The following is a 144,179-nucleotide window of genomic DNA, read 5'->3' on the forward strand; positions in this document are numbered from 1 at the left end:
CAAACTATCAAAGCAATCTGATCAGGAATTTCTGAGTTACCAATTTCACTGTTTTTTGAGCTTATTTGCATATTTTTAAAGCAGGCAAACTAATCTAATCAAATTTCCCATCCTTAAAGCCCAAGTATTTCTCATTTTTGACAATTTTTTCATAATCAAAAATTGCCTATTTTTCCCATACAATCATCTTGGAATACTACAAAATGAAGACTACGGTAATATTCAAATGTCAGCAATAACATGGCACTTCACTGGCATACACACTTTGTTGAGAAACTCAATACTTGGCACTTAAGGTAGCGATGCATGTTACCAGGCGATTTTTGTCAAATTTCACTTTTTTACATAAATGGGTAGGACTGATACTGCCCCTCATTATGTTACATGTGTATTGGGGAAAAGGGCTATGGATCGTCAAAAAACTGCACATTTCTAAAAATAGTTGACATAGAACACCTGCAGTATGTGTTTTTGTGTGCGGCGTACATAGTCTACAATCTCTTCTGACGTGGTCTACTTGTGGTCTTCGCAGTCCTAACTCTTCTCCGCTGCCCTGGTTTTTTTGCTGTTTTTGGGTGTTTTGGAATTGTTAGTTGGCCATCTGTTGAGATAATTGTCCTTTTTTTGCTGGAACACCTTGCATGAACCTCTTATAGAGCTTGTCTTTTTCTTCCTCTGTTTTCTGGGCCCAGTGAACGGGCTTAACCCGCAATATTGCCATCCATGGTGCAAGTTCGTGGTTGCCATGGCAGTACCGGTACAAGGCACGGCGGCAATCTGCTTGCTGTAGTTTGGCAATTCTGTGGAGTTTATCCACCAGGTCAGGAAGTTTCAGGCTCCTCCAATTCGCAGCCAGTTTCAAAATATTGTTCATGCTTTCACACGCATTATTCTTCCAGTCTATTGGAATCCATTTATTCAGCTGCCTTGGCTTGAACACACACAATCTCAACTTATCTGAAATTTTTGAGAAATGTTCAGTAAAAGCGGGAAGAGATTTACTGTACCCATCTAAAACTTTCATGATATTCACTTCAAAGTCAGCTAGCTGTCTCCGTCTTGCTGGCAATGAGACCCCTTTCCCCGAAGATATCCTCTATTACTTTCCTCTGTGTCTGTCTATTAGCCCCGACTTTATTTGTTAAACATCTGCGAGTATTTTCTTCTAAATGTCTTGAACAAAAGATTTGATTGCACGCTGGAAAACATGTTCTGATGGCCTTTGTCAATGCAGCTTCTTCATCGGAGCCAATAACAAAATTTGATACTTGGGTACCATCAATGCCTTCCGATAGTTTGCTATGGAGATGGGAAAAGAATCTGTGGTATGTTGAGTACAGCCCATCCCAGTGCAAATAAACTGCACCCAACATGATCGGATGGTTCAGTGTTCCTTTCCATATCAGGTTGTTTTGGTGGTACACAAGACTGGTTACATAGCATGGACCGATGTTGAATGTCCGATCAATTCCAAGAACACTTTGATTTCTAGCGCTTGATGTGCAAAACTGTTGAATGTCTTTTAGATTATCTTCAAGGTAGAGTATGATGGATGGAGGTTTGCCTTTTGTCTGCACTACATGTATCTCTTGTATAAATGGATGGTTGTGTATCTTGGACATCAGAGTTTGAATATCGTCAGCAGTGTTTTTCTTGTGGCTTGATTCTGGTTTTGTCTTTTTCATGAGAGCTTGTTTGGCGTTTTGTACTTGTTTTAAGTCCCGGGGAGCATTCAGTGAACCATCGAGCACCATGTCTTCATAAACTTCACGTGGTGTTTTTGTTTTCACCATTTCATCTATTCTTCTCTTGACATTATTTGCTGTTCTGATGTAGTCGCCACTTGACTTCTTTGCATTGCCATGAGGTTCAGAATTTACAGGATATGTGCCAATATATTCAACCACAGCAAGATTTTTAATGTCAGCGAAAGAGTCTGGACACCTTGCTACAGTTGAAACTCTTCTCTTGTAAGATGCATCACACTTTAATGATGTGTAATATCTTTTGAATACTATAATGTCCTTTTCTTCTGGTTGAGGGTTAACAGGAATGCGTTTTCCAACCTTTATTTTGCAATACTGCCCAGCCTTCCAGTCGACAAAGTCTAGATTCTCTCCCTTCAGAATGTAGTGATGAGTTTTACACGATGCTTTCTCTGACCACGTTCCACAATCATCAGCATAGGCAGCCCATTTCCCATCTTCTTTGGTTACTGTGTTGTGCCTATTGTCCAATACGAAGAGTACATTTTTAGTCCCCACGGACACCGTCCGGGGGGACTTATAGGTTTGGTCATGTCCGTGCGTGTGTGCGTGCGTCCGTGCGTGTGTGCGTCCGTCCGTTCACGCAGATATCTCAGAGATGCCTGGAGCGATTTCATTCAAACTTGGTACAAGGATTACTTCATATGTCATACAGATGCACGTCGATTTGTTTTGTGATACGATCCAATATGGCTGCCAGGCGGCCATTTTATTACGATTTTTTCATGTACAGAGCCATAACTCAGGCATGTTTCAACTGATTTTATTCGAAGTTGGTACAAGGACATTGATCAATGTCATAGATATGCACGTCAATTTTTTTTGTGATACAATGTACAGAGCCATTACTCAGGCATGTTTCGACAGATTTTATTCAAAGTTGGTACAAGGACATTGACCAATGTCATAGCTGTACACATCAATTTGTTTTGTGATACGATCCAATATGGCTGCTGTGCGGCCATTTTGTTACGATTTTTTCATGTACAGAGCCATAACTCAGGCATAACTCAACCGATTTTATTCAAACTTGGTACAAGGACATTGACCTATGTCATGCACATGCACATCGATTTGTTTTGTGATACGATCCAATATGGCCGCCATGTGGCCACTTTATTACATTTTTTCATGTCCAGAACCATAACTCAGACAAGTATCAAGCGAATTTATTCAAAGTTGTAAAGGAGATCGACCAATGTCATACATATGCACACTAATTTGTTTTGTGATACAATCCAATATGGCTGCTGTGCGGCCATTTTGTTATGATTTTTTCATGTACAAGCCATAACTCAGGCATATCTCAACCAATTTTAATCAAATTTGCTACAAGGACATTGACCTATGTCATACATATGCACATTTATTTGTTTTGTGATACGATCAAATATGGCCACCATGTGGCCATTTTATTACGATTTTTTCATGTCCTGAACTACAACTCAGACATGTATCAAGCGAATTTATTCATAAGTATTTTTATCACAGACCTAATGAAGAGGACTCTATCCTCTCTGAGGACCTGTAATCAAAGTACCCATTAACAAGTGGGGACTGTGTCATCAACGATGACTTGTTCTTTAATACCTCTGGGTACTGTTTCTGAAGATGGCCGCTGGCACTTCCTCATTAACCTGAAGATTTCATCTGCATTCTGAAATCTGCCATGAATTTTGATGGCACCAGGAACTTGGTAGAGTGATGGAATTGTCTCTAATGAGTTGCTGGAAATTTTATTTTGCAATGAGTGGCCAGCTTGTAGACTTGGTGATGATGTTTCATTGGTGACTGATAACTGGCTTGATGGTGAACTGGTTCTTGAACAATGATTTTGGTCTGCAGGAACTGGGCTTGGCCATGACATTTCAAGTGATTCGGTGGTTTCATCTGAAGAAAATACAGACATGCAATCTATTAATCATGAGAAATCTTGGCAATTCATTTAAGTAGCTGCCAGTCTTTTAGCTGGTGAATAAATTCAGAAAGAAATGTCTGTCAATCTTTGAAACAAATACCTGTCATTCCAGACACAGACAAGCAGGCAAAGTTTTCTAGTGACAAAGCATGCTTGATGACATAAATGTCAGAGATATCAATCAAATTGGCAAATGGAACTCAACTGTACTTTAAGGGGGAATTTAATTGGTAATCAAAAGAGGGACTCACAACACCAGACACCACAATCAACCTTTCTGATAACCTCCATGCCACTGACAGTGGAACTAAGGAAAAACCTAAGGCTGCATTCACAAGTCATCGTTGATGACACAGTCCCTGCTTGCATATTTTGTTAAAAACTTCGGTGACTAGCTGGTTACTTTATAATGATATCTATGCAAATTGTGTCAGGTCTATGACTTGCCTGGCGGTAATATTGGATTGTACCATGAAAACATTTGATGTGCATGTGTATGCCATAATGCACTGCCTTTGTGCCAAGTTTGAACGAAATCAGTTAAAGCCCCAGTATTTCTCCTTTTTGACCTTTTTCCATCATCAAAAATTTCCTGTTTTTCCCATACATTCATCTTGGGATACTACATAATGAAGATATAAGCAAGATTTGTGCTGCTTTACCTACATACAAGTCCTAAATATTGCCGGTAAAACTTGAAGTGACCCGTGGGTTTGTTTACAACAGAAATGGTGTACATGTGAATTTTTTGCGAGTTTCTTCACAGAGTCGCTAGATTTGGGGCGACCAAACCTCTTCTGCGTGGGTTCCATGAACATCATGCATGGCTTAGTCTGTGTACATTTGGTTGTGCAGGCACCGCAGTGTTATTACGTGGATTCCGTGTGTCAATAAAGCCTGACTTTCTGTCCGGACAGAAAGTCATTTTTCACTCATTATAAATTATATACATTTGTGAGCAGGGCTGGTCATAAAAACTGTGTGACTTATTACAATTATCATCTACTTCAAGAAATTGAAACAAAAATATATCAAAACGAGAAATATTGATGCTTTAACGGGTGTTTGAGTTATGGTTCAAAGACATGAAAAATCACAACAAAAAGCCACCTCTCAACCATATTGGATCATATCCAAATTATCATACCGTATCTCATGGTGCTTTATCTTTTTACCAAATTAAACAAAATTGGTTCTGGGATTTTTTAATTGAGCTTCAAAGGCAGGAAAAATCACAACAAAATAGCTGTCTGGTGGCCATTTTGGATCATATTGCCAAATAAATCCACGTGCAAATGTATGCCATAGTGCTTTGCCTTTGTGTAAAGTTTGAACACAGTCAGTTTGCAAGTGTCTGAGAAACGGCTGGAGTTGGGAAACTGACTACTGTATTTGGCCAGCCAATGAAATCTGTAGTCTTATGTATGCAGTGCAGAAAGTTAACAGTCTAGCAACCTCATATTGCTAACAGGGTCATTAATTCTCTAAGACACTATCCTCTGCGTCTCCACAGACCACATGACAGTCTTTTTGTTTATGTGTGAATTTGTATTTTAAGTTGAAGTTGTAAAGATCAATTCAGTTGAGATGGTATTTGTCTATCCTAATATTTTAAAAAAATTCGATTTCTTTCAGAGTGGCAGAAACAATAATTATGCAACAAATCAACCATGGAAATTTCTTGATCAAGATGTGACAGAGTTTGAACAATGAGTATCTAAACAACCCATGTAACAGCATTTATTTGTATGGCTGTGTAAACATCAATGTTAGCAACAAGACTTGCTGGAGTCAGATAGATCCCTTATGGTTGAAGTCTTCAAGCATGGTGAGTAGAGTGATAGTTAAACTGAGACAAATGAGGGCGCTGTACTCTCAATAAATGTGTGTTTTATCAATAATATACTTTTAGCAGCATGTAAATTACATAGTGTACATATGTTCAACTAATGAAGTTATTTGGGCTTATATCTCTTGAATGAAAGAAATCCTTGAATATTTGTTTCAAATTCATCAAAATGTTAATAGTTAATTGCAGTTTACTGTCTGCTCAAATATATTGTTTTCTCAGAGAGCCCATAGTTCACATTAATGTTTGTTGAAATTCATTCAGTCATGGATTTAATTGATGGCCCCATATTTGGACCTTTGGACAGAAAGTTTTCAACTTTGGCCAGAAGTTTGACCAAAAAACTTTAAAACATTCAATTTTGTACTCAAAAACAAAAATCAGGGATCTTGGGAAGCAAAGAACTTGAAATTTATCCATTCATGTACACGAAATTCAAAATGGGTACCATATCATATGGTATCTTGATAGTACAATTAAATGTTGTATTATCATGCTCAGTGAGTGAAAGCTTAACTTGCTTTGCAGACGTTAAAGGTGCATAGCAGACTTGCAAGTATTGTAAATATAAGAAAGTCTTAAGAATCAATCCCCAAGGAGCATCCTACTTATTTGATCAACATAACATTAACAAAATAATCATTGATGATAGTATCCAACTTGTAAAATTCATGTTGGTGGTTGTCAGTGAGACATTGACTTTGAGAAGGCGTTTGATCGTATCAATAATCATTTGTGTTATATTATTAATTGATGAAGTATGGCCTTCATGGTAATTTTATAGAACGCTCTAGTCTGTGTACAAAAACATCCATGCACATGTCTGCACACCGAATGGTGTTACTCAAGCATTTGAATGCATCTGTGAAGTCCAACAAGGGGCCATTTTATCACCTTTGCTTTTTGCATTATTTGTAAATGATTTGGAGCAACAGCTTGAACACATATTTTCTGGAGTTTATGTTGGCACCTTGAGACTGATACACCTATTTGCCGACGATCTCATTTTATTTTGTTATAATGCCATCGGCTTGCAGAGATTACTGAATAATTTGCCAACATATTTAGCCAAATGGAAATTGAAAGTTAATGTTAGTAAAACTAAGGTTATGGTATTTAGGAAAGCTGGTGGGTTGAGAAATTATGAGAAGTGATTCTGTAATGGTGAAAAATTATTAGTTGTATTTTAGTTATCTCGGTATCAGCTTTTTGTCCAGAGGATTTTGGTATATGGCACAGAGAGTTATGGCTGATCAAGCAAGTAAGGAATGTTTGTTTTGAAGAAGACTTTGTCTAGGTTTAATACACTTGATGTAAAGATTTCAATGAAGATTTTTGATTGTAAAGTGTTGCCAATTTTAATGTATGGAAGTGAAATATGGGGCTTCCACATGGCAGAGAACGTTGAAAGAGTTCAACGGAAATTTTGCAAATGTGTTGGATCTCTATAAAAATGTATCAAACCCATTTATTTATGGTGAACTAATTAGAATACCTTTACACTGTTTGAGATATGAGCGAATTATTAAGTATTGGCTCAAAATTTTCAAATGAGCAACAGCCGCTTTGTGTATGGATGTTATAAATATCAATACAAAGAAGCTGACAATAGTCATAAATGTTGGGCTTTAAATGTGAAAACATTATTGTTCTCTTATGGTTTTGGCTTTGTTATGGCTTAATCAAATCTTCATTTCTGAGTATTTTTAAGCAGAGAATTCGTGATAATTTTATACAGTCATGGAACTCTGATATGTCAAGGTACACAAAGCTAGATAACTACTGTGCATTTAAAGTTATTTCAATTGTGAGTCTTACCTCACAAGTATTGAGGACAGCAAACTGTTTGATATCGTCAACACATCAGTTGAGGATAGAAACTGATCGTTCAAAAGGTATGAAAATCAAAAGTGTGTTTACTGTGAATATGATGCAGTGGAAGGTGAATATCATTTTTAGCTCACATTGGGTATACCAATGTAAGGTTATCGTATACGCTGAAGTTGTTGGCATGTGTATGTATATACATGTATGTATGTATGTACATGTATGTGCATGTATGCATGTATGTATGTACGTACCGGTATCTGCAGTGTACGTAGAAACAAGGAGAATTATTGCCAATGTTAGAATTCATGTTGAAAGGCTCAGTGGTATGGTTAGACAAAAATATATAATATTTTAAATGGAGTACTTCCATGTCATGTCTAAAGATGTCTAGGGGAACTCTGCAGTTCATTACGTAACCTCTGTGAATCTGTTGTAGATATTAATTAACTGATCACAACAGTATCATGTTCACTCAGTGTGTGAAGTGATGCATATTTCACATGTATATAGAATAAATTACATTGAGATATATATTAGAGGAATATCTATTATTCAAAATTTTATTTTGCTATTTATACGATAATGTAATATTATACATATAGGTAATCAAATACATAATAAGTGCGATAATAATTAATGTTCTCAAATACAGTGGAAATCACAATCACTCAGTAATTAATATACCGTAGCACATATATCATTTCATTTCTTCACTCTTTTAAATTACACATGTATTTACACATGACATACAATTTTTGCAAAAATTGATGTCAGAGATACATGTACATGTACAATGCAGAATAGTGAATGTCTTTAATTGTCAATCCATAAATTGGAAATTTCATTTAGAAAAGAAAAATTAGTGGTTTAGATTACATTGATATAATTAAGCAATAAAGCACACCCAGCGATGGTATATCATCAGATTTTGACCAGTTCACGATATATATGCACAAGCGATTGTAAGTGCATACATATGAAGTGAACTGGTCAAAACTGAGTGGTATACCCTTGCTGTGTGATTTATTGCTATAATATCATAACAGTATATTGAAATTCTGACATGAAATGTCAAAAAGGAACTTTTGCTCTTGCTGAGAGCTTGCGCGTGTGTCAGTCGTGGCATATCGTGAATATACCATGGTTCTTTTCTCATCTCACCACCAATCAGATAGCTGTATTTGCACCATCAATATACTGGTATGATATAATATATGATCTAGTACCACACCGTATAACATCATGCTTGATTGAATCCATTGCGGCAGAAGAAGAATGATCAAAGTTACTGATGACAATATCAATTGTATTGAATTCTGGCATTGGGAATGGATATGAAATCTTTGTGATAAAATATTCTAGCAAATAATGACAAATGTACTAAAAGAATTGTTAAAGTTTGCAGTTATTGTATTCAAGTATTTCAAAGAAGACCTTCATTGATCAAAGTTATTTTGACTTTTTGTTCTCAATCCATACAACTCTCTGCAGTCTGGACAGTACCCTATTCCTTTTGGTTTATTGATTATAACACATACACAGTGGAACCATTCCATGGACATTTCACATTGTCACATGCAATCATGTTACCATGTTCCACATCATTACAGTAACAAAATAATTCCTCCACTTGATCAGAAGATGTTGATGATGATGGATTGTAATCTGATTGGTGTCTCATTGTGGAAAATTTGCCAATCAATATAGGTTAAACTTTTTGTAAAAGCTATGTTCCGACTGATCAATATAGTTTTCCATAATTCATTATGAAAGTTTATAATTTCCAGATGCAGGTCTCTTCCTGTTCACACTACAAAGTAACATTGTTCTAACTGACATACGCCAACCTGTGTCTGTACTTGATTGATAATCTTAAGAATGATTTTTTAGTTCATATTTGGTTTTATATATACAAATACCAAAAAGAGCTTATATGATGAGTCTAGTGGCGTCTGTATGTCTGTATATTTCTGGGTATGTGCGGATGTATGTCCGTCACACACAAAGGCTCCCATACCGCCAAAGCCACCATCTCAGTATTTGGTGTACAGGTAGATGTAGGGTTGAGATGTGAATTTGTTCAAATGAACACATCAGTGTCAAATATGTGCAAATGAGGTAAGAAAAGCGAAATTCTGAAACAGGCTTGAAACAATCTTACTCCACTGACTTGAGTCATTTCCTGTCATTGTTTATGAACAGTTACATATTATTAACAGACCTGCTCAAACCATAGACAGTAGAGGGGAGGAAGACCATCAGTAGGGGCTAGCTGCCTTTCTGCTATGCATGTTGCTAAAGTTGACCTCCTGTACCTAAAGTTTCAGACCTTAATTACTTTTGTCATTCTTTTTTTTCTGGTTTAAATATTTCTTGTTGTTTTTCTGGTTGTACTGTGCAGAAATCATTGTCATAACATCAACGTAGAATTTTCCTGCACTGAACAGATAGAAACAACATTTATTGTTGATCTTTGGTACCCATACTGGTATGTACCATTCTGATCAAATTTGAGCGACATCGTATAGTTGCGGTATTTTTATTAGTTTCAACTCAGCATTTTCTTTCACAAGGTATTGACATCTATCAAGATTTTCATTTCTCAGGGTCAATGTTATTTGATTTCAACATATGATTGGGGACAACAATCACAAATGAAAACACCATCAGTAGAAGCAACAATGTAGGGAACAGCTTGACACATGACAAGACCCCTCTTTTCAAAATTATATTTGTATATGACACTGAAGTCATGAATTTACCCATTGCTACACTTTCATGCTCACATTCTCATCTTGTAGCTTCTGTTGTAAACTGACTCAACAAAGCATAGCACATTGATGTGATCAGACTATTGATGGGCTTTCTTGGTTAGTGCTACAGCTTTGGCTTAGATCCAGTGTGATTCTACCAGCCCTATGCTCAAACCATTTATTTGACCTTGACTGCTCTCTGGTGTGCAAATCAACGTTTTCCATTTGCGCTTTACTAATCGGTATTTTTACTTTTGAATATTCTTTGAGCAAGTCTTCAAATTTCTAATTGAAAGTGTAGTTAAAATTTGAGGTAAATCTACCTGAATCACATGTGGCATCTATCGGTACTGACAGACTGATGGATTTATTATTGACAAGAGAGCAGCCCTTGACTTAGTCAGATTGATGTTATGGGGAAAATGTTATTCATCATGTGTTGGCACTGGTATGAATGTTGACCAAGTTTTGATTGTGGGGTTTTCATCAGTGTTTGCTTGACACTCAAGTGCAGGGTCTAGGAGTCTTGACTGTTTGGTTTTGGCTGACATAAAGTCAATATCTCTGATCACCTTGTACGTTAAAGCTCCAGTAGCTTCGAATTTTATACATTTTTTCATGATTTTATTTAAAACCCAAGTTGGTGCATAAAATTTACTAAATGTACTAACTGAAAGACATGTATAGAAGTATCACTGCTCACTGATTTGGATCATGCCTACGCGTTTTAACGGGTTAAATAATAAACGTGTGTGGCACTCATAAAATGGTGCCCCACAGAAAAGTACAAAAAAATGCAGCATTTCCTGCACATACACATGGTGATCAGAAAAGAAACAAGCATGATGTCATTTACTTGAATGTAATCTTTATTTTCTCTGTCACATGGTGATTTTTTGAAATTGGCTGAAAATCTAAAGTAATGTTAAAACGTTTGAATTTACATACAACTTTCAACACTTATGACAGTGTTATACACTTTTTTCAGTCTTTAATGTGTCTTATACAAAGAAAACTCTTGGAAAACTCAGGATATTTTGAGATCAGTTTATTACACATTTGCAGCCAATGGGCCTTTAACAACAGGAATGTTTTTATTCAACACAACCATCTATTTTTATTCAATGGTGATAATCAACATGGATTGTTACATAGTATATTGAAGATATAGTTCTCAAAAAATCCTTCAATCAAGAATATTTTTCCAAAATTTAAATGTGAAATGAGAAAATATTTAACTCTGCTTAAATAAATACTTGGCAATTACCCAACAAATAAATATGGAAGTTTCTCTACACATAAGGAGCATTCTTGGATTGATTTGGGAGTCTCCAATAGCACAAATCATAATGAGATATCGCTGTATATCTGTACTATTTTACTGCAGTATGCTTCTATTAAAATAAAAGATTGAATTACAATACAATGTACAATGTGTTAACAGGATCTACTTAAAAACAATAATTCATGAAACAGAGAAATCATATAATACAATTATCTTTATCTGTCTGTCAGTGGCGATGGTCTCACATTTGTTTATGCATCCTCTATCACAGCAAGTCTCACATCTCCATTAAGGTACCGGAATTGACCTTGGGGACAGAAATTCAGGCTTTCAAATTTTATCTATTCTCTTCTGACCTGCCACGTGGGGACTCATTTTAAAGCTCTTGTGATGAAAGAAAAGTTTTCACCGTCTTAGTTTTTCGAAATTCAGAAATTTATTTTCCCTCATAGAGTTAACACAGCGATGGCTGCCATTTTGAATTTCAAATATCAGGAAATCTTAGGTAATTCGTCTCTCTACTTTCAAAGTTTGCATGGTGACCCTGATTTTTAGCTATTATAGACTATAGTCTATAGAAGCTATTGGGATGGGTATCCGTCCGGCGTCCGGCGTCAGTCTGTATGTATGTATGTATGTATGTATGTATGTATGTATGTATGTATGTCCGTTTGTGAGGCGTCCGTCCACTCAAATATCTTGAGAACCGCAGTACTTACTGATTTGATATTTGTTGTGTAGATGAAAAATATGATTTTGAGAAATTTTTTTAATTTTTTGATATTGTTGAAAATAGGCAATTAATGCCAAAAAGGTGTTTTTGGTAAAAAATCTTCTTCATAACCGCTGGTCAGACAGCTTTGTTATTTGGTATACAGGTCCCTAGGGATAACCCAACTTAGATTTGTTCAAATTGTGATGAAATATGCAAATGTGTATTTTTAAGGAATTTTTTTGTCATTTTTGGTCAAAATTGACTTACATTGTATGTAATTCTTGTACTGTATAAACCCTATCAATTCATCCAGAAAAAAATAATTATTAAGATTTTAAATAATTGAATTAATTAGGAAATCATCAAAGCCAAATAATTTTAGTGTGGAATTATCAGAAAGTTCAACTTTTGTTGACAGTTCATAGTGAAATGCGTACCATCTTGGAGGATTAAACATGTAAAGGCAACTTTCCTGAATCCCCAACTTTGATATTCTGAACCGCCATTTATGTTATCTGAAAGAAATTGGTCATAATAGTTTGTCATGATAGGGTGGTCAAATAAATAGAGATAGAGAAAGTTCTAATTTCCATTTATGGTTGACTTGGTAAGGATAAAATAAGATTACTTTTTGAGGAAAAAAATTGAGTGGTCAATTAAAAGAGTGGTCAAAGTGATAGGGTTTTTATGGTAAAGCTTGGCTGTAAGATTCCTCATGTGCTATTTATAGCAATTATGCAATCTGTGTAAACAGTGCAATGAAGTGTAACATGATTCCTTATAATGCTTTTGATGACCTTGAACTTCTTAAGTTTCAAACATTTGTCTCTTCAGTGTGCTTTCTCTGAGTATACGTACAGTCTCAACTTATTCAACAGAACTTACTTACAATGTTAATTTGAAAGTTAAAATGTGCTTGTTAATAGGATGAAAATACTGATAAAGGTAACCAGCTCAAGATTCTTTATAACCGGACAGATATGCTGTTTTTTTATGACTTAATCTTGATTTAAGCAAGTCTTGTTTACTTAAATTAGAATGTAATTAACTCTGGTTTATTTGCTATTATAGACTAATATAGTCTGATGAAATATGCAAATCTGTATTTTTACGGAATTTTTTCCATTTTTGGTCAGGCCATCCTGAAATGAGCTATCAAAGATATCCACCTTCTTCATCAATACATGTGTCACAAAAGGTTAACACAGCAAGCTCTGTCAACCGTTGAGTCGCTTGTTTTTCAAAACCGCTGGTCAGACAGCTTTAATATTTGGTTTACATGTCCCTAGGATGACCTTAGTGAGACAATTTCATACAGTCAGGAATTACTTAATTTTGTATCCATGTCTATAGTAGCTTCAGGGACTTTGGCCCTATGTTTATTCTTGCTTTGGTAAGAAATTGTCGAAAGTTTAATTGAAGAAAGTTTGAACAAAAGTGTAATTTTTCACTTTCAAGGCGCATATTACCTTAAGTCCTAGCTGCATATAGTATGTATACTCATTAAAGCCGTTGCAAAATTCACCGGCCAATATTCAGAAATATTCCAAACAAGCCATAATAAAATAGGAACGGTTTGTGATTTTCGAAATATTTCTATACAAAGTATCTTTTTTACCTTCTCGTGTCTATTTATAGACAGAGAAGGTATTAGAGTTGATAACCAGTATGCTGGTGTCAACTACTTCCGTCTGTCAATACTTCCGTCTGTCAAGATCCGTTGACGTTGTGCTATTGTGATGGGTCATATCATAAACTGGTGGGGGTGTTCATGGTTCAGGTTTAGGTGCAGCAGAACGATTTGAGCTGTGACAAAAATCAAAAGGGACTTAGCGGCATAGCCACAGTGTTACATGTAAGCCTTTCTCCAAGGTTCTTAGTTGACTACGATCTATTACAGACTACTGAGCTGACGTTAGGGGTACTCACTTTGTGTTTGCTCACCCTGTGTGCGCTAGTGTTTGGTACTGAGTTGCGTGGATATCCCCTCATGGCCTCACGTGATATGGGCCTGTTGCATAATCTGCAGATGATCATATGCCTTGTCTGAGTCCGAAAACAGTCATTGTGTAAGCCTGTCGCATTTTCCTTGCATTTTTTCTCATTTAATTTGCAAAATATCGGCGAGTACCTCAATATTTCAAGATAACTCTTTCTTCCCAATCGTTTCCTTGAGTTTCAGAGTCATATGAACGAAAATGAGTGAAAGTTTTAGACAGGAAAATCTGACGTCGGCCATGTTCAATGTTTACAGTACAATCAGAAGTTTATGTGGAGGAAATAACTAACAAACACTATTCATGATGCCCGCCCTCTAGAGGCAGACCTTCCTATATGAAGTACAACATTTGATGCTTGTGGAAAGCTTGACCACACAAAGGAGCATTTTAACTATAGAAAATGACAAATTGAATAAGAAGCTATTCTGAAAATGTCAAATACTGAGAAAAAATGCGCAGATATTCAAAATAAACAGGTTAACTGACTGGTCAGCTGTAAAAAACAATGAAAATGATTATGATCAAAAGTTTTTGAGATGCGCACATTTTAACAAATACAGAAATTATTAACATTATAAATATAAGACCAAACTATTTTTTCAGGGATGGGACAGGTTGGAAATGAGGGGTGAGAGACAAAGGCACTCTTATTGCTGCATGTGGATGCAGCCACACCATTTCATTTACAGCATACTTATTCACTGTGTTGTGTTCAAGTTCCATATTGTACTGACTGTCATACAAGGATAACATAAGCAAATCAAATCAAATTAGAAAAGGATCAATGCTGTTGTGTGGATTTTGCTGAACACGGCTGATTTTAATATTTCGCCCTACATATTTTGTATCCAGCAAAGGCATATTTTGATGTAAAGTCAAAATTAACACTACATTGCTGACAATATATGTTACCGTTTCTGCATGAACTTTTCTTTTTTAAATTATAGAAAGTACCGTACTTCGAACAGATTAACAATTATCGTGATGTCAACCCATGATTTTACATCACAAAGACTGTAATTCTGCAAATTTTTTTTATTTTTCAGTCATTTTATAAATTTTGCACTGCACAAGATGATTGAACAAATTGCGATGTGTGAATTTGTAAACTCAAAGAATAAAAATCCTTTGGTCACAGATTAAATTATTTTTTGAAAAGAAATTTACTCTTAAACACTTTTAGCATATATTCTTTACACGGTCATGTATTTCAAGGAAATATGCCCATTAAAAACAGTAATTTCTTCACTTTCAATTTCTTTTGAATACTATGACAATTATCAGCCATGAGGTTTTACAAACACAAGACCAGATAAGCGTTTTTCATCATTTCATTGGAATATCCCTTAAAAACAGTTAAAAGTGACTTAAAATGATCACTTGGTATACATTTAATTTACAGATGCCAGGTTGTGTATTTCACATGCACTCAGGTCAGTAGGGAAGTGCGTCATTACTATTTTGGACTGTTAATTCTTATTTCTGAATTATTTAACCTTTTTTCCACACTGAACTATCTTTAGGCAGTTTATACTGTAGCTTAGAATTTTTTTTGATTGATGTATTTAATCATCTTTTGGTTCTTTGGGTCCATATCTCACCTCATGCCCCTACATCATCAACTATTTACCAATAACTCCATGCCAACAACCAATTACCTGACCTGGCCACACATTAGAGAAGGTACAGCGTCATTGACGGTATTTTTTCCACAGAAGACATTTATCTTAGTGGTTTATAATATGATACACTATCCATTAAGAAGAACATGCAGTCACCATGTCTCTGATGTCATCCATTGACAAACTGATTATATGCATCAAGACTTTTATAGCATTTTAGATCATCTGACATATATGGGCTCTGTTTGAATTATAAATAGTTGACAATATTAGGGTAAGTCAGTGCTGGTAATATGTCAGGGTGTTTTGTTGAACACCGTGACGGAGCGTCAACGCTTCAAAGACCTGAGAATACTTGTCAGGAGTGAAAACCAATTTGTACTCTTGTACAAAATTTAACTTTTCATTGAACCTTCTACTCCAAAACTTCAATAAGCTAATAAGTAATTTTTTAAATTTTTAAATGTTCTGACATATGTATGTATCTATGTATGTATATATCTGTCTATGTACGTCCTTACGTTTGTATGTACATATGTAAGCATGCATTTACATAAGTCTGCACACATATGTGCATGTTTTCCATGTATGTATGTGTATATGTGTATAGAAATTCAAGGATTAATGGTAGTTATAGTACGAGTACGAGGAGGTTTACTAGGAATAGCGGACACTTTTGGGTCTTAGTCTGGTAAAAGTCCGAGGCGCGCAGCGCCGAGGATTTTACCTGACTGAGACCCCAAAAGTGTCCGCTATCCTAGTAAACCTCCGAGTACGAGGACTATAACCCATTCATACTGCGATTTTGGCGAGTTTTTCAGCGACATTTTCGGAAAACCGACATTCTTGAAAATTATGTACGTGTTGCTGAAGTTACGCAAGTCTTTTACATCACAATGCACACTCACGGGGCAAAATCAAGCGCAAAACAATGCAGCTGAAATCTGAAATCATTTGCATTTATTCATAATTAAACTGACAAACAGATGCCGCATAGAAAACAACAAACTATCAGGTAGATGATTGGGTAAGTATTATTATTCAAATTCGCAGGTGTAGCTCTACCACGTGCACTCATGCTTCGATTTCATCCCTGTTTCTTGTCGGCAGACCTAGTCACCGCACGTTTTCTTCGTGCTGAGCGTTTATGTCACCAGTACGATGGCAGTCCATGTTTCTGAATCTAACTTGCCGGAAATTGACTGGGATTTGGAATATTGTTTGTCATAGATAGATGTGGACGACACTGAAGATTTAGGCGGTCCAAAAATACCAACAAGAACGTATTCCGAAAGCTACTCGTAAAGCTACGAAATGGGGTGATTCCACGTGGACGAGCAACTGATCGCTGAGCAGACAGGCCATAGGAGCTCGGCAATACGAAACTACAAACGGACCAGTTGATGAAATCTGAGTATACCGATACATCGTCCAGCGAAGGATTAATGTAAGTGCTGAACTGAAAGGCGTACGATCCAGCACTGCCACTATTAGTAAAGTACCAGACTCAAACGATGAACAATCTACCATCAAGATTGACACTAAATCAGCCAACTCATTTGTCACAATGAATATCGTTAAAGGTGATGTGAAATTTGAAGTAAAATTTTGAAATATTGTAAAATTTTGTAGTCGGAAAATACTTTCGTCACATGTGTTTCTTTATGTGCATTTTTCATATGTAAGTGAACTCAGCTGTTACCATAATGAATATGTATTTTTTTGTATTGTAGTGGTTAACTGTGTGCGGACTTTTCTTTTGTATTGGTTTACCAGCAGAGTACAGTTTCTTTGTCTAAAAGAGTACCGGTTTACCAGTTATCTGTACACTTCTTTTGTTTAAAACAGTACCCCATTAACTGGAATGCATAATTAATTAGTATGCTTCTTTGATAAACTGACCGCTATGGAAACTAAGCAGTCGAGTTCAAACAATGGGCACGAGACAAAGAGTAGTATAAATATGTTTATTCAATTATTTTGCAATTATAAATTTTTTAACTTAGTTACTCAAAGATGTATTGACATTCTGTTTTTTCCTTTTCGTTTAACAGGACCCTGCCTGAAAAGATTACAGAACAAATGAATCAGGTAGGTTTTACATAATTCATCAGTTATTTGTGGAAAATTATTATTCAATAATCTTATTATTATCGCTTTCTCCTATTGTTTGACAGATCCTTCCTTGACAGATGTTGCTTCACAATATCACAGTGTGAATGCTTAAGAAGCTCCTACAAAATAGTAATTAACTCCATTCATTAATTTGTTTTAAAAGTTAATTATTCAAAAATTCTAATTACTAATATTAAGTTTCTTTCTCTCTCCTGGATCCTACTGTTAATTGTTTATTTGTCAACAATAATGAATTATTCAAAACATGTCATTAATATTGTAATTTAATTTCTTTCTCTTTATGGATCCTGACTGGAGAGTAAGCGCTGCACATTATCAGGAGCCATTGAAATGCCATTAACAATGTAAGTTGTTTACTTCAGTTATTGTTTATTTGTCAACAATAATGAATTATTCAAAACATGTCATTAATATTGTAATTTAATTTCTTTCTCTTTATGGACCCTGACTGGAGAGTAAGCGCTGCACATTATCAGGAGCCATTGAAATGCCATTAACAATGTAAGTTGTTTACTTCAGTTGTTTATTTGTCAACAATAATGAATTATTCAAAACATGTCATTAATATTGTAATTTAATTTCTTTCTCTTTATGGATCCTGACTGGAGAGTAAGCGCTGCACATTATCAGGAGCCATTGAAATGCCATTAACAATGTAAGTTGTTTACTTCAGTTATGTTTATTTGTCAACAATAATGAATTATTTAAAACATGCCATTAATGTTGTAATTTAATTTCTTTCTCTTTATGGATCCTAACTGGAGAGTAAGCGCTGCACAAGATCAGGAGCCTTACTTCAGTTATTGTTTATTTGTCAACAATAATGAATTATTCAAAACATGTCATTAATATTGTAATTTAATTTCTTTCTCTTTATGGATCCTGACTGGAGCGTAAGGGTTGCACTTTATCAGGAGCCATTGAAATGCCATTAACAATGTAAGTTGTTTACTTCAGTTATTGTTTATTTGTCAACAATAATGAATTATTCAAAACATGTCATTAATCTTGTAATTTAATTTCTTTCTCTTTATGGATCCTGACTGGAGAGTAAGCGCTGCACAAGATCAGGAGCCATTGAAATATCATTAACAATGTAAGTTGTTTACTTACTCAGTTATTGTTTATTTGTCAACAATAATGAATTATTCAAAACATGTCATTCATATTGTAATTTAATTTCTTTCTCTTTATGGACCCTGACTGGAGAGTAAGCGCTGCACATTATCAGGAGCCATTGAAATGCCATTAACAATGTAAGTTGTTTACTTCAGTTATTGTTTATTTGTCAACAATAATGAATTATTCAAAACATGTCATTAATATTGTAATTTAATTTCTTTCTCTGTATGGATCCTGACTGGAGAGTAAGCGCTGCATAAGATCAGGAGCCTTTGTAATGCCATTAACAATGTAAGTTGTTTACTTCAGTTATTGTTTATTTGTCAACAATAATGGATTATTCAAAACATGTCATTGATATTGTAATTTAATTTCTTTCTCTTTATGGATCCTGACTGGAGAGTAAGCGCTGCACAAGATCAGGAGCCATTGAAATGCCATTAACAATGTAAGTTGTTTACTTCAGTTATTGTTTATTTGTCAACAATAATGAATTATTTAAAACATGCCATTAATGTTGTAATTTAATTTCTTTCTCTTTATGGATCCTAACTGGAGAGTAAGCGCTGCACATTATCAGGAGCCTTACTTCAGTTATTGTTTATTTGTCAACAATAATGAATTATTCAAAACATGTCATTAATATTGTAATTTAATTTCTTTCTCTTTATGGACCCTGACTGTAGCGTAAGGGTTGCACATTATCAGGAGCCATTGAAATGCCATTAACAATGTAAGTTGTTTACTTCAGTTATTGTTTATTTGTCAACAATAATGAATTATTCAAAACATGTCATTCATATTGTAATTTAATTTCTTTCTCTTTATGGACCTGACTGGAGAGTAAGCGCTGCACATTATCAGGAGCCATTGAAATGCCATTAACAATGTAAGTTGTTTACTTCAGTTATTGTTTATTTGTCAACAATAATGAATTATTCAAAACATGTCATTAATATTGTAATTTAATTTCTTTCTCTTTATGGATCCTGACTGGAGAGTAAGCGCTGCACATTATCAGGAGCCATTGAAATGCCATTAACAATGTAAGTTGTTTACTTCAGTTATTGTTTATTTGTCAACAATAATGAATTATTCAAAACATGTCATTAATATTGTAATTTAATTTCTTTCTCTTTATGGATCCTGACTGGAGAGTAAGCGCTGCACATTATCAGGAGCCATTGAAATGCCATTAACAATGTAAGTTGTTTACTTCAGTTATTGTTTATTTGTCAACAATAATGAATTATTCAAAACATGTCATTAATATTGTAATTTAATTTCTTTCTCTTATGGATCCTGACTGGAGAGTAAGCGCTGCACATTATCAGGAGCCATTGAAATGCCATTAACAATGTAAGTTGTTTACTTCAGTTATTGTTTATTTGTCAACAATAATGAATTATTCAAAACATGTCATTAATCTTGTAATTTAATTTCTTTCTCTTTATGGATCCTGACTGGAGAGTAAGCGCTGCACAAGATCAGGAGCCATTGAAATATCATTAACAATGTAAGTTGTTTACTTACTTCAGTTATTGTTTATTTGTCAACAATAATGAATTATTCAAAACATGTCATTAATATTGTAATTTAATTTCTTTCTCTGTATGGATCCTGACTGGAGAGTAAGCGCTGCATAGATCAGGAGCCTTTGTAATGCCATTAACAATGTAAGTTGTTTACTTCAGTTATTGTTTATTTGTCAACAATAATGAATTATTCAAAACATGTCATTAATATTGTAATTTAATTTCTTTCTCTTTATGGATCCTGACTGGAGAGTAAGCGCTGCACAAGATCAGGAGCCATTGAAATGCCATTAACAATGTAAGTTGTTTACTTCAGTTATTGTTTATTTGTCAACAATATGAATTATTTAAACATGCCATTAATGTTGTAATTTAATTTCTTTCTCTTTATGGATCCTAACTGGAGAGTAAGCGCTGCACAAGATCAGGAGCCTTACTTCAGTTATTGTTTATTTGTCAACAATAATGAATTATTCAAAACATGTCATTAATATTGTAATTTAATTTCTTTCTCTTTATGGACCCTGACTGGAGAGTAAGCGCTGCACAAGATCAGGAGCCATTGAAATGCCATTAACAATGTAAGTTGTTTACTTCAGTTATTGTTTATTTGTCAACAATAATGAATTATTCAAAACATGTCATTAATATTGTAATTTAATTTCTTTCTCTTTATGGATCCTGACTGGAGAGTAAGCGCTGCACAAGATCAGGAGCCATTGAAATGCCATTAACAATGTAAGTTGTTTACTTCAGTTATTGTTTATTTGTCAACAATAATGAATTATTTAAAACATGCCATTAATGTTGTAATTTAATTTCTTTCTCTTTATGGATCCTAACTGGAGAGTAAGCGCTGCACATTATCAGGAGCCTTACTTCAGTTATTGTTTATTTGTCAACAATAATGAATTATTCAAAACATGTCATTAATATTGTAATTTAATTTCTTTCTCTTTATGGATCCTTACTGGAGAGTAAGCGCTGCACATTATCAGGAGCCATTGAAATGCCATTAACAATGTAAGTTGTTACTTCAGTTATTGTTTATTTGTCAACAATAATGAATTATTCAAAACATGTCATTAATATTGTAATTTAATTTCTTTCTCTTTATGGATCCTGACTGGAGAGTAAGCGCTGCACATTATCAGGAGCCATGCCATTAACAATGTAAGTTGTTTACTTCAGTTATTGTTTATTTGTCAACAATAATGAATTATTCAAAACATGTCATTAATATTGGAATTTAATTTCTTTCTCTTTATGGATCCTGACTGGAGAGTAAGCGCTGCACAAGATCAGGAGCCTTGAAATGCCATTAACAATGTAAGTTGTTTACTTCAGTTATTGTTTATTTGTCAACAATAATGAATTATTCAAAACATGTCATTAATATTGTAATTTAATTTCTTTCTCTTTATGGATCCTGACTGGAGAGTAAGCGCTGCACATTATCAGGAGCTATTGAAATGCCATTAACAATGTAAGTTGTTTACTTCAGTTATTGTTTATTTGTCAACAATAATGAATTATTTAAAACATGCCATTAATGTTGTAATTTAATTTCTTTCTCTTTATGGATCCTAACTGGAGAGTAAGCGCTGCACATTATCAGGAGCCTTACTTCAGTTATTGTTTATTTGTCAACAATAATGAATTATTCAAAACATGTCATTAATATTGTAATTTAATTTCTTTCTCTTCATGGATCCTTACTGGAGAGTAAGCGCTGCACATTATCATGAGCCATTGAAATGCCATTAACAATGTAAGTTGTTTACTTCAGTTATTGTTTATTTGTCAACAATAATGAATTATTCAAAAATGTCATTAATATTGTAATTTAATTTCTTTCTCTTTATGGATCCTGACTGGAGAGTAAGCGCTGCACATTATCAGGAGCCATGCCATTAACAATGTAAGTTGTTTACTTCAGTTATTGTTTATTTGTCAACAATAATGAATTATTCAAAACATGTCATTAATATTGTAATTTAATTTCTTTCTCTTTATGGACCCTGACTGGAGAGTAAGCGCTGCACAAGATCAGGAGCCATTGAAATGCCATTAACAATGTAAGTTGTTTACTTCAGTTATTGTTTATTTGTCAACAATAATGAATTATTCAAAACATGTCATTAATATTGTAATTTAATTTCTTTCTCTTTATGGATCCTGACTGGAGAGTAAGCGCTGCACAAGATCAGGAGCCATTGAAATGCCATTAACAATGTAAGTTGTTTACTTCAGTTATTGTTTATTTGTCAACAATAATGAATTATTTAAAACATGCCATTAATGTTGTAATTTAATTTCTTTCTCTTTATGGATCCTAACTGGAGAGTAAGCGCTGCACATTATCAGGAGCCTTACTTCAGTTATTGTTTATTTGTCAACAATAATGAATTATTCAAAACATGTCATTAATATTGGAATTTAATTTCTTTCTCTTCATGGATCCTTACTGGAGAGTAAGCGCTGCACATTATCAGGAGCCATTGAAATGCCATTAACAATGTAAGTTGTTTACTTCAGTATTGTTTATTTGTCAACAATAATGAATTATTCAAAACATGTCATTAATATTGTAATTTAATTTCTTTCTCTTTATGGATCCCGACTGGAGAGTAAGCGCTGCACATTATCAGGAGCCATGCCATTAACAATGTAAGTTGTTTACTTCAGTTATTGTTTATTTGTCAACAATAATGAATTATTCAAAACATGTCATTAATATTGGAATTTAATTTCTTTCTCTTTATGGATCCTGACTGGAGAGTAAGCGCTGCACAAGATCAGGAGCCTTTGAAATGCCATTAACAATGTAAGTTGTTTTACTTCAGTTATTGTTTATTTGTCAACAATAATGAATTATTCAAAACATGTCATTAATATTGTAATTTAATTTCTTTCTCTTTATGGATCCTGACTGGAGAGTAAGCGCTGCACATTATCAGGAGCTATTGAAATGCCATTAACAATGTAAGTTGTTTACTTCAGTTATTGTTTATTTGTCAACAATAATGAATTATTCAAAACATGTCATTAATATTGTAATTTAATTTCTTTCTCTTTATGGATCCTGACTGGACAAGATGAAGAGCATTGATATTCCCTGGAAAATGAATTGTGTCACTTGTATTTTCAGTTTTGAAATGATATTACCATGGCTTTTTGCATCTTTAGAAAATTGGAAGGCATTGACTTGCCCTGTGTAGTTTGTAAAGAAATCTGTGTGTGAGACAAAAATGTCAAAACTAAGGAACTAAACCTTCAAGAAATCAGTTTTCTGGTAGCCATGGTTACTGTATCTTCAAGGTCTCATTCAAATAGTTATCATCTTTACAGTCATGTATTTAAAACTTTGAATAAATATAATAAATTGTCCATATCATATGTGCTCCAGTAGATATATTATTTTACATTAAAATATTATTAAAAGGTTGTTTATATTTGATTTTGAAAATGATATGGTATTTTTATTTTAGATTACAGTATACAAGCAGTTGTAATTTGCTCAACGAATGCTAGCTGATTTTACTGGTACAGTCAATTACAAACTCTCAGAGACAGAGACACTGCTGTTTGCTGTTGGAATGTTCAAAAGTATCATACTATTGTGCAAATAGGTGTATTTGTCATGTTGTCATGGTAATACTGAAAACAATAAAATTGGTAAAGTAGTTCCCTAGCAGCACCTGATGCACAATTCACCGCTGTGACTTTTCAGTAATGTTTATAAACATGTTCGAGTTGGCGTTTAAACACTCCTGGATTTGGAACAGATGTACCCTGAGGAGTTCAAACTTTTCAACAGTAAGTACAAATATATTATTCATTCAATATGGATCAAAGTCTACATTCTGGGCAAATCCATGAATCACAACCATAACATTTTAAAGTTTGTTCGCAAGTTTCCAAAATGATAGGTCAATTCTGCTCAAAATTTTAAGCCATAAACAAGGAGTCCAATGTCTACATTTTATCAAAATTTTTCTGATTGTTAACACTTGCGATAAAAGTGCAATTTTATGCCCCTACTTGTACTTGACCACATTGTGTACTACAGTCATAAATTTAAAAATGGCAAAGTTAACACCTGCCGGCCATATCTTTATTATTCAGAACCCTATAAAATGTCCATTCGTAAAACAGCATTCTGTACAGACGTTTTGAATTGGCTAATAAATAGAGATGATAAATCAACTTTTTAAAATGTGTGTGTGCGTGCGTGTGTGTGCATCTCTCTCTCTCTCTCTCTCTCTCCCTCTCTCTCTCTCTCTCTCTGAGGCTGCATCCATGGTTAAATCTTATCTGGAACAAACACACTATTTTGACTGAAATTTTACTAACGTTAATCATTTTTGTCAGTACTTTCAGTTTGAGAAAGGCATTTTGATCAGTCATGTGGTAAGGCAGCCATGTTGCCATTACAAAAAACCTACAATAGCCACAAAATAATATTCAAAAATCTTCCCCCAAATCAACATACTATCTGAATTTTACTCAAACCATCAGAGTGTGATTCTGGTTTGCAAAATGCAAAAATGTGTAAATACGATTAACATGACACATAAAAAATTGTCTTTACCAGAGCTCACTTAATAGCTCTAATGAGCCAGTACCTAAATTTTTCATATAATTTTTCGATGACCTTTGATCAACTTTTACATATCGTAGAAACTAAAAGAGCTGGATTATTTATTTTGGCTGAATATTTACCGGTAGAGTACAAATATTTTTTCAAAGTGTGCGATGACCTTTGACCTTCTTTCTTGTATCTCACCGCCTGCAAGAGCAAGGTGTTTGGTGTTTATTGAATATTGACCAGTATCGAACAATTTTTTTTTCAAAATGGCCACCCCCTTATAATTATTGAAAAATAAAATGTTGGACTTTCGAAAAACTGAGATAATGAAAATTGTTCTCACTTCAAAATGAGCTGTCACAATATGGACCAGAAAGGTATATATCCCTGCGGCTAATTTTGACCTATAACTTGCTTATCTTACTATAGCTCACATCACAACATCACCTGTCTGTCAAAATAGTGCAACTTCCCCTCTAAATTGTCATCAGGCTTGTGGACGTAAGCCTGCTCTGCGGCATTGCACTATTACGCCGCTTTTTAAAAACACCTTATTTGAATTTATTATACTAGCATTGTGTAATATACTTGGAAAACTCTACTGATGAAGGTAAATAATTCACAAGTTCTTAGAAAACAAATGAAAAAAATTCTGTAGCATTAGAAGTTTTCAATCAAAGACCAAACAAAGATTCCAGCCCAGTTGTTTATAGTGTTAATTTAGTACGTATTGAATACGTTTTATCATCAATGGTTGTTGTTGTTGATGATGTGTTTAGTTTTTTGCTAGAGTACGACTCTGTATTTTGACAAATTTTAGAATTGTACCTCTTATAATTTGACCTAAGGGTCACCTTTAGAGGCAAATAAACCATTATTATTATTATATAAGACGTTACTTGGAACCACTGTCACATTGGGGCAACAATGAAAACAATAGCAATCCATACTGCTGTCGATAGAGGGCACAATTTACATTCGCTCATGATCATATGGCCAAGGTCAGCCAATTATCCGGAGGCTGCATATGAATACTGAAAAATTCACGAGAGTTCGATCTTGACGTTGTCACCAGCTGTTAGCGAACTCTAAATATATCCCCTATTTAGTCAATGTAAAACAGCAACGACTGACAATTTAAGGTTAAGCGATCGCTGTGTGCAGGATCGTCAAGTGGTGAGCGGACACATGGGCAGTGGGTGCACAGGCGTGATGTTTTCTGGGTAGTTTCTATAAGTGTAGTTATTCTACGTTTCGACGTTCTCTTCCGTAGCCTATAGGCAACAGAAGAGAACGTCGAAACGTAGAATAAACTACACTTATAGAAACTACCCAGAAAACATCACGCCTGTGAGTGGGTGAGTGATGTTGATTCTCAGCTGATATATGTCAGAGCCAGACGTGAGTGGGGATGACTGGTCAATTTTCCAGGTTTTACCACAGGCCCACGGAACGTTTCGTAGATCGTCGTCGGATGGGAAGTGACTGTCACTGTGAGGCCGAAGGCCGAATCTCGGTACTGTATACCTTTCTTATACAGTACCGAGGTTCGGCCTTCGGCCTCACAGACAGTGTCAGTCACTTCCCATCCGACGACGATCTACGAAACGTTCCGTGGGCCTGTGGGTTTTACATTCTACAGAATTGAAGGTTAGTCAGAGATTACCGGATATAGCAGGGAAAAGCATTCTGATGAAAAAATGTTTTGGATAAAATGGAAATTGAATGGCTGCGGCACACATCCACAGTCGCTTGTCGGTGGTTCGATGGCAATGGCCGCTGTGGTATGCATTAGGGATGGACCATTAGACCTGGGAGGGGGGGGGGTGGTCACAATGAAATTGTGAAAATTTTTTTTTACTATTGTAAATTTCTGAAAATTTTTTTTTCCAATTGAGATTAGCTATGCAAATTTTTTTTTCAGAGTAAATTTTCAGATTTATAATTTTTTTTTAGTTCGTCGCTGTCTGAAGATAAAGAGGGCAAAGATGTGGTGCCAAGCACCACAAGCGGCCACGCAAGCGGTCACGGGGGGAGGTCAGGAGAGGGGTGTCCCCCTGCTGCTGTTGGAGCTTTTGAAAAATAGAGATTAAAAATGGTGTTATTTGGTGGCACTTGGGTAGTATTTTCGCGGGGGTGGTCAGGAGGTGGTGTCCCCCTCCTGCTGTTGGAGCTTTTGAAAAATAGAGATTAAAATGGTGTTATTTGGTGGCACTTGGGGAGTATTTTCGCGGGGGGTGGTCAGGAGGTGGTGTCCCCCTCCTGCCGTTGGAGTTTTTGAAAAATAGAGATTAAAATGGTGTTATTTGGTGGCACTTGGGAGTATTTTTGTGGGGGGTGGTCAGAGGGGGTGTCCCCCTCCTGCCGTTGGAGCTTTTGAAAATAGAGATTAAAATGGTGTTATTTGGTGGCACTTGGGAGTATTTTGCGGGGGGGGGGGGGGGTGGTCAGGAGGTGGTGTCCCCCTCCTGCCGTTGAGTTTTTAAAAAATAGAGATTAAAATGGTGTTATTTGGTGGCACTTGGGGAGTATTTTTGCGGGGGGGGGGGGGGGGGTCGGGGGGGGGTGTCCCCCTCCTGCCGTTGGAGTTTTTGAAAAATAGAGATTAAAATGGTGTTTTTTGGGGGCACTTGGGGGTTTTTTTGCGGGGGGGGGGGGGGGGGGGGGTCAGGAGGGGGTGCCCCCCTCCTGCCGTTGGAGTTTTTGAAAAATAGAGATTAAAATGGTGTTATTTGGTGGCACTTGGGGAGTATTTTTGGGGGGGGGGGGGGGGTGTCAGGAGTGTGTCCCCCTCCTGCCGTTGGAGTTTTTGAAAATAGAGATTAAAATGGTGTTATTGGTGGCACTTGGGGAGTATTTTTGCGGGGGTAGTCAGGAGGGGGTGTCCCCCTCCTGCCGTTGGAGCTTTTGAAAAATAGAAATAAAAATGGTGTTATTTGGTGGCACTTGGGGAGTATTTTTGCCCGGGGGTGGTCAGGAGGGGGTGTCCCCCTCCTGCCGTCGGAGCTTTTGAAAAATAGAGATTAAAATTGTGTTATTTGGTGGCACTTTGGGAGTATTTTTGCGGGGGGGGGGGGGAGGTCAGGGGGGGGTGTCCCCCTTCTGCTGTTGGAGTTTTTGAAAAATAGAGATAAAAATGGTGTTCTTTGGTGGCACTTTGGGAGCATTTTTTTCGGAATACACATCTTCCTCTGAAACATGGTCTTGCTCCTCAGTAGCTTCCTATAGTTTTGAAAATTGACTATTTTGGTTTCCTGGCTTCCCTTTCTACTGCGTGGTGAAATGCCTACATTCACCCCACCAAACATCATGCATATCTCATGATTTACAATTGATTTTGACAAGCTGAGAAGCTAAAATAAGCTAAATAATATAGTTAAATTTGCATATTTGTGTTTTTAGAGCAATTGTTGCCCTTTTTTGATCAAAACATCTATTTCTCTGTAGCAGCATGTCCAAATTGATTGGGATGTGTAAAGATGTGTTGAAATTTCAATATTTGTCTTTTTAGGGCAATTTTATGCCATTCATGGTCAAAAAATCTGTATTCTCTGAAAGGGCTTGTCCAATTTCTTTGAAATATGCTACACAAAAACGATTATTCATGCAGATTTATTCAGTATTTGCTATCGAGAAACTTTCAAAGTTCAACCCTTTTGTGTGGTTTTTGTGTTGGGATTTGTTGGATAGATGGCATTGTACGTAGTGTATTGTTGAATGTTAAAACATGTGTTGCTGTTGTTTTTTGAGGCTGTTTTTTGAGAAAAAAGAATTGAAAATGCTTTTTTAAAAGCAAATAATACATAATGACTTGATATGTTGTTTTATCATTATTGACGTGTTTCTACTTGTTCACCCATTCTCGCATTCATCATTGCAATAAATGCTGTGAAAAAATGAAACTGATGTGGCCTGCATCTGTTTACCTTGATCTTAAAAGGCAAATACAACTTTCTGTCTTGACAACCATACCATGGTTTCAATGTTTTACCTAGTGTACCTGCTTGGTTTGTACGCAGGAAACAAGTAGAAAACAGGCTCTATAATTTCATAATTTTCAAGTGATCAGAATACAAAAGTCCTGAAAAGATAAGATAATCACAACTTCCAGTATAAGGGATGCAGTCACTCTAAATGTATAAATTAAAATTAAAAATGTGCCTGGAGGATGTACTAAAAAATACAGAAAGTTGCTTTCTGTCGGTAAAATCTAAAAAAATTCAAAATTTTAAAGACTTTTGCAGATTTTTTTTTTACGCCCTTGTCTTCTTATTTATTTGATTTTTATTTTGCAAACTAGTTTGAAGATTTTTTTTCCCTAACTTTCTGCTCTGAAATTTTTTTTTTCTGTTTTTGACCACCCCCCCCTCCCGAGATCTAATGGTCCGTCCCTTAGAAAAGTAAGCGCACACCACATCGCCGTGTATCTAACCACTATAGACCGTGGACACGTCGGCATTTGCTGTAGTTCCGCAGCCCAGTGGAACTTTCCACAAACGATTTTGGATGTTTCTCCTTGTCTGTTGTTTGGGGATCGAATCGCTGAGGAAAGTTGGGAGATAGGCAGTGCAACAAACGTCTGGATCTCATTAAAATGAGATGGAGAGATAGCATATCACAAAACTGTAAATTACCCACAATTCTCTTTGATTTGTATCCTTGAGGTTACTTTTCTCATAACTTTTTCAGTTCTGCATATAAGCAATAATGTGCAGCATCATAATAATTATTTTTAAATAATATCTAATAAAAGTATGTTTATATTTTAAGTGAAAGTTTCAAAAAAACATAAAACAACCACAAAAGTCACATTCTGTAGGTACTACAAATGCCATACTTTTTAGGTAGCAACTTATGACGAATTCGAACTGAAGAGGTCATTCTCGAGAAAACTTACAATGCAAATTTCTTTTGTTGATTACTTTTGAGCTGATATCTTGCAATGTCTGTTTTTCATTGATTTTTTGTTATTATCTTTAGTTTTGTTTTGGAACAATCTTCTCTGCAACTGCTTGCCTGGTCACCCTGAAAATTGTTTAGAAGTAGACAGGGATCTTCTCTTTCAGTTTTTTTTAAATCATGGCAAAATTAGTCATTATGGTCAAAAACAATTCTCAGAATCTGCTCATGCTCTTTCTTTGAAATTTGGTTTTATTGGTGTATTCTTATTATGAAATTTAAAAATTATAGTAAAATCATCAGTATCATATATTTTTGGCAATTTTTATCATTTTAGTCAACATTTTATTCTTAGACATCACTGTTTTTCATCTAAAAGCAAGTTTAAAGTTATATCTAAGAGGTAGACATCAGTGGACTGTTAGAAAAGTGTTTCATAGAGATCTACATGCTTTATTTTTTCCTTATTTAAAAGTTGTTAAACATTTTCAGTTACAACATTTACACACCCAATGAATATCACAAATCATACATATTTACTGAGATATGAATGGCAGATTAATATTCTTTTCTTCATCATGAAATATCTGATCAGATGGCATACAACATGACATTGACATTCACCAATTGTTTTGTTTTCTAGTAAAATTTGAGACAAAATGTTAAACTTTAATAGACATATCTATTAATAAAGTGTTACCGCTTTATAATGAGATTTATTTGTTTATTGATTTCAATCTCTTTTGTAGACTTGACAAACATTCTCATGTTTATTCTAACACTGGCAGCATTGCATTTATAACACAGTGCAGTTGGAGTGCAGCAGCAGAATACAAGTCACATTCATGTACGGTCACTCTGTATGCACTGTCACTCCACACAGAGTGACCATAATTCATGCTACTGAGAAGAGGTTTCTGCTTCTATAGATACCCATTCAAAAATGACGCCGTAGGCGGCAGCTCCAAAGACAATATAATTCTGTTTTCAAAGATTCTTGTTCAAAAATGCCGCCATAGGCGGCAGCTCCAGAGACCACTGAATGCTGGTCTACCACCCAAAGGGTGCATCACAGCAATTTTTTTGAAGCCTTCCTAAAAGCAATTTTTTTTCTTTCCCTTCTGCAGAGACAATTGACATTGTCAATTACGTTAATGTTAACTTTTCCTATATTTACTATGCCTAGGATATGTTTTTAGCTGAATCTAAAAAACCCTCACATTGCAATGAAAATCATAAAAAAAGCGATGAAGCATATTCAAGGTGCTTAAAGTATTGTGGCATAGTCAAATCAAGTTTGTCGATAGAGGGCGCCTTAGTATATGACCATATTGCGCAGTGAACCGCACTTGTAATCGATGTACGAAGCAGCTGGCATACTTTCCACATGTCTTTGAAAATATCTTCAGAGAACAAGTGATTGGGCATATTTTCACAAATTAGTTCATTATTCCTTCTCAGTCATCGCGTCGCAAGAAACAGTAGAGCGACAATGCTCATTAACAGGCTTATGACGATCGGGATGATTTGTGAAAAACATGGATGGCAAGCTGTGAAAACGCAAGCGTGCATTGTGTCTGTACAGCGAGGATAATGGAGGTACAAGCGAGTATATTGCTGCGGCACATTTGGTGAGAATTTGTCGGTTTTGTTTACGAATTACAGTAAACTTTACAAAAATAGGAAGGCTTGGCAGTTTCCAGATTACAGTGATCAAATCATCCTCCGTAACGTTGACTGAATATCTCTCCCCATTGTGCATATTATACGTATGGCGTATTATATTACCCTAAGATAAATCTCTGTCTCTCTGTCTGTGTGTACCTCTCATTCATGACGTACGAAACATGAATGTCTCGGAAATTTTCTCTGTCCTTGTCAATCTCTCTCTCTCTCTCTCTCCTCTCTCTCTCTCTCTCTCTCTCAACATGTTGCCAATAGACATAATATTTTGCTACCTGTCAAGGTGCCAAACGTAGAACTTGGGTGACATTATGAATGATGGGGATGGCAGCTTGGCAGTCCATGGGGTATTTTTCACTGTAGCACAGAATACCAACCAAATACTTGTGAACAGTAAAAAGTGATGTATTGTAGGCTTAATGTTAAATACGTTCAATTGTGAACAGAAATGAAGTTTATGAAATTGAATTTAGGAAAATCGGTGCTTGCATGGTGGTCTCCACTTTTAAAGTGAACCATTCCTGGTCTGCCCTGCGTTCAGTGATTACTGAGAAGAGACATTGAAGAATCTCAGTCCTGTGCACCCGCAACTTTCAGTGACATTTCAAAAGTACCATATAGCAAAGTCTATCACTCTAAATTAAATATATTGTTATCACTGTACATTACACCACAGGCGTGATGTGAACTGGGTAGTTTTAATAGCATGAACAATGTAGAGATTATTTGCTATGTTCCGACATTCAGATACTTAGACTATACGTGTCAGAACTTCAGCTTTATACCATATTTTATGTCTGGGAGCTGTAAGTTATGTTTCACCTTTATATCATCTCAATTTGAGTATAACAAGTCTTTCAGTATTTCAATATTCCTAAAAATTTGTTGCCATGACAGAAAAACCTCGGCACAAACCCTGTTGGCTGATGGTGATTAACATGACAATAGGCAAGGGTGCTTGATTTGCTCTCCAATAAACACCCTGTATTTTGTAAACAACCAAACGTGTTTTAAGTTGTGCACAAGAGGAGGGGCAACTCCCAGGATGACAAAACCTTGATTAGGTGTTAAACAGGAAGTTACAGGACTGTGGCGCACAATAGGGGGATTACTGATGACGCAGCCATTTGCATACACTGGACAGGAGTTTTGAATTCTCATTGCATCGCTTTGACCATATGATAATTTGAATAAACATGATGGGCTCTTTATTTTGTGACTTATGCAAAGAGGGGTCAAATGGTTGTACAGGGAACATATTTTGAAACATATGCATTCTCTGACAAAAAAACACAATTGCTTTTGAGAGTTTATTTTCCATTCAAGGTTTTGAATTCTCATTGCATCGCTTTGACTGTATTATAAATTTGAATAATCATGATGGGCACTTTTGTGCACATGACTTTGCAAAGAGTGACGTAAGAGGGGTCAAATTGTCATACAGGGAACACAGTTTGAAACATATCTGTTCTCCGACAAAAAAGAGAACAGTTTTTCAGTTTATTTTCCACTCAAGTTTAGTCGCTAGGTATTCACAGACATCATATGCAAGGTTAAGTAACATGACAAAAATTTTGGGATTTGGGACCAAGCACAACACTTCCATAGTAGTGTGGCTTTTTTACATTTGCATAGAATTATGATAATCTGGCTTTTATAGAGGAAGTTCCTGTTTTGAAACACTTTTTTTGCTGTACGTACATGGCCCACACTGGTCTGAGAAACATCCTGAGATCAAAAGACCCTATGCCCTTTGACATTTTACCATGAACTTGTTCAGCAAGCTTCTATTTTTCATATTGTAGTTTTTCTTACTGACTCATCTTTGAGTTTGAGTAGGCTTTATTGAGCTAATAACACTTGCTTTCAAAAAACTACCATTCTTTTGAAATTAGTTAAGCTGGGATTGATAGTTACTTTCTTGAGTATGTGCTGGGAATGAGGACGAAATAATTTCTGTTATGGGCAGCCTGAAGTGATGCAGACCAGACGTGTTGCATGTATTTGTGGCTGCACAGACATCTTCAGCTTGTATGTCTAAATTGAAGTTCAGCAGGACATGCACAACAGGAATTGTATACTGACTATAGAACGGCACAACACAACACATTGAGTGCCGAAGTACATCAAATTATGTTTAACTTTCTACAAACAGAGAATGCCGACGATGCCAAGACTGTGCCAGGCATTGGCACAGATCATGAACTGATAGAGTAGGCATAAATCAATCCAAACCATTTCAGGCCTGAGAACTACCATAAATTTCTTGTATCATTTGGAATCCATGTAAATTGTTCAGTATGATCAATCAACGGAATGCGATTGAAGTAAATATTATAACCAAGGGAAAGTCACGTCTACTTGTTCAAAATGCCTTTCTTTAATTCTTCATCCACGAAGAGACAAAAAATATCAAAATCACTTTGTGTTTAAAATGATGAATGCTTGATGTAGAAACATATCGATCAGATTTAAAGTTCACTTCATTGAAATAGTCTTCGTCCTGGTGTAACTTTACATATATACATGTACCAAGTGGTTCACCATGCACATAATAACTCAAACAATGTGAATCACAAATTGATATGTTGTAGTTATTGATGATTTTGAATTTCATGGTAGTTGTTTGTATAACATTCTCTTGGCTGCCAATAGTATATTATTCATTTTTATACAAAAAGACAGGTTGGTCTGTGCCATGTCCTCTCTTTGTCGGCACACTTCGAATACTGTATATGCACATTGTATGACGCGTGCCCTGCATCCATTAAACATGTCAATCATGACGAGGTATGAACAGCATAGCCATCCTCAAGTGTGATCACCTTTTGTTACGTTATCAGGGTATCCGTGACAAAATTTCTCTGCAGGAGATTCAGTGTGTTGACCAAGGCATTCTCACCTTTGGTTCTAATCCGGCAAACGCTGTTTTTCAAGTTGCAATTTTGAGGATTAAGCTGGGCCTGAACCTACAACGTTTTGTGTTGGCCTAGATTGGCAATATAATGTAGATTTTGTCATGGAGCTAGAAGCTGACTCCATGGTTTTGTAACAAATAGCAAGGATTGTTCATCTTTAATGTTTGTATTTACTATTTGATTGGATCTTTTTCAGGTTACTATGGTGATAGCTGCAGATTGGAATTCATAGAGCAAGTGTAGAAGTACCGGTAGTGCAATGCAGTACTTGCAGGATGCTGCAGGTAAATATGTCACCATAAACTGAACTTTTGAAGCAGGTTTGATATGTGAATATTGAACTCAGATTACAATAAATGTCTGTTAATCTGTATCTAATTGAAAATAAGTGTGTGCAGGAAATGATTGTCTGTTCTTCTGTGAGATGATGCATCCATGACTTCAAAAGTTTAGAATGTTGACATTGAAATGCAAGTGTAAGGTCAGTATTAACCCTTTAGCCAACTATGTCATCGACAAGTTAACATTAAATCCTTCGTTTGAGGTGTGCAATGTTTGAAATATGAAGCATGTATTATGAAAATTTGAATTCAGATGAATTCAATCACTGTTTGTTCAGGATGGTGAAGCAAAATGCAAGAGTCAAGACTGTTAACAAATTACTCGAGTATGTTAAGGCACGGCTCCCGCAAGGACGCCCTCTATCGACGAGTGCGTTTCGTTTTACTGGTTACCTTCCGTATTAGTCAAATTTTGTATACGGATTTATAAAAGACGACTCCGCAAAATAGTATTATGTTGATAAAATCCCCAAAATAATTATTAATTTCACTAAATAACGGTATTTTTGGTTCGAAAATTGTATTGTCTGTTCGAGCACAGAATCCAGCTGGTAGACTCCCCCATATCCTGTAAATAACCACACTGTCCGCGTTGACCCCACTTACCATCACTAGTGCGACCTATACTGTAAGAAATTTCGCCTCCGTACTAATGACTCGCCACAAAATATCAGCTGACCTTGACGGACGACCTCCAGTACGAGCGTAATTGGGGTCAAACTGTGCCTGCATTTGCTTTCTGGGATAAAGAATTGTCAGCATGATATTGACAAACATATCAATATAATATTCAAATCAGCAGATTTAAAAAAATAACAAGTTTAGCGGCTGGATTTTGGCATTTTTCTTGTTGTAATTTGGGACTCTAGCCGGCCCGGGGATCCCTATGCAGGCCCCTGGGGAAGCCCATCCAGGGACCACATACAATGCTTTATGGGTAGAGACAGCTGACTGTATCCTAGTAACGAGGCGGTCGCGTCCATTTCAGCACGCATTCAGCAATCGCGTCGCGTTGGAGCGAGAGCAGTTCCGGAGATCGATAAAATACTAACCTCGCTTTTGTTTCTTACGGTTTTTTTGTACATGTCGTGAGTAGTGACAACCAGTTGTTGCAAAACACCCCTGTCTGTCCTTGATGAATGATGGCAAAAACAAGTGGCGGGCCACATCAGGGATCAACATGTGCATGGCGGCAACCCCGGGCGGCAACCATGATGGCTATCCACAATATCCTTCGTCAAACTGCGTTCATTTCGATATGTACCGTATAAGTCTTCGTTAGCTCCTGATATGCTAAAGACCGAAACGGTGAAGTTGGCTGACATAAATAGCCGTTCCAAATGTCCCATTTGGGTCTTTTGCCCACGTGAGCTGAAGCCTCAAAGGCTACACACGCGAGTACTCGCACACCATACATGTCCGCAATCCAGTTGAATCATGCTGAGCGCGGGGCTTGTGGAAACATGAATATTTATTAGTGCAAATTTGCATATTCATAAGAAATTTCTCGAGCCTCGCCTTAACGTACTCGAGCAACTGTAACCAAGAGAATCAAATTGTATCAAGGTGTAAATGCAATAGATTCAAAGTGTACTGTATTTCCATTATAATTCCAGTGTATTAATTATACATGGCAGGGTTTTACATCACTTTTTACTTTTGAGAGTCCCTGGGACCCCTGGTGTAAGAAAATGCGAGTCCTACATCAAAATATGGGGGTCCCAATTTATTTCACAAGAATATTTTATTGTTTATCCATGCCATGGTCTTCACTGTGTTCAATTAATATTAAAACATGGCAAATGGTTGCACATTTCTTAAAATAACTCTTACATGAAAATTCTAGTTCATACTGAGGGCCCTCATTGATCAATTCAAAGAACACTATCCATGATTGAAATTATCTCATAACTTTAATGACAAGTTCACAACGTGTGAAATTTGAACAAGTATTCAAATTTGGCAAATTGACAAGAAGGTAAGTAATTCCATACTCTGAAATGGCATACACCTAGCAAGTCCAGTAGGTTTGAGTTCACACTCTGCCAGCAGCTCCTTCGCAAATAACCTAGCAGTGTTCATGAAGTCAAAATCATCTATGATGGGGCCAACCAGTTTGATGAACATAGTCTATTAAGCCTTTGAGGATTGAGTCTATTTTGTGCCCTCTGTTTGATGGCATTTTGTACTGAAAAGCCCCTTTCACATGGGGCAGAGGACACTGGTATGACAAGAGCAATTTTAGCTAGGATGGCAAAATCAGGATACTCCTCTGTAAAATCAGTTAGCAACAGCTTGATATACATATCAAAATTCAGTGCGTCCCACTCCCTATGAGATCTTGTGAAGTGTTTGTAAACAGAAAGTGTGCCCTAGCTCTACTAGCATCAATACCTGGTGTATTGTTATAATGAATCAACAGTTGATCAAGCTGGTTGACCCCATAGTCAGGTAGGTTGGCCACATTTTCAGGATATCTGTGTGGGTTGAGAATCACATCAAAACATTCCAGAATATTCATCTCATCATCTGGAAATCTGCTATCTAAATTATGCAGCAGTTTGTTGATATAATTTGCTCGTACACTACAGAACCTCTGTCTGAGTGGCTGATTGTCAGTGATTTGAATGTTTTTGTATGTGTTTTTCTGACCATTGCCAGGAACATCACCCAAATCATTAAAGACTTCTCTGACAGTGTGTGAATCATTAGTCATTGTATTCAATGTGTCCCTAGTAGACTGAACACTTTTTTTGATATGGAATAGGTTGACAGAATCTTTCTGATATGTAAGGCTCAAATTCCAATCACAGTAAGGACATCAATCAATAAGGCAGTGAATAGCAGAAACAATGAATTGGAGACAATTTCAACAGGCCATCAGCCTTTCCCCTTTTTTGTCACTTGCAAGTGCCAAGGCAATTGGCTCAAAACTGATGAAAATCATCTTGACAGCTGATTCAACCGACAACCAACGAACAGATGTTGGCTCAGAATTTGTTTGCCTTCCCATTCAACAGAGTTTGAATTTCTCTAAGTTTGTCATATCTCACACTAGAGTCATTGAAGTATTTATACAATGAATGGATTATATTATGATATTCTTTGCAATATTCAATATCTCTGCCTGCTTGAGAAGCAGCAAGATTCAATCGATGTGCAACACAATGCACTTGAACAAGGTTGGGATTTCTGGCTTTTAATTTTGCACCCAACCCGTTCAAACGACCGGTCATTACGGCCGCCCCGTCTGTTCCTAGTCCGTATATTTTGTGTACGGCAGCGTCAGATTTCTTTCCTATCAAAATTCAATCAAGGCGGTTTCGACCCCTGCAGCAGTGGCATCTGTAATTTGCTGGTTACCGAGGAAAGAAACATTCGCCTCGCCATTCTGAATATATCGAACATATATAGCAAGTTTCTTATGAACGGTAATGTCACAAGTCTCATCCAACATTATACCGATGAAGTCACTTGCATGTATACTATCAATCAGGGACTTCTCGATCACACGTTGAATACACTCTTCAAACTCCATAACTATCTGAGGACGTTTGTAATATTCAATGTCTAAGCCGTTCAGATTCTGTAGATGCATGATGTCAGTGAATACATCGCACGGAAGGTCACGTTTAGCGATCAGGTAAACAGTACGTAATTGTGCAGCGTACGCCTCGAGTTCGTTACTCTTACCCTGCAACTGCCGGTCCTCTGCAGATTTGCAAGCAGTAGTAAATTGCGACCTGAAGCTTAGGATTTTAACACTTGTGAGATGACTTTTCGAGTCCTGATGACGAGTGAGAGTTGAATGTTGAAAATTAGAACAACCTTCCGTGAACGGGCATGTGACATTCGCTTTCAAACATACATCGCATTCCATGACGTTTCGCTCTTCAGAATATCGAAGCCATTTAAACCTATCGAGCCAACTTCTGTTGAATGTTCGTAATTTTGCTGACTTGGCCGGGGGACCTGATGTATCAGTATCGCATGGCGTAGCTGCTGTTTCGGCCTCGACCAAACCTGCATCGTGCTGGTTGCTGCGGCCGCCGAAAAACTTTCGCAGATCGGCCTGTTTTGGGTGTTTGACACGACCCGCCATGATGGCATAAATATGTGTTAATTGACGCAAACAAGAAATCAACCAATTAAGAATCAGTTTACATTTTGAAAATCACTTTTTACGGTAATAAAATTTGTTTCCGCGGGTACCATTGGTCATCAAGCAGTAGAGGCCAATGCACTACGGAGCATTCCATTAAAGTATGGGTCGGTAAGGTTTACTGGGATGTGTTTTACGTGTTCAGCAGCTTCGCGAGATATACACCTAGCAACAGATATTTCTGCGTCCGAAGGGACGCGTAGTTTAGATTTTGAGGGGCCTGCATCCGGTTTTATGCGTAAAGGACGCAGAAATGTGCGTCATGTAAAACCCTGTACATGGCAATATAGGAGATATTTGTATAGGCTAAGAAAATGTCTGGCATCTGTATAAACAGTACGTCTCTTTCTTCTAATTGCTTGTATATTTTCTGCTTGATGTGTGATTGCGTGAATCCCCCTTCTAATCAAAATCCTTCCTTGAATAATCACAAGTATGTGTACCCTTCAAACTGAGCTTTGAGATTATGATTTACACAGACTACTTACAGTAAAATTCCACTTCATGATTACTGTCTGTGATGTGACATCATAAAGTTGATGTAATACACTTGTCTGTATAGCCTCAGTGGAGTGATACAAGCTTCCTATCTACAGAAGGATGTGGTACAGCTGAAAGATCAACCAGAGTTTGCCTTCAAAATACAAATTGTTTAAACTGAAATCAATGACATATGAATGATTTGTGTAGTAGTACCGGTATATACAATATTTACTGCATGGACAAACGAAAAGAAACAGCAGTGTCTTTCATTTGATGTTTGACTAATGACCTTAATTTGCTAACAACCATAAAAAAATTTAATTTGCAAAACTTACTTCACAGTCCCCGTCAATTAGAACCAATCCCCACACTTTTTCAAGTGGGGAGAAATTCCCCCTTGTGGGAGAAATCTGGAGAGAAGACAGTGTATGTCAATAAAAATTGACATAACTCAATTCAAAAACAACTGCTCGTACCATCATTGTAGTATTTGATGTGCAGGTGCATCATAAGGTTTAGATTTAATTTGTTCAAATGAAAATCTTTGTGTTAAAAATATATTAAATGAGGTGAAAAGGACAAAGTCAGTCATTTGTTAAAACTCTGGAACCACTGGCCAGACACTGTCAATATTTTATTCACAGGTATAGCTTGTACAGATCTAATTTTATGGGGCTTTGTACAATTTTCTATTCTTAAGAATATTTTTTCATTTTTGGTCAAAAAGTCTTATTTCAAGAGCCTTGAAATTTTGTAGAGATATATTACTTCGGATGATCTTGTGTGAATTTATGCAAATTTTAATGAAGTCTATATTAAATTTTAGTCAAAAACATGTTCTTCATGACTACTCTCTGACAGCTTTAGATGTTGGTTTACTGGTTCCTAACAATGACACAGTTGAGATGTGTGTGCATTTTAGTGAAATTCACCATTAATATATTTATGGCTATTTTTATGATTTTAAGTCAAAAAGTTAGATTTTTCAATCTACTCGTCTGACAGCTTTGGAATGTGGCTTGTAAGTCTTTTGTGACAACCAAGTTTAGAGGTCATCATATTCTTATGAAATCTTGAAGTTCTCATTTTAAAATATTTCTGCCAATTCGTGTAAAAAAATCTGTACTAAGTATTACTGAAAACTACTTAATCAAATGTCTTTATAATTTTCCTACCAGTCCCGACTCATAACATACCGTAGTTGAGATATGTGCATACTGTATTGTATAAGACTTATAAGGCAATTTTAGATTTTAGAATTTGCACTATTTTCAGGCATTTTCGAGATTGTGTTGCAAACTACCGGTAGTATATGGGAGCATGTAGTATCAGGGATGCAGTATTTTACTAAATGTATTCTGACTCTGAGTTGGTGTAATGAGCCACTGAGTTAGTGTCATGAGTCAAAGACAGGAACACTTCTGATTCAACATGACTTACATTCATGTAGATTACAAATGAAACGCTAGAGAGGGCGCCATATACTCTATGATGAAAGTTCCAAAGAAGGGGTGCAGGTTTCAGGTTTTGTTTCCGTTTGCGGATTGTGGTTGAAAATATTTTCATATTTGAAAGAAAACTGGTTTTTGTCACTACAAGACATACAGGTCTCTTTGATTTCTATCTGCACTTTTGCGTCACTCTAAGGTGACAATGAATGATAAAATTCAGATTTTTATCCTGCCATTCTCAAAGTTTTAGTACTACAGTGTTACCTAATTTTGGCTTTCATAATTGCTGCCTAATTTCTTATTCATTGTCAGCTCAATGTTCTCTTTTCCACTGCACATTTTATACTGCAATTTGAAATTCTGCCTCCATGTGTTTTGAGAAAATTATAAAAAAATAATATTGGAAAAGCTTAGCAGTGAAGTCAATTAAATACAATGTGTGCTTTTCATGAAATCTTAAAAACCTGTAGCTAATTAGGCTGTGTCTCTTTTGAGCTTTATTGGCTGCTATTGGCTTGCCTGTCTCTATCGTTATCTGCATGCATGATGTATTAGAGATAAAGTATTTGTGATTATCAAATATTTGACAATTGTACATTTTCAGTACACGTCTATCAAAATACAATTTCATTGAAGGGTACATCTATAGAACAACACACTAGTTTCCAAGTCGTTTTTACTGATCTCAGTTGGCACTGCAGTTTGACCATTGTGTTTTGTCTCTTTGGAAAAAAACAATAGCCTTTAAAATGATGGTATAGTACTATAGAGGGCAGTATATCATATAGCAAGTTGACATACAATTCTTCCACAAGCCATATCCATGATAGTATCTTGTGTATCTGTCCATATTGGGATGTGGTGCATACTTTTTCACAGAAATTTAAAGCAATAACTTTCAAAGGTTAATCCTTCATAGACTTTCTATGCATCCCAACCCACTGGCCAAGGACTTTTGAACCCAACAAGTCAATATGTTGTATTTCTTTTTAGACACATACAGTTTGTTTTCTCCAAGAAGAACCCTCAATAACTTAAGTCAGTTGTACACCTAAGAAAATTACCAAGCTCTTTGTGTAATTCATATCTTTGATTGAACACATTTAGGATGGAATATTGGGGTGAAAGGGCACATTTTTGGTTCACAATTAATACAAATGCTCCCTTTCGCTACCATACATGAACACAAACGCTGAAATTGTTTTTTAATACAATGTAACATGTAATTTGTAAGCTATATGGTATGGAGCAGCAAAACCTCTGTGTTGCCCAATATTCATCTGTTAATTGTGTTTGTTTGTTTTCTTTGATTGCTTGCACAGAAAGTGAAAATCTTGCATTACCCATCAATGAAAATATACAGAAAAATCTTTGTGTATGCTCATTATTTGGAATATGTTTGATATCAAATGTATTTTCTGTTGTTGTCATGCATACCATGTGTCATAAAAGTCTGAAAATGATCAATTGTATTGTTTGCATGACATGTAAACACAAACAATTAATTTGCATACACAGGCAATCTGCTTCCATGCCACTATACCATGAGCAAATACAGCTATATCTAGCTATAGCGTGATTGACTATTGACAATGCACAAACAATGTAAGGTTGAAAAGTTGAAGCCAACAACTCATTAATATTACTTATGGATCAATAAAAATCAGTTTTGCAACCAGCTACAGTCATTTTGAAGCTGCCGCAAAAATGTGTTTGTGTCTGAACACTTTCAATAGCTATGCCCGTAATGTCACGACTGATCTTCAGTCAACAACAATTGATCATGTTTTTGAAGAGAGTGCAACAAAAGTTGCTCATAAAATTGTTCATATGTGAATTATTTCGATCAAACACTGTGTTGTATATGTTGGAAATCTATTGTTAGGTCATAAGTATGGACCATACTCCACCCACGGACAGCCTAGTATGGCTGTTTTGAAGTTGGGCAGAACATGGTGTCACATCCAAGTTTTTCTTCATAGAAATTTTGGCTTCTTGATCATTAGTCACTCAAAAATCAACAACTTTGATTTAGATTTGATGAAAATCTGAACAAAAATCTCCATATAAAGTGTTTTGGGCCCACAAAACTTTGATCACAGAGCACTGTATGGAGTGTTCATTCTGTTCTGCATGGTCTGCAGTGGCTGCAATTACAGATCATAGCTGCACTTCAAAATCAAATTAAACTGATCACCAAAACACTCCATCTCTAAAAATATTATCTAAAAAACCCAATATCTGAGTTTTTATAACTAAGTGGGAGATACTCCGGCAAAGAATCACTGTCTTCAATGTACATGGCTTGTAACAGAGTTCAAAATATGTCCCCCTTCGGTCGTCGGACCTTGTCAAGTATGCTGCTGCGTAAGGGCAAAGTGGACTGTACCATTATTTTTAGGGGTGTCCAACAGGTGAGAGGGACTGAATAGCTGTGGTAATGGGATTCTATGTCATAGGGAGGGACAAAAGGGTGGGTAATTTCATGACAATTACTCTAGGTGATTAAAACAAATTTTTTTTAAATTTTTTTTTATCAGTCCATCATCCAACGGGTGCCAGCCCAATTACAGGATGAGGTACCCATAACCCACTACCCCAATGGACCACTGAGGAGAAAGTGCCTTGCTCAAGGGCACAACACTGTGCTAGAGTCATGAACTAAATGAAACTGGAGAGAGACTATCAACAACTTTTCCTGTAGCTGGTTATCACCACAATTTCCATTTACCCACTGTCACATGGCAATGAATTATTATTGCCAGTAAACTTCATATTCTAGTTCCTTTGATAGGAAGCAAACTATCCTATGACCTTTTTCCAGTCCTCCAAAAAGAGGTATACCATTTAAACAGCAACCACTGCCACTAGCGCACTACTGCTAGTCCCACCCTTCCAATATCATGCTTTTCAGCCCTCACACCTGTCAGCCCACACCCTGCTGTAGTTACCACAGTCTGTAGTTTTTCACTGTCAAAACATTGACTTTGAAATTAGCCCTTGAGAGGAAAGATACCATGGTTCATGTTCATGTATACTGGATGACACTCATAACTTAATAACTCACAGAATGGGCACATACTGTAACAGAATGTTCACATACTGTAAAAATACAGTGGTTTGCTTTGAAGCATTGGCATTACACGAACTAGACTTATTGTCTAAATCGAGGTGTTGCCAACACTGTCGGGTGCAATTATCAGCTAAGCAGTAACATGAGTGGATCATAAAACGAATCAACTCTGCAAAAGTTGAAACATTGTCTAGTCTTATCACTTGCTTTCAGGTGTAGTTGTTTGACTACATCTGACCTCCTGCAAGACAATGTTTCAACTTTGGCAGAGTTGATTTCTCTGTGGTCGACTGGAATTACTGCTCAGCTGATAATTACACCTGACAGTGTTGGCAACACCTCAATTTAGACAATATGTCTACTTCTCGTAATGCCAATGCTTTAAAGCAAACCACTGTAAACTTATGCTGGACAACAGAATCAGAACAGCTGATATTTACGGTACATGCCACAGAATTTTATTCAACAAGCATTTAGCTCAGCTGTTCTCAACATTAGTGTTCTCAATAATCAAGCTGTTCTCCTTGTAATTAGCACAAACCTTTTTATGAAGAAAGAATGTTTGTGAAAAATGTTGTCCATCACTGCAACTTTCCTAAGAGCAAGGTGTTATATCTTGCACTGTAATACTTACAAACTGTATTTACAGTTTACCAACACTGTAATATAGTGAGATATCCTATACATGTACTCTTTAGAATTTCATCAGGTTCATGAGAAGAGTGATTACTCATGCTTCAGTTATAATACCGTTACTTTCATGTTTATTTTCCTGTTTTTAATATAAACTTCAGTGTATTGTTCTACTTCCCAAAGCATGCTGAGTGATATACACAATATTCAACTTGTCAGCTAAGCCTGTATATGTACTGACTGCTTTGTTATTGTAAACAAGCTTAGTGAATTTGGTTTAAATTTTTAGATAAAAATTCAAATAAAAAATTGACATTGTGGTGTTTTGGTTCATATCTGGCATTCCGATTTTTTTAATGGTAAGAGCCATTATTACTCAGGCACTGACCAGTTTCTTGCAGATTAGTTGGATTTTGACATTTCAAGAGCCAGTTCATGGCATACCTCACATGTTTCACATGAAGACACTGTTGTTATAAGCTAAATAATTTATGTTATGCTTTACTGAATATGAATAGAACAAGAATTTATAATTAATGTACAACCAGCGGTGGAAACTACGCCCCTCTCCGTCCGAGACGGGTAAACTTTTCAGTCGGACGGGAGGAAAATTGTACTTCCACGTCCGTGTGTCAGGCTCTCGATAGTAGCCCATACGGCATACCCAGTAATCTCATCTATCATGATCAGCTGCTTCCAGATGTTGTTTTAAACGAAATGTAGTATACCATATGTCGGACTTCGACGCGCTAATATGCTACTGAAACTGTGCAACTGTGTGACGCCGGAAGCAGTGCAAGCGAGACATGTAAACACGGGAAAACAGGAAGTTGCTCATACTAGTAATCTCACGCTAAGCGAGATTTGCGCGATATCAGCCAGTGCTATAAATATAAAGATATAAAAGGAAAGATATAAAGGATATAAAGGAAAATGAGGGCAACTCCACACATCGGCTCTACCAAAATTGTTTAGTATTACGATATGGTGAATAAAAGGATCATTGCATTTATTTTGTGTAGAATACATGGCGAGACACCGGTGAATCGATAGTGCCTTGACCCTAGTCATGTGATTTGGGTCCCCGGTAAACCGGTTTGTTGATTGAGTGATTCGTCTTAACGGTGTTTCGGAACCACAAATGGGGTTCCTTCATCAGTCGCTCTCTTGTTTTGATACCTGGCTCAAAATGAGACAACGTTTTAGATGGGTCCGCTACACGACCGGTCGTACGACCATTTTCAAGTCGCAATCTTCAGTTGCGAAACCCGGCATACCGTGCTATGTACGTGTAGGCCGTAATAGTATTGTTACAAATGTAACAAGGGTCAACTTCACGTAAAGTACCCAGATGTGCGGTAATTACATCGCCACATAAAAGCAAGTAGCTTGTGTGTCATTGGGTAAAGAACATTATTAGCATGAAAGAAAAATGAATAAGACACGTAACTTACACGGTTAACCATTATTTTATTGAATTAAACGCATTTCAGAATGACAGCAAATATTCACTTTGGATCTAGTTGTAATGTTGGTGCTATGATAAAGTATTAACTTGCGAGTGGATCAATATACTGACACGGCACCCTTAATCACAAGTGCAATGACATATTTCATGACGATAAGTCACCAGTTCGTGATTTTAGCTCCCATAGCCATATGTATATATGGCAATGGAAGCTATTCTTATAGGCTAGGGAAATGTCTGTATGTCTGTAAGTCTGTATGTCTGTATGTCTGTATGTCTGTCCGTCAACATCAAAAACTCCAAAACCGCTGCACATTTCATCTTGATATTTGGTGTGTACATGGATGATGGGCTGTAGATGAGATTTTGTTCAAATGAAGTTGTCATTGCCAAAAATATGCAAATTAAGTGAAAAAATGTAAAAACAGTCAAAATTGAAAATCTCAATAACCACTGAGGAGATTACATGAAAAATTAGCATGTAAGTACTTTGGGCTGACCTGAAATAATTGTGCTTTTTTTGATTTTTTGATATTGTTGAAAATATACAAATTAGTGCCAAAAAGGCGTTTTTGGTAAAAAATCTTCTTCTTCATGAACCGCTGGTCAGACAGCTTTGATATTTGGTATACAGGTCCCTAGGGATAACCCAAATTGGATTTGTTCAAATTGTGATGAAATATGCAAATCTGTATTTTTAAGGAATTTTTTTGTCATTTTTGGTCAAAAATTTATTTCATCAAAACCGCTCGTCTGACAGCTTTGATATTTGGTATACAGGTCCCTAGGGATAACCCAATTTGGATTTGTTCAAATTGTGATGAAATATGCAAATCTGTATTTTTAAGGAATTTTTTTGTCATTTTTGGTCAAAAATTTATTTCATCAAAACCGCTCGTCTGACAGTTTTGATATTTGGTATACAGGTTCCTACAGATAAACTAAATATGATATATAGAATATATGATGAAATCTGCAATTTTGTATTTTTGGTGCAATTTTTGACATTTTTGGTCAAAAATGTGTTTCTCAAAACTACTTGTCTGATGCCTTTGATATTTGGTATACAGGTTCCTGGGGGTTCTCCTAGTGTGATATAGTGAAATTGATGAAATCTTCATTTTTGTATTTTTGGTCAATTTTTGCCATTTTTGGTCAAAATATTTGTTTCTCAAAAGTTACTCATGTGATAGCTTTGATATTTTGTATACATTTTTATACATAATTATGATGAAATCATCAATTTTGTATTTTTGCAGCTAATGTTGCCATTTTGGTCAGGCCATCCTGAAATGAGCTATCAAAGACCTCAACCATCTTCATCAATACATATGTCACAAAAAGTTGCTCTCTACATAACACAGCAGAGCTCTGTCGACTATTGGGTCGCTTGTTTTTTTCAAAACCGCTGGTCAGACAGCTTTAATATTTGGTTAACAGGTCCCTAGGATGACCTTAGTGAGATGATTTCATACAGTCAGGAAATACTTAATTTTGTATCCATGTCTATAGTAGCTTCAGGGACATTGGCCCTATGTTTAAGATAATGTTGTGATTCAGTAAGCATTTGAAATGGTAAACTGTATTTGGTGTTGAAATGCGGTAAAAAATAATGAGAAAACATAGCTGAGGTGATTTCAGCAGGTTTGGTTTCCAAAAAATATATTCAAAGTTTTTTTTCAATGTTAAAGAGTGATGGGGGGGGGGGGGGGGGGGGGGGGGGGGGGGGGGGGGTTCCTGGCAGATTTTGAAAAAAATCCAAACAAATGTCAATAAAAAAATCAGCCACAGAAGGTTTGTCAAAAAGAAAAGGTGGGATAGTGGGAAAAAAAGAATGTACAGTGTATCGGATAAAAAAGATGTTCCTCATCAATCTTCCAGACAACCCCCTTTTATCAAATGGTACACCCCTGATGTATTTTTGTGTGCCATTAAACATGCAGTGTATTTTAGTTTAAGATGTCAATCAAGTTAGGTAAGGATTTGAAAGGAATAGTCAAGTTCACCACAGTTTATCTCTTGTGTCATCATCCTTGTGTAATTGGTTAAGTTTGTAAGTTGCTCCAGATGTGGATATACCAGCTGTTCTGGAAGAAAACAATGTTTACTTTTCCCTATAGGGTTTCTGAGTTAATGATTGCATGTTGAAATCTCTCCATGTATCTGGTGCATGGGCAAAATGTAAATATTGGTTGCATGTTATGTATTTCAGTCTATGTCAAATATTGTAAATGAAAAATCAAGAACAGTTTGCTGTGTGCTTGTAAAAGATAACATGTATGTCAATTAAATTATATAAAATAATTAAATATGAAATTTTAAATTAAATTATGTCAATTAAATATTAAAACTGCCTTGCAGTTTGATTGTCTTAAAAATTATCACAGAAGTAGAAAATGAAAAGAAACTAATCAAATTGCTGTAACATATTCACCCTCAGTGTCTGTAGGCCTATACTTAACTATTTTATCATTACATTCAGCTTTTTGTTATATCTTTATCACTCTCCATGGGCCAAGGCACACTTGGGGTCAATGTCATCACTCTGTGCCAGTCTGTGAATGTCAGTCTGTCTGTATTTAGGCCCATGTTTCAATTGGTGGTTTGTTTTTGATAACTATATTTGGTATATAGGGATAACCTAGCAATACAATTTTTTTGACAAAATGTGACATGACTTCGGTGACCTTGACCTCAAATATACATATTTGTCCATAACTCAGTAACCACAAGTGCTACACCCTTCATGTATAGTATGATGGGACACCTTATGATGCCACATATTGTACCTCATTAATTATGTGCATATCTAATTTTGAGCAAGCCAATAGAGCCTGAGGTCTGATTTTTGATATATAGGGATAACTATAGGAGAGAATTTTTTTTGACAAATGTAATGTGACCTCGGTGACCTTTGACCTCAAATATACATATTTGTCCATAACTCAGTAACCACAAGTGCTACACCCTTCATATCTGGTATGATTGGACACCTTATGATGCCACATATTGTAGCTCATTAATTATGCACACGTATCTCATTCTGAGCAAGCCAATAGAGCTGGATGTCTGATTTTTGGTATATAGGGATAACTATAGGAGAGAAATTTTTTGACCAAATGTCATGTGACCTTGATGACCTTTTACCTAAAATATATGTTTATGTCAATAAATAAGTAACTACAAGTGCTATGTCCTTTGTATTTAGTAGGATGGAGACCTTATGACAACACATGCTTTACCTCATTAATTTTGCACACATCTAATTCTGGGCAAGTGAATAGAGCTAGAGGTCTGATTTTTTGGCATATAGGGATTAATTAGCAATATAATTTTTTTTCAAAATGTCATGTAACCTCAATGACCTTTGACCTTGATTATACATATATATGCATATCTCAGTAACCACAAGTTCTATACCCTCCAATTTTGATAGGATATTAGACCTTAAGATGTCACATCTTGTACCTCATTTATTATGCGCATATGTATTTCTTGGCTGGCCAATACTGCTAGAGGTCTGATCTTTTTTCCCGATTTAGAACCATAACTTAGACATGCCTCATGTGTTTCAAATTGGGAACAACGACATAGACCTATTTGCCCATAGATCTCAACATATACTACACTCCAGTGATACTTCTTAATGACCACATTTCCCTGCCCCATCAAGACTAATACTCCTATTACAAGTGGGGACTGTCATTGTAAATGACTTGTTGAGTTAATGGTTGTATCACAGTATACAATATTTCTAATTCTGTATTTTGTCCATTTTATATTCTGAATAAATACATTAAACATATTTCACTGTCTCCATACATTACATTTAAGTATTTTCACTTCATGCACTTTATCCCTTTCACACTGTTCAAATATCTGACCAGAGAACAAACACTAAATAGTCCAGGATGGGAGCTACAGTGTCATTGACGCTATTTTTTTTTTCATTTGTTACTTTAGGTCGCGGATTTTTAGATTCAATTTTTGCAGATATTTTTCTCCGCGACCGGTCGCCAGGTCGCAGATTGAAATACTGAGATTTTCTACAACATATTTTTCTACAACAACGGTCGCCAGGTCGCGGCTTTTTAGATTCAATTTTTGCAGATATTTTTCTCGCGACCGGTCGCAAGGTCGCGGATTTAAATACTGAGATCTTCTAGGCCTACTACATATTTTTCTACGACGGTCGCCAGGTCGCGGTTTTTTTCGAATCAATTTTTGCAGATATTTTTCTCGCGACCGGTCGCAAGGTCGCAGATTTAAATACTGGATTTTCTACAAACATATTTTTCTACGACCGGTCGCCAGGTCGCGGCTTTTTAGATTCAATTTTGCAGATATTTTTCTCCGCGACTGGTCGCAAGGTCGCGGATTCAAATACTGAGATTTTCTACAACATATTTTTAGCTACTATAGACTATAGTCTATAGAAGCTATTGGATGGGTATCCGTCCGGCGTCCGTCGTCAGTCTGTATGTATGTATGTATGTCCGTTTGTGAGGCGTCCGTCCACTCAAATATCTTGAGAACCGCAGTACTTACTGATTTGACATGTTGTTGTGTAGATGAAAATATGATTTTGAGAAACTATTTTTCTTAATTTTTTCTTATTGTTGAAAATAAGCAAATTAATGCCAAAAAAGGTGTTTTTGGTTAAAAATCTTCTTCTTCATAACCGCTGGTCAGACAGCTTTGTTATTGGGTATACAGGTCCCTAGGGATAACCCAACTTAGATTTGTTAAAATTGTGATGAAATATGCAAATGTGTATTTTTAAGGAATTTTTTTGTCATTTTTGGTCAAAGTTTGACTTACATTGTATGTAATTCTTGTACTGTATAAACCCTATCAATTCACCCGGAAAAAATAATTAATATGATTTTAAATAATTGAATTAATTAGGAAATCATCAAAGCCAAAATAATTTTGGTGTGGAATTATCAGAAAGTTCAACTTTTTTTGACAGTTCATAGTGAATTGAGGATTAAAACATGTAAAGGCAACTTTCCTGAATCCCAACTTTGATACATTCTGAACCACCATTTATGTTATCTAAAAGAAATTGCTCATAATAGTTTGTCATGATAGGGTGGTCAAATAAATAGACACTGGGTGAAAACGCTATAATACAGGCCAATACGGGCATGTATTTTAACCTGTATTTAGGGTAAATACATGCAAATAAAGGACAATATAGATTAATACAGAAAACAAAAATACAGACCCTGTATTTTTGCCTGTATTTACCTGTATATGCACTCTTACAAATACACTATAAATACAGGTAAATAATGATTTATACAGATTACAAATACACCATGTATCAATCATGTATTTACCATGGATTTCTATGGTGTAAATTCATCCGTATTCATTCCTGTATTTGGAATGTATTCGCATGGCTTGAATTTACCATGTATTATGCATATATTTGTCATGAATTTCTTAGTCCAAGAAAAACCGGCGTGGACCGTTAGGCCACATGGCTTGGTGTTTTGCAGTGAATTGAACATTCGCAAGGCGTGTGCAGACTTATCTTGGCGAAGCCTGAAGACAGAAAGGATCATAGCATAAAAGTGATCAATGATTGCCAAACTGCTCAAAAACCAAACACAATCCGTTCAACGAGTGATATGTATCGCTTGTTTTGGATAAAATACACGGTTGTTACACAGTGACAGAGCATGGAGTTGTAACCACTGCAGGTACCTCCATGCACGGAGTAACCGTGCTTGTAATATGAAAACAGTGGGAAGAAGAATTGACTCGGAGTTGCTGAAAAAAGATTAAGTACGATTGTAATGGGTAGTCCGGTCTATGAAAATTGTCAAGAACAAGTTTTCAAATGCTTGTTTTGGGGTAGCATTCTTCGTTAAGTTGGATGTGTACAAATTTGTGATCAAAACGTTCACAATAGGAAGGAAGTTGACCGGCCGGTGTTTCATGTCATGGTAATCACCCGGGGTAACCACCAATGATCGCGTTCTGAATAACTATCAGTTTTTGTTTTCAACGATCTGTGCCTGATCATTTGTCACATTTCGAACATCAGCGGCAATCACGCTGGTTTTATGCTTGTGTGAAGATCGATCTGTGTAATTATGCAAGGCAGTGTACCATTTTGTTTGTATGTCATTACATTTGTAAAAGTCAGTACAACTGTTTTTACTTTCCTTGCGCTAAATGTAGCCCTCGAGGTATGAGAAAAACCTCCATGATGTAGCTAAAATGAAGTACAGAAGCCGTAAATCATGGACTTTGCTTGCTACCACTGTTTACTGTTGGGTGTTCAAGTCGTCAGGATGTACACCAGCTTTCAATTTACATAACGCACACGCGCAGCCTGCATTGTTTATCATGTAATTAGGACTTGTCGACCATCGGTCCAGAGATGAGCCCGCAGACTGTACCATCATATTTTGGAGGCGAGCGAGGGCTGTCTGTGCAGCCATGTCGAAACGGAATCAATTGAAATGATTTCTGCTTTAGAATAACGCCTAACTCTTTCTGGTGTGAAATGAGTAAGTTTTTGGAGTAATTAATAGGAAATCCAAAACGTATGTATGTACTAAGAAACAGTTTCACCTCAAGATTGAACGAAGGATTTATTGACTGAGTACGTAACCTAGTCCCCTAGTCTCTGTGCAAACCCTTTTGAGGTGCTGAGAAAAACAGAACACATTTGCATGAACACTAGAAAGTTCTAACGGCTTGACAAATAACTCATTGCAATGTGACTGCAGAGGTACAAGGAAATTAGCGGGCGATTAGTGGTCAAGTAGCAGTCCCTCATACCACTCGGTCGCCCCCCAAAATAATGGTATAGTTAAGGGCTTAGTTCCACGGCCACGATATCAGGGCTATGATTACATTTACCCATTTTCGAGCGTGTTTCTCCTGACATTCGGGACACAGATCGGCAGACTGTGAGCTATATGTGAAATGGAAACAGTAGCTGATAATATGCCCCATGATTGCACATCTGGATACTAGCCGTCCAGAAAAGGCGGACACTGCGGCGCCACCGATAGCCATACCTTTAAGTCACGCCTGGCGATTAGCAAGCTTTATGCACACATCGTGATTGATTACGTAAGCTTGTCAGAGTTGGACAAGTCTAAACTAAACAGCAAACATGGAGGTAGTAGTAGATGCCGCAAACAAAGAAAAACGTCTTAATAAACTCCACTCAATTTTACTCAAATACTTTCAAGGTGACTATAAGCAAATTTTAAATATCAGATATTTACTGTCTGGTATCAAGGTTTGAAGTCCCACATATATCTGTTATACATATTAACAGACTTTATTGATACACAGACAAGGAGAAAAATACAATAACGATCTGGGTAAGCGGATCGGCGATTTCGGAGCTCTGGTATCGATATACTGGAATGACTTGCTTCTATCTTGGCACATATTAGAGTCGGCGAAATCGCCGATATTTACCCGATAACTATCGGCGATTTCGGGACTCTAGTATCCATACTCTGCATACTGGACGAATGACTTGCCATATGTCTCCGCACGCCGGGTCTTTGAAATGGCCAATCGATGTTTACAAATTATTACTAAGCGAATTCGGGAGTCTAGCATAAGACGATAAGTCTACACTGTGACAAAGGGAATATCTCGACAGGCCGGGTCTGCGAAATCGCCGATATTGCCCCGATAAAATATTGCCGATTTCAGGACTCTAATATCCATACTAGACGATACTAGAATGACTTGCTTGATACCTTGCACACAGAGTTGGCAAAGTCACCGATATTTACCCGGTAAATATTGGTGATTTCGGGGCTCATATCGATACTATACTAGACGTGTACGATACAAGAATGACGGTATGTCTCGACGGGCCGGATCTAAAATCGCCGATAATTACTCGATAACTAAAGGCGATTTTTGGACTCTCGTGTCGGTACTAGACAATACAACACAAAGAGTCTCTTATTTCGAGACCGTGTCTGCGAAATCGCCAGTATTCACCCGATAACTATCGGCGATTTCGGGACTGTGATATTCATACTAGACCAATGACTTGATGATTTTATTTCTCGGCAAACCGGGTCTGTGAAATCGCAGATCGATATTTACAACATATTACTCGGCAAATACGGAACTCCAGTATCGAGATGATACTATACACAGGGACTGTGTACTATACAAAGAGCCTGGCTCTGCGAAATTGCCGATATTTCCCCAATAAATATTACCGATTTTGGGACTCTAATATCCATACTAGAGACGATACTATAATAACTTGCTTCGTACCTTGCGCACAAGGCACACCTCGGCTAAATCGTCGATATACCCGATAGATATCGGTTACTGTATTTGGGGACTCTAATATCGATACTATACCAAAAGGCATTAGAATGACTTGCCCTATGTCTTTATGGACCGGGTCATCAAAATCGCCGATATCATTACTCGATAGATATCGGTTACTGTATTTGGGGACTCTAATATGAGGCATTAGAATGACTTGCCCTATGTCTTTATGGACCGGGTCATCAAAATCGCCGATATTCATTACTCGATACATATCGGTGATTTCGGGACTCTAATATCAATACTAGACGATATTAGACATGTACTTGGCAAATCGCAGGTAAATATATCGGAGAGAGAGAGAGAGAGAGAGAGAGAGAGAGAGAGAGAGAGACGCTCAAGCACTGGGTACAGGTGGATGATGATCAGCGAGAAAATTTGTCTCAACGCGGATTTAAACTCTACATGTACTTTCTATTGACTGTGTATAATCGTATACATACAGCAGGGCATGTGATTTGAAAATGGGTGGCGAGCTACTCTCCAAAAATAGTTGCGCGAGTGGTAGAAGGGCGACTGAATATCTCCCTTGAAACAGTAATGGGTTCTTGCACGAATAAAAGTATTTATGAAAGCATGAATCACTGTCTTTTTATAGTAATGTGTAGAAAAGGGACAAATACAGGGTATTTTGTTTATACCGATGTACGGAAAAGGACAAGCAGTGGTCTCCCACCAAAATTTTCATAGCATATCGGCCAACTTTCAACATTTTTTCAAACAACAAATATGCGTAAATGAGGCCTCTTTTGCATTCATGAAATATATGAATTAATACTTTTAAAAGGACAAGTATCGTAAACTTTGATTTTTCATACAATTTATATATATATATATATATATATATATATATATATATATATATATATATATATATATATATATATGAAAAACCTGTCAAACACAAACATGTTTGGTTTTAAACATGAACGTATTCTTTACCTCCGTCGTTTTGAACCACGGCCGATGGTTACTGACCGCGGAAATCGCGCAGAAAACATAGCAAGCAAAGATGTCCACATATATGCGGGTGAACTTGAAACAGAGCATCAATGATAAAATTATGGAAAATTACAGCTTTAGACGATCGATCTCGATCACAATAAATACAGTTGTTTGATCGGTGCCCGGGACGGGTACTCCTGATATTTTTTCATACGGGGACCCCCGGTGTTACGTGCAATTTTAGTCGAAAACAACCCATGTATATCCAAAATAATTCGTCCCATTTTTAGGGATTTGCTTGACAGAAACGGGGAATTTTCACCTTTATTCTGTTGCATAAGAAGATTTTCGCCTCAGCCTGAGCATGGGACATTTGCTTTGTTATCGATCAATGTGTAGGGTTATTTCGGATAAAAAATCGAACCATATTTAGGGATTTTTTCTTGAAAAAGTGACCCATTCGGGCGGCGCATATTTTCATGAATTTAAACCCCCGAATTAGGATCAAATCGTGTCCAAGGGAAAATATACTCAAATTCTGAATCTGGAAACATGTGTGTGACAAATCGACAGAAGATGGAAAGTACCTGCGAGCATCATGACGTCGATGTTAGCACGGGTGCTGCATGAGACATAGACGACGCAACTGAACATTTGTATAGAAATATAGTATCTAAAAATCGTCTCCGATGATAATGATATCTGGTAAGCACTTCCTAGGAAGGTAAAATCAACGTCCGCAGTGACTGCCCCCTAGTTTTGATGAATGGGGCACAAATGCCCTTTTCAATAACATGCAGAGAAAACACTAGTTATTCTTCAACCAAAGTCCACAAGGCCGATTGCTACCACGATATATCGACATGATAACAATTTTACATTTCATAAAACAAAGCGAACTTATTGCAACAGTTACGTCAAGGTGCACGATCCGTCCTTTTATATTATACACCAGATGCAGAGCTGGGAGAAGGGCTGCAAATTGTTTTGAAAGGTACCATTTTACGACAGGCATGGAAAACTCATTGTCATCCTACACCGTAGGTCCAAGTGTCGCAAAAATTCTACGTCTTTTAAGGTTTTACGGTACCATGAACTGATCGTCTTTAGCAACATTGGGTGTCCAACTTTTCAAAGTCGTAATTATTTTAAGCTTTCAAAGGGCCATGGGACCTAGCAGTCGTTTTGGCAGAGCTGTTTGATCAGAAATTATGCATTCATTTCTAATAGTGGCGACGTGTGTCATTAATGTCGTTGGCAATTTATCCATGCTCGGTATAGATCCCGTGATTTCGATGGCACTACAAATATCCGCTTTTGTTATGCGTATTTTTCCTACGTCACTGGAAATCTCGCTACTAAAATCTTGCAGCGACAGCATTACTGTCTGATAAACCATTTAAACTCACAAATGAAAACCAAAGCCAAAAAATGGAGTCAGTTTGAAAACGTGAGAATGAACGGCTCTGGTAGAGGGACTGTGGCTCTACTACGTACATTTTTTCCCGACATGTGTGAGTACATGTAAATCAAAATCATTTGAAGTGATAGAGAGTTGTAGTCATTGTCAGGCCTGACACGGTCACGTTACAATTAGCAGGGGAACACTCACTAGATGACAATTATTGTAATATTCTATCACCAAAATCGATCCATTCTAATGCTAGATTCTGCATAAGGAGACTGATACAGAACTGAACATTGCAAGCACAATGTTATTGTCGCAAAACAATATATTTTCCGACATTGTCAAATCCCCCACTGTCTGGCGTACCGTAGCAATCAAATTCACAGTCTGCCCGAATACGACAACAGTGGTTTGTAGTGTGTTATCGGGGTAATATAGAAAACTTGAGTTATTTGGTATACGTAGTAAAGTTGTAGCATGGAGGTAGCAGAGAGGATCGCCACGTTCGACCTACATGTTAGTTGCATTTTCACATCTTCCATAATTATGGTTGTAGTAAAATTAAATTGAATAACCTGTGTTAGTATTATATGTGTGCTTTAATTATCACTTGCCCATGATATGGGTCTCAGCAGAAGTTGGCCAAAGAGTCTTCAACTTTACCCGGAAAGCACTCTCTCCCCAGATCACATCCAGAGCCTTCACTAATGACTACACCGTCCTGACAAATAAAATCTCTGTTTTCTCTAAGGTGTAGCCAACAATGAAAGTGCTTCCAAAGGAAACCTCTTCATGACAAAAGTAATGCATCAAATAAGACCAAAAATATGAACGGGTTAATTTAAAGTCCACTGGGTGATTTCAAAGCTGTTCATAATTGGCTAAGTTACTGAAATGCACATACCCTCTAAAATTCATACTTGCATTTGGCCTTCTTGTACTTTGATCAATTTAACCTCCAGCCAAGGTAGAGTATGGAAACTCATCTGTCCCATGAAACCCCCTCCAATGGGTAAAATTGTGATTTTCCCTCGCTTGTAAAATTGTAGAACCAAACTATCAGTGACTACAAGCATACACACACAGACAGACAATGCTTTAACAAATTGATTTCAAATGATTTCTTTATTCAGTTTAAAGACATCAAACCAATGTAATTACAATAGAACCATTAGTTATCATACATATACATACATGTATACACACATTTGTACAGACAACTAGACAAAATCTGTGATAGAATTGTTTTGAATTATGGCTCTATGCATAGACAAAGTCCAGCCCTGAGCCAATTGACCGATAGGCACACTGGGTATGAAGGAACGAATTACACAAAAAAATTCAGAAAACTTGACTTTAACTGTCCTACTGATGTACTGGGGCGAGTGGCACAATGACGGTGACATGTTCACCTTGTGATCGACAGTAATTGAACTTTATTTTGTGTCTCACTGAAATGCAATACCCCATAAGACGCTGTATTGGAATGAACGAAGCCCCTTCAACAGATTCAAAATCTGTGCCCCAAACTTGGGCATGTATACCATAATAAGCATGCATGGGATGCTTTTTAAACCACAAAACTTGTGCAAGGATGTGTGATTTCCTTTGCCTCTTGTTAGCAGTGTCACACAACATGACCTCACTTCTGACAATTTTGGTAATGATCCCTGGCCTAGGCTGTGCACCCATATCTATTTGGAGTGCTCCATTCAAATACTCATCACCAACCCACTTTGCATATATACATGATGAAGTCTCACCTCTAGAATAATTAGTACAGTATACATTGTTAAAAAATTTAACTCTCTTATAACACTCTGCAAGTTGTAATACCACACAACGATGCAATGGATACAACTTAGCATACATCTCATGAAGTGACCATGCATCATATTCATCAAAATCATATGTACACACTGGTGGTAATGTTACTACATTAAGGTCTTCTGTGAAAGTACAAATACTAATATCATCTGTTGTGCAGTTCAAATACACAGAATGGTCAGGTTCCTTCACATGTGTTTCAGATAATGTACCCCTACATCTATCATAATCAAGCAATTTCTGCATTTCACTGAATTCTCTAGGAAAACTGGCATCAGACACCTGTTGACCCTGAAGAAACTTACGCATTAATTGAACTGTTATGGAATGGTTATTGTTGGGATAAGAACCAAGGATGCCATTGAATCGTTCAAAGCTAAAACACCAAAATCCATAGACTGGCCCAAAATTTGAAATGGACTCCATCAAATGCATATGCAGATGCATGTTCATTGTACATTTGTCTTTACCATAAAGTGATGTAAAAGTTTTACAGAAGTCAATCAGTAGTTCATGTGCTTTATTCATATCTTCAAATGATATCTTTCTGACACAGATCAGCCGACAAGCTTCCACAAATAGTTGCCAGCACTCAAAGTGTTCACCAGGAATGACATCTTTCAGAGCAAAGCTGGAAAACACACAAACCCAGTTCTTCCACTGATCAGCCGTGAAACCAGAGAAACCAGATGCTATCTTATTTGGAATGCGTCCGATATTTGTTGGCACTCTTATACTGTCTACTCTGTCTTGGATTGTGGCCATTTTTTCATCATTTATTATTTTAAGTTCCTTCCATGTCTTGATTACGTGTTTGGCAGTTCCAAGCAGCAAGTTGTGCATAGCCCGTACGAAAGCTACAAGGTTGCCCAAACAAACTGCAACGTAGTGTAGACTTTGTGACATCCTTGATAAACCTGCCTGATACTGACTTAGAAGTTGCCCATCTTTGTAACAACCCTCACATGATATCTACAAGAATCTGGCTACCTTGTGCAATCCTTGTACAAAGTCCATCTTGCTTGTATGATATTCAGGCAGGGCGTATAGAGATTACATAAGGATGTGTGAGCCTTGTAGTAAGTCCATAATATAAGATTACCAGTGAGCTGGCAAAATGTTAATCATGACAACATTGATACTGAGATATTTCAATTGGAAAACAATTGTTTGTAGTTTTTTCTAATTTCTGAAATATTCTGTCTTTTGTAACAAACACAATTACATTTTAAGCAAAAAAAAAATACTTATTACGAAGTAACAGTTCACTTTTTATCCAGTGATATTCATTAACCTATAGTTGCAGCAAATTATTTTTATCAAAAAATGTATTTTTTTTCAGAAACATAAAATTGACTGTCATGCTACAGAAATATTTTGAGATCTTTTTGTTATATTTTGAACAGGGGTATTTTAATACTGAACCATATTTTAAGGCATTTAAACTCCATTCAGATGATTGCTACCTTCAATACAGATTCATTAGTTTTACAAAACTTGGCTGTTCAAGTCCCTTTCACATGTATTTGGAAATTTACTTCTAAGCTGATCGGGGCTCATCTGCACCTGTTTACATAACATACACTTTTACCTTATACCACTGACGGGAATAACAAATGTGTTTCAACCACAGCAAAGTTTACATTTTATAGCTACATTCACCAATGTTACACTTGTCACAGTAATTTGAAGATACTGGAAGAAAAACACCACACCTGACCAAAGCAACTTCTACAACATGAGACCTGCAGACTGCCATTATTGTTTACATCAAATTCAAGACTAAAAGTCCAGTGGCCCGATGATGTCATACATCATGTGAATGTTTCTTACTGATTGGCCCGAATGAAACATGTGATATGCCTGTTATCTCTGGTGCCAAATCAACTACCGGTACATGAACAAAACAACTACAATCAACCTGATCAATCTGGATGACATCAGCAATCATATGAATGTTTCTTACTGATTGGTCCAAATGAAACACGTGATGTGCTCTGCTATCTTTGGTGGCAAATCAAATATATGAACTGAACAAAGTTACCGTTGAAATATACTACATCTAGGCTCTGCTGCGTTAAATACTACTTCATTGTTATAATTTGATAATATTTTCTCATTGACTGATATTTATTTGGCTTTGAACAAGTTTGCTCTCGTGTATTGGTGAATTGAAGAAACATGGAGTATTCAGACTGTTTCTTTCATCATTGTCACTGAGGACAAATGTATAAAGGTCGGGGAAAAATACCGGTACAGCATCGCATGGAAGTTTGGTGGTAATTTAAACAGCGTTATTTTCGCGCCATAGCAAAGAAATTAGGTAAGTGTTGTCTTCTGCAATTTCCCTTTATAGAGATAGCTTTAAGGTTGCAGTATTGGCTGGGTTTTGGAGAACTGTTTACACATTTAATCAAATGAATTAAACAACAATTGACCCCATCAGTGATCATGCAGTGTCTCTATAATCATATTCTGTGCCCAGTATTTCCGAAAACCTCAGGTTGGCAGTGCAAGAGCAGTGCAGTCTTGTGTTAAATACATTACACTCGATAATGAACGGGAATAAAATCCCATGTACATTTTCACCTATTGACAGTGGTTGTAGGGCTTCAGTAACATCAGATCATTGTGAAGGTCAGCTTACAATTCTCTACATTTCAAGCATGATCATTTCTTTCATATTTTCTGAATGTTGCGTTAAGTAGTATGGTTGTGTGTCTTCAAAATTTCATCATGCAGAAAACTTTCTGCACGTCATGAGTGAATTATATATTTCTCAACGTAATTTATACCATTGTACGGTACTTTGTGAGGTGAGGAATTATCTCCTTCCAAATCTGAGAAGGCATATCCACCCGGTATTATGTAACAGTCACCTACAAACTAACCTTGCATTTATGACTGCTCGTCTACAGTTGTGAAGTGAAATGACTGTCAGCTTACTATTGTAAACTTCAAAGAAAAAAGATTTCTATTTATCATTTTTGTTAACTTGTGAAAAATGCTCTGTCTTTATTTTTTAATAAAAAACCAATTGAGCCATGATGAATTTTGAAAATAAATAATCTTGGTAGTAATTAAAAATCTTTCAGACTGTGTATATTATTGCAACACTATGAAGACCTAGAGGGAAGGTTGGTTTAAATATGCGTGGTTGTTTGTGAAAACCTGACCAAAAAATTGTGCTCATTTAATTACCATGGGGACTGCTAGTTGTATTGTAAATTCTTTCCACTGCAAAAAATTTTAGGACTCTGACACTTGAAGACTGTTTTTTTTAAATTATCAAGGTTTTATGTTTCATGCATGATTTCAATTTTTTTCAGGAGACAGGAAAACTCTGAATGAGGCAACCTCAAACAGCAATGAATCAATGTCACACATGGGCAGAGGTCGAAGGTCACCAAAACCAAACCAGTAATACACCAATCAAGGAATCACACTGCCTGTGAAAACTGGTAAGAAATGGAGTGCAAAAGGCCAAAGTAAAATCATGAAGCCCAAGAAACAGTGCAAGTCACCACATCGCAAACGCCTTTGAAAGAAATACTGCAGCCACCACTAAGGATAGGCAGTGGCAGAATTCTGGATATCATGGTTTAAAAGTTGAAATAACAGGATCGATAAATGGTATGTATATTGCAACTTTTAATTTATGTTCATCAATAACAGCTGCTTTATTGATCAAACAAAATTTTGTATCAATCAGGGTCATTGTACATGTAGATCTAGACAAGGGGACCAATTTCGTGGGGTTCTAATGCAATGTATGAATATTAATAGGCATAGTAAGTTCAACTATTTTCAAATTTTAAACAAACGGTGGCTGTAGTCAAGATGAAAAAGCAGAGGTTCTTCCTTGTACTCCTGCACTGGACAAAGGTTTTATTACTCATCATTTACGTTCCAAATTTCTGTCGTTTCAGCTTTCATCCACAAAAAATATCAAACTGACAGACTCAGTGTACCAAATTTCAACGATGTCATCAACGATTAATGTGCTCAAGCAAGACAATGCAGAAAGAGAAAAACAGATAAATTCGAGCCATAATTCCACTGAGGAAAAATTTCAGTAATTTGTAGATCTATGGGGACTTTTGACGCTACTGTACCGTGTGTTTTATTTCAGTCAATTTGACTTCAATCATGACAAGCTACATCACTGGCACAATATGTGCTTGCTTTGCATAATTCACTGTTTTTGTCTACAATTTTGTGCTGTCATAATAACTTCTAGCTTACTTAGACTTAAATGAGTTGCTTTGTAATGATAGGTTTTTTAACTAACGAGAAAAGCACTGTTTTTATGCTTTGTATTCATTTTTTTATTTGCAAAGGTATTTACATTACAGTTATACTGCCACAAATTTTTGATATTGCAGTTGCATAGTTTACATGAAGAAATATTTTTGTAGCTGACAATGATATGATAGTAAGATATTAAGAATCTGATCCAAAGACCAACCTAATATAGTTCAACCTAATGTTGAGAACTGTATGACATTGATAGTTAGAATTCTGAGTTTAATTTCTAAAATTAATATAATTATGAAATAGAGGCATCTCAAATTTTACCAGGAACATAGAAACAAGTGCATGCAACAAATACCTAAATTATAGTAATTTTTATGATGAAGAAGGCTTCATAATTTTTATACATTGGGCGTTTTACATTCACAAAATGTAATTGCTGTTACCAAACTCGTGTTTCAAAAACGAGACAAGTATGATTAACCTTTCCTATTAACAATAATTTTTACATTTCCATGATGTAATCAATATAAACCTATCCTTCACTTTATAATGAACTTCATTCATACATATATATTTATCATGTGTAAAAGGAAAGTATGTCAGGTTTTTTCATGTATTGACAAGTTGGTCCTGAATATCCTTCACTTTTGAGCATATTGTAAGGATGGACAATTTACAAAAGTTATTTCAATTTCAATATAAGCTTGTCTCTCATTTTTGTAGTGTTATTCACGTACACTGCTATTTCCTTTTCATTTTAGAAATAAATAAGTTCTTTCATCCTACATTAGGTTTTATCTGGTTCATGATTAAGAACTTGTACTTGACTGTTGTGGAATGTATGAGTGACACTGTCCCTAAGTGGTAAGACTTTTCAAACATACTTATGCATACACCTGTGCAGTATTAATGTGCAAGTATAACCATCACTACAGTTTGGTAAAGGAAAGAAGATGAGGATGCACTTGTGATGGTTCAATATACTGCTAAAATGCTTGCAGGAATATTGGTATTATCCCCAAATTAATGGAAAGGGGGGGGGGGGGGAGTAGGATATGTAAAGCTGTTATGTAACATTATCCAATCTATGTACAAAGATTGCCATAAGCGATAAGGGGGAGTCTCCAAGGTTCAGACAGGGTAAAGTCTACAAGCTTCTGACAAAGTTGGCACCAGTTCTAGCCATTCCCATGTCAACAATGAATACCAACCTTGAATACCATTCTAGTAACCTCCTTGTAACAAAGTTGTAAGACAAATAATGTTGCAAACTTGCACCATTATCTTGTCACAACCTGGTAGCTTCGTACGGGGGGGTCCACAACATGGAAACGCACTGGTTGAAAGTAGTTCAAAAAGTTCAGTTGAGTCCACCTTGCTCCATACTCCCTCTCTGTGACTGCTTGCTCTGCAGGAGTCTTTGCATTCAAACACTGGTATGCATAACTCTTGTGATCCATGTCACTACGGATTGGGTAGTCCTCTACATGGAAGTCGCTGTAGTCTGCCTTCTCACCAAATGCTTCCCTTGAAAATGTTTGTAAACACTTGCTGCATCCTAAATTTGAGAGAAAAACGATACAACGTGTCAACCACATTCTTAACAGCAACAAAGAAAAAAAGGCTCAGACTAACTTCTATGAAAATATTAACATGGCAGGCAAGTCTGCTTATTTGGTAGCAGCAGACTTACAAGTTTCATTAATTCAGGCAAAAATCTTCATACCAAAAACAATTTCTTTTTCCCTCACATTTTGCAGTTGAGAAGCAGGCAGTGAAACCATAAATTTCACAAAATTTAACTAGTCACTGGCATTGGTAGGCTAGTGAAACCTAAGGCTGGGCAAAAATTGTTTTGGCTACTAGCCCAGGGGGCTACTGACTCAAAATTTTTTTGCTCACCCCTGACAACACAATACAAAACTAAAGGATTCATCAAAAGTTAAAGCAATCAAATTTGTTTGGTTTTAGGGTGTACCATCATCTTTGCGTTGATCACTGCTATGTGGTTGGGGAAGAACAATGTAAATACAGGTTGTCTAGTTTGTTTCTCACTGTCACAGCGACATGACCCTGTATTCTGGCATCGCTGAGATTCTCAGAAAAAAATATTCTTTATTTGTGACAGACTCAGCGTTCTGGTAGGGAAATATACATATGTATGGCATTGTATCATTTCCTAGTTTCAGCAAAAATTGCCAAGTTGGTGAATCAGTATTTTTTATTCCTTTCTTCCTCCTCTGACTACAGACAGAGCTATATTTTTTTGGCCTTGCGATGTGAAAAATAAATGAAAATGCCACCCTAAGCCAAGTGAAAATGTTTTTGCAAAAGAAATGAAGAACCCAACTTTGCCTGTGTAATGCATAAACATATTATTGTGCAATGGCATGAGAATGAGTCAAAGGAACAGATTTCTGACCTCATTATTCTTTAAAATCATTAATTTTCACTGGCGTTTAATTGTCACTGTTTTGAAGATTGAAGCATTTTCACAAGGTTTCAACTTGATAGATTTGGCAAAAATACAATGATATCTATTGTAATTTCCCATCTCCACTGGGATTTAGTTTTACAGTTTAAGCCTAAACATAGAAATAGCAAAATACAAGGAGAATTGTTAATGATTTTACAGTATCCTTTTTGTACTTCAACACACCTACAAATATAGCATATTTACCTCTGAAAGCTCCATGTCCAACAAATCCACCACATTTTCGAGTTGCTGGTATATCACTCGCTATGCACATGAGTAACGCTCTGTAAATGTTTCCTAGCTTCGAATTATCTTTCATCTTCACTCCTACTGCAAGTTCCTGCAATTCGTTGACCAAGGGCTCGAGATATGAATTTATATTTTTTTTGGGTTCATTTGGTCCAGGTAGCAAGCCAACCAGTATAAGGTTCTCTGGCATGAATCGTTCTTGTCTTGGGAGGTTGTTGATTACTAAGTACAAAGCACCGACAGAATGTGGTGTATGTTCATATGGTTGAAACCAATCAACATTTAGTGTTAAGCATAAATTAAACTTGCTCTTGAAATATCCTTGACTTTCAAAGTCTTTCCAAACTTGGCCATCATAGATGTCACCCATGTAGTTATCTTGACTATTTCTTGTTTTCCATTTGTTGCACGCATCCACAAATCCTGGTCTGGTGACAAATGTTTTCAAGGATGTTATCAATTTGCGGTAGCAGTACACCTTCTTTGGGTAGAGATATTCCTGTCCATTTTGTCCTTTCACTTTCTTCAGTAGAGCTTCTCCACATGGTCTGCGCTTGGATCGATGAGGATGTTGCGGAAATTCAATGTGCGAACACTTAAGTGATACTTTCTTGCCAGTGGATAGGGTTTTGTAGCAGTTTTCAAAGTGGTAGATACTGTGACATGTTACACAAACAACATACTGAGTAAAATCATCTCGATTAAGCCTAAGAAACTTGCGAATGGTGTAAAGTGTACTTGGTAAATTCTTGCTAAAGTTTACCAAACTGTCAACTTTGAACACCATGGCTATTGTTGCTAACAGTAGTTTCAAAAATGTCACAAGGCGCTGAATACCTCTGTCTGAAACATTGTATATCTTTTGCCATAAAAGAATAAACAGGAACATTGCAGTCATCAGGGAAGAATGCTGGATATGTATGTCGTCATGTTCTTCAGTATTGGTTTCATCCACAGATTCATTCAATTCTGCAACTTCAGATATGTCATCATCTTTCCAGACTTCGGTGTTATCTTCAACTTCATTGGCATCTTCATATTCACTTTCTTCATTGAACACTTTGCAGCTGTCATCATCACTACTCACACACTAGAAAATATAATTACAAGTGATTAGCCAGATGACTACACTTTTGTAAAATTGAAATGCAGAGAAATAGTAAAACCACTACTCAAATGAAAAAATATCCCATCTTGTTTGAGTGTTCTTTTTCCTTCACACACTGCAAGCAAATGTCATCAAAGCTTAAGAGCTATATGTATACATAGGCAAACAATTTGTTACATGTCTGGATCTCTGATGGTATGAGCAAAGACAGACAACAGTTATCACAATTTTCTTATCTTCTCAATTGTTATTTAGGAGTTTCATTTTGGGGCTCTTTAAGACTCTGCAAACAGGATTCAACTAAAGTCCTTGCCTATCTAGCAGTATTTTATATCTGAGTTCCTCCTTTAAACTACAGGGAGCACTGCACTGTACTGTAGATTTCTCATAATTCATTATGGTTTGTGTCCTTGGAGATTCCTCAGTGAAGTCTCCCATATCTCCCATGTGTTGACAAATTCTCAGACTAGTTGTCAAAATTTTGAAAACGCACTTTTTTAAGCACATCATTCTTCTCAATTCTGATTTTAAATGATGTGGAATATTATGCATTATTGAGAGGAGATAGCATTTTTGTACAACTTTCCTCTGATTGTGTCAGAATAATGTGATGCTGGAAAGTAGGGAGAAAGTGGGGAGACTCGTTGCACCTATTTTATGAAACAAAAGGATCTTGATTTTTTCCAAAGGAAGTGAACAAGGAATTTGCATGTGAAGTTTTCTCAGATCAGAGAATGACCCCTTCAGTTCGTCATTACTTGCTGCCCAAAAAGCATGGCATTTGTAGTAACTAAAGAATGTGACTTTATGATTGTTTAGTGGTTGTTTTGAAATTTTCACTGAAATACCGGTATCTAAACGTACATTTAGTATATATTATTTAACAATTATTCTGATGCTACACATTGTTTATATGCAAACTGAAAAAGTTATTAGAAAAGTAACGGTCAATGATACAAATCAAAGAGAATTGTGGGTGATTTTTTGTACTCTACATTGGTCACAAAATTAGGAACTTCCCAATAAAAGCTGGATTATACTAAATCTATGCAAATGTAAAAAAGCCAAGCTACTGATCGGACGTGTGGTGTTTGGTCCCAGAATCCCATAATGTTGCCAGTACAGGTATCAGGCGTTAATTGTCATTGAATCTTGCATATGATGTCTGTGAATATATAGCAACTTAACTGGATTTAAACAAAAAAAGTTTAAAATAAACAAAAAATGTTCCGTTGGTTGTTGGAGTGCACATATGTTTCAAAAGGGGTTCCCTGTATGATCATTTGACCCCTCTTTGCATACGTCACAAAAGTGCCCATCATGATTATTCAAATTTCTCATACAGTCACAGTGGTGCTATAAGAATTCAAAAACTCCCGCCAAGTGTATGCAAGAGGCTCTGTCATCAGTAATCCCCTATTGTGCACCCACAGTCCTGTAACTTCCCGTGTAAGTAAAACAGCATCATTTCTGTATTTCCTGTATGCCCAGAACAGCTACCCTTTTGCAAAAAAATGGGTTATCTCTGACTTTTTTTGCCAAAGTGTTCAGACTGGAAATTACTGATTTAAATTGACCAACCAATTAAATTGTGTGAGATGAACACATGGATTGATGACTGTGGAAAATACCCCTCTTTCAAAAATCTGAGACATATTATTATTGACAGTACACATAATTTTGAACACATTGTTTAAAACAACACAAAGGTGTAAATAAATTTGCTAGGACTAGAATAGACAGAATGTGGAAAAAACTAACCTACTTTTTAAAACTACAAATATGACACAAATCCTTCAGTGTGATTAGACTTACTTTGTTATTTACAGTTCCTCCCATGGAGCCATCATCTTGATCGCTTTCACTTGTACATAAATCACTTAAATCACTTTCTTCAAATTCTTTCTGTAAACTAGAAAAAGATGTATGATAGTTTTGAGTATAGCCATAAAAAAGTTGTGATGACTGTCCCACTTAAAACTGTGTTTCTGCTTGCAATCTACCAGTGTGAGATCTGAACACTGCACTTCATATATAATTGAGAGTTAACGTGACAAAAAATTGCCTAAAAGAATGATTTTGCATTGTTCACAACATTTGCATATTTTTGACACTGGCATATTCATTTGAACCAATTTACATCTCCATCCTGTGATGCACCTACACACCATATACCAAGATGGTAGTTGCTGAGGTTTTCAAGACAGACAGACATGTTTGCTAGCTTACAAAATAACGTCAATTGCCATAAACAATGTAAACATATTACATATGAAAGGTAAAAATTACCACCATCTGAATAATAGCTGTATAAGCACAATGTCATTGTCACTTACACTGCATGCCACAGCGTTAATACTACTGGGTATATTGAATTTAACCATGTAAAAGCAAGTGAATGACAATTAATTTCTAAAACTGCAGTATTTTCAGCAAAATTCAGATATGATCAACTAATTCAACATGTCACTACACATTTCCAATCAATGAACTTGATTCAAGTTTACGAATCAAATTGTTTTGTGAATTTAAAACACTTCATCAAGAGATTACGTACATGTTCACTACATAAAGACTCCTGGATTGCCGTTATTTTACTTTGAGATAATGCAACTCAGATACACATGTAAACTACAGTTGGTTTGCTTGGTCTGACTTTTGTTTATCAGAAAAGCCTTGTCCTGCTCATGAAAACACCCTCTTTTTATGCTTCTATACCCATGATTTTATCAACAGAAAAGACCTAAACAAGAGATGGCAATGAGTGTTCTGCACACACATATCTACTAGTCAGCTAATATTGTGGTTGATGTACAGATTTTTCACATAACACTGCTGAAGTTTTTGCTTTATCTGGTAGATCAGAAGAAATTTATGTACATCTATTATGAGTATTTCTTATTGTGTCATTATACATCAGCTAGCAATCAGGCAATAAATTGCTTGTGATCCAGTTTTTCAATAATTTGTTGTCAAGTGTTGAGTGAAAGTGATTGATTAGTTATCATTTTCTATTGTGATGGCTGGCATATTTTAACATTATTCCACATCAAAACATTGTGTATATAATTTTTGGTGAGGTATATTTAATTACAATGTACCTCGCCATGTTGATGGACAATTGGAAACCGAGACAAAATTTCCAGTGTATGTGTATGTTGTGAGAAAAGTAGATGTGCATCCAAATTTTCAAACATATGCATGCCACCATTACTTTATTATTCAAGAATTCAAGTTTGTTCATTACAAGTCTTACCTTTTTGTTTCTGATAATGGTTCACCATTGTCATTGTAATGGATCACAACATCATCTGGTCTCTGTTCAAATATGTCTGAAATTGAAACCATGGCAAGAAAGTTTTTGTTTACATGCATGTACAATCAAATATGTGCATTTTTTGTTGGGGTACTTTGTTCCGCTTGCATAAGTTGTACAGGCTGTTTCAATGTTTACCTTTCAGTTTGTTTGTTTGTTGGTTGATTCATGCACAGTCCCTCCACAAAAGTTGAGGGACCATGGTCAGGGCTAGCAAGGCCCTTATGAAAATTGTCTGTAGAAATTCTATTGAAATTGATGACAAAATTCAATTTAAGTGATATAGAATTTCTACAGAAATTCCACTGAACCTATATCGAAATTAACGGAGTTAAATTGAGTTTTGGCCCCCTTTTTCTGTAGAAATTCAACAGAATTTCTGTATCTTTTCTGTAGAATTTACAGAATTTCTATGTAAATTCAATACACGTTCTACAGTATATCTGTAGCACTATATTGAATTTCTACCACATTCTACAGAATTTTTATGTAGAATTTCTGTAGAACTATATTTAATTTCTGCACTCTTTTACAGAAGTTTGTTTGTCTTATACGAGTTCAATCTCTTAGAAAGTATGACAACAATATGTGTTAAACTTTTATTAAGTAAGGAATACCACCTTATGATATTGCCATAGATACCAATGCAATGAATTACTGCAAAACTCACGAAAAATCAGTCAGCAAGTAAATTATAAACATGTAGTTTATTTCTAAAAGAATTATGATTAACAATCGATCAAAACTTGATGAAACATACAGGGACTACAAAATATAAAGCAACCTACACATATGAATGCAAGGCCTACCTCTCCAGTCTAGCAGTTTTGACCTCAGCCAAGTGCATAATTAAAGTGTTGTGTATCTTAACTCACGTAAATTTCAGTTGATGCTGCAATGTGGATCCTTACAGTTGTGACATATTAGTGAGCTCCCTTCTCCATAACACTGTTAGAATCTTGCTAATGGACCTTGGATCCTAATTTTCCATGGAATTTGGAGTTGAACTTTAGTACTTTTCATAAGAGCCATGTGCACTGTTGACTGCCTCAAGTTCAAATGAATAATGCGTGGCTACACTATTATGTAATCAGCCCATTGTAAAGGCAGGAAACTATTTGCATAACAAAGGAATGGCACAGGTCAGCTCACTTGACCTAGCATCGAACAAAGAGAGTCTGGTTGGTCTGTGTACAGTCATGAAATCTACAAAGCAATGGCAAGGTACAATTGAAACTGTATACATTTCCTGGCACGTGTGTGTAAATGAAAATAGCTTTTCAGAATTAAAGGGTACACGAGAATGTGCTTAGAACTCTCCATAGGTAAATGTCACTACCGTTTCCATATTGAAACCAGCTATATATATGTCACTGAGTTCTTATCAAAGCTCATGCCAACATGCAAAACATGAACTTAAGTCTGAAACAGTGTAAACTGTGGGAAAAAAAAACAGAAAAAAATTTCCACAAAAGCTATGGAACCGAAAAATTCCATAAAAATATGTTTAATTTCTGCAGATTTTCTACAGAAAATTGTCAGCAAACTTCAATAGAATTTAAAGTTTCTATACACATTAAAATTCTATAAAATTTAAATTTTTCTACAGAATTGTATTGAAAATTTTCAATTGAATTTCAATAGAAGCATATTTCCATCAGATTTCCATAAAATATACAGAATTTCTATAGAATATCAGAGTTCAATAGAATATCTACAGACTATTTTTTCGTAAGGGGGATAGAAACCTACAGAAAGTGGTGCAACAATAAGTAGATCAATAAATTAAATATACAGCGGACATAAACACATAATTATTCATCTACGTTTGCATTGTTTGTCATCTCAGTCTGATGTCACGTCACATCATCACATGTACATATACGTAACTTTGGCTTCTCATAATGACATCACCCTAGCCCTGTGTACAATGCTGTGTGAGTGTGTCCAAGCATTATGCAGCCTAAAACTGTCTAAGGCTGCAATCACAAAAAAGTGGGGGAAGGGGAGCCTGGAGGAATGGGGGGGGGGGATTTGACCCTAATTTAAATGAAAAAATGAGTAAGTATATGGAACTATTTAATTTTACCTAATTTACCTTTCCTACACCAAAATTTTCAGAGATTCAAACGTTTATTTGATGGAATATTTTCACCTCCTAGTATTGTCATCATTTTAAAACTTATAAATAGCATCTGATGTAGCTACGAATTCATAATTTGTGTACAATACTCTCTAATGACAATCGTTTTATGTGCTCTTCATGGCAAGATCGGAAGTCCACTGATATCTTGAAATGTGAATCAATTTAAGAACTTGCCTTAGGAATTATTGCTAATAATAAGTAGTGTTGAACATCTGTGAATAGAACTGCCAATATGTTTAGTGTTGCTTTGATGTATCCCTTATAAATATGTGGCTATATTTTTTTTCGGGGGGAGGGGCTTGGAAATTTTGTACCATATAACCTGGGGGACTTGAACATTTTGAGGGTATCGAGGAGGAATGTGGAAAAGTAAGATTTCCAAACAGCGATTCCTACAGCTCCCCCCCCCCCCCCCGCCCCCCATTTTCCGTTATTTGTGAACACAGCCAGCATAGGCCAGAACACGCAGCATCGGACGCGGACGCAGGGCCAACTGCACCCAAGTTTTGATCTACGAACGTGAATCACTGAATGAGGAAGGTGATCTACGAAAGATTTCCGTGCAATGGAATATTGCATAAAAATGAAACGTGGAAAATAAGGCAAATACTTAATTTGTTTCTGGTACATAAAGGTCACGTGACCATGGCGTAACCACGCACTACAATAATTTTGGTAATGAAAGGGGGGATCGTTCTCACCTGCTTTACCACTCTGCACGGCCCGTTTTCCATTCTCGTCTACCCAGTAACCGTACCGATCGAAATAACTTCTCCTGTGTGTGTAATACGCGGACTTTTCTAAGAACTTCGAGCAATGCCCACATTTTCTCGGCCATGAACCACGGATATATGATTCTGACATTTCTGGAAAAGTTGTCAACACCTCAAAAATCACGCACAGGAAGTGTGGCACTTGACCTCAAGTCTCCTTAAGTTACCCCGTTTTAGCGTAGACTCAAGCAGTTTTCTTTCATCCAGTAAGAAATTTATCCATTGTGTAATTTTTTGTGACCTACCATCCTCTCTTGACATTATTTAAACAATACAGCATTTTTGCCCGAAAATTTCCTTTGGTAAAAAAATACACTTTTTCACATAGACGCCTGCTCGCAAAAAAGCAGAAAGTTAAGGAGCCATAAATATATAGCGCCCTCCATCCAGGAAGAGGTACATTTGAATGTTGTCAGCGCTCGCTTCAACACACAAAGTTCGATCGGTCCATCGCCTTCGACATTTTTATCGAAATCTGTACAGTTTATTCTGCCTGTTACTATGTCTCGTCGCCGTCTTGGCCTGACAGCTGCAGAAGTGGCCAACGAAGTCATAGACGATTATGCAGTTCCGTTCGGTAGTAGCAGTGGGTCATCGTCATCGAACGAGTCGAATTTCCCGGGAGAGCCAAGTTTTGCCAGTAACAATCATGGCACCACATTTTTCACTCCTGTCCATGGTAACTCAGCAAGTCAGCCAGGGCGTAACTCAAGGGTCCCGTTTGACAACAGAGAACTCAGATATTCAACTCCAGCGTCAACAAGACAACCACTGCATGATCTTGGTCGCCGTAGCAATGCCCCTACAGCAGCCCTCGGACAGCCAATGGACCTTCCGTCGTTAGGTATGTATCCTCGTCACTAGCAGCTGCCCGGTAGCTCGAGGTTTTGCCTGGGTTTTTGGGTCGGACGGCTTGTCTTCCTGTCCGACCCAAATACCCAGGCAAAACCTCGAGCTACTGTACTGCAGCTAGCTCGTCACATACGTGAGTTTTTATTACATCAACCTTCAGTTCGACGAGTTTTCATGGGGCAGGAGTTAAACAGCAATCCTTTTTCTATCTTTTACAAAAATCGCTATTTTTTGTAAACTGCAAGAGATGTTAGGTCCGTTTACTCAGTCCCAGGTGTATTGTAACTCCAAGGATATCAAAAATTTAAGCTCATTACCATCTTGAAGGTCAAGAAGTTTATAAAGCTAAAGGTTATATTTGCATAACAATACTTGGCTAATCTTTGGCAGCTACCTTGGAGGGATTATCCTGGATAAGTCACTCCCGAATAGCCATTGACACAGGAAGTAAAGGGATGGTTTCACATGTTGGCATCATGAGAGTTTAAAATGGCTTATCCATGTTAAGTAAGAAAAAATGCAATGATTGTTAAAAATTACTCCGTATCTGTCCACATTATCTTCCAATATTTTTTTCACCCCAGTCTCATACATGTGAAATAAGTTTTGAGAATAGGCTCACAAAGCTAAACTGCTTTCCATAAGTATGGAAACCTTCTAATTGCAATTCTTTTCTTTTTTTCAGAATGTCAGCAGATGTTGGAGAATTTCAACGCCCTGGAAGAAATTTGCAAAAAAACAGCTTCCCAACAGGATGATTTTAAGAAAACAGTGATTGAGAAATTTGATGAGCTAAGTCAAAAGTTAACTGAGTCCCTGGCACATCAGCCCCATCCTGAGAAAAGAAAAAAGATGGAAACACCATGCGAACTTTCCGTAAGTATTGCAAGTTTGTTCATAGATAGTAAAAGTGGACTTAGTAACTATTCGGTACCCATGCTGCAGTGAACACTAATTCACTAACATTCTTTGCTTAGTGCTTTGTGCATGATCTTTCACATTGTTGGTTACAACTTACAGGCTAATGGAATGAAATCTGTAATTTCAGAAAAAATGTTCTTTAATGAGAAAATTTGAGGAAAATGGGAAAAAAAGGAAATTCTGTGGAGTTCTTTTTTTTGTATGGACGCTGTGCCTCTTTCAATACAGAGAATGCAAATGCCAGTGATTATAATCATTAACAATACCCCTTTTCCTGCCAAGTCCATATTTCACCACCAGGTCAAGATGGTTAAAATTAATGAAATACTGTACATTTGAAAGCTGTTGAAAACATAAATACTGTAAACTTGATACTGTCTTGCAGGAAAAGGGTTTTAAACAAGTATTCACATTGTTTTCTTATATGAGTATTTTTCAAATTTGCTTTTATTTCAGAAAAGACTGAAAAACCTTACGAATACGGATGAGAGTCTAGCATTCCGTGCTATGAATGGGTAAGTTTGATATATTTTAATGGTAGTACTGAGAACAAAGTGTACCATGTTCATGTTTACCCAATCAATCACAAAGACCAGTGTCAAAGTTAAAGGCCAAATTCTGCTCAAAAAATAACTTTCTAATTTCTACCTATGTACTTTGCATACAAATCTCCAATGAGCCACTAAAAGCCTTCTTTCTTCCTTTCATTCAGGTGGAATGTCAATCACAACAAGCAAGTTCGGGAAAAACTTGCTGAACAACTGAAAATGAAATTTGGAGACAAATACACGGAGGAGGAATTTGAGTGTAAGTAAAGTTTGTTTTTGATCTTTATGTGAATGGTATTAGTGACCTGCTTAAACCTTCCCTCCCTTTCATGTGTATAGGTTCTAACATGCCCTTGAAAATCATTGATGGCACTATATACTGGTTATGAAAAGGTTAAAATATTCCTGTGTTATTATTCACCATAATTAATAGATATCTTCCACTTTAAGTTCAGTACTGCATTTTTTGACCATACATATTTTTGTGTTTTCAGCCAACATTTTACCCTTCCTAACTACTCCCTTAATCATATTGAAATAACTAAAAGTTGTCTGTTAATAGAAGCTACTTATATATCAGGTGCATTGTTATCAACGAGCATTGAATTACATCAGGATAGTATTCAATTTTATTTACCTGTTCAACCACCAAAAACAAAATGCAAGTTGTACATGTATAAATTGTGCTGCATGTTGATTATGTTTCTGAGGGATGAGCACATGAGTTTATTATAATACAGAATGAGAGTTATGAATGGGTCATCAGTTACGTTTGGTCGGACTTTTAATTGCTAGTACCTGGCACTAACAATTACAAGCCCAACCAGTCATAATACTAGTATATTTATTTTCATGAAAAGTTATGCTTGTTGAATGCAGAAGCTATGTTCCTTACACTTATTATTTCATGTGTTTCCTATTTACAGTTGCCATAAGGAGAAAATATGAGAACGAACGAATCAAAGCCAGGGAAACAAGAAATAGTGACTTAAGGAGGAAAAATAAAAATCAAAGAAAAGCAAATTCATCAAGATGGCATGTAAGTAAAATAATTGTAAATAGTTTGCTTCATGGGACTTAAAGCCCCAGTAATGCTAACTTTCAACATTTGAATTCTACTCCGTACCAGAAGTCAGTTTTCAACGATAACAATTTCAATGTTAATATTTTTTAAAATTTTCTCAGAATAGTTACATTTAGTTTATTTGTACCCAAAAGAGTCATTATCTGTACAAAAGAAGGTCTGGTCAAAGAGAGCTTGAGAACTCAATTATCAATTTCAATGAATTGATCAATTAAGTTGCTGATCTGATAATGTCTTGAGGTAAATGTATGTAAAAATTCTTCATATGAACTTTGATGAATTAGTTTGAACAAAGGCCGGCCTTCCCTTTTATTTGTAATTATAGTTCTCTACAAATTGTACTAATCTAAATTGTATGTATTTGTATTTCAGACAATGAAAAGAAGAAGTCGGGTACTAGAAAGTGAGGAAGAAAGGATCATGTGGGGGAAAGTGCGGCCAGAGCTGATGTCGGATGAGGAAGAGGAAAATGGTGTCATCCAGCTGAAGACCCCACAGTGGAGAGCAGAGCCACTAAACGACTTAATAAAAACACTAGATGAGCGCCTTAAAGAACGAGGAGTATTTGAAAGATTTTCCAAAGAAAGACTTAGAGGTCCTTCCTCACTGAGGGAGAAACCTTCCCGCAAATATGACACTACTTTGGTGATCTAAGGGTCAAGTGAATGACATTTACAGTTCTGGTTTGCACAGACCTTCCGTCATTGTCCATTGTACATCCGTCCATTCATGTCAATTTTTAAGTTTTTCCTTCATCTAACAAATTTTTATACTTATTCCAATTCTGATGAAATGTGCAAATTTTTTTTTTTACATTCCATAATTTTTTTCAAAATCTTCAAACTGCAGGTCAGACTACTTTGATATTTTTGATATAGGCCCTAGGAATTTGATTTTTTATAATTATTTTTAATTTTTTGTGTGCATTGTTTGCATCGCCATTTTAGTTGCCTGTATTAAATAATGTTTTTCATTTGAAATGATACTGCCTGTTGACATTTACTTTGGATGTGAGATGAATGCAAGAGTTGCTTGTTCCTCATGCTCTGTTGGTTATAAAGCAATCTGATTAAAATCAGATGTAGGTTACTTACATGGCATTCTCTTGCTGTCACCGAGAGGCAACAGCAAGGGAATGCCGCGTAAGTAAAGACGTTGCCATACTCTACATCTGATTTTAATCAGATTGGTTACCTAATGCTTAAAGGCAACTTGTTAGAGTTCAACTTGCTAGATTCAAAATGAGCATAGACTGATGGCATACTGATTAAACTGACATGGATAATGGCATAAAACATGATCAATGAATCCATTACTGAAGTCGGTGAAACACACGCGTGTCCAACTGTTTTTCTAGCCATCACAGAACTCAAAATCAACAATGAAAATGTGAATTAATAATTGCTGCTTTATTTCCCTTTCGCAAACCCATGGAAATACAGATCTGTATTTACATAAATACAGACTAACTGTCAGGAAGTGGCTTAGTTCTGTTGACAAAATATATAGAAAAATACAGGAAAATATAGCCCTTTATTTTCAGAAATACAGGTAAATACATGGAGATGTATTTGCCCTGAATAAACAGTGCATATACAGATGAATACAGACTGTATTACCCTGTATTTACCATAAATACATGGCTGTATTTACCTGAATCTGTCTGAATTTGCAGTAAATACAGGCAAAATAAAGGGTCAATACACTCTGTATTATAGCCTTTTCACGCAGTGAGAGATAGAGAAAGTTCTAATTTCCATTTATGGTTGACTTGGAAAGGATAAAATAAGATTATTTTTTGAGGAAAAAATAGAGTGGTCAAAGTGATAGGGTTTTTATGGTAAAGCGGGGCTGTAAGATTCCTCATGTGCTATTTATAGCAATTATGCAATCTGTGTAAACAGTGCAATGAAAGTGTAACATGATCCATTATAATGCTTTTGATGACCTTGAACTTCTTAAGTTTCAAACATTTGTCTCTTCTGTGTGCTTTCTCTGATTACCTACAGGCTCAACATATTCAACAGAACTTACTTACGATGTTAATTTGAAAGTTAAAATGTGCTTCGTTAATAGGATTAAAATACTGATATTAAAAGATAACCAGCTCAGGATTCTTTAAAACCTGACAGATATGCTGTTTTTTTATGACGTAAATCTTGATTTAAACAAGTCTTGTTTACTTTAATTAGAATGCAATTAACTCTCGTTTATTTGCTATTATAGACTAATATAGTCTGATGAAATATGCAAATCTGTATTATTACGGAATTTTTTTCCATTTTTGGTCAGGCCATCCTGAAATGAGCTATCAAAGATAATCCACCTTCTTCATCAATACATGTGTCACAAAAGGTTATTCTCTACATAACACCAGCAGAGCTCTGTCAACTGTTGAGTCGCTTGTTTTTACAAAACCGCTGGTCAGACAGCTTTAAATATTTGGTTTTACATGTCCCTAGGATGACCTTAGTGAGATAATTTCATACAGTCAGGAAATACTTAATTTTGTATCCATGTCTATAGTAGCTTCAGGGACTTTGGCCCTATGATTCTACGACCGGTCGCCAGGTCGCGGCTTTTTAGATTCAATTTTTGCAGATATTTTTCTCCGCGACCGGTCGCAAGGTCGCGGATTTAAATACTGAGATTTTCTACTACATATTTTCTACGACCGTCGCCAGGTCGCAGCTTTTTCGATTCAATTTTTGCAGATATTTTTCTCGCGACCGGTCGCAAGGTCGAAGATTTAAATACTGAGATTTTCTACTACATATTTTTCTACGACCGTTGCCAGGTCGCGGCTTTTTAGATTCAAGTTTTTGCAGATATTTTTCTCCGCGACCGGTCGCAAGGTCGCAGATTAAATACTGAGATTTTGCTACAACATATTTTTCTACGACCGGTCGCCAGGTTGTGGCTTTTTAGATTCAATTTTTGCAGATATTTTTCTCCGCGACCGGTCGCAAGGTCGCGGATTTAAATACTGAGATTTTCTACTACATATTTTTCTACGACCGGTCGCCAGGTCGCAGCTTTTTCGAATCATTTTTGCAGATATTTTCTCCGCGAACGGTCGCAAGGTCGCGGATTTAAATACTGAGATTTTCTACTACATATTTTTCTACGACCGGTCGCCAGGTCGCGGCTTTTTAGATTCAATTTTTGCAGATATTTTTCTCCGCGACCGGTCGCAAGGTCGCAGATTTAAATACTGAGATTTTCTACAACATATTTTTCTACGACCGGTCGCCAGGTCGCGGCTTTTTAGATTCAATTTTTGCAGATATTTTTCTCCGCGACCGGTCGCAAGGTCGCGGATTTAAATACTGAGATTTTCTACTACATATTTTTCTACGACCGGTCGCCAGGTCGCAGCTTTTTAGATTCAATTTTTGCAGATATTTTTCTCCGCGACCGGTCGCAAGGTCGCAGATTTAAATACTGAGATTTTCTACTACATATTTTTCTACGACCGGTCGCCAGGTCGCGGCTTTTTCGATTCAATTTTTGCAGATATTTTTCTCCGCGACCGGTCGCAAGGTCGCGGATTTAAATACTGTGATAAGCTTATTTTACAACATTTTTTTCCACGATCGGTCGCAAGGTCGTGGCTTTATGTTTAGTTTTTTTTTTGTGTTTTTTTTTCCAGTATTTTCCGAGCTTGAGGTCGTGGCTGTGTTGAATTTTCCCCGACAACTTTCCGTCGTGGCACATACTTTACGATTGTTTGCCGTTTTTGAGACAAAAATGCGTAACATTTGTCGTACGTCGATACGCGTGGACAAATGCCTTTCTGTTCCGTATTTTGCTGCATGCTGCGTACCATGCTAACTTGACCCCTGACCTCTCCAACATGGGGCATCGTTTTAGAGTTTAGAGTTGGCAACAACAGTGAGAGCTCCGTCTATGTCTGCTATGTGTAGTTTTGGACGTGCTGTTTATAGTTATACATCGTCATCGTTTGTCGTCTTATCATATCATAGTATTAGCGAATGCATAACAGACAAACACGATGCTAGGTGGATGATGCCATCCACCTAAACGCCGTAAAATACATGTCTCCGACTCTTCTTTACGCCCATGAATGCTTCGTTGATCGCTAGCGATTAAGCTGATATGTTCGGGTTTTGAAAGTCACGTTGCGTTGCTCACTGCATCGGATAGAGTTTTTGCAGGAACAGTAATGATGCGGCTATATTGAAGACTTTATTTCATGTCTCGGGTTTGCTGCGAATCCGTAGCCTTTGCCACTCGGGTAGCTTGGTCACTCCCAAAGAACATGTCAAGGAGTGGCAGGGCTCGTTTTCGCAGCAAGTCTCGGGTATGGTCTCGGGTGTGATAGAGTGTTGTCGAATGGGATGTCAGCTCTTATCTCGGGGAGGGCATCACTCGATCGTCTGGGTGTAAAAACTTGTAGGTTTAATAAGCTTAGGGAGCCTTCAGTAATTACAGGGGCTGGGCCGGGGAATTTGGGGGTCACTTTTTAGAAAACTGTTCAAGGGGATGGTCACTTTTTAGAAACCTATACGGGGGAGGGTCACTTTTGACAGGAGCTGATTTTATGGCCAAACCATTGATTGTCCATTTGATATTTCCTGAATAGGAAACCACCAATAAAATACACCCATTCTTTTAACCCTTGAGTGCTGTAATTTTTCCTGCCAAAATTTTAGTGCAACATTTTACTAGTCTTTGTAAATTTTTCTGTAATGATTTGATAATTTTTATCAAATGTACATCACATTTCATTGGCAACACTGTCTTATCAATTTTTTGCAAAAATTGGAAAAAATAGATTTGGGTATATTTTATAAAGGTGACAAAAATTGACTTTGGCGCTCAAAGGGTTATAATTACGTACATATTAGGCCTATCTACAAGTTTCACAAGCAAAGAAGATGCAGTGGTATCCTAAATTAAACACTTTGAACAGTTATAATTGATAAAAGACAAGTGACAAAAACATATGCAAATTGCATAATGCAATAGGTGAAAAAGTGTATATCAATTATCAAATGTACATAAATGCAAAGATTTTGTTAGTTTTATATAGTAAAAAATTGTGCATAGTTCTCTCATAGACCGCCATGCATAGTGAATCAACGTTTCGGTGAAATTCCAAAATAAAATTTCTTGCACAACCATGGACTTGTAACCACTCTAGTCTAATCAAGAACGTACAAGAACATAAGCTTAAATATCAATAATCAAGTGTACACAAATAAACTTAGTTTCATCATAGACAGTTATGTATAGTGAAACACGTTTTAGATGAAATTCCAAATCAATTTCTTGTTCACAAAATAATGCACATTTTACTTCCAGATTCAAGCAAAGTACATTAAAATACATTATCAAACATACATAATATACGATATGGCATGTTTTGTGTGTGTGGGGGGGAGAGATTGTCAATCATTTGCTGATAGACTCCATGTATTATGGTTTGATATTTTGGGATAAATAATATATCAGCCACACCTTGCCTACTTATAGTTGCACAAAATATGGTGACCCTCCCTTAAATGTATGAAAAATACCACATCTCTTCAAAAATCCTTGAGTGATAAATTGCGACTGTCACTCCAAAAACACCATAATGTAAATTGGCTGGTACTGATAAAGTTATTCCTCGGGAGAATACCACAGTTGTTGGGGAGGGTCAAGTTTTAGAATGTCGGAAAAGGGTGAGGGTCACATTTTACGGTGCAGGTTTGCTCGGAATTCCCCGGGTCACCCCAATATAATTACTGAAGGCTCCCTATAGTTTACCTACACAAGCCCTCCCAAGTTCCGCTAGTGGACACTAGATTCATGGCTATTAATCCTGGTACCTCGGGTTAATTTCATGATAATTTTTGTAAGAAGAGCAAGGGGAAAATATCTCAAAATGTCGAAGGAATTTGTATTTTTTGTATGCCACTCGGTGTACATAGAAGTTTTGTCTTACCCAAATTTATTAGGATATGCGATGCCATGTGTGCTACACGACCATACGACTTGGAGATTTGTTTCAGCTCGCGACTCTCGTGAATTCACAACCCTTAGTGATTGTCGAACCTGATGTCCTATCCGTATGTTGGTGTCATATCTAAAGAACTAAAATCTGCTCTAAGATTTTGTTTGGCTGTGGCAAGAACTGGATTTGTACGTGTGGCTTGCATTTTGTGCGTGCCATTTAAACGCGGTTTCAAAGCCTCACTTTTTGACTTGTATTATCAGTGATTTTTTTGGTTTGCGGTACATTGTCTTCACCGCAGGACTACTCTTGTTGTGTGTTCTTATCCCTGTCACTTGAGTATTTTGTAAATTTTTCATATTCTTTTGTGTGTTCTGTACAGGGCCGTGACGTACGTGTATTGAGTTTGTTAAGAAATCTTAATAATAATAATAATATAATAATAATAATAATAATATTTTTATTTTCAGAAATCAGATATTCATTAGTTTTATTATGGTTCACGGCTTCCATTGGTGAGTAGCCAGTGAGAGGTCTTTGGGAAAGAAAAATAGAGTCGCGGCTCAAAGATATAACCTCTTAGGGACCGTTCAGTTTTTACGGCTGGGGGGGGGGCAAAATCTTGTCGCCGGTGTTCAAAAAATATAGACCCCCTGCATTTTTCGTGAAAAAAGATGAACCCCCTTTGTCAGATGAAAAATTTGATGACCCCCCCCCCCCCCCCCCAGCTGAAAAATAACCAAAACCAATATGTCAAATTTACCCGCACAGTTTGTATTTGAACTCCGGTACGCGGCACACTTTATTCGCGTAGCAGAGATGCCAGTACACAAACTTCTCAGCCACATCCATGCAAACGTCTGTTAATTAGGACGACTGTAAGGCAATTTTTAACTTCATTTCCATAGACAACTTATGTCCATGGATATTGTATAAAGTAAACTTTATTGGAGTGGTTCGCCAAAGGCAGCCCTCCGGTTAAGAAGGTCATGGGCCATTACGTAAAGTCAACGTTATTCTTGTGGGCCACCAAAGGTGGCCCGCCGTTAAAGAGGGTCGATCATGGCCATTGCAAATGGTGCAGAAGTAGCAAACTGGCAGGGTAGATACATTTGGCCCCAGTGTTACTTGTATGTCATAGTTGTGGTCAAGCATGCTGAATAGCATTTTGAGTATGAGTATTTTTCTTGAGACCAGAGGGTTGGCCAAACGCACCTCTTGTAAAACAAGACACAATGATATATATTCATTTAAATTACTCACTGCTTGAGAGTGTGCATTGTTTTAATGACTATGATAACATTTTAGCACAGATATATTTTCATTTGATATTTTGATATCATCAAGAAATGTCTGATGTTCACTTCTAGATCATTAAACTGGTGGAATTTGCAAAAATATTAAAATCATTCAGAATCACATAATTTCTTGTGTAAGTTATAGCAGTTTGAAATAGACCAAATTAATAATTTTAATGAATTGTTGCTTTAATGTTTACATGCAAAAGTGCAATTCACCAACATGACGATTTGACAATGGATATGCTTACTGCAATTACTGTTGACAATTTCCCTTTGCAATGACTCTTAACAAAATTTAATTTAAAACTGACAGTCAAGCTGAATGTCATCCGTGTCAGACATAATATTTATCAATATAGGAAAAAGTCCTAAAGAATACAAATAAAAAAACTTCACCATCATTTTAAAAAGCTGACTGAGGTCACCCCTTGGAATATGCATACCAGTCTAACAAAATTAGACAAGCAATTTCAGAGATGAAACTATTTTCAACCAAAATGGGGAACGTTATAAAATTTTAAGAATGATACCCCCCCCCCCCCCCCCAATTCGAACAAACCTGACTCAGGTTACTCTTAGGGACATGCATGCCAAGTTTCAAAGCAATCTGACCAGCGCTTTCGAAGGGCAATTTTTTTGACCAAAACGAAAAAAAAATTACCTAAAAAATACAATCATGCAAATTTCACCAGAACCTGAACGCACCTAATCAGGTTATCAAACGATTGCAGATTTCATAAATCAATACGCTTTGCAAAAGAGAGTGAATTTGCAAACATCCGTCTTTGATATTTATCTCTGGTACAGTAAAGTTATGCGCCCGAAGGGCCCTAAAATGCTACTAAATGATCGAATTCTTGGTTGGTATGATGCATTTTTCGTGATCATGAGCCAGTCTCAAAACACACAGACACTCCCTCCTCTACCCAGTGAACTTTTCAAAAACACAGTGACCCCTTCACCAAAATCAAACATAGGGTCCCTGACCAAAGAAACTGATGAGTCCCTGCATCTAAGACATCAGATTAGGATAGGCAAAATGTCTGAATGCTTAGGTTTCCATCTGAGAAGGAAAGGGGTATGAGAGAATCGTATTTTATCGATGTCGGTACGGTCATATGACTTGATGCACGACACAATATGCAATAATTACGCAAATTGTCCGAGTCGAAAACGTAATGAAAACATCAGGTCGGGCAAACAAAATTAATGAAAAGGCTGGACAAAAATGTTAGAAAGAAATCTGATGTTGGTAGGCCTAAGTAAGACTGTGTTTAAAAGAATATTTCATTCGTAATATTCAGCAACGAACTCCGAAAAGTAATATATTGAAGTGTGAATTTGTCGGCGATGTTCGAACCTCCAGATATCACTCAGGCTGTACATGGACACACATGCTTTTAGGCCATCTGCACATCGCAAAGTTGTCTAGTGTTTTTTTGAAAGTTGTTCTCTTGTTAAATCAAATGTAAAACATTTATGCTACGGTCATTTCTTGTTAATTTTACGACTTCAAATCGTAATGATTTTCTCTGACCAGACCGATTATAACGACTGCGTACGTAGGCTGACCTTGACCCATAAAACATTGCCGGCTTCACGCATGCGCTACATCCGCTATTGCTAAGGGGACACCCACAACACTAGCGACGTGTGCATGGCTGAAGCCGTGTAGAAATACAAGAAGATTGAACTTTATACAATCTAACTTCATATCCATTCCGACCAGTATACAGTCGTGGAGAAGAAATGCCGGGAAAAATGTCAAAAACTACTAGCCGCGACCGGTCGCGGAGAAAGATGCGGGAAAAACACAACTCTGCTAATACGACCTGCGACCCGTCGTGGAGCAAAAGGTCAAAAACTAAGAGTCACGACAAGCACAGGTCATTGAGAAAAATCACAGAAAAAACTCTACTGAAAGCCACGACCTGCGACCGGTCGTGGGGAAGAAGGACAGAAATAATCACGCCACGACCTGCGACCGGTCGTGGAAAAGAACGGCAAAATTAATCAACTTTGCAAAAATCCACGACCTGCGACCGGTCGTGGAAAAGAACGGCAAGATTATAATAATCAACTTTGCATAAAGCCACGACCTGCGACCGGTCGTGGGGAAGAAAAACAAAATAATCAAGCCACGACCTGCGACCGGTCGTGGAGCAAAAATTAAAGGAAAACCAACGCTACTGAAGGCCACAACATGACAACTGGTCGTGGAAGGTTCCTGAATGAAAAAATTAGTTAAAATTCGCCCAACTTCTGGTGTCGGAAAGAACACCCGGTGGTAGAAAGATATGTCGTACCTCACCGTTGTGGTAATTACCTCATCACGCATGCGTGTTTAAATCTGTCATGACGGCGCCTAATACTGAACATTCGCGACCGAAATTGAGTCGTACGACCGGTCGTGTAGTGTGCTCATATAAAACGTTGTCTCATTTTGGGCCACATATGCTTGTTTTGTATCCCATCCGTTTGGTTGTGTGATGAAGTCATCTTCGTCCTCCAGGAGGAGAAGCCAGATTCGTTATTGAGAGAGTTAGCCACTATTGACTGACTCTATAGTGAGCGATCCGGTGTGTGGTGTCATATTATATCTAACATGACCAAGCATCGACCGGAGTTTCTGGACGCTTATAAGGATTTTTGTTTTAGGGCATATTTTGAGCGTTGCTAGTGCTCGTTATGTTAACAGTACATGTTGTCCTAATCTGTCAACGATTAGTTTGTTTTAGGCATTTAAATCTATTATCCGAACTTTTAGTTTTGTGTCAATTTTTCGTGGACTTTGTAATAGATTTCGGGTCGATATTGGTGCCTGCTTTCCGGTGTTTGAAAAGCATGTTGTGAAGGGCTGCTTCGAGAAATAAATCTTGTTTCTCTGTGTTTAGCCATTCCAGGTTTCATGGTTTCGTTAACTATATTTGCTGTAAACGGCCTTTGAAATCGGTTTGGTCTGAGGAGAGTATTGGTTTATTTAATTCATGCCGCCAACTTTGATTACTTATATGGCACCTCTCTCAGTTTTTGATTTTCTTTGCCAGATGATGTTTTCTGTATTGCGCAGCAATCTTTTCAGTTTAGTTGATTGTAGTACCAATTCGATGACAGATTGCATCTTGGTTTTATACGATAAAGTGGCATAAAATGGAGACAAATTAAAAAAAAATGTTTCCCCGTTGTTAAAACCGCTATCGTGAAACCTTATAACTGTTTGAGCGATATGGGCAAAGTGTGTTTGAATTAACTAATTAATTAATCAGAGTGTTATCAGCATTGTTATTGCAGAAATTTTGTATTCAAGTCCGGATTAGAATTCATTTCAAACAGTGGAATTCAGAACAGTTTGTTTGTAAGATCACAGTTAATACTCATGTTGAAAATAAAGTTGTTCACAGTTTGAAGTTCATAATGGTTTTGTGTTTTTTGAATGAATGGATTTGTCAAAAATTCAGGACAGGCAACTTTCTGGCAGGACAGGCAAGTTTTGAAAGTTACCAGTCCTGATGTCTGGCAAATATTTTGGCCAGTTTCCAACACTGGTACAACACAAAAATAATGACCAAAGATATAGCTACTGGCCCTTGAAGTTATTGAATACATTGAGACACCTAAACCAGAAAGGAAGAAATAGAAATGGTAAGGAAGGAGGCCTCACAAATTTCAACCAACAAATCAGTTTTAAAGGCAAGTTTACTTTCTTTTCATGACCCCCTCCCAGTTTTTAAACTTTCACCACTTGAGGGCGCCCTCAGTAGAGCCACTGGGTGTGTTTGGGTGTCATCTCTTCCTGATACAAGAACGTCTGACGAGGGTAGGTGTATGATTTCTAACAGAGACTGTTCTTGGCACTCCTCACCCAAACAATAACCTCGTTCGACATAACAACAAATAAACAAAGTGACTGCGCCACAGTTCAATTTCTCAAAGAGTTTTTGGACAATGACAAAGACATAAATAACGACAAAGATATTGTCTCCATCTTTACCTCCGCTGTCAGCGACGCGGAGCTTATCAAATAGGTTGATTTTCCGTCATCGTCCGTCGTCGTCCGTCAACAATTGTCTTCTCCTCTGAAATCCAAGTCCAATGGCTTTGAAATTTTATATGCAGTTCATTTGGGGGTGACCTCACTTAAGTTTGTTCAAATCGTGGTGAAATTTGCATATTTGTATTTTTGGGGCATTTTTTGGTGTTTTTGGTAAAAAAAATCTTCTCTGAAACCGCTTGTCCAATTGCTTTGAAATGTGATATGCAGTTTACTTAGGGTGACTTCAGTCAGATTTGTTCAAATCGTGGTGAAATTTGCATATTTGTATTTTTAAGGCAATTTTTGTCATTTTTGGTAAAAAAATCTTTAAAAATCTTCTTCTTCAAAACTACCCTTCAGATAGCTTTGATATTTGATACATATGTCCCTAGAGATGATCTTTTTCAGATTTGTTCAAATTGTGCAGAAATATGCAAATTTGCATTTTAAAGGCAATTTTGGCCATTTTTGGTCAAAATGTATTTCTCAAAAAGAACTGGTCAGATAGTTTTGAAATTTGGTATACAGGTTTCTATAGATGAACTAAGTAATATATTGAATTTCTGATGAAATCTGTAATTTTGTATTTTTGGGGCAATTTTTGCCATTTTTGGTCAAAAAGTGTGTATTTCCAAAACTACTCATCTGATAGCTTTGAAATTTGGTATACAGGTTTCTACAGATGAACTAAATGATATTTATTGAAATTATGATGAAATCTGCAATTTTGTATTTTGGGGTAATTTTTTCCATTTTTGGTCAAAAATGTGTTTCTCCAAAACTACTCATCTGATAGCTTTGAAATTTGGTATACAGGTTTCTACAGATAAACTAAATTATATTTATTGAAATTATGATGAAATCTCCAATTTTGTATTTTGGGGTAATTTTTTCCATTTTTGGTCAAAAAATCTGATAGCTTTGCAATTTGGTATACAGGTTCCTACAGATCACCTTAATGATATTTATTGAAATTATGATGAAATCTGCAATTTTTTTAATTTTTGGGCAATTTTTGCCATTTTTGGTCAAAAAATGTGTTTCTCAAAAAGTACTGGTCTGATAGCTTTGAAATTTGGTATGCAGGTTTCTACAGATGAGCTAAGTAATATGTATTGAATTTCTGATGAAATCTGTAATTTTGTATTTTTGGGGCAATTTTTGCCATTTTTGGTCAAAAAATGTGTATTTCCAAAACTACTCATAGCTTTGAAATTTGGTATGCAGGTTTCTATAGATGAACTAATGATATTTATTGAAATTATTATGAAATCTCCAATTTTGAATTTTTGGGGTAATTTTTCCATTTTTGGTCAAAAAATGTGTTTCTCAAAAAGTACTGGTCTAACAGCTTTGAAATTTGGTATTCAGGTTTCTATATATGAACTAAATCTGCTTTTTGAAATTATGATGAAATCTTCAATTGTGTATTTTTGCAGCTATTTTAGCCACTTTTTTTCTGGCCACAGCATTGAGCTATCAAAGACTTCCACCTTCTTCATCAACATGAGTCAAAAATGGTTATTCTCTACATAAACACAGCGGAGCTATATCGGCTGCTCGGTCGCTTGTTTAGCTTTATTTTTCAGTCAACGTCCAACTGTACCCAAAATCCACAACTATGCGGAAGAAGTTTTATTATGGAAAATTTCCAACAGCATTTGTTAACATCATGAACTACATTTGAAATTATTTTACAACAAGTAGGTGTGAACCTCAACACAGATCACAGTGGTGGCCAAGAACCAGTCAAGGAATCTAAGCAACTGTTGATTGTACTATGGATACTCAGTAACAAGTCGAGTATATGAGAAATTTCCCAGATGCTCGGTGTCTCAAAGTGGACCGTCCATGCTCTGTTGTCAGAAAATTGTGTTGCCATAGAGAGAGAGAGAGAGAGAGAGAGAGAGAGAGAGAGAGAGAGAGAAGAGAGAGAGAGAGAGGAGGGAGGGAGGGAGAGAGAGAGAGAGAGCGCAAACAAACAAACCAAACAAAAAAGTAAGAAAAGTTTGCATTTCCAGTGAGATAAGAATGAAATATAAAGATAACTAAGACGAGTTACCATTACTCTTGTATTCTGAACTGGGTTGTTTTACATTTGTCAGGGAAAGGGTGGAATGATTTGGAGCTTTACGCTGACTAAGTTCTTCGTAAATGTATAATTTTAAGTATGATACTTTCAAGATGAGTGAAATAGGGACTTACCAGAGAAATATATCTTAATACCTTGAGTCCTGTCCCTTGGTTATTGCATTTGGAGGAAGCTAATTTGTTGTCAGAGTACAATTTTATTAATGGCTAACAAGTGAAAATAAATTTGCAAAATTAGTTTTTGTTGATTAGATAAGCAGCAACAGGAAAAAGTGGTCCAAAGTGTAGTTTTCTTTTGCATTGAATTTTTAGTAAGTCAGCTATTTCTGCCTACTGCTATAACTCATGTTGTTTGTATCTTTATAAAGCATAATCAAGCATTATACTAGAAAGTTTAACATATTGACAATATTGGAGAAACTGGAAGTGCATTTTAATGATTTTTGTCACACCTTATTCAGTGGCTGCGAAATGACAGACTGAATGCCATATATATCTCAGTGTCCATACAAGAAAATAACCAGCTTTCAAATGTAGTAGGATTCATCGATGGGACTCATATTATTACGCTTACCAAAATATGGTGATTTTTGTGACTGAGTGAATAGAAAAGGCTGCACATCTGTCGTACTTCAACTCAATGTTGATGACTTCATGATTCATTATCAATGATGTGTATGCCGCTTGACCTGGGTTAACCCATGATGCCAGAGTTCTAAGAAATTCCAATTTATGCAAGGGCAGAGAATGGTTTGAGCATACCAGAGGATATGTACATCATTGGTGATTCAGCCTATCCTGTCAAACCATGGGATACTCACCCTGTTTAGGGGACACTGGTATTCTTACTCCAGCTGATACAATAGAGCAGTATCATCATGTTACCAGGTGGTTGAATGTACAATTGGAAATGTCAAAGAGTGATTTTGAAGATTTCAAGGACTTAATTAATAGTCCTGATGTTACAAATTGTTTACAAGATGATAATGTGTGAATGCATTCTACATAACAGTTGATACATGAAAGCAAACTAAATTCATGAGATTAGGAAAACAAGTTCGAAATCACGCATGATTTCATAACAATCGTTTCATTGAATTTGTCAAATATATGCATGGTCACCCATTTATTCAGTATCTTTCAACCAGTCAAACAGTATCTCATATCAAACAAATTTCATGAAAAATGGCCGACCTTGTAACTGATAAAGCAAAACTATTAGAGTTCAGGGTCTGTGTACCTGAATAACACTTACAGATTTGTGTAAAATTGTAGTATTAACATGTTTGGATTTCTTGTAATAATTTTTAATGGTTCACCTATTCAAATTGAGATTGTCTTTGTTATTTGTTCTGTGATACCAATGATCTTTCTCAAATCATAAATGTTTGGTCATTATAAGCTTCAAATATGAATCATTGATCAAGGTTAATGGAGCCACTTGATTACATCTTTAACCCTTTGAGTGCCGTAATTTTTTCCACCAAATTTTAGTGCAAGATTTTACCGATTTCTATGAATTTATCTGTGAATCTTTTATTAATTTTGGACAAAATGGACATAATATTTAATTGGCTACAGTTTTTTATCAAAATTTTGGTAAAAATATGAAAAATAATTGACTAGGGTATATTGAATAAGGTTACAAAATTATGGCACTCAAAGGGTTAAGGCAAATAATAGAATGCATATACCGGTATGCAACAGGTGCATCCACTCTATATGACTGTGCTTGCTGTGAAAAAATGATTCAGAAGATAAAATTTTTCATAGACATCTCTGTTCATATAAGTTATCTTTAGTAAAATCATAGACCCTCCTTTTTCTTGAGCCTGTCTATGGTAAAATAAGTGTAGGTACATGTAGTGACCTTGGAATAACTGTTATCTTACAATAGCAGGCTTTAAATGTTTTATTTTTGATATGATTTGAATTATTTTTAAGACAAGCACACAAATGATCAAAGAGAACCTGGTTTCTGTGACATAGCTTCTGCAAAAACATATTTGGACAAACGTATACATGTTTGTCACATTTCTAAGAATATGCAAAATCAATTACATAACGCTTGTAAAGGAGATTCATTGAAACATTGTTGCCTTCATATAGTATAGTGCAGACAATTTTTCAGATCAAGAAACTTTCTTTTCAGATTTTCCCAAAATTTTGTTAAAAAATTGTAGCCAATGAAAAGTTGTATCCTTTTGCTTCAAAATGACCAAAACATAAAAATTCATGAAAAGTTGTAAAATGTTGCACTAAAATTTAGGTGGGGAAAAATTGAAGCTTTCCAAGGGTTACATCTAACAGCAAAAATTTTACTTATTTAAACACTGAACAGTAAATGTTATTTCCAACATTGAAATATTTGACCAGTTAATAGCATATACTTCAAAGTTTAAGTAAGAATGCAGTGTAAACTTTTGACAAGTAAAAGTAAGTGATTTTCCCTAACAGAGAAAGAGAATTCAGTGTCAAAACAGTGAAAAATTCAAATGTGAAAATTCATTGTCATGAAACAGTTGTATTTTGTTGTAAGATAAACATATGCAATCAGTCCAGAGTGCAATTTAAATAAATGTCACTCATGTTTGATGGTATAAGTATTATTGTCTGTTACGAAGTTACAGGCTTGATTGGAATCAGTAAAAAACAGCTTAATCTTGACACATATAGTCAGTGCAGTTACCCAAATGAGGAATATTAAAGTCTATTTCATATATATCTTTTCCTTTCCAACTGAACTTGAAATGAGACGGTAAGCTTTTCTAAACTACATTTCCAGCAAACATTGCAGAAGAAGAATAAAACAAACATTTTATTCCTTTTATCCAACTCAGTTTAGTTAATGAGTATTTTAAACCAACAATTAAAAAATTTTGAACGATCTGGAAAAAACTATGACTTAGACAACATTTAAAAACTCCACTAGTTTTTATATAATTTATAATAACTATGAACTTTGGTTTATATAAAGGGATGTATTGAATTATTCACTGAATATCTACTGGCCAGTAATCTGTCCATTCTTTGCACTTTTTCTTCGTCTATTCTTTTTCTCATTTTCATTTTCTCTTGTATCTTGTTGCTGTTGTTGATAGGAATGCAGCCATGCCATTAATTGAAAAACATTCGATCATTTATTTCTGCCCTCTGCAAAAATATCACTTTTTGGCTTTTTTGTGGTTCTATTGTCAATTTCCTCCATATTGTCATCAATGGATGATTCCAAGACAAAACTTGGTCTTGTGTTCACACGATTACCATACAACTTGATAAATTCTTCATAAATAGGCAGGTTTTAATGAGTTGCCAGACTTTGACTTGTGATCAACTGTTGCCTTATAATCACGTTTCAGTGATTTCCATTTGTTTGAGCTTTGCTCTAAAGTACACAATACCCTTTTTGATGCATTTCTTGTGATATTTGCCCCAGATGGTTTTATGAAAAGAAATGAGAATTTATTGACAACAAGAGATTAAACTATATTTCAGAAGTGTAGCCAATGACACAGAGTAAGATTTACATTTGAAAGTTGAGAGATTATTTTCCTTCTTGGTGCATTTCAACGAAATATGTTCCAAGAAAACAAGTAATTTGATTTTGATACCCTGCATGATCTGTTCACTCATGTTACACTGTCAAAAGTTTTAAAGACACTTTTTTAAAAACACTTCCTTGAATATTAGGTTCTAGTAATATCCCAGGACCAACATTTAATTTCACAGGGAGGGGCTGCAGAATTTGTTTTTGGCAACAGTTCTTTTTTATCCGGACAATGTGGTATATCTCCTTACATAGTTGAAAATATTGCAGCGGAGACTGTAAAAAGGCATTATATTACCATGCCCTGTCCATCACATTTTAATTAGTCGAGCTAAACTACGCGACTGCCCACAAATACACAGTAATGGTTTGCTTACCTGCGCGGGAATTGGAATAATATCGTAATATAGTAACTTACCGCAAAATAAAAATTGTGCTTTTTTCAAAGATCAAAAACAATCACAAAGTAAAATGGAGCCTTGGGGGCCTAGTTTGGACACTTTTTTTCAAAAAATCTCCGGATTTGCAAAATTTTTGCAGCGTGTGTACTACTCACTGACAAGTTTCTGGGGCCCTGTTGTCATTCGCATGGGATATTTTCATAAATTTTGATGGTTTTTAGGGTTCGTTGATAATATACAAAATGGAAATAACAGACTCAGTGCTGACTATTAATTTTATTTATGGGCGCAGTTTGAGGAAAGCCCAAATTAACAGGCTCGGCAAGCCTCGCCCCTTAATTTTTGACTTTCCTCTCACCCTTGCCCATAACAAATGTTAATGGTCAGCGCGTTGTTCATTATTTCTGTATTATAGCACAATTTCTCAATGATTATAATTTAGTTTGAAGAACATTATTAAACATTGATTGCATCACTTTGGACATTCTAAACATTAACCCAAAAGATATACTTCAAATTCAAAAGTCAAACACTTGACACTTGAAAATTGACCCAGGGTATACTATAGAATCTGATTAATTCATGAAGGGGCAAGTGTATCACAATGTAGAATATGCTGTAACCAAGTTTAATTCTGAAAAGATCATGTTGAAACATAATTCAAATATTAACTATGCTGATGCAGATATATTTTAGACTCTTTCTCTCCAAGTAATTCAGGACGACACTAAGATATTTTACTACATGTACACCTGGGTGTAACAGCATCTTTTTTCACTTTCTAGATTTTAGAACATTTTTGTATATTTTTATCGTGGATGGCCAATGATTTTTCGCCAAAACTCTTCATGAATTCCCTGATCAAATGTTATAATCCTTGTACCTTTGTAGCATTGAAGTTATTTTCTCTGGCCACTCACATGTTAACCAGCAGCTGCAGTTTAGAAGCTGGTTTGGCCATAATTTAGTCGGTGAAACATCAATTTTTTTCTAAGGGTTAGCCTTGGCTAGATACTGATAGTTGTCTTGTCTGTGATGTTGTTGTTTGTATTACAGATAGTTTGTAGTATTTGCACTTCTAGTACCATTCACAGCTAGGTTGGTGTTGGACTGTGCTTTAATTTGAGTTGCGTTTTTGATCAGTTGTTCAGCAAAGATAGGATCTGAAAAATCATCAAAGTATGTAACTGTAACAGGGCCCTACGCAGAGTCAAATCTTTCACTAGCCCGAGGACAAGTAGCACTTCATTTTTAGAGGTCCTAAATGAAATCTACTACCATAGTCCTGGTCAAGCAACACAATTGCGCTCATGTTGTTATGAGGTAATCTATTACATGACTTTTATATAATGACCTTAGTTACAGCCTCATATTTTCTGTCCTTACATCATCAGCACTCAGTTGATTAACTCTTTCTCTGTTCCCTCCATTTAAAGCAAGTCACCGACAGAAAACTAGGCATTGGTAAATTAACATTTCATGACTTTGCAAGTTACAATGGTCAGTAGTCATGGGTGTGTACCCAACATTGTTGAGATTGACATATCATAGCATGGTGCACTGTTCAATAGACTCTGCAGGCTACATGTGTGATAATACTATCCACTATAAGTTATTAATTGACAGCAGGCAAGGAGTGATATAATATCGTGACATTTGGATCGTTGAAACTTTAATTTCATCACTTTGTTTCAACAGTAGCGTGATCTTGCTGAGATAGTTTTATTTGTTTTTCATCAAAAACTACTACTCTGATAGCTTTGATATTTGGTAGATATGTTCTTATGGATGATGAGTTTGAAATGGTGAAGAGAGAACTGAACAGGTTTTAGTATGTGTACCTTGCATGTACAATAAAGTTATTGACATCAGTAGATGTTGCCACCATGGAAGTCTATGACAAAGCAATCCTTCCCTTGTGTAGAGCCAATTGGGAAAACAATTGATATTAAATTTGCAATTATTTGAATGAAACATCTTTCACTTCTGTTATAGCTTTTTATCATTACTTTTTCCATCAAAAATTTGAATGTCTTTGGTCAAGTACCCATTTATTCTCTTTTTATGACAGTTCGTTTTAAAAGCAAACTCTTACTCAGCTGATGTGATGCTGATTGTTGATGTCTTTGCTACTGTTCTATCATTGTATTATCAATATACATGGAAGTTTCATCAGTTTTGGTCAAGTCCTTTGTGTGTTAGATTTAATGTGTTCAGTGAGTAGTGAGCAATAAAATCCCTAAAGACATTGCTGGTTTTCTACAACATTCCTAAAATGTACCGGTAGTATTTTACAATGACCTACTGCTAGTTTTTTGTTCAGAGTATTTATTTCAATTTCTGAAGTGTTTACATGTCATTGGTTATCTGATACGAGGGTACACTTTGAAATGTTCTCGTTGTAGTAAAATAATACATAGGCTCAAAAATGAAATATTCCTGGACATGGCTTCTCATTGTTCTCATTTTATCAGTGTTTTCAGCTCACGTGTGTCAGTTTGCATTCTGAACACACAGTGAGTAATTAATACTCATGTGTTATATTGAAATCGGGTGATTTGCATTTTGTATAGGAAGAGGTATGGTTGTAAAAAGCAACTTTAACGCTTCACTTTCTTCATCATTGACCTCTGCTAGTACACAGAATGGAAAATATTGTGGACGTAAGGCTTTCAAGAGGTGTTTACATGAACAGTAACAACTGTCTCTTTTGGGCCTTATGGTTAGGTATGAAATAGCGCCACCAATGTTTACTATTTGCATATCTTTTGTTAGTCCCCACGGACACCGTCCGGGGGGACTTATAGGTTTGGTCATGTCCGTGCGTGTGTGCGTGCGTCCGTGCGTGCGTCCGTCCGTGCGTCCGTCCGTCCGTTCACGCAGATATCTCAGAGATGCCTGAAGCAATTTCATTCAAACTTGGTACAAGGATTACTTCATATGTCATACAGATGCACGTGATTTGTTTTGTGATACGATCCAATATGGCTGCCAGGCGGCCATTTTATTACGATTTTTTCATGTACAGAGCCATAATTCAGGCATGTTTCAACTGATTTTATTCAAAGTTGGTACAAGGACATTGACCAATGTCATAGATATGCACGTCAATTCTTTTTGTGATACGATCCAATATGGCCGCCATGCGGCCATTTTGTTACGATGTTTTCATGTACAGAGCCATAACTCAGGCATATCTCAACCGATTTTATTCAAAGTTGGTACAAGGACATTGACCTATCTCATACATATGCACGTCAATTTGTTTTGTGATACGATCCAATATGGCCGCCAGGCAGCCATTTTATTACGATTTTTTCATGTACAGAGCCATTACTCAGGCATGTTTGTACAGATTTTATTCAAAGTTGGTACAAGGACATTGACCAATGTCATAGCTATGCACATCAATTTGTTTTGTGATATGATCCAATATGGCCACCATGCGGCCATTTTGTTACAATTTTTCATGTATGGAGCCATAACTCAGGCATATCTCAACCAATTTTATTCAAAGTTGGTACAAGGACATTGACCAATGTCATACATATGCACATTGACTTGTTTTGTGATACGATCCAATATGGCCGCCGTGTGGCCAGTTTATTACGTTTTTCATGTCCAAACCATAACTCAGACATGTATCAAGCAAATTTATTCAAAGTTGGTACAAGGAGATTGACCAAGGTCATACATATGCATCTTAATTTGTTTTGTGATACGATCCAATATGGCTGCTGTGCGGCCATTTTGTTATGATTTTTTCATGTACAGAGCCTAGACTTGGTTCAAGTCTGTGATTTGTGAATGTTTGAGTGGAGTGAACGCAATGATTTGTATTTTGCTTTCATGTGAAACGCGCGCGTGAGTGGACGCGATGAGTAGGGTGAACGCGATGAGTGGAGTGAACGCTATACAGCGGAGTTTCACCCGGAATCACAGACTTGGCTTTCTTGCAGGGTTTGCGTTGCTATAAATTATTCATGAGATGACGTTTTCTTTACTCATATATTATTCATAAGATGACATCACTAAATTTTACACATTGGGAGGAGTTACCAATTGACCCAAACGAGACGTGCATAAAACTCACATGGCGTTGTTGACAAAATGTCGAGTGCGATCACTCCCACAAAAGTCAGCACGACCTCTGTTCTATCACCGAAAACGCGTGAAAATATGTGTTGTTTGTGGGGCCCATGTTACAAAATGCGAAAATCGTGCCGGTTATTCAAGGATGGCAAAAGACACCGTCCTTACAGTTGGAGCCTGTTCTCTTACGTGCCCGAAGCGATGGAAATCAAAACAATGTGGAGCGACTTCGTATGTCAGTGATTTTCCGCTGCCGGTTGGTGTGCAGACGAACACATCTTTTCCCTCAATGTAACTCTCAACAAGCTTTCTTTGGTAATCTCGCATGATTAGCGGTGGTCGACCGATCAGTTGTAAAACGCGGTGGATGTACGAACTTGATGCTATTTTTTGCCCAGATATAAAACGTACTCGATGTCTAGCTTTGCACGGAGATGACAACAAACTTTTTAATGCATGCAGAGGTTTATTAGCAGCGTTCTTCTTATTGGCCAGAATAACGGCGGGGGCTGTCAATCATTTTGTATTTGCTCTACGTCACTGTGTACACAGTCCGTCTCACCGCCTGTACTTTGCAAGAAGTCCAAGTCGGTGAATCCGGCAGAAACTAACTCACTACTGCGCAGACTCAAACGTGACGCATTCAATCGCTGGGAAAACCTGGCGTGAGCTGCCAAATTCCGGATAGGTTTGTACGAAATAGGAGAGACGCAAGAGAAACTATTATAAATGATTTTATTTTTTTAAAATTCACCGACTTGAACCAAGTCTAGTCAAAGCCATAACTCAGGCATATTTCAACCGATTTTAAATCAAGTTGGTACAAGGACATTAACCTGTGTCATACATATCACATTGATTTGTTTTGTGATTCGATCCAATATGGCCACCACGTGGCCATTTTATTACGATATTTTCATTTCCTGAACTACACACTCAGACATGTATCAAGCGAATTTATTTGGTGATTATGGCTTTGCTATAATCATTGTTAACGTCTGGAGGGACACAGGGGGAAGGGTTTAGACCTTGACATGTATGGGTCACCATGCGTCACCTACCTTACACTTCTAGATGCATTTGAGACGTAACCTAATCTACCACCGCCTCGATTACCGTTATCTCAACAAATTACATCACCCCTTTCCACGTCATTATCCATGCGCACATCAGTGTGTTCAAAGCTAATTTTCGTCCATTTCAATCTCTGCCACGCTCAAGTTCACATCGCAAAATTCGCCATGCCAAAATCGAAGAAAACCAAGGGCCGCGCCTACGCCGGGCGGCCACCCGTACATCGACGAGGACAAAGAGACGCCCAGCGCACCTCGACAAATTCCTACTCCAGCCAGTACCGACGGAAACCACACCAACCAACCCTGCCGTCGACATGCCGACAACAGCCGCAGCGGCAGCCGACCCAAGTATATCAGACCACATCGCCAAACTGATAGAAACCAGCATTGCAAGCGCCATTGACACAATCCGACGTGAACTACGGCAGCCAGATACCAGCAACGCCACAGCAACGGCGCCCATCCCGACGCCCAACTTGCAAGTCCAGCCAACTGATACAGCCGTTGGTGCACTATCCCTGCCTCAGTCGTCGTCGCTGGGCCGGCGACGCTCGCCGCTCCGTCCAGCTCGCTACCTACCCAAGGCCACCCAAGTAATCATCCCGCTAATCACGTTAATGATTACCAACCCACCATCACAGCTACCCCACCAGCCTTGACCACCAGCGGTGGCGCTGCGCACATCCGGGATAACTCCACCGCTAGCGGCGCACCTCATAACAACAACACGAGCAATATGGCCGCGCCCTACAGTCAACTCGCCCAGCCAGCTGGTCCCAACGCAACGCCATGGCGCCCACCGCCTAGAGCCGGACCAACGGGCAATACTTCAGCAGCAATACCCCCAGCCGACCTGCTCCTGCCGTACGTCGACCAGTCAACACTCAACGCCTTGGCTAACCTCGGTAAGTTCATCGAATTTGGTGACTTGCACCCTGATGCCCTAGCCCCCAACTCATCCCAGGCTACCAAGACACAAGTAGCTTTTGACCCAGACAACCGTGGCGTCGCCACGTTCACAACCGAGGTGAAGCGGAAAGCCATCGACGACTTTGACACCTGGTTACAGTGCTTCCTCGTCTTCTCCTCCTATCGTACATTCTACTACCCACATTTGGCGATCCCCATGGCCAACTACTTCGTTCTTCCTCGCCTCCAAAGCTGCTGCCTACAAGCCGGAGGCCTGGCTAGCCTATGACAAACAATTCCGCCTGAACGCTTCCCGCTACCCAGATAGGGCCAACTGGAGCCAGCCAAACCAAGACCTCAACTTCCAGTACTTCCAAAACCAGCCACACCTACTGCGTCCTACCTGCTTCGGCTGTGGCCAACATGGTCATTTGAAGACTGATTGCCCAAACCGACGCAGCAGCACCACCAACCCGTTCTACTGGGAGAGCCCAGCGAACAAGAAACAGTCTGACCAACCTCCGGTTTGTCGTTCTTTCAACCGAGGCACATGCAAGACACCCTGCAACTATGGCAGACTACACAAGTGCTCCGTGTGTAACTCGACCGAACACGGTGCTCAGCAACACCACCAACGCATCAAATCAGAGACCCCCCAGCCCTTTCGAGGGAGCGACCGTCCACCCAGCGACAATCGCCACGCTACAGCCGACAACGCCAATCAACCTAACTAAGCTCTCAGCTGCCCTGCACGACCACCCGCACAAACAATTCACAGCCAGCCTCATCCACGACCTCACTCATGGTGCCGACATCGGCTTCGGTGGGAACCGCGCACCACGCTACACTCGCAACGCCCAGTCCGCAATGACCGATCCGGATGCCGTCACCACCGCCATAACAAAAGAACTGCGCCTCGGCCACACAATTGGCCCGTTCGCCGTGCCACCTCTGCCAAACTTCGTCGTAAACTCGCTTGGACTTCGGCCTAAAAAATCAGGCGGCCACCGCATAATAATGGACCTATCCCAACCACGAAACGATAGTGTCAACCACTACATCAACAAGGAAGACTACACCCTCACCTACTCCCGCGTTGACGATGCCGTCGCGATATTACAGAGACTTGGCCAAGGTGCACTCATCACAAAAGTGGACATTAAGCACGCGTTCCGACTGTGCCCGGTACGGAAGGCGGACTGGCACCTCCTCGGCTTTAAATGGCAAGGGCTGTTCTTCTTCGATCGCGTGCTCCCCTTTGGCCTTCGCTCTGCACCGTTCTTATTCAACCGCCTGGCCGAAGCGCTCCTCTGGATCGTCAAAACAGAGCAACACTCAGGACTTACTGCACTACCTGGACGACTACTTTGGCGCTGGCCCCCCCAACTCCCCCGCAATGCCAGTACCTCCTCGACACCATGCTCAACACATGCCGCGACCTCGCGATACCCATCGCCCCAGAAAAAGTCGAAGGCCCATCACCCACCATGACGTTCCTTGGCATCACGTTGGACACACTTACAATGACACTATGCTTACCCGACGACAAGCTACAGGACCTGCTTCAAACACTTCCCACTTGGCTCCACCGACACTCATGCACTAAACGGGAGTTGCTATCCCTCATCGGCACCCTCAGTTTTGCATGCAAGTGCATCCCCGCCGTCGCATCTTCCTCCGCCGCATGATTGACTTAAGCACAACCGTACGCAAGTTGCGCGACACGATCACACTATCTGACGCTTTCCGCCTTGACGCGAAATGGTGGTGCGACTTCCTACCGACATGGAACGGCACGGCCTCATTCCTCGATACAAAGTGGACCCCCTCTCGCGACCTTGACCTCTACACCGACGCCTCAGGCACTGTAGGCTCCGGTGGCTACCACGCTGGGCATTGGTTCACCGTTGCATGGCCTGACTCTCTCCAAGCCTCAATCGAATGGAAGGAGAGTACCCAATACTAGTCGCTTGTTCAATTTGGGGGCATCGTTGGCATGGCCGCCGAGTGCTGTTTCATTGTGACAATCAAACCGTCGTGCACATCTGGAAAAAAGGCACTACGAGATGCCCTGACATCATGCAACTAGTAAGGAGCATCTTTTATGAGGCAGCCAAAGGAAATTTCCATGTCATGATCGCCCACGTCAGTGGAATTGATAACTCAATTGCTGATGCACTTTCTCGTTTACAGATGGAGAGGTTCCGAGCATTGGTGCCCGAAGCGGATGCCGGCCACACACCTGTACCAACGCGACTATGTCCATCCCGCTTGCTACACAACAACTGACGGAACTAGCAACTGCCTACATCCATAACAGTGTGGCCGGGAACACGCGACGCACATACCAGGTAGGACAAAAGTGTTACTTGGATTTCTGCTCATCACACCGGACTAGCAACCTTACCTGTCACGATCAGGACAGCCATACTCTTCGTTACGAACCTGGCAAATCGAGGACTAGCATATCGAACCATTAAGGTGTACCTAGCCGGGGTGATGCATCACCACGTTGAGCGCGGGTATGCCGACGACGTAACAACGCACGCTCTCCTGCAACGAACACTGCAAGGGATCAGGAGAAGCATTGGAGAAGTGCGCCGGCCACGACTACCAATCACCATTGACCTGCTCCGTCGCCTCAAGGAATGCCTGCGTCAGCGTGCCGACATGTGCAGCAACGACAAGCTCATGGTATGGGCAAGCTTCACGCTGGCATTCTATGGCTTTCTGAGGGTAAGCGAGTTCACCGCTCGATCACCTACGGAATTCGACGTAAACGCCACACTACTCGCCCGGGACATTGTGTTAACGGACGTGATCGAAATCAGGATAAAGTCATCGAAGACTGACCCGTATGCGCGTGGGCACACCATCCGTATTGCTCCGACCGGGACCTCTGTGTGTGCGGTCCGCTCCTATTGGAAATATACCGGGAACCGCGGATACATGTGCCCTGAAGAACCGGCGTTCCAATTCGCGGACGGCACATGGCTCACGCGACAAAGACTGAACCTATGCCTGCGGGAACTGCTTACCCAGGCAGGGATTTCCGATGCTAAAATGTACGCGACACATAGTTTCCGCAGTGGTGCAGCCACAACTGCTGCCGAAGCCGGCTTGCCTGACTGGCTCATAAAGACACTTGGCAGATGGCGGAGTGACGCGTACCAGATCTACATCAAGACGCCGCGGGAGACCCTTGACGTAGTGCCGAAGGCACTCGCGACACGCCAGCAATTCGATATAGGACTCAGTTCGCGGTGGACAATGCCAACGTTGTAATATCACTATACAAACTGTAGAGACACGAAATGTAGGAACAATGAACATGTATAAGGAGACGTTTCCCAGTGGCGCATGGTCACCACGGGGGGGGGGGGGGGGACTGCATTGCGGCCGCGCTGCGGCCATGCATGTCCGCAACTTGGCCGTAATTTGGGGGGTACTGTCATGGGCCTGTAGTGGGCGCCCGGTAGCACGTTGCCTGACGCACGGTGCCAGGAGTCTGGTACCGCCGTCCAGGCCGCCATGACGCCTTGACGCCCCCGCCGTGACGGTACATACATAACCCCGGATTTCGGCCAAACACTTGCCTCCGTGTCGTTTCTTTGCGTTAATGGGTGATTATGGCTTGCTATAATCATTGTTAACGTCTGGAGCGACACGGGGGGAAGGGTTTAGACCTTGACATGTATGGGTCACCATGCGTCACCTACCTTACACTTCTAGATGCATTTGAGAGTAACCTAATCTACCAACCGCCTCGATTACCGTTATCTCAACAAATTACATCACCCTTTCCACGTCATTATCCATGCGCACATCAGTGTGTTCAAAGCTATTTTCGTCCATTTCAATCTCTGCCACGCTCAAGTTCACATCGCAAAATTCCCACCCACCTCCGCAAAAAAAAAAAAAAAAAAAAAAAAAAAAAAAAAAAAAAAAAAAAAAAAGTGCCTCGCTGCAGGGTAGCAGCTCACAAATACCGTGACGGTACATACATAACCCCGGATTCGGCCAAACACTTGACTCCGTGTCGTTTCTTTGCGTTAATCAAAAGTATTTTATCACAGACCTAATGAAGAGGACTCTATCCTCTCTGAGGACCTGTAATCAAAGCACCCATTACTGTGTTAGCGCTGGGTTTGGAAAGCTGTTAGCCACTGTGGCGAATAGTTTCAAATTTTATTAGCCACAGACAAATTTTATTAGCCACACATTTTACGAAAACAAAGCTTTCTATAATGCTATAATCTCCAATGTCGGTTGCATGCACAAGAATAAACTATCAACACATCAACCTTGTATCCAATTGTCTTCATTTTAACACTGGAAATTGCTTGATTCTGGACCCCGATGTAGCCCTGCGTACGATGCTGTGTGTTCCGCTACAGCTAATCGCCCCGCTCACCACAAAGCGAGTGAGCGAGGCGATTAGCTGTAGCGAACACACAGCATCGTACGCAGGGCTCGACCCCGATGCAAATCGACAGCAGCACGCAACGTTGAGACCACGATTAAAATGAACTGCAACACGGAAGGTTGGGACCGCGATGCAAATCAACAGCATGACAGCAACACTGAACGTTCGGACTGCGATTAAAATAGAAGTTTGGTTACACGTAATTACGTTCCATCATCAGTACACGTAGCGTCTTTGTCACGTCATACAAGACGTCGCGTAAATGTGGCACAGACGTTCGGAACGTCATCAAACGACACTTCCACATGTAGTCTTAATTACGGTGTAGTAATTTTTAGATTTTCTTGGTGATTTGCGGGAATTAGACAGGAAATCTCGTTAAGTACTAGTATGAGTATCATTGTAAATTAGCAAACATCTTTGATTAGGCCTATCAGAAAATTCCGTAGAGTTCGCCTGCACAAGACGTAGGCCTACGTGCTATGATTTCCTGACATAAATGAAATGTTGTCCAATTCAACTTTTTACCTGAAGCTGTCACAAAAATTTCCGTAAACCACATCACGGTCGTCCCTCCTGTGGCGGGACCGTGACCACATAAATAACTGTATTACAGAAAATCGGTAAATTTAATATAACGAGCTTTAATTGTTTCTTAAAACTTAGACGAATTTAGTATGTTTCTGAAAAAACAATACGGCAAAATCAACCCAAAAAATCACAACTGAGCATGGATACGCGTACGCCACTGTGTGCCTTCAGACGTACACGTAATAGATTATAATCTCTCTGATGAACAACAACACGGAACGTCGAGACCGCGATGCAAATTGACAACAACACGGAATGCGTCGCTGGGATGGCGATTTTAATGAACATCGATAGGGGACCATGAGGACCGCGATGCAAATCGACCACCATTAAAATAAGACCTCGATTAAAATGCGCAACACGGAACGTCTAGTCCACGATGCAAATAAATTTCAACACCGAACTTTGTGACCACGATTAAAATGCATGTGTCTGCTGTAGCAAAAGTTTCAATTCTCGCGAGTGTTCGCTTTGCTTGCTGCACACTAGACAAAATGACGTCAAATTTATCGCGAGACTAGGGCTCGATTGCGTCTGCCTGCATATGTGCATGCTGTACACTATACAAATTGACGTCAAATCTCTCGCGAGACTTGGCTCGAGTGCAATTGCGTACGTCGGAGAGAACAATACGGAAGTAGACATAGTTTTTTCGCGAATCGCCGAAAGAGAAGCGCAGATCAACAAAAGACTAAAAAACCCCACGTTTTTGCTTATTTTGCGGAATTTTTTCAACAAAAATCACATTCGCCACTGTGGCGAATTAGGATCAATTTTTCTTCGCCACTGCTGATTTCAATTCGCATTTGCGAACGTGGCGAATGGGCAGCGCGAACACAGCATTAACAAGTGGGGACTGTGTCATCAACGATGACTTGTTCATATATGTAAATTGTATGCACCAGAGGTCATGCAAAAAAACGCACCGCTAACTTGTTTTCTTTACGGAGAGAATGTGAGAAATGCAGCATGCTGGATAGAATGTTAGGCAATCCACTATATTGGTTGGACCAGAGATGTTAAGTAAAATTACGTCTCAGTTACTTCAGTAACATGCTTTAACAAAGTCATCACTGAACTGCTGAAGCATAAAAGGAGAATATGTCTTGCTTATCTTTTTATCAGTATTTTGTTTACTCTTTCAGAATTACATAAATATTCTGTTTGAGTATGACTTCACATGTCAAACTAAATTGAGATTCAGGTATGACATTTGCATACTCAGTTTGCTCTGCACCTTTATGTGTTCAAGTCAGGTGTGTACAGTTTACAAATGCTTTTATGTATGGCCTTTTGATTGGAATTAGTGAAGAGTTGCTGCACAATCAACTGCTGAATCATGTCACAATTGTCACATCTGCAGAGTTAATGGTCACCTTGAAGTAATATCTAAACAAAAGTAAACAGTGTGTTTGTAGCGTGTCTTGTGGACTTAATGTGCGACTGTACCAAAATCACTTAAGCAGAAAATTGGGAGACTGGAGCAAGAAATTGACACTTTCTTTCATTTTGTGAGAATCTCTTGTTATTCTTACTGCTCACCAGTGAGAATTAACCGATTCTCACTAGCAGTACTATGGCATTACCAAAGTTTGAAATGAAAATCTGTTAATGATGTACTGGTAAAAGATAATCTGTTAAGACTTGAACTGTTTCATAATACCATGTCACCAAATGGTTTACCTAGTTGTCATTTGACTTTGTTTGAGGAACAGGGTTGTATGGGAAGTGATGTGTTGTAATAACCAGCTCAGGATTGTATGGGAAGTGATGTGTTGTAAAACCAGCTCAGGATTGTATGGGAAGTGATGTGTTGTAATAACCAGCTCAGGATTGTATGGGGAGTGATGTGTTGTAATAACCAGCTCATTTGTATTGGAAGGGATGTATGAGATTTGTCAAAGGAACTGTGTTGTAGTAACCAGGGTTGCATTGGAAGTGGTGTGTTTTAGATTAGTTCAGAAATGCAATTTGCAGAGGCTCCTCCATTTTCCAAATGATCACCTTCAAAAATTGATCTTCACTACTGACATTGATATTTCAAATTCACACCATGATGGTGAGTAGGCCAGCAAGTACATGTATGGGTGTTCCCATGTCTAATATAGTGAACAGCTTCATTCTAAAATGACAGTAGGAGTTATAGGAGTACTGAAGTCTGCAAGACACTTCTGTGATTGGCGCTGTTATTTGCTCTGTTCTGATTCATATAGGTATACCTGTATGATAACTTTACTTGAACTTATCACTCACACCTTTTAACACTAAATGTTACGCACTGAAAGAATCCTTGTTTTTTTTCTCACAAAATCATGACAAGGATAATTGTAGTATTTGACATTTAATGATTGATTTATTGAGTAAAAAAGTAATAAACAGCAAGGGGGTTACTAAACAATTGTAGCAAATGGGTCACACCAATGATGTTATGTATGATGTCAAAATTTCAAGTTTCTGCGTCAGATTCGGAACCTCTCCTACCCTCCCACCATCTGTCTGCTACTTTACAGCTAATAGACAATCACTTGCAGTGATATGCCAACCTTTTGTGCGTGTCTTATTGCGATATAATTGGTGATATAACTATCTATCTATCTACTCTCTCTCTCCTCTCTCTCTCTCTCTCTCTCTCTCTCTCTTATATTATATATATATATATATATATATATATATATATATATATATATATATATATATATATATATATATATATATACATATATATAATGGATGTTATTATTTCAACATTAAGCCCTAAGAAAGTAAACATACAAGCATATAAAATGTTACAGTTTTTCATGAATATTAATGCTCATGAATATTAATGAACCACCCAGCACTCCTTGGAACTCCAGGGAGGACCATATATATATATATATATATATATATATACATATTTATATATATATATATATATATATATAATATATATATATATATATATATATATATATATATATATATATATATATATATATCCATACACACACACACACATATATACAGTGTACTTGCAAAAGTCTGTCTCAGCATCAAGAGGGAAACCATCTCCTGGTCTTCAACAGTCAAGTCATTTCTCAAAATGTTTACTTCGAACACAGGAAATATTTCACGTTTAGAAACATTTAATGTTGTACAAAGCTGCCCAGATTTTTTAGCAGTCACACAAAATCAAATAAAATATTTTTTTTGATTTTGTTGATTTTTTTGCTTTTTGTTTTTTTTTATTATTGTTCAACCATAATTCTTTTGACTGTATGCAAAATCTTTCAAACAAGTTTGTTTGATGATATGTCTGTTAAGTTTTTATATATGGCAGTGTACATGTATATCTTATCATTTCCTTGCAGTATGCAAGTAACCAAATATTCATTATCATAAACATATCATGTCTATTGTTTACAGACACAACACTGTGACAGGCAGCACAGCCATTGACTGGTAGTGACATGGTAAATCAGCAAATCAGCAAAGTTTATATAATACCAGAATCCAAAATCAGTGTTTTGCTCTATGAATCTCAATGGCTTAACCACACTGTATGCTGATGAAGTCTTGTATCTGTTGTAGCCCAAAGGACTTCAAAAGAGGAGCAACAGAACATCACAGTTTGCTCAAAAGATTCTGAAAGTCAATTTACAAACCTGAACTCTGAGAGAAATATTTCACCTATAGACACATTGATAGTGACATTGTAATCTGTCCTCAGAGAGCATAGTGACACAGACAATCATATATCATTTCAGGGTCAATACTTTATCGAAGATAGCACATCTTGCTATAAGACACTTTGTCACTTAAAATATTGAAATTATCTGTTCAATAATAAGGTATTATGTTTTATACCGTGCTCAATGTAATGAGCATTTTTCTTTCCTATAAAGAAATATTTTCAGTTTTGGACAGTCCTTAGCATTCAGTGAAATTTGATAATATTGATTGTAAAGTCTCCTGTAATCTTTTGAAAAACTTAGACTCTGCACAAGACAGCACAAAACAGATGCAGCGTGTTTCTGACATTTTCAGATTATTCATGTTGAGAATAGTGATTTGATTTGATTTGATTTGATTGGCTGATACACCATCACCTAATGTAACTCAAGACAGTGGAGCAGAAGACAGCACTGTCCATTATAGAATTTATGTCAAAAACGTTTGGTTCTGTTTCACTGAGTATTTAGCAGATTTTATCCAAATTTGACCTTGTAATTTGACAACTGCTACAGAGAACTGCTACTTTATTATCTCTGTCAAGTACAATTTATTGGATTTCAACTTCCATATGTACTTGTAGCTTTCTCTCAGAATATTTCAGCTTTAGTCTTCAATCTTGATGACTCACCAAGTTTATTTTACTAGAATGAAGATAACAGCAGTATCACTGATTTTGCGGTTCTATTATATAATCTATATCAACAAAATTAAGGTGGTTATAATATTTTGTAAAAACCAGCTCGTCAAATTTCTTTCATTGTGAATAAAGCACAACAGTGACACTGTGTGGAATTCAGATGTGAAATGGTAATCTAAAAACTATTGCTGCAATTCAGATGTGAAATGGTAATCTAAAAACTATTGCTGCAATTCAGATGTGAAATGGTAATCTAAAAAACTATTGCTGCAATTCAGATGTGAAATGGTAATCTAAGAACTATTGCTGCAATTCATATGTGAAATGGTAATCTAAAAACTATTGCTGCAATTCAGATGTGAAATGGTAATCTAAAAACTATTGCTGCAATTCAGATGTGAAATGGTAAATCTAAGAATATTGCTGCAATTCAGATGTGAAATGGTAATCTAAAAACTATTGCTGCAATTCAGATGTGAAATGGTAATCTAAGAACTATTGCTGCAATTCAGATGTGAAATGGTAATCTAAAAACTATTGCTGCAATTCAGATGTGAAATGGTAATCTAAAAACTATTGCTGCAATTCATATGTGAAATGGTAATCTAAAAACTATTGCTGCAATTCATATGTGAAATGGTAATCTAAAAACTATTGCTGCAATTCATATGTGAAATGGTAATCTAAGAACTATTGCTGCAATTCAGATGTGAAATGGTAATCTAAAAACTATTGCTGCAATTCAGATGTGAAATGGTAATCTAAAAACTATTGCTGCAATTCAGATGTGAAATGGTAATCTAAAAACTATTGCTGCAATTCAGATGTGAAATGGTAATCTAAAAACTATTGCTGCAATTCAGATGTGAAATGGTAATCTAAAACTATTGCTGCAATTCATATGTGAAATGGTAATCTAAAAACTATTGCTGCAATTCAGATGTGAAATGGTAATCTAAAAACTATTGCTGCAATTCAGATGTGAAATGGTAAATCTAAGAACTATTGCTGCAATTCAGATGTGAAATGGTAATCTAAAAACTATTGCTGCAATTCAGATGTGAAATGGTAAATCTAAGAACTATTGCTGCAATTCAGATGTGAAATGGTAATGTAAAAACTATTGCTGCAATTCAGATGTGAAATGGTAATCTAAAAACTATTGCTGCAATTCATATGTGAAATGGTAATCTAAAAACTATTGCTGCAATTCATATGTGAAATGGTAATCTAAAAACTATTGCTGCAATTCATATGTGAAATGGTAATCTAAAAACTATTGCTGCAATTCATATGTGAAATGGTAATCTAAAAACTATTGCTGCAATTCAGATGTGAAATGGTAATCTAAAAACTATTGCTGCAATTCAGATGTGAAATGGTAATCTAAAAACTATTGCTGCAATTCAGATGTGAAATGGTAATCTAAAAACTATTGCTGCAATTCAGATGTGAAATGGTAATCTAAAAACTATTGCTGCAATTCATATGTGAAATGGTAATCTAAAAACTATTGCTGCAATTCATATGTGAAATGGTAATCTAAAAACTATTGCTGCAATTCATATGTGAAATGGTAATCTAAAAGCTATTGCTGCAATTCATATGTGAAATGGTAATCTAAAAACTATTGCTGCAATTCATATGTGAAATGGTAATCTAAAAACTATTGCTGCAATTCAGATGTGAAATGGTAATCTAAAAACTATTGCTGCAATTCAGATGTGAAATGGTAATCTAAAAACTATTGCTGCAATTCATATGTGAAATGGTAATCTAAAAACTATTGCTGCAATTCAGATGTGAAATGGTAATCTAAAAACTATTGCTGCAATTCAGATGTGAAATGGTAATCTAAAAACTATTGCTGCAATTCAGATGTGAAATGGTAATCTAAAAACTATTGCTGCAATTCAGATGTGAAATGGTAATCTAAAAACTATTGCTGCAATTCATATGTGAAATGGTAATCTAAAAACTATTGCTGCAATTCAGATGTGAAATGGTAATCTAAAAACTATTGCTGCAATTCAGATGTGAAATGGTAATCTAAAAACTATTGCTGCAATTCAGATGTGAAATGGTAATCTAAAAACTATTGCTGCAATTCAGATGTGAAATGGTAATCTAAAAACTATTGCTGCAATTCAGATGTGAAATGGTAATCTAAAAACTATTGCTGCAATTCATATGTGAAATGGTAATCTAAAAACTATTGCTGCAATTCATATGTGAAATGGTAATCTAAAAACTATTGCTGCAATTCAGATGTGAAATGGTAATCTAAAAACTATTGCTGCAATTCAGATGTGAAATGGTAATCTAAAAACTATTGCTGCAATTCAGATGTGAAATGGTAATCTAAAAACTATTGCTGCAATTCAGATGTGAAATGGTAATCTAAAAACTATTGCTGCAATTCAGATGTGAAATGGTAATCTAAAAACTATTGCTGCAATTCAGATGTGAAATGGTAATCTAAGAACTATTGCTGCAATTCAGATGTGAAATGGTAATCTAAGAACTATTGCTGCAATTCAGATGTGAAATGGTAATCTAAAAAACTATTGCTGCAGTTCAGATGTGAAGAGTAATCTGAAAATGAGTTGGAATTCAGATGTAAATGGTTATCTGGAATTTTGTCATCAGAAATGTAATATATTTATATAATTATCTATCATACTTGCAATAAAGTTATTTACAGCTTATGAAGTTGTTCAGATATATCTTATTGATAATCTCTGTGTATATGTTGAATGTGGGCAATGTACTGCTTTTTATGTCATATCAAAGCTTTTTGTGTACTCTGTTAACCCAAGTTCTCATATCACACACCTTATCTTGTATTTGAATACTCACCTATGGAAGGCGATTCATCATATATTATTGTTCTCAGTTTTCATTCAAATAAAAAACAAACACCACAATGACAGTGTGATAAAAAATCTTCAGCATGGGGCAAAAGAAAAGCTTCATTTTTATGCAGATGTTTAAAGCTATACACTCTCAGCATATGCGAGATCAGTACCTTTACTTAACTTGTGCATTGTGTGCATAAAATGTGAAAAATTTAAAAGTACCATAAAACTCTTTTAAACACTTCAGTAAAAGTGTTTAAATCTCTAGATGCTGCATAATGGTGTAAGGATCAAGTTTGTTATGTCAGCATTATCTAACAATACATAAAGTTTTGGTTTTATCTTTTGATTTCAAATGACAGCATATCAAATCATGGCAGTTTTTAAAATCAAGAAAACTAAATTATGGGATACTGTGCACATGTTTGGTGCTGCAAGCCCCATTTCTATGTAAATGATTGATCATCGGACAATCAGTCATTTCAACATGGTCCATATTTCCACTCAATGTCATGTAAAGAAATGTGTGTATCACATCGCCATCAACGACCATTTGAGCAGCAGTCTTTTGTTTTTATACTTCGCCGGTCTTGAAATTCCGCATTACAAATTCGCCCGTGCTAACATGTGCATTCCTTAACGCCTGTTAATCAGTTTAGAAAAGCGCCACCTGTATGTATTTCATGGCGAAATGTAATGAAGTTGGTTTGCTCACAGTATTAGGAAATGAGGGGATTATTGACGATGAATTTCCGGTCATCATTATGACAATACCCTCTATGGTAAGTTCACAGTCTGTTGCTCGGTGGAGGGACTGTCACAGTGAACAGATCGATACCGGTAGGCCATGTATTGCACGAGTACATTGGCACTTGACCGTGTGTACCTAGACGTGTATGTAGCATCAACGGCATATACAGTGGTACAACGTGAAGATTGCAACTCTATTTTTGACTGACTGCACTCGCGATGGTTCGCGTTAAACAGTACTACAGGAGAAAATTTACACGGCACGTTTCCTTTGACTCTTTGTTTTCCAAATCACATTATCGCTATACTTATCATGAGGGCACACTTTCCATCCGTAAAATAAAAGCCGGGTTTTCATCTCAGTGACATGTGCATGCGCGCAATTTTTACTGTTGCTAAAGAGTGTCGCTCGACTCTGTTCTGCTGTGAGTGCTAGAAACATCTAAGTGACCCCACGACCTTTTATTTTCACCTTGTGTAGCGTGCGAAATTCACGCTAACTCGATGGCCCGAGACCAGCTGTTTTTATGCCGGACCAGTAACACCTGAAAGATTTCCTACTTCGGGCCAGTAACTTTCCCGATATGTACAGAAGCTTACCAGAATGTTTTGCTCAGCTAAATACCTGACAAAATTATTCAAAAGTACGAAATTTATTCTTTCAAGACATTTGCAAAACGTGGAATTCGCAAATAAAAGTGAAGAGACTGATCGGTATAGCATCAAAGCGAATAATCTTTCCTCACGTTTTCTCGCTATGGTGCTATTCAATATGCTCCCCATTTGTTAAGCATCCCCATTTGTTTAGCATGTGTTAGGTTCAAGGTCTCGTTGTAGTCATAAAAGAGTCGTTGTTTAGCGGCTAGACCGTGTCGCATGTGTGGAGGTTAACTGGATTTTTAGGACACCTCAACATTGCACTTTTATGTAATATCGGATCTTCACAGCTACGGACAACACAGTATCGAATTAGAATTTTTGGTCAGATCTGTGAGGTGGCAAAATCTCAGACGTATATATATATCGGACATTTGTCCCGAAATCGCAGATAAACATCGGTGATTTTACATTCACCAGACGTGCCCGAGACATATGGCAAGTCATTCTGGTGCCGATATCAGAGTCCAAATCGCCGATAAATATCGATTATATTACCATGCCCTGTCCATCGCATTTTTATTGGTCGAGCTGAACCGCGTGACTGCCCACAAATACACAGTAATAGATTGTTTACATGCCCGTGAATATGAATAATATCGTAAACATACAAGTAGTAACTTTACAGCTAAAACGAAAATTGTGATTCGTGCAAAGATCATAATCAACCACAAAATAAAATGGAGCACTTGTGGGCAAAGTTTAGACACTTTTTTCAAAAAAATATCCGGATTTGCAAAATTTTTGCGGCGCCCGCTCTACACACTGACCAGTTCTGGGGCCCTGTTGTCGTTCGCACGGGAAATTTTCGTAAATTTTGACGTTTTTGTTTTTGTTTGGTTTTTTTTTGGGGGGGGGTCGTTGATTATATAATGGAAATAGCAGACTCCGCGCTGACCATTAACGTTTATTTATGGGCGCGGGCTCGAGGACAGTCAAAGTTGATGGGCTCGGCAAGCCTCGCATGTTACTTTTGGCTTTCCTCTCGCCCTTGCCCATAAATAACTATTAATGGTCAGCGCGTCGTCCGTTTTTTCTATAGTATCGATATGAGACCTGACATATACATTGTTATGTATGACAGAAATACGTTTGACGTCAAACTTCGATACTAGAAGGTAAATGCCTGATATTTAAACATTGTGCAAAGTCGCGCCTTCATTGTGATTTGACCTTAATGGCCATTTACCTTGGTCACTTATAAAGATTACGCTTGCATTTTAAATTTGTGATTCGTCTTTAAACGTGGGTTTCGAGACTTCATTATTATTTTTCTTCATCAGTTGACCTATTTTTTGTATTCCCTTCCTTTATATTGACAATAAGTACCTCAAAGGGGAGAAGCCAGAATCGTTTTTTAAAAGAGTCAACTGAAGTATTAATAAACTCCGTTTGTGTGTGATCCGGTGTTTGTGCTGCCAAAACTTACCCACATCTGATCGGAGTTCTGGACGCTTAGCTTTTCCGTGTTGGGACATATTTCAAGCCCATGCTTGTGCTTGTTTTCTCAATGTTAGAAATATTCGTTTTGAAAGGCTGTTTTAGAAATTAAAACGTTTTATGTGTTTGTGCTTAACCTTTCACCGATTTCATATGTTTTTGGCACTGCATATAAGTTGCCCCAAGTTTTGGTTTGATACTCATCTTCATTTGCTTTCCTTTAAAATAATTAAAAGATACAAAAAACAGTTTGAGGTTAGGATTTTGAAGTGGTGTCTTTTTATTTTTCAATCCATGTTCTTGGCCCCTATACTGAGCGCGGGTAAAAATCTGAGGATCGGACCAGTTGATTTCCTTCAGGGCCAGTGATTTTATCAAAGTTGCTTGGCCCCTTGGCCAGTAGAGATTTTGCGTGTTTCGCACACTGCAAGTTGTGGTATTGGTATATCTATCACCTGTTTCGACTCATTTGCATTATGCATTTATTGCTTCTGAATTATTGATTTGACCCGCCATGGTGTACACTTGGAAACAATAGAATATTAATTAATGTGTATGTTTTGACATGTCGAGAATAACTGATCACCAAACAACAAACTCTGATTATCTTTTCAGTGACTCATTTTATAATGAACCGTGACTTTCTATATTGTTCAGTCTAGTGAAGTCTTTTCTGGAGAATTTTAATTAAATTATTATTTGATGCATATTTTGAGCGCTAAAACCATGTACCAAGGTTTAAGGAGCTTCATAATGAAATTCAAACCTTTGGACATTGATTTATTGGAGTAATAATATATGTAACCGTTTATTGTCAGCGATTTTATATCAGTTCCGTGAAAAGACATTCAATGATTCCAATTTAATGTAATTTCTGAGAGAAAAAGAGTATAATATGTCTACATTCAACAGAAGGTAAAAGTTGACATCCTGCCATAAGATTGCTTGTGTAGACAAGAACACATTCCTCAATCGTATCTGCCCTCCCACTGCCAAATATTTAAAATATGCCCTCCCACTGAATATGATGCCCACTGCCTTCTAGTATCTATGGTCTGCCCGCTCCCATTTACGTTAGGCGCTTACTAAATCTCCCCTCAGTTCTATCAACTACGGCTTTCCCCTCCCTCGACGTACTTCCCGGTACCCGGTGCTGTCAAAAGTTTTCTCCCCGCCCACTGAAATAATGAAATTTCTTCGCTGCCCACAGTAAATATCAAGTTTTCTCCCCGCCCGCTGAAAAACAGCGCATCAACACCTTTTTGCACGAACAGCTCAGTTGGCGGCACCTGATATCAGCGATTTCACAGACACATCATTGTAGTACAGTGTAATACCGATCATGAGTCCTCAAGCCGATCAGTTTCTGATAAATGTCGGCGATTTCGCAGTCCAGGCTTCCAAAATACAAATAGTTGTAGTATATCTGCACTGTCTACTGTTATCTGATATTTAAAACCTCTGCAAAACTGTTCAATGGTGAGCTGACGTAATGGTCTTCTCTGCTTCTCTTCTCCGGAAAGTACTCCAAACTTATCGTTTTTAACAAGTATAAAATTATTTTATACCAATTTCAGTAATTTTAATTTTAACTTATTAATTTTAAATTTAAAATAAACTCGATTTCTGGTCGGATATTCTATGCTATAGTACAATAACTGGTGAGGGAGGAATTTACAAGCAATTGTCTACGAATATTGTTGACATATTTTCCATTGCCCATACATTTATCATAACGAATAGTCAACCAGTATACCTTCATGCAGTGAATTGCACCTGCCGTCCACACAAACATGTACTTTCATGAGAGAAATCAGGGTTTTTATTCTGCAATAATTTTCTACTGTTATAAAATGTGCCCAAAGGTGGGTCAAATCAATTGTTAAGAAAACAATGCTTGTCATCAGGATCGTCTACCCTCAGTCGGTGTTTAATCCCTGCCGACTAAATTGCTATATGTAAATACTTTTATAATTTTCTTGATATATCTGGCAGTGGCTTAAAGAGAAAAGTCACGTTAAATTTGCAAACATCTTGTATACCAGAGCATTTTGTAGGGTGTGTGCCCGTACAAGAAGTATTTGCAATGAGTTCACGACATCAACGAAATGTTGTCACTCACTTTTTCTTTCGCCTCTACAAAGACTTCTTTACACTTCATAAATCACGATGTCAATGAAAATCGACGATTCAATTTAATGGTGGTCAGTTAAATATATTTTACGTAAAAATGACACCGTCTTCGCATGTTTACTAAGCCTCTCGAACGGCTTGCTTCATCCTGGTTGGCCGAAAATGTTGGTTTTCTAAGGGGACGTGGTCACTGGTTCAAAGGACAGTAAAATAGATCGCTCCAGGTTTTAGTGCAATAAAAATTTCTAACCATGACGAAACTTTGATTGAACATATTTCTTTTCCTTATAGACCTGCTAAATTGAAGTGTGTCCACCATCTTTCAGCAGTCATGGATCTTGAATGAATTTTCTGTTAATCGTCGACCAAAGTTAAACACAGATACAGTCGCTTATTCCCTTTTCGACGTTCTAGATTAATGCGTCACTCGTCAACTTTTCACCCCATCCCTATTTGCTGCATCGCTTTCGTTCTAATATTATTTTATTGACCCATGCACTGAAGTAAATACGGAAAACGACTGAAAGAATATCTGAAAAACGATGACGATTTTGCCAAATATAATTCAAGAACTCTTTACTCAAAGTTGTCAAACACGCGCTGTCGCTTGTTCCCTTTCCGACGTCCACAATTCATTATATTTATTAAATTTCTACCCCCACCCCTCGCGCAATTGATGTATCTCTCAGTGTTATTTCTAAGGACATGTATTGGCCTATGCACTTGAGTGACTGGGGTAAAACGGGCAAATGGGTAAAACAATTAAAATAGTCCCCAAAGGACATGGAGCGGAGTATTTGTGGGTGCACTGGTCGTTAATTTGCTCAAAAACTTACGCAAATATCCATTTTCTCGTAAAGCTCCAAGTTGGAGAGACTTTAACGACAGTACTCACTAGTAAATGTACCGAGGCAACAGATACACGACTCAACTAGTTGGAAATGGAGTTCAATCACGCACTCCAGCCTAATTGACGTTCTACAGTTTGTGTATTGCACTAGCTATCAAATTATCTCTTTTTTGACTATAATCAAATTATTGACCTTGCCATGTCTACTGCAACTCCAAAGTAAACTTTCAGTTGTCCCTATAGAGAGTTAAGAGTAGGTTAAGCGAAAGCAGAAAAGGCGGTAAAGCGCCATGTGACTTTGATGGCGAATTGTTTCCGAAAGTCTGAACTTAGCACGGTTATTTATCTCGAATCATTATTCGTAATTACGTGAAACAGAATATCTTAGAGTGCGCTTTAAATATGTTTGAGTAAAAATTTAACTCTTTATCCTTTAAGGTTGATTTGCGATCACTTCATACAATACGTCATAATAAGAACTATGCCATCAAAAGTTAGTTTGAAGTACGCATGCGCATATATGACGTAATGTTGAGATCAGGCGAAGTTAAAAAAGCGTCATCGGTCTTCGTTTGTCACGTGTGCCATACATGTTACAAACTTTCCGGTAAGCAGCAATTGCATGAGAAAACATGGCATGTTACAATGCATTATGGGTCTTTCTCTGCATTTGAAGGAAAACTGCAAGCCTACCGATATTGATACATATTAAGTTGTAATTTTGCCCGTTAAAGTTCTGAAAAATCGATGACGATAGAAATTTCTAGCACGAAAAATCCATGAGCAGAGTTGACTGGTAGTGTTTACCTATTCGTATCATACAAAAGATAATCCGGTGACATCGCCCCAGCTCTATTTTCTTAATAAATAATTAACACAGCAAATAAGTGTCATTATATGCAAAAATAGAATAATTGTATATTGCAAAATATGAAAATTTTGACAGTTCATTACGTACTACATGAGGAGTTTTGAGTGTAAATTCAAAGTGCTGAATCATTCGAATTCGATTTAATTTTACTCCAATAAGATAAATTGTCGCGGCAGTAATATCGACGAAGATGGCAGCGCGTTAGTGCCAATGGGCGAAGATAACGGGTCATTTGTAGAACAGTAGCCAGACCGTTGCGATCACTTCTGAACATCTAGCTCACAAGGTAAAACTACCGATATGAAATAATAAAAGAGGAACCTAAATCGAGCGATAATTCCGACTGACATCAAGATACCTTCAACAATAAATCTTTTCTTCAGTCATAAATATGTGCGTAGTGCACTCTTATTTTATTGTGCTTCATTATTTCCAAGTTTGGGTAAATAATCATACCAGTAACGACAACACATTAAAACCATAAACTCATAACATCGAAGCCTTATTACATTCATCACATTCGAAGTGAATGAATGGTAACTGTTACCTGACTTCCCCGGCATCACCGGAAACAAATTTACGCTGTGGCATACACTGGGATCCTACGGAACGCTACTTTATAGTTCTCTCTGACCAGTTTCCAAAACAAATGTCAACAGTAGCACACAGGAGATACAACAAAATATAAAAGAGAAATTAAAACCAGATCATACAGAAGCCAAAACACAAAAGGAATACACAAACAGACAGAAGTAATAGAAACGAAAGAATAACTGAAAGCCGACACATGATGAGTATTCTACAGGGGAATGCAAACATAATCATTGATCGCATGGATTCAAATCTACTGCTTCCTAGGCCAAAATAATAAATTGTGCTGTTCCGATAACATGGTTTTCAGAAAAGTGAGGTAGATCGGCAGGAATTTTTAAAAAATATTTTATTTTAAATATGCATTTTACAGGGGTTCAGGGTGGTCAAACACTGGCCTCATTTCGAGCAAAAATGTATCACACATATAAAAGGAAAAACACATAAAAGCAAGCAAATATCAAATGCCATAAACGAAGCGTGATTTTACGGTTTTTTCTTTCTTTATTTTTTACTTTCGTGTTTACGTAGCTCTAAAAAGTAAAGGGTCGGCAGATAAAAAATAGGGTAGGTCGGGTGATCGGAACAGCACAATTTATTTTTGTTCGGCCCTATATCCTTTTTAGAAAACCTCAATAGGGTTTTATGTACATTAAAAATACTGGGAAAGCACTTTAAATCACAGCCCTCCTCTTTGGAAGGGACTTTGGTCAAGAGACCGATGAAAAGAAACTCCCGTCAAATCATAGACAGTAGAACTGTCTATGGTAAAATGGATCACAAATTAACAATGTTTTGTGCTAAAGACCATATGAGGAATGCACCATATATAGCATATCACATAATATTGGCACAAACACGCTAACGTATTCATATTCACACAGAACGATCACTAAGTTTATAATCCCCACATGGGGATTTCTTTGCTTGCTTTGTTTTGTGCGTGATTTCCGCGCTATCATTAAAATTTGCAGGGGGACAATGGCTCGAAATGCGTAATTTGCGCAATCGCGCAGTCGAGAGAAAACCTGATCCAATAAGAATCATATCAGGTGTTTCCCATCCGTAAAATTAACAGATCGCATCATTATTTCTAAAAAGATGCAGGCAAACACCAACAAAAACAAAATGACTAGTACGATAAAATAGGCCTAACGAGTATTTCGAGCAGTTGGAGCCGTAAGAAGCAGGCCTAGAACCAAAGAATTGAAAATGCTCTTCCAAAACACATCAAACACCACTGAATATGGTCAATCAAAAGGAATCTATCTATGCTGAAATGACATCACCTTTCGTCAATAAATACGGTAAGTAAAGAGATATCACGCTATAATATTGCCTATACGTAAGTCTAACAAAGAATGACCGACCCTTCGTTGAACTTCTTTGACGCCAACTGATCGGTAGGGTAGAACATCTGTTCATGAAATTTGCATATGCATTGTTTTACGACTCTACTTGATTTGACCTGAATAGGAACAATATCTGAACTGGAATAAAGTGTCTCTTCTTTGTTTTGACACCGTCACGTCTTGATAATCAGTAAACTTATTCTTCGCTATTTCCAGTATCCTTTGCGCGATGTTTCTGTACAACCATAAACGGTTTTGGTGAAGTGGAGGCTATATCTTGGAAATGGAACAGTCCATTTATCTTGAGGGAATGAATGATATGATAGAAATATAATATTTTAAAATTAATGTAATATTTAGGAAATGCAGAGGTTAAAGGTTACAACAAGATCGAACAATAATTTTAATTCAGTAATAAGGTTTTGCTATCGTAAATAGTTTCACTGGCCTTTGAAGACGTTATTAATTTCTCTTAAAATAATTTCTGTTATGATATTGTTTCAATAAAGAAGGACGCTATATCAAAAAGCTTAAATTTATTACCTGCAAGGCATTTGTAAAAACTCGATCGAAGTATTAGCATCGTTGCTGGAAGTATTCAACTGTGCCGATCATCCCACCCTCATGTAAAAGTAATGGTTATCCCTTGAAAGTGTGTCAAGTGCAGTTCTCTCCACAATCGCTCTCAAAGGCCTAAATTGGGTGCATTTTGAGATAAAAACAAACGATCAGCAAATCTTTACTTGCTAATACCAAAGGTCGGATTTCAAGCACGTCAGACAACGCACAAAATTTGTCTGACAGTCACCGTCATCTCCAACACTAGATCTATGATATAGGAATGCTGTCTATCGTTATGTCAACGACTAAGTCAACAAAAGTTGACCTTTTTACTAAAATTCGGACCAAATTTACTGGCGTTGGTGGCGCGATTCTTGGCCGAGCGCACTCGTCCCAATTAAGGCAGAGGCCAACTGCAAACCTCAGGCGGGTACAGAAGGTCCGTTGATCGATCTTCAATTCTGCGTTAGCTTTGAAATGGAAGAAGACACCTTTGATACAATGGATATCAGTGATGGACGTCAACGCATTTTATCATATTCAGTCGGCGGAATATATCGTTTGAATGATGAAATTGAATAGCAGGAATGATGACTGCCGGAATTATTCTTCCTTTTGCTCGTTTGGGCTAGTCAGATCAGTGTCGCACCAACAAATCCATAAGAACCTGTTGTATCCTAAAGAAAGTTGAGACATTTGCAGTGATTTACGGGAAAAGTACTCGAATCCTGCTTGTTTCAATGTCAATGCAAAAACACCATTTCCTCTCCCCTCTCCTCCAACTGAGCTAGCCTGACAGACGGCCCAGCAATTCAAATAGAATAAATATCAGTCAAACAACCAAGGCTGACTTGTACCCCCATAATCACATATTAAAGAGTGTTTTCTCTGCATGTTCATTACTGTTGAAAGGGGTAATTTCAGTCCAATTCATCAACATTTGAGGGCAAACTTGACTTTTGTGGGGGCGGGGGGCAGTCACTGTTGATGTTGATTGTGCCTTCTTAGGCAGCACTTCCTCGCTGATATCATTAGGATATCGATCTTCATTAAGTTCAGATTCGTCGTCTATGTCGCATGCAGCGTCCATACTAGCATCAACATCATGATATTTGTCAGTTTTTGATGTGCTCGGCTGCTCTCTATCGATTTTAAATCTACAGGGGTCCCCGACTCAGACTTTGACGTATTTGTTTCCTTGCACACGATTTCGTCTGACTTTATGGTGTAAATCCATAAAAATATGCGCAAATCAAACAATAATGCTGTTTCATTATTGCGATTGAGATCGATCCGTTACTGCAGTCTGCCTACACAATGCTAAAGCTGGAAATTTTCTAGAATTCGGTCACTGATACAGTGTTTCATATCAAGTTCTGCTTTCAAACTTTAGCTCTTATCAGAACATGACCATAAAATAATATGGCTCTAGTATCCATAGAGACTGAACCGCAACTACGTCGTTGACTGTTCTTTTCGATATGTACACTCCACGTCAGCGAAGCTGAGTGACAGGGAATAGTTTGTCTTTGCCAAGGGAGTATGACTAGAAAGAACAGCAAAGTCATAGGTCACTACACTATGGGCTTGCGTCACCTTCATACATGGTGATTGCTTTGCTTGCTTTGTTTTGTGCGCGATTTCCGCGCTATCAAATTCAGGTAGAATTCTGACCTACTGTCATTGGATTATGGATTGGTATGATTGCGATTATTTTAAAGGGGAAACAATGGCTCGAAATGCGTAATTTGCGCAATGGCGCAGTCCAGAGAAAACCCTGTGATTCCAATGAGAATCATATCAGGTGTTTTCCATACGTAAAATTAACAGATCGCATCATTATTTCTAAAAAGATGCAGGCAAACATCAAAAAAAACATTACTAGTACGATCTAATAGGCCTAACGAGTATTTCGAGCAGTTGGAGCCGTAAGAAGCAGGCCTAGAACCAAAGAATTGAAAATGTTCTTCCAAAAACATCAAACACCACTGAATATGGTCAATCAAAATGAATCTATCTATGCTGAAATCACATCAACTTTCGTCAATAAATACGGTAAGTAAAGAGATATCACGCTTTAATATTGCATATACGTAAGTCTAACAAAGAATGACCCTTCGTTGAACTTCTTTGATGCCAACTGATCGGAAGGGTAGATCATCTGTTCATGAAATTTGCATATGCATTGTTTTACGACTCTACTTGATTTGACCTGAATAGGAACAATATCTGAACTGGAATAAAGTGTCTCTTCTTTGTTTTGACACCGTCACGTCTTGATAATCAGTAAACTTATTCTTCGCTATTTCCAGTATCCTATACGCGATGTATCTGTGCAACCATAAATGGTTTTGGTGAAGTGCGAGGCTATATCCTGGAAAAGGAACAGTCCATTTATCTTGTGGGAATGAATGATATGATAGAAATATTAATATTTTAAAATTAATGTAATATTTAGGAAACGCAGAGGTTAAAGGTTACAACAAGATCGAACAATAATATTAATTCAGTAATAAGGTTTTGCTATCGTAAATAGTTTCACTGGCCTTTGAAGACGTTATTAATTTCTCTTAAAATAATTTTGTTATGATATTGTTTCTATAAAGTAGGACGCTATGTCAAAAAGCTTAATTTTATTACCTGCAAGGCATTTGTGAAAACTCGATCGAAGTGTTAGCATCGTTGCTGGAAATATTCAACTGTGCCGATCATCCCTACCCCCATGTAAAAGTAATGGTTATCCCTTAAAAGGGACTCAAGTGCACTTCTCTCCACAATTGCTCTCAAAGTCCTAAATTGGGTGCATTTTGAGATAAAAACTAACGATCAGCAAAATCTTTACTTGCTATTACGAAAGGTCGGATTTTAAGCCAGTCAGACAACGCATAAAATTTGTCTTACTGTCACCGTCATCTCCAACACTAGATCTATGATATAGGAATGCTGTCTATCGTTATGTCAACGACAAAGTCAACAAAAGTTGACCTTTTTACTGAAAATTCGGACCAAATTTACTGGCGTTGGTGGCGCGATTCTTGGCCGAGCGCACTCGTCCCAATTAAGGCAGAGGCCAACTGCAAACCTCAGGCGGGTACAGAAAGTCCGTTGATCGATCTTTAATTCTGCCGTTAGCTTTGAAATGGAAGAAGACACCTTTGATACAATGGATATCAGTGATGGACGTCAACGCATTTTATCATATTCAGTCGGCGGAATATATCGTTTGAATGATGAAATTGAATAGCAGGAATGATGACTGCCGGATTGTTCTTCCTTTTGCTCGTTTGGGCTAGTCAGATCAGTGTCGCACCAACAAATCCATAAGAACTGTTGTATCCTAAAGAAAGTTGAGACATTTGCAGTGATTTACGGGAAAAGTACTCGAATCCTGCTTGTTTCAATGTCAATGCAAAAACACCTTTCCTCTCCCCTCTCCTCCAACTGAGCTAGCCTGACAGACGGCCCAGCAATTCAAATAGAATAAATATCAGTCAAACAACCAAGGCTGACTTGTACCCCCATAATCACATATTAAAGAGTGTTTTCTCTGCATGTTCATTACTGTTGAAAGGGGTAATTTCAGTCCAATTCATCAACATTTGAGGGCAAACTTGACTTTTGTGGGGGCGGGGGGCAGTCACTGTTGATGTTGATTGTGCCTTCTTAGGCAGCACTTCCTCGCTGATATCATTAGGATATCGATCTTCATTAAGTTCAGATTCGTCGTCTATGTCGCATGCAGCGTCCATATTAGCATCAACATCATGATATTTGTCAGTTTTTGATGTGCTCGGCTGCTCTCTATCGATTTTAAATCTACAGGGGTCCCCGACTCAGACTTTGACGTATTTGTTCCTTGCACACGATTTCGTCTGACTTTATGGTGTAAATCCATAAAAATATGCGCCGATCAAACAATAACGCTGTTTCATTATTGCGATTGAGATCGATCCGTTACTGCAGTCTGCCTACACAATGCTAAAGCTGGAAATTTTCTAGAATTCGGTCACTGATACAGTGTTTCATATCAAGTTCTGCTTTTAAACTTTAGCGCTTATCAGAACATGACCATAAAATTATATTGCTCTAGTATCCATGGAGACTGAACCGCAACTACGTCGTTGACTGTTCTTTTCGATGTGTACACTCCACGTCAGCTAAGCTGAGTGACAGGGGATAGTTTGTCTTTTCCAAGGGAGTATGACTAGAAAAAACGGCAAATTCATAGGTCACTACACTATGGGCTTGCGTCACCTTCATACATGGGCATTTCTTTGCTTGCTTTGTTTTGTGCGCGATTTCCGCGCTATCAGTAAAATTTGCAGGGGAGACAATGGCTCGAAATGCGTAATTTGCGCAATTGCGCAGTCGAGAGAAAACCCTGATCCAATAAGAATCATATCAGGTGTTTCTTATCCGTAAAATGAACAGATCGCATCATTATTTCTAAAAAGATGCAGGCAAACACCAACAAAAACAAAATGACTAGTACGATCAAATAGGCCTAACGACTATATCGAGTAGTTGGAGCCGTAAGAAGCAGGCCTAGAACCCAAAAATTGAAAATGCTCTTCCTAAAACTATCGAATACCACTGAATATGGTCAATCAAAATGAATCTATCTATGCTGAAATGACATCAACTTTCGTCAATAAATACGGTAAGTAAAGAGATATCACGCTATAATATTGCCATATACGTAAGTCTAACAAAGAATGACCCTTCGTTGAACTTCTTTGACGCTAACTGAACGGTAGGTAGAATATCTGTTTATGAAATTTGCATATGCATTGTTTTACGACTCTACTTGATTTGACCTGAATAGGAACAATATCTGAACTGGAATAAAGTGTCTCTTCTTTGTTTTGACACCGTCACGTCTTGATAATCAGTAAACTTATTCTTCGCTATTTCCAGTATCCTTTGCGCGATGTTTCTGTGCATCCAGAAACGGTTTTGGTGAAGTGGGAGGCTATATCTTGGAAATGGAACAGTCCATTTATCTTGTGGGAATGAATGTGTGATAGAAATATTAATATTTTAAAATTAATGTAATATTTAGGAAACGCAGAGGTTAAAGGTTACAACAAGAACGAACAATAATATTAATTCAGTAATAAGGTTTTGCTATCATAAATAGTTTCACTGGCCTTTGAAGACGTTATTAATTTCTCTTAAAGTAATTTCTGATATGATATTAATTGTTTCAATAAAGTAGGACGCTATATCAAAAAGCTTAATTTTATTACCTGCAAGGCATTTGTAAAAACTCGATCGAAGTATTAGCATCGTTGCTGGAAGTATTCAACTGTGCCGATCATCCCACCCTCATGTAAAAGTAATGGTTATCCCTTGAAAGTGTCTCAAGTGCAGTTCTCTCCACGATCGCTCTCAAAGTCCTAAATTGGGTGCATTTTGAGATAAAAACAAACGATCAGCAAAATCTTTACTTGCTAATACCAAAGGTCGGATTTCAAGCCAGCCAGACAACGCACAAAATTTGTCTTACTGTCACCGTCATCACCAAACTAGATCTATGATATAGGTATGCTGCTATATCGTTCTGTTAACGACTGAGTCAACAAAAGGTGACTTTTTACTAAAATTCGGACCAAATTTACTGGCGTTGGTGGCGCGATTCTTGGCCGAGCGCACTCGTCCCAATTAAGGCAGAGGCCAACTGCAAACCTCAGGCGGGTACAGAAGGTCCGTTGATCGATCTTCAATTCTGCTGTTAGCCTTCAAATGGAAGAAGACACCTTTGATACAATGGATATCAGTGATGGACGTCAACGCATTTTATCATATCCAGTCGGCGGAATATATCGTTTGAATGATGAAATTAGATAGCAAGTATGATTTTCGTCTTGCAGATATAGCTCTAATTTAGACTTCAGGTCTTCATATTCAACCGTGGCATCCAAAATACCCATAATGCCTAGCTTATGCCCTGTAATAGCTCTCATGTTTACCTCGGTATCTTTCAGCTTTGCTCCCTTGAAATTCTTGTCATAGTCATCTTTTGACAAGAGAGAGATTCGGGATCCGGTGTATATTTCAATGTTAAAGAGTTTTCCATTTACTCGTGGCGTTACTCTTGCAGGTTGACTGCCTTGTTTGTTTGAAGTCTTAACACCTGTGAGGTTTGAAACAAAGTCGCTGTCACTGTTACTGTCTTCTTCTAACGCATGCACCTTCTTGTTTTTGCTTTTCTGGAATTTCTTTTGCTTTCTCCCTTCCCTTGTTTAGAACGGCAAGCACTTTGAATGTGTCCAGTTTTCTTACAGTTGTGACACTCAGCATCTTTGAATCTGCAGTCAGCTGGCTTATGGCCCCTCTTACCGCATCGATAGCAAGGCTTTGTCTTCCCTTTAGGATTACTGACCTTATATTGACTTTGAAGTCTTGCGACTGATGCCGTATGTTGTTGGTTCGAACCCGATTGAAAACTAGCCGTATCTTGCCTGCGGCTCTTCAACTCAGGTTGCTTCTTATCAGCTGACTCCATCCTCGTCGCCAATTATGTTGTGTTTTAGTGCACTTTTGATTTGAGCAAAAGACACACTGCTCACACAGTGTAGCCTTTAACTAGAATTCTACTTTATTAACATAATCTCATAAGTAAACTACACGTCATTGGTTACTATTGGATACTTGAGATAGTGTCTCATCCTGGTGGCTTCCATCATTCAACACTTGTTAATGTATATAGGGTGAATATACTACAGATAGGCTCATCTGCTTCACATCTTGCTTTTTAACGGGCATTTTGTTTGTCTTCAAAGCTTCGGGGCTGCGACAGGTGGCGGACATTAGTCTCAGAACAGCTTTAAAAATCTTATATATAAAGCATTTTCATTGTTACGTACTACTCTTCATGATAGGCGGTGACTGTGTTTCAACAGCCTACACGATTGTATGTCCTTACACATTGCCTTCGTATACTGTGGGACGGAGGTCTTGATTGGTCTTCTGCCTTTAAGTAAATGTTTGCTTTAATTTACCACTATTTGAGACTTTCTTTAAAAAAAAAACATTTTCTTCGTGGAGATAGAATAATGTAAGGTTTCCAGTTTGCGTTCAAATATTGAGGTAATTTGTTCATGTAATTAAAACTATTGTCGCATAATCACTTTTTTTATTATTGATTATGACAAAATTTTCTTGGGGAAAATTTAAGCACTTATTGCCACGGATGTCCCTGAGGTTTTGATTAATAAATCAACTAGAAGTATCGTATGTTTGGTGTTTCAGCCATAAAGAAACTATGGACAAGTTTTGCGAACGACCTACAAACGTATGTAGCTCCACTGTGTGGAGTCTCTTTCCAATAAGAATTGAACTAATACAGATTGTGAAAAAAGTAGCTTTTTCCCTGATGTGTACCTGGGCACTTGCTAATTTTCATATTTATCTTGTTATATGCAGTTGTAGCCAACAAAGCTTTTAGTGCAGTACAGTATTTGTGCGCAAATTTTCAGCGGGCGGGCAAATTTAGAACCGAATCAGCAGGCGGGGATACAAGCCACTTTTTACAGTGGACGGGGAATGAAATTCAGTTTTTACATCGGGTGGGGTGAAAATTCTGGCAGTGGACAAGGGAAAATAAGTACAGGAAAGGGATTGCTGTGGTTCATAAAAGTTCAAGGACGATTAAGTGCCTAACTTGGAGAGGAGTGATGTCCAAAAGTTGAAATAATACATATAACAGTTCATTAGCTTTACACCGAACACAGCTGTGAATGATATCCATGCACTGAGCGAACGCACACTACAGGGTGATAGACTGGCTGATACAAAAATATGAATAACGATACCTAGGATTTATTTCATGTTTGCAAAAGATGATTTTTTAATTTTTGTTTTGCATGTAGTTAAGGAGAATCTTACTTAAGTTCCATCTATTTCTATACACTACCAGGCCAAAAAGGAGTGGAAGAGCCACAGCAAAAGTGCAAGTACGTCAGTGAACAGGACTGTGACTGAAATAATGGATGACTTGATCGAGCTAGGATTTTGTGGCAAATCGAAGACTATGGCATCTGACTCCAATAATCCGTCTTCAATTAACATAACAATATATCTATGTAAATAGATTTGTATGTACATGTGTTTTGTACCGTTAAAAATAACCAAAAAATCATTGTTTATGGATATTTCCTCTCGTATTACAGGCCTAGGAGACTGAATTTTTCTGGGAAGTTTAGACCTACCTCCGGGAGTTATAGAACTACTGTCACGCTCGTAGATATGGGAATTACGAGTTGAGGTTACCAGTCTGGATCGTAATGCTTTCAGTAACTGAAGCTAACACACCAAGATGTAGATTGTAGCACAATCTTAAACTTTATTCGAGATGGCGATCATGTAGTTCACCGTCAAAGTTCTGATCTGTAATGTCTCCAGAGTAAATTCGCTACCAAGTTAAATACGTCTCTAAATCTTGCAATTATCATCATCATCAATGGTCATCATGTGGAAATTTTCCCGCCAGTCTTTGGTTGTTTCTTAAGACTAAACAGGATCATATCATGGAATATTCCGTTCGAATTCTTTTAATAACCAGCGTCCTCGCTGGTCGAAGCGAGTGACGGAGCATGGCGATAGTTGACAATTGCAATCTACTTAAAATAAAAAGATTCAAAATAATTGTAAGGCAGTGTGGTTAAAATACGCGTAAATCACATATTTTACAAGTTAGCATGAAGTGTCATTATTCGTGTACCTTAAAAATTACAAACGGACATTAACGCATCTAAAATATTTACAGAAATACTCATAAAATTATTTAATATACATCAAATGACAAACTCAAAGTTTGACTACTCTACATAAAATAAAAGAAAATCGACTGAAAATCATTCGAAAATTGTGCCATATATCAATGATTATATTCTTTAATTTGTGTGAAAGGTGAGTGAACTGGAAGGTGGTGGACATTGAGAAGGATGACGTAATTTTGCTTGGTGTATTCTGATATCACGGTCAAAGGTTTAGGGTAACAATAGTGACGACCAATAGGCGTCACTAGACTGCAGCAAATAGCAACTTCTGCGCCAAAATGCGAGGTCTTTCTATCTCCAAAATTCCTCATCAAAAACAAAACGACAAAAGCAAAACATCAACACAAAAACATCATCAAGCAACATCAAAATCTCCAAAAATAAAGGCGATAAACCTCAATATCCCACATCTCTAAAACTCAATTCCTCAGGCCATTGGTCAAATCTAAGGACCATTGTATTACTTCAAGTTACGGATCACTAGTACTGGCATTTTTAGCCAACCGAGGAGATAAGCAACAAAATACGGTGACCCAAAACTTCTGTACGCGTACCTCATCAACAACAAAATAAAACTTCAACACTTCATCAACAAAACAAAACAACACTTCAAAGAAAGAAAGATACCTCGTTTGCATACAAGTCAAGAGTATTAACTAATGAGAAAGAGTGGTTTCCAAAATACCAGAAAATTCATCAAAACAGAAAAGTCATGCATCTTTATTTTCGTTGCTGTCGAATCTTATGAGTGGCTCTCTTACATTCAGTTGTCATATTATAGCCAAGACGGAGTCAGCTTGGACTCTCTGTTGTGCCGCGCAACAAAGTAAACGCATTCACTGACGTTTTTCAGACAGAATACCCAAACTAAACGCCATCAAACAATCGCACAAATCAAACAAAGATTCAATTTGTATCCTTTTTGTAACAAATAATTACGTGTGCAGAATTTCTCTACAGACGGATTAATATTTTAATTGGAAACACACTGAAAAAATTCATCATTCCAGCCAGATATACATGTATACTGCAGACAGTAAAATGAAATGACAGAAAAACCGCAACCGTCTTTCTAGGGTTACCTGGTTCGTTCTCAGGAAAGGACTAGTCTCGCATGCCAGACCTCGAACCTGCATGCGACGCGAGCGGCGAAGCCGCGAGCTGCGAGTAACCGCAGGTTGCGAGGTCTGGCAAGAACCAACTGCTCAGGAATGTGATGACGTCAAAACTGGGTTGTCTTTCCTATGCTGATAAGGGGAGAACCATTTGATTTCGGGGGGGGGGGTATGGAGGAAGAGGGTATGGGAGCAAATTTTTTTTTCCTGTCAGAGTGACAGCAATTTTTTTTTTCTACTGTCAGACCTGCATCAATTTTTTTTTCCAAATGGAGTAGCAGTGCAATTTTTTTTTATTGGTCATCAAGTTTGTAATGCGTTGTATATAAGGGAGCCGTCATTATTTACGGCCTGAAACTCCGAAATTTCGAGTGACCCCCCGCCCTTCGCCAACCATGATGAATTTGAGTAACCTCCCTCTCTAACTCTGAAATTTTGACCGATCCCCCACTTAGAAAAGTTAAATACCAATACATGTAATTGTAAAATTCACAAAATACAGCAACAGTAAAGACCTATCAAATCCTGATGTACCCTGCTAGACTATCATCAGTTATCTCATGATGGTTCAAAAAAGGTGAACACATCAAAATGAAATTCAAAGTCACAATAAAATAAAGATATAAAAGATCACGCAGTATCTAATCATATAGTATATTGTTTAATTTGGATGGATATTATGACAGGGTTTTCACTAGGATATCTGACCGGGCAGAATTTGAAAGTACAGGGGGAGAACATGAGAGAGGCTTAGGGGGAAAGTGTCACAGGGGCTTTCCTCTATCTTGCATGGAAATGTTTAAGATATTGATGTGTGCAATGGTGCAGTCTGGTGCAATCTGAGTTTTTTTAATTTGTTTACTAAGTGAAACTGTTAGAATACCCCAAGGGGGAGAGCACGAGAGGGGGGGTCCCCCCTCTCGTATTGGAAATTTTGAGAAATTGATGTGTTTAATGGTGCAATCTGAGAGGAGTTTCAGTTTATTTTGCACTCGGTAAAACTGTTTGAAAATGACATTGAACACTGATATTTTTTACATTTTTTGCATGATCAGTTTTTGAGTCACAATATTCAACAACCAAAAAATGACAATACAATTTGTGAAAAACAGTTCTGTTTGCCAGAGACTGAAGACAAATGAATATACAGGAACGTAAAATCTGTGACCTTCAGGTGTCATTTCTCCAGCTGCCAGCTTCTAATGAAAAGCCTGAATATTGTATGTTTGCGATCCGGAGTTTGTGGTCAGAAAAACAAGGCTCACACATTGTATTTCATTATATTTGTTGTTCCTCAATTTTTCATTGTCAAGGTACATATTTCTAACAAATTTCTATTGAGAAAATGATATATTGGTTTTAACACTAGTTTATTGACTCCTGTGGTGTGTTTTAAATTTTCACAATTTACAGAAGTCAAATAGTCCCCTTTAGATAGTGCCTATGCCATTGAGATATTGCAACAGAAATCCTGAAATATGATTTCTTGGGTCAGAAAAGGGAAGGAAAACATTGAGTGTACTGAGGTGTAAAGTAGACCTATGTAGTGCATGTTTATATCATAAGTGCTGGGAAAAGAAACATAAGAATTGCTTGTGGTAAAACATTTGCGCCGCCTTTGGCGGTCGCCGGCAAAGAATACATGAGAATAAGGTTCCAAATTTTGCTTATTTCTGGTGCATTGTGACAATTTTTTTTTCTCTTCTGTCTGTTATGACAATTTTTTTTCTCAGGCCATGACAGGATCAATTTTTTTTTCTTCTCTCTCACCTGGTGACAATTTTTTTTTCTCAAAATCCTCCATACCCCCCCAGAAATCAAATGGTTCTCCCCTAAGTATAACTTTGGACCACCGCGTACAGACTGCCATAACGCATTTTCACTGTATTTGTCCACCACGTTTCACATATCTGCGCCGAAAACACACTATAAAGGCACAAATCTATACGGCGAGCATTTATTTGTGAGGCCATTTACCACCGGCTCATCGGCAGTCGAATGGGGCCCAAAGTCTGAGTTTCGTTCGAACGGAGCAAAATGAAAAAGCAAACTCCATAGAGGATGTCGACAGTATATATAGCACGTCGGTTCTAGCCAGACCTCGTAACCTGCGGTTACTCGCAGCTCGCGGCTTCGCCGCTCGCGCCGCACGCAGGTTTCGAGGTCTGGGATGCGAGACTAGAAAAGGACCTATTTCCCAGGAAAAACTACATGGTCAAATAGCCAACTTTGCGATAAAAGCCGAGGCAATCACCAGGCGTAATTTCCATTACTGCGCGAAGGACAGCATATTGTTTATTGTCCTCAAACAAATGCCTGAATATCGGTCTTTTACATAGTGTCTTTAAGTGTCCGAAAACATACTCAGCTGCGTTGAAGTCAGGCGAGTAAGTTGGCGTGAAAATGTACTGTATTCCCATGTGATCTAAGAATTGTGCCAAAAGTTCACCTCCACAATTGTGATGAGTTGGGCAATTGTCAACAATGACGACATCGCCAACCATGAGCGAAGGAGTACCATCGTCCATTACCGAATTTGCTGCCTCGTTAAAGAATACTAGAAACGAATCAGTGTCAGACGCCCCATCCACTACGTTTGCATGACAAATGCCATGGGCGCTGACGAGATTCAGCGTTACATTTGGTTGTTTAGCGTACCGCTGTATTTCACACAGAGAGTGCCGATAGCTGCATGTCCGTACAGCCTATTACAAACTCCCGGATAACTAAATCCTGATTCGTTAAAAAAGAGAGAGTAAATACGATGGGTTTAGAATAAATTAAAACAAAAAATATGGTAAATCCTATACAGAAAGAGCTTTAACGGCGCGTATCACGTTTCCTGCGCTCGAATCTAAACAAACGCCCAATCGCGAGGAGGTGGTGTTAGCTTCAGCGAAAGTGGGATAGCGTCAACCGAGCAAACTCCGCAGCAGGCAGCTCAATTTAGATTGCTACCTTCGTATTGCCAGTACTACACACCTTATCCGTATTATGCGATGCCACCTTCATCACCGTACGTCTATTATCAACGTCCAGGTGAAATTCCGACAACAGCGAGCACACCGTCAGCGACTGTGACTGTGACCGACTCCTCCACCCCTCTCCCGCTAAACACATCAGCGACTAGTATCCGTACCGATAAATTGTTCCCACCCATTCCCAAAGAACCTCCACCATCGTATCCACAAACACCTTGTATGGCAAGGAACACTACTAGTATTGCCAGGCTTACGAACTTGTTGACATTTTCTTGCATGTTCTTGTTTTAAAATTTTAGTGTTTCCATAGACCCTATCCATGCTTAGGGTCAATTATTTTTTCCCACAAAGACGGAAAGCCCTCGTTTCTGAGTGAATAAAATCGTTGAAATATTGAAATTTAACTTTTTTCATTAGTTTTTTTCTAACATCCATGATGAAACCAGCACGTTCAAAACAGTCCTGGTAACGTCAGCACGCCTTTTCAATAAAAAAGATTTCATTATATATGCTACATTGTCTGTATGTTTTGTCTGTAATAAACGTCAGTGGCTGCGTTTATTTTGTTGCGTGGCACGAGAGAGAGAGAGTCCACGCTGACTCCGTTTACGATTATTATCCCAGCAATGTGCCAAGCGCCTGTGGACCTAGGCGCCCTCAGTGACCGAAAAGGTCCACTGCTTTTTTCCTATATTTTCTCTCGCCATAGACTTAACACGCGCCGTGGGGCAAGAAAATGTGGCAACCATTTTGATCCTGATCTTGGTTACCCGGACTGCAATTTGAGATGCTCATCTCCCCCCCCCCCTCCCCAACTTGAAGTACAGTCTGGATTACATAGGCTAGAATCCAAATGGTTGTCACATTTTACAAGTTTGACAGACCATAGAAATCGTCGGTATGTCCCAGCTTGTTATCTTGTGTGCCGTCTGTGTGTGCGTATCAGTGTATGTGGCAGTGAGGTTTTTGTACCAGAGAGTACAGCGGGGATTTGTTTTAATAAAGAAGAGGGGAAGGTTTAAAGTACAAAATTGACTGTTTTCGAGTGTAGTTTGTGTGTTCAAACGCCTCGGAGACTTCGTAGGTTTACTTTTTCTCACAATGTGGAATCTTCCACCTGTGTGGTATTTATCCGTTCTTTGTAGTGAAAAGCGTTTTTTATTTACCAGTCGTACCATCGCAGACTCTCTTTATCTCTTATCTCACTCTGATATTCAGTTATTGCACCAGTTTGTCATGAGGAGCACCACGTGGGATTGTATTAGAAACTTTTTAGAGTGTAATTTATTGACTATATTTGTAAACAAACAAACAAAACGAAAACGTTTTATGTTAACACAAATACAACTCTTTATTGGTTCTCCATTGTTTATGGAAATAATCGTAAGTACCAAATAAAAAAAACACATAAACAAATAAACAAACAAGCAAGGAGCCTGAGTCCCATATGGTATGGCTCGTTATTTACTCCACACAGGTTCTAGCATGGATCATGCAGGATCTGTAACTTGCTTGACTGTGTGGTAGGAGTACTCCTTCTTGGCCTCATCATTGGACTGTCATCGTCAAAACCAGAAGCAGATCATTGCTGTCACCGTCTGGCATGAATCAGTAAGGATCTGTTACTGGTATTGACTGTGACAGTAGAGCTGCTGGGTATCATCTTTGGACTGTCACCGCGTAACGCCAATCTATCTGAACCATCAATTCCAATACAGTGATGTTGCCATAATTTTGCGGTAATTTTATCTGATACAAATGTGTCTGTAGCCCTGATGGATCATGGATGACTTACGATTATTGTTTAAAAATGTAACATTTTCTGAAATTTGTTATGTTTTGAGATTTGAAAGGTGTATTTTTATTTACCAGAGTCGTACCGTCGCACTCTCTCTCCTCATCTGAAACCTCACTCCTGATATTCAGTCAGTGAACCAGCCTGTCACGAGTTTCCATGGTATCCAGAGATGTCAGCCAGGAGGTCAGCCAGGATATGAATGCATTGGCATTTAAATATCGTGAAATACAAAATCCTTCATAAGCATAGGCTTTATATGAACACACAAGTTAGGGAAATGTTAGTTAACATTTGTAGACCAGGGTGTAACAGTCCACCCTGAACAAATATTCGCTTAAAAATCGACCGTTGTCATCGTGTGGTTAGGATTGTATGTAAACTTCAAGGACGGTGAAAAACTTACGCTGATGCAGGGGTTTAGTAAAACTAAATGAAGACACTCGCAACAAGACAAAGGAAAATGAAGGCTGTCTATTAAATACATTCGGTACATGTATATGTTCCTTCAGTTATAATAAGAGTGGTGACATCGGGATTCCTCTACAGGTTTATCAACTCAGAAAAGAGATACAGGGTGTCAATCGTCTGTTGTAAAGAAGAAAGCCAAAGCTGAAGACCAAGTGTCAATCAGCTCTATAAAGGAATGATATGAAACGCATTTTCAAACATTTTATACCTCTATAAAGCTGGTGGGCTCTTGGCGTTACAACAAAAAGACGTTGAAGAAGTGGCAGCGTAGTTTTATAAAGGAAAGCAATTTCCCCATTTCATGAGCAACAAGGAGTTTCATTGTAGCAATTCCAATACAGTCATATTGCAGTGTCAGATGGTTCGACATGACCTTGTAGCCTGATTGATCATGGATGGCATCATTATGCTTTAGTTTTACTCCTAACAGGTACTGGCACGGATAATTAAGGGTATGTAACTGGTTTTGACGTGTGTTGACGTGTGTGTTGGTGGGTACTGACTGTGCATGTGGGTTGCCAAGCCATCGGACATATTGCTACGTCCACATCAGAGAGTTTTAGTTACACCTACGTACTTATGAGGTAGCAGTTACAAAATAATGGACTTTAAGTATGATGTAAGTGCTATCGATGGTCTCATTAGAATTACTTTACAATGAGACCAATGGAACTGATTTCAGATTTTAGTCCAGTCATTTTGTAGTATGACGTCATACAAATTAATGTCATATTTACGGAGGATATTCTCACCTATGTTTTAGCACAGACGGCAATGTGTAAAATCATTTGGGTTAATGGAATGAATGAGTTGTGATGTTTTTACAGCCATTCATTCTCTCTGACAAAATTAGTTACGCACACCATTGTCATGATGAAATGTCTGAAAGTTCCAGTACTAATAGCCATTAATACTGGTTGTTTTCCGGTATTTACGTTTTTCTTCCCCCAAATCTTGCCGAAATTTAACTCTCAATCAACAGAGAACTTGGTATTTGCGTAAAATGTAAAATGTATGTTAATTTTTGCAATGTAGTCTGGGGTATAATACATTGATACAATATTACATTCATGCCAAGAACATCTACAAAGTTGACGTCGTTTTTACCTGTTATTGTAATTTAACAGCTAAAACCGTGTTTGAAAAATTGCGAATCATCATTGCACAATGGGCGATGACATTGCACTACATGCGGCTGCAGTTTCAAAGAGGTAAGAATATCGGACTCTGAATGACCTCTGTGAAAGATTCCTTACACAGCAAGCAAGAAATGTCTGTTTCACTAATTGTATATCTGCTTTACAACTGTTTCAGAAATTAAATATATTGTTATCATTTTCAAAAGTTTTATGATTATCATATTGAATTTTATAATTGCTGTTATCTTTTCTTACATTTACCATTCAGCACACCACACACACTGAAAGTCATGCAGCACATACCCTCTATAGAAAGGCCACCTGGTCACTTTCTCTTGATCCCTTGTATGACTCATATACTCAGGTTTTACTGTAATACCACATTTCCAGCGGAGATGTTGTAGAACAGACAGTGACCCATAAAGTCATTTTGGTAGATTGAATAAAGTTAAGATGTTTTTATGAACATTTATTATTGTACAAGTCAAGCTTGTCATCTCTAGCTCTTGACAAAATGTAAAGGATGTATTCTCTGGAGATCGTCTATAACTTCCACAGGGAGGCCTTGATAAACAAACAAACAAACAAACAAACACACAAACAAACAAATCAATCAATCAACGCAATGGGAGAGAAAACACTAAATTTGATAAGAATTGAAAAAATTAATAGAACAGCACATGCAATCTATTCAAGATGCGTCGTCAGTATCACCACTTACAGACTTCTTCTGAAGTGTGTGTATACAGCAAAGAATGGTCACCGGCGCTTTGTGTATATAGGAAAGAACAGACACTGGCGCTGTGTTTACATAGAGAAGAATATTTATTAGCCCAGGCCATATTCGTCGCTTTCGGCCTCCGTCCACACAAAGGATGGACATCGTCACTGTGTGAGTACATTACAGAATACACTGGCACAGTGTGTGTGTACAGGGACTGGTCAGTGTCTACGGCCTTGGAACTTTCGGAAAACAGGGTGACTGATTCCCCGAGACAAAGACAAAACATAAGGATGATAATATATATATATATATATATATATATATATATATATATATATATATATATATAACACATATAATATCAAAGAGAGAATAGCAGTAAATAACAAAATTTAGTGGGTAATTAGACTGTTTACAGCCATCATGTCAGTGCTATGAATCTATGCTTGGCTCACTGAAAATCTGGTTTCCTAATTTGTGGGAAAAAACCTTTCTTTTTTTTTCTTTGAATGACATATTTTTATTATCTCTTATGGAATAAAGTTTTTACATTGTTCCAATAAAGTATACACGTACACGTAAAATTGTGACAACTACATTACAATTAATCATCCGCAGCTTCAGTTCTGATGTACCAAATTGCATAACTGAGATTTATGTAACTCCATGCAATGAAATTTGTGTATTGACCATTTTGCAACCAACATAACAAGATTTATATCATCTAATTTATCATTATTGTCAATCCCACATACAATATTCCGCCAACTCAAGGCTTCATGTAAATCATATAACCTCTGTCCAATATTTTCTACAATTTGCCATACTTCTTTAGCGATGATACACTCAAAATAGCGATGATGTGTTGTGTCTTTTACGTTACAATACAAGCAAAGAGCATTATCTCTCATTTTCCAAAGATACAATTTTACATTATTTATACATTTCTTATGCAAAAATTTCCAATGAAACGCTCTTAATTTGTTCTCCTTAGTAACTCTATGAGCTAAAGTCCAAATGTTCTTCAAATCATTGATTTGTCCAAACTCCTGTTGCCAGCTCAAAGTAGTGGCTTGTTGTGAAATACGGCTGACTAGAAATCTATATACATCTCTTGTTTTCAAATTCATCAACTTCACTTTCTTATTCTTAATTTCAATATATTCTACACTTAGTCTACGTTTAACGTTAACAAATACAATATATTTACAATTCCACAAGATGGTATTGACTGTATTTTTTACGTCATTAGGGGGTGGAATAAAGTTCCATGCATTCAAAACCTGTTGATAAAAGATTGGCAATCTTGAAACAAAGGGCTCTGTTGATATTCTAGTGTTTGAAAATACATCTCTAAGAATTGAAGAATCTGAAAATGGATCAAATAAATAAAGTGGATAGTTCTTCCAACATGCATTATTACCGTCAGTCAAACGTACAATCCACATGAACTTGAGTGCAATCACCTTCCATTTAAAATTGGCATATTACAGCCTCCTTCGTGTAATGGTCCTGCTAACACATTTCTGGCCATTTTTCCAAGACCCTTTGTAATAAAATTGTAAATTAACCTGTCAATTTGTTTTACAACGTGCTCTGGTACAACTAACATAGAGGCTAGGTAAAATAATTGGGATAATGCAAGCGCATTCACTATCAAAACTTTGCCATAAAACGTTAAATCTCTCTTACCCCATGAAATCAAGATATTCTCAAATTTAGTCACTTTTGATTCCCAATTTAACTGCTCGCATTTTGAATGATCATACCCAAACCAAACCCCGAGAGCTTTAACTGGTTGATCAGTCCATTTCAAACCCATAATTTGTTTCTTACATGACCTATTTTTGCCAAACCAGACACCTTCTGTTTTCCCTTTGCTCATTTTCAAACCAGACATCTTTTCGAAATCTTCTAATACATCAAGAACCTTTCTTATAGACTTTTCATCATTGAGAAACAGAGTGGTGTCGTCGGCCAACTGTGCAATTTTAACAACATTTCTACTTAAATTTTTATATGGCAATTGTATACCTTCTATGCCAGTACATTGACGAATTTTACATGCCAATACTTCTACGCAAATAACAAAAAGCAAAGCACTTAGAGGGCATCCTTGTCGTACACCTCTAGTCAATGAAAAAATTTCGACATCCAACCATTATTAATTATACGCTTTGTACGTCAGAGTAAATACTTTTACCCATCTTCTCAACTCTGGGCCAAATCCAAATCTTTCTAAAGCCTGATGCATGAACTCCCAATTAATACAATCAAACGCTTTTTCAAAATCAACATACATAACTGCACCAGGAATATTGTGCACAGCAGTATAGTGATCATATCTTAAATTAAACGTACAACTTCACCAACAAATCTACCTTTGATATATCCCACTTGATCAGTATTAACAATACTTGATACAACTTTTGAAACTCTGTTAGCTAAAACCTGGGTCAATATTTTGTAATCAGTGCATAATAATGACACCGGTCTCCAGTTTTTCAGTAACTCGGGCTCGTTTTTCTTATGTAACAACGTAATAACACCTCTCTGTTGTGAAATTGACAAACTGCCATTCTGAAAAGCACTGTTAAACGAATCAATAATCAAACCCCCTAGTAATGGCCAACAAGCACAATAAAATTCTATGGTAAAACCATCATAACCGGGAGATTTGTTCTTTTTCATTTTACGTAACACTTGGCAACATTCTTCGTCAGAAATCAACCCTTCACAACTATTTTTGTCTGTCTGGCTCAATATGGGTAAATCAACATTACTGATAAAATCATCCAAGCTGAGAGACTGTTGTTTTTCACTGTACAAATCCCTGTAAAAATTGATTTCTTCCTTCAAAATATCATCGAGGTCAGTGACCACATTACCCTCTTTTGTCCTGAGTTTTACAATATTTTTCTTTGTGATGTTTCTTTTTTCTAGACCAAGGAAATACTTTGTGCTTTTTTCACCTTTTTCCACCCATCGAGCTCTTGCTCTGATTTGACAACCTTCCGCCTCTTTATGTAAGATACTACTGAGGTCAGAAGAAATTTTCTGAAACACATCATAATTTTCTTCTGATGGAAAATCACACAACAATTTTTCACTCTGCTTTAACAATTCCTCAAGGTCTTGTTTCCTACTCCGTTGCTGTCGGTTTTTTGAATACTATACTTTATCGTAAACTGCTTTAACTCTTTCTTGTATAAATCCCATTTCGTTCGTTTACAAGTTACATGGTTATATTTTTTCGCACAATTCTCAATACAAATAACAAGCTTATTCAAATAAACCTTGTCTTCTAACAGGCAGTTGTTAAATTTCCAGTAACCTGGTCCTTTTTCATGCTTACTATACACAAAAGAAAGCACTACAGCCATGTGATCACTATAACTTGCAGGAATTATTTCACACAAAAGAGACCATTACATTGGCAACCCAACTGAAATTTTGGGCCGACGCAAAATAATTGTCCTTTTGGGATTAAATTTGGTCCGTGTCCACACTTACCGGTACCAGAATTAGGGCCGACGTAACTTTACCTTCCTTTGTGACCTCTGACCTGTCAAAGTTCAAAATGGCGCATTTGAATATGGCACGCTGTTTCTACTGTTCATGATTTTCCTGTTTTTTACGCACAAGAAGGGCAAATATGACTACCACTCACCCTTTTAATCATCGGAGAGACCTTCACCATTTATTGGATGAGCATATGGTATATATAAGACCGCGGTGGAGAAATAACCAGTGCGCGGCATTTTTGACATGCCTCTCTAGTCTATTAGGCCTACGTGCACTGTGGAATCGAATGACATGGTATCGTTTGCGGAACAAAGGTTGGTGGGAAGTTCAGCGTACATGGGATGATATTAAAATGTAAAGACTGGATTGAAAACTTTCGATAGGTGTAAACTTTAGTTTCAAACGTCGTTTGTTTTGTGCGAATAGTGTGACTAGTTCAACTTCGATCCATAGCGGAGGCCTGGTCAACTGGGACCAGGGCCGAGGTAACGTGTCCCACACTGGCGATTTGCGTCGGACCAAATTTTGCGTCGGCCCTGAGTCGGCCCTGAACCCCCCCTCAACCGGGACCAAACTGAGTCGGCCCAGGGCCGACTCAGCATGTCCATTGTGTTTTTTACGTCGGCCTCGGCCCTGGTCGGGACCTGGGCCGACGCAAAGTCGTCAGTCTGAACGTACCAAAAGTAGTATTTTTGTTAATTTCATTTGACACAAGATAAAAATCTAAACGGCTTTGTGTAAGAGGCTTTCTTCGTCTCCAAGTATATTGCTTAACAAAAGGATGAAGCTTACGCCAAACATCACATATAATATCATAAGCGTGTAAAAAATTTTTTAAAGAGAGCCTTGCCTTAGCATCAACCAAGTCATTGTCTCTGTCGCAACTTGAAAATTTATCTAGATTTAGATCCATTGTTGTATTGAAATCGCCACAAAATTACAATGTTGTCACCATCAAACATCACTTGATTTACAAAATTACAAACTAGTAAAAAATGACGTTTATGCAGAGGTACTGTTCGGAGCATAAATATTGAAAAGACGGAGGGAAGATCCCTCTAAATCTAATTTTACACTGACAAATCTCCCAGTGTTGTCTTTATGAACATCACTAATGGCAACCGGAATGCTGTATTGCAACCCCACAGCTATGTACTGTGCCGTGATTATATAAAATGTTACCTCCCCATTCTCTATTCCACATTTTCTAATCACATCTCTTACTATAGGTTTCTTGCAAGCAAATAATATGGAAACTTTTTTTACAGCACCAATTGAAAATAAGATTGCGTTTTGTTCTATCCCGTAAACCTCTTATGTTCAGCGTGACTATTTTACAAGCCATACATGAAAAACGAAAAACAAAGAAAGAAGACACACACCCACACAAAAACAATATACAGTTTGTTCATTTTAACCGCTCTTGGCCTTCCTTTCGCAACGGCATCACTAATTTGTGGATAACATATATTAAGGGGCAATTCGCTGTATCTTTTGAAAATTTTTGATGATTTTTTACATATGTATTAATAGACATATCCATGTACCGCCACTAATCAGTATCATTAAAGGTGAATAATTACCAATACGTGAATTTTGATCTTGACTGAAAATTCACGTTTTGCCTGTACAAATGCAGGCTATTTTAACAAGGTTGACACTGGGCATTGCAATGTGACACTAACCCTTTCACCATTATGATGGACCTCTACAGAGGAAAGTGAGAGTGAAAGGGTTCAAAGAGTACAGAACACCGTTGTTGATATTACAGAACAAAAAATAACGAAATTGTTTAAGGAATAAAAGTTTAATTTCAGGGACAGTGCATTATTTCATTTCTCTAAACCATCGCTTATTAGTTGTCCTTGTACTACCTTCCATAGTCCTGAATTTGAATTTGGTTTCCCTATTATATTTCAGTGACAGGTTCAGAGACTTTAAAAAGAAAACTATGACTGACGGTAGACAATCACGCCTAAACCAAAATCATGGACAGTAGCGGAGAAAACTAGGTATTTTTGCTTGGTTCCAATAATATTTCCTGAGATATCCTGGGAGGTTCTTTACAAGCTCTAGCCATAATATGTGCACAGTATCTGAGAGCACCTTTTCTTATATCGTTGAAACCATAAAAGCAAAGTTAACAACGAAAAACACTGCCTTTTGTTAACTATAATTTTACTTATGAAAAAGCACATTTATTTTACCGTAAGAGAAAGGAAAGTAGTTACACCAATGAGAATGAAGAGTATCTTGTCACTTTCTCTTTCTAAAATATGCCACTTTATCAATGTATTGTAAAATATTAGTGCATGTGGAT

At 37.3% G+C, this 144,179-nt stretch overlaps 2 protein-coding genes and 1 long non-coding RNA gene across 4 annotated transcripts; 2 read left to right on the forward strand and 1 right to left on the reverse strand.

The window, feature by feature from the left end:
- Positions 1-31,366: 31,366 nt before the first annotated feature.
- Positions 31,367-109,401, forward strand: LOC139139579 (uncharacterized). Its single transcript, XR_011553816.1, has 3 exons — positions 31,367-31,652; positions 34,819-34,906; positions 108,318-109,401. It is a non-coding gene; the product is annotated as an uncharacterized lncRNA (long non-coding RNA).
- On the reverse strand, positions 64,276-73,259 carry LOC139139907 (uncharacterized). 2 transcript variants are annotated; one of them, XM_070708869.1, is made up of 5 exons: positions 73,007-73,259; positions 70,100-70,175; positions 68,659-68,755; positions 65,691-66,825; positions 64,276-64,568 (listed from the first exon to the last, which is right to left on the reverse strand). In XM_070708869.1, the coding sequence occupies exons 1-5, from the start codon at positions 73,167-73,169 to the stop codon at positions 64,291-64,293; spliced, it is 1,749 nt and encodes a 582-aa protein (XP_070564970.1). In that variant the 5' UTR covers positions 73,170-73,259; the 3' UTR covers positions 64,276-64,290. The 2 variants fall into 2 exon arrangements, with proteins under 2 accessions (XP_070564970.1, XP_070564971.1); XM_070708870.1 differs by having other exon boundaries at positions 68,659-68,748; positions 73,007-73,075.
- On the forward strand, positions 73,459-77,460 carry LOC139139908 (uncharacterized). Its single transcript, XM_070708871.1, has 6 exons — positions 73,459-73,922; positions 74,616-74,806; positions 75,308-75,366; positions 75,564-75,658; positions 76,326-76,438; positions 76,856-77,460. The coding sequence occupies exons 1-6, from the start codon at positions 73,580-73,582 to the stop codon at positions 77,135-77,137; spliced, it is 1,083 nt and encodes a 360-aa protein (XP_070564972.1). The 5' UTR covers positions 73,459-73,579; the 3' UTR covers positions 77,138-77,460.
- Positions 109,402-144,179: the final 34,778 nt, after the last annotated feature.

Source organism: Ptychodera flava, chromosome 9, assembly GCF_041260155.1.
Source record: "Ptychodera flava strain L36383 chromosome 9, AS_Pfla_20210202, whole genome shotgun sequence".
In the NCBI taxonomy this organism is placed as follows: domain Eukaryota; kingdom Metazoa; phylum Hemichordata; class Enteropneusta; family Ptychoderidae; genus Ptychodera; species Ptychodera flava.

Bases quoted from the DNA above. Each gene is read 5' to 3' on its own strand.
- LOC139139907 (XM_070708869.1), bottom strand. From the start codon at position 73,169: ATGTCAGAATCATATATCCGTGGTTCATGGCCGAGAAAATGTGGGCAT. The intron at 70,176-73,006 runs GTGAGAACGATC...TTTCAATTTCAG, and splicing joins CGTGCAGAGTGGTAAAGCAG to ACATATTTGAACAGAGACCA. The intron at 64,569-65,690 runs GTAAATATGCTA...TCTCAAATTTAG, and splicing joins TGGACATGGAGCTTTCAGAG to GATGCAGCAAGTGTTTACAA.
- LOC139139908 (XM_070708871.1), top strand. From the start codon at position 73,580: ATGTCTCGTCGCCGTCTTGGCCTGACAGCTGCAGAAGTGGCCAACGAA. The intron at 73,923-74,615 runs GTATGTATCCTC...TCTTTTTTTCAG, and splicing joins AATGGACCTTCCGTCGTTAG to AATGTCAGCAGATGTTGGAG. The intron at 75,367-75,563 runs GTAAGTTTGATA...CCTTTCATTCAG, and splicing joins GCATTCCGTGCTATGAATGG to GTGGAATGTCAATCACAACA.